Raw genomic sequence first — 119,468 nt, forward strand, 5'->3', positions numbered from 1 at the left:
TCTTTCTCTGCTCTTCTTGTCCGCTTTGTGCCATTATTTCGCGGATGCACGCGCCTTTTTTGCCATCATGCTGCGGAGGAGATACTTCAGACAATTGCCACCCAATGGACCGCAATATTGAATTACCTGCGGATTAAATGGCTAGAAGAATACCGACTGTAAAGCAGTTTAATTCAATTCCCAGAAGAATATTCACACTATTAAACTATTGATTTGCTCTATTAATAAAATAATAAGTGCCAGGGTATTGAGTCCCCCTCCTGCACATGATAATTTGTGTATTCAGGAAGGTTTCTGTACTTGAAGCTCACGTATCCGTTGTTTTTAATGCAAGAGAGCATGTCTTGAAAAGTGCAAGAGCATCAAGACGGAGGAGATGCTGCTCAAAATCACCCGCTGATTGTAAAGACTCCAGAGGGATGGAATTCCTTTGGCAATTGAATGTATAGTATGCAGACTTGAATTGAGAATTGGGATGCCAAGCACTGAGTTGTTACACAACCCACAATTTTGGCCTCCCAAAAACATTCCACCTTCAATCTGATTGCTATAGCAGATTATTCATCTTTGTTGATATTCGTCGCTCAATTCATTCGCAGTTATTAGAACATAATTGGCAACAAATATTGATTGAAAGGATATTTGAAGAAGCAGCAGACAAAGGTAGACATGTCATGTATCATATTGAAGTATCGCTAATTGGTTTGTTTTCTATAAACGTTCCAATTTAGAAAGCAGAGGCATTGAGGAGTAAAGATCAACACAAGTCGTTTGCCATTTGCAATTACAATTTAAATTGAAGAAATACTTGAAGAGAAATATTTAACGCTATAAATGATAACTAGGGAGCAAGACTCCTACACAGGACTTCAAATTGGGTTCAGTGTGAATCCTCTATATAGAATCTACAGATTCCCCCTCATCTCGATTTCTTTCTATTTATAAGAAGCTATTTTGAACAGCCTTATTCAGGATTTAACACTAGTTGATGCTCTATTATTACTGCTACCGGATTCTAAAGTCATCATTATTCGTAGAACTTTAATATATGAATTTGTAGAACATATTGCAATTTATAAACTCGGAAATGTCATTGTAAATATTTTTATAAAATAAGATTTTTTTATGTAAATTTATTAATTTTCAACTTACATTATGACCTTCTCACGTCAATATTCTGGTAGTCTTAAAAAATGTTGCATAAACTTGTTGATTTTATCACCCAAAGATGTTCATTAAAATCATAATTTACTATAGGGGAAGGCTTTCAGGATTCGCACACACTCTGGCTTCGAACACTTTATATTTTTGCCGTATTTCTTTAATCAATCCGATCGATTTTTTTAATGAAATGTGTGACTTATAGGGTTGAGCGATTTTTTTACATTTTACATCATTTTTTACATAGCAATAAAAGCTTTTAACATGTGCTAAATTTTTAACATGTAAAGTTAAAATGTAAAAAATGTAAAATTGATTGATACCCATCAAATATCTTAAATTTTTTATTTTTTACTCAATCGAAGATTTCGTTGTAATCAGTCAAATATTTTGCGGCTTTTTGCTGTAAAGTTTGTCATCTAAAATGCATGATGAAATTTACTGGCAATCCCAATTAAAATTTTCTACTATCCGGTTGAACTAATATAATAGTAACAATTTAAACGATTAATAATTTTTGAACTTCTATATCTACATGCTCAAGGAGTTTTTAAATTGTTCTGTGGTTTCTGCTAATCATCAATATTGCAAAAATCATTCAAATTAAGATTTATTTCCTACTCTCTTCATAGCAATAATTTTTTTGGAGGATTTTGCTATATACCTTATGTCCAAGACATCACGTTCCCGAAAACAATGCTCATGAAGAGAATCAGTGTCTCCTTGCTAACACTGATTCTGTGGTAATGAATGTTTCTGTGATAATATTCTAAAAACCATCGTGCTTTATTATTAATATGAGACTAACGTATTAAACAAAAATTCACAAAGAAATTGTGATATTATTTCGATTTTTATTAAAATCTGCACAGATTCCGAGTAAACACGATCTAAACTGCTAAACGCTTCGTTCCAAAGCTGTGAGGATTTTATATTCAATTTTAACCGTTTTGTGCTGCAGCTGTGCGCTCTTTATTTGCAATTTTAAACTTTTCGTGTTAAATCTATGAGTGTATTACATACAAGTGAAATCATTTTAAGCTTAAGTTGTGCGGGATTTGAACATAATATTAACCTTTGATGTTGAAGAAGTGCCGGTTCTATGACTTTATCCATATTTAACTAATGTAGTGCGAGATTTATGCACAATTATGATCGTTTTTTAATAAAGATTAATTTAAAAATATATATTGCGGCTTTATTTTTTGAGTTATGTTTCAAGCCCCTGTGTTAAGAACACAAAGTCCTTAATTTTGTCTGCCGTCCTGGAGTATTGATTAGGTTTTTCAATGCGCAAAAACAGCTGAATAATTATTGATCAACTCTTCTATTTGAAACACTTTCTTTTAATTTGAATTTCTGGATAAATGATAATCAATAATGTAGACAATATATCACTGTATTATATTTACATTGTAATTATTGCAAATGTTGCAAATACACTAATTCACAAGTTTTTACGTGTCATTACATCAACGTCTGTTAAAAATAATCTATGTATATTACTATAAGAAATTATTAAAAAGTACTTTTTTAGATTTCAAAAATTGAGTGATCAAGTCATACTATTTCCCTATTTGCGAATAGTTTACTAACAATATTAATTTTGTTTCTAATATATGTTAAAGGTAAAAAATCAACATGTTGAGGATTTAATACAGACAACATTCTGAAATATCTATCTGTGGAAGAAGAACGGCTAATTAGAAAATAGTAACGTTATTTTACCACAGTATGTTTTCTTGATATTCCTCGTAAGCAATATCAATAATGATATTGCTTACAGGGAATATGTATTCAAAGATTCAAAAATGCATAATTTTTCTTTTCACATTTTACATTTTTTTACATTTGTAAATTGTACAATGTAACATTTGCAACATTTTACATTTGTACAATGTAAAATGTGAAATTTTTTTTACATTTTTACATATTTTTTTTTTATATTTTTACATATTTTTTACATGTAAAATGTAAAAAGTATTTTCTACTACGTAAAGTAAAGGAACAACCCTGGTGACTTAAGACTAGCTATTAAAATACATTGCCATAAGTTCATATTCATTAAAAGAATATAGGAAAAAATATGAAGTATTCGAAGCTAAAGTGTGTGCGAAGCCTGAAAACTTTCCCCAAATTTTTAATATTCGCTGATGAAACTAATATGAATAAATAATAATAATAAATAATGCTTGCTCCTGTTGCCCTTTCCTTACGCAACGACAGCGCTCTTAACTAACTGATTGAAATTGTAAAGCTGCATAAATTCTGTCATATACGATCTATGATTCAGGGTTTCTGCCGTTTACCTGATGAGATCGGTCGTGGTAAGTCGGCAGCAGACGCAACCAAGCATTAATTGAGGAGAAATATATAAATTGAATTGAATTGAAATAGATAATGTTCTGTCATATTAAATAAAGGGACAGATAATCCTAACCGGCTTATGTAGGTGAGATTCTTAACGTGAGCTAACTCGGAGTGCATGCAAATTCGATTTAGAGCTGAAGTTGGGAGACGCCATTCAGTTATCTTGAATCAAATTCGTGAAATTATACAAATTTTGTATTTAAACCAAAATATCAAGGATTTGGATGAACTGACAGAAAAGTGTTATATGGGTGAAATGTAGACCAGAATGTTCTCTATAATTTTCCCATAGAACATGATCTCATCGATTACTCAGAAGCCAAGATAATCGAGGTTTTTTGTTTCTTAACTCGTTTTTTCATCCAGAGTGCCCCAAGTAGTCATTTGTTGAACTTCAACTATATCAAAGAATTGTATTCTGTGGGACTTTCCATTTAAAACCCTATTTTAAGTGTCTTGGTGGAGTAGAGGCAGTCAAATTGGCATCTGAGTGATTTCAAAGCGTTATTATGGGAAAAATCAATTTTTTCACACTTAAACGGCAAAATCGGAGTGATAGCGTAGTCTGAGTGGAAAATGATGTATGGACGAAATGTAGAGACAAATGTGCTCTACAATTATGTCGAAGTAATCATCAAAATCGGTTCAGCGAAAGTCGAGATAATTGAGGTTATGTGATATTGAAATTCGTTTTTTGACTGTGGCGCCCCTGGTGGTGGTCCCACGAAGTTAAAATGTTCCAGAAAGTTGTAGTATTTGGTGAGATCTTTCGTTTAAGCCCTCATTCATCAAAATCGGTCACATAGAACCGGAGATATGATTTTTTAAATTTTGTGAACTTTGACCCCTCATATCTCCGGTTCTATTGAAACCACAGCGCACATACGCACCATTTTGGAAACGTCCTAGACTGGACTACAACATACTAAAATTTCATTAACTTGCACAATGCCGTTTTTGAGAAAAGTGACTTTAAATTTCGATGAATTTTGACGCTATCACAGCGCCACCTGTAGTGACTTTTTGAACTTCCATCTGAAAGTGCTCATCGAGACGAAATCAAAAAGGTAAAATTTAGGTCGCTATGTTAATTAGAACCGGAGATAGAGGCCGGTCAATGTTCGAACTTTGACCCCTTATAGCTCGGGTCAGGGGTTTTAGATCGACTTAAGGTTTTTTTTTGTTTGATAGGTATAATCAACGGCTACAACATACTAAATTTTCAGCCCGTTGCACAATGGAATTTTTGAGTTATTTAACTTTTAAGATTTAAAAATTTTCTTTTTAAAAAAAGCGCCCCTAGCGGTGGTTTTATGAACTTGCGATGTTAGAAGGGGAAGTGGCATTTCACGAGAGCTTTCCAAAAAGCCCTCACTTTTTAAATTCTGACAATTAGAACCGGAGTTATGGCCATTTTAAGAAATTTTTTTGGACCCTTATAGCTTGGGTCAGGGGGGTCGGGGGACCTTAAGTTTGGTATTTATGGAAAGCTCTAAGGCCCAGCTATAACATACTAAAATTTGAGTCCGCTGAATGCCATAGGGGCGGAGCTATTGAGAAAACAAAAAAAGGGGGGTCTTCAAAATGGCGGAAGGAGGGGTGGGGGGTGGGGGTGGGGGGTCTATGCACCAAGTTGCAATTTTCACCCGATATATAACCTTTGCCGAAAACCACAAGTCGATATCTTTTTTAGTTTAGGAGCTATTAAGCTCCAAAGAGCGGCCGGACGGCCGGCCGGGAACGTAACTTAGCCCCCCATATATTCGTGATCAGGAAGTGGCGAAACACATTTTGGCCAAGTTTGAGCACGATCGGAGGACATGAAATTTTGTTAGGATTATAGTAGGTGAGATTGTTAAGAATCTCACCTAATAGAAACCCCTTGATGCACTGTCTTAAAAAATTTCAATTTTTCTTAAGAGAAGTGAATGGCATTTTCATGGAAAAATATTTCAATAGCGCAAGAAAGCTAAGAAATTTCCATAAGGATTTACTTTAACTGAGTATGTTTTTCCCCGCATGAGGGCACTATTTTCTTCCACAAGAGGCGCTGTTATCTGTTCTCAAATTCAAAATTATTAGCTTTTCATAAAAACAAATTTTTGCCAAATTAAATAAAAGTTCATTAAAATTTTCCTACATTGACAATTCTCGTGCAAACTTTCACTCAAATTTATTCATTTAGGGTAAGTGTGTCAAATTTCGGCATAGTTGCATGCAAGCGCCAAGGTCTAATGTTTTAAATGCAATATTATTAATACAAATTGAATATTTTTATTACTTCTTCTTAAGAAGTGTTGCTTGGAACCTTGTAGACAGTTTATCGTCTTTATTTACTCTAAAATCATTCTTAATACATTTTAAAATAAATAAAAATGTTGACGTAGCTTTGGCACCTTATTTCGGCCACCTTCATTCTCATAGTTCTTTGCCCATCTTAAAATAATAGAAATAGACATTCTTCAAATGTCTTCTGCACGTCACCTTGTTTGTCGGAGCTACATTTTTTGTTACTCTTTTGCATTGTATAATCTCTAGAGTATGTAAAAACCAAAAATTCGTGAAAATTCTAGGAACAAAAAATGTGGTCGGAATTGCAAGGTGACCGGAATTTGGCACACTTACCCTATATATAATTACAAATACCCGAAATTTTGATTTTACATTGCCTGAATAAATAAATTGATGTACAATCGACAATATGATGAATATTTATTGAAATTTGAAATAATATTTTCAACACGCTGAAAATAGTAATAAAATTAATAATAATAATAATTATTAATTATTTTATTATAATTATTTTGAATAAAAGATAATAAATTTTACACAGAAAACAGCAAAAAAATTGTGGTAATATTTTATCAATAAAAATGTATTGTGAAAAACCAAATTTGATTATACGATAAATATTTATGTTTTGGGCAAGGGAAAATAAATATTTTAAAATTACAATGAGTGAGCATAATTTAGGTTTGTTTGGCTATATAATTGTGTTTTTTTCTGAACAAATTTTATTTTTATTTATTTATTTATTTATTTATTTATTTATTTATTTATTTATTTTATCAAGAATATCTTTCCATTTGCGGATTAGATGGATAGATATTTTATTATCATCAAAGCTCTCTGGAATAATGCGTTACAAATTTATAAAACAAAAGAAAATTGCAAATATTTTTTCTGCGGCCACTGCTGTCTTAACGTTAGTTACCAACCTACTCCAGAGTTACTTAAATATTTAAGACCAATGTAGAATCTCAATCCATCGAAATATAATTTTTTTTTCTTTTCGTTGAGAGAAAAACAGAAATAAAAATTATTAATTTTTATTTCGATAACGATTTACTAGCACTCCTAGCACTTCTTATATAACGAACTTCAAATATAATTGCTTATCAAACCAGGATATACTTTAAAATTCTCTTACCATTTCTTATCCTTAACTGGAACCTGAAACAAACCAATCAATGCATTTTCTTCGAAAAAGTTTAATATTCGTTTATCTCCTTAACGTGTATTACTTAATATTTTACGGCAGTGATTTAACGATTCATAAAAAGATGCTGATTATTAAAAAAAAAATAGGTCAGCAACAGTAACCGAGATGAAATTACAGGCTTTCCTACATAATAATGAAGACTTTTAAAGAAAGTGCAAAAGAAATCATGTAATTTGATGGGAAATGCATCGATGATTTAATATGCAAAATATTATACAAGTACCCCAAAATATGAGATATTTAATGCAAGTATATAACTGAATTACTGGTGCCCTTTCCATGCCCCCAAAAATTTGTTGAACTAAAGTGCAGTGACACTGTCCAACCCACATGATGTCACTCACCGCAGAATAAACACCTTGTATAGCTGCTGTGGTCACATTTAGCCACACATTATTCATATAATCACTTTATTAATGACCAATTTGCAGGGTTATTAATGTGCGCAAATAACTTTAAACACCCAGAGAGCTTCTTCAGAATACAGAATTTATCATGATGGCTTAAAAAAAAGATCATCCACAGATTTCATTTATTTATTCTTTAACTTAATACAATTTGACGTATCGAGGTAGCAAATATTCCTTTGTTGTTGCTACTGAACTGCGATTCATCTTGACTACCATTTCTGTGCATTGCTCATCAATTGCTGGGTATCTGTTGGAGACGGTGCTCAGGATGATGAGAGATGCTTTAATAACATAAAAGTCTAATTACTGGTAGTTTTTCTCGAGGGGTGTTCATCTGAAAATTCATACCAAATTGCTTTCCGCCCCAATCGTTTCTCTGTACCTGTAATTGTTCTGTATGTTCAATTACAGATGAAGAGTGACTTTGCCACAATTTTTAATGATGAATTCCAGCCTGTTTCCAATTGATGTAGTAATCACTTGAAAATCTCTATTCGATGCATGTAAACAATCCACTCATGGGAATGTCATCATCTCACAAAGATTGTATAAAAGAGAATTTTCCACACTTGAACGATGAGCATCACTTCCGTTGCAAGAAGAAAACGAAGAGGAGACACCCAAAGAGTGTCCAGATTGTTAAATTGTGTAATTGGTTCTGCAATAATTTATAAATAACGTATTTTAAAGGTTTGAATCGAAAACAACAAATTCTTTCTATGTTTATTCGAATATGAGGAAGTGTAACGAATATTCAAGATCGATAACTCGTACTGTTTGCTCTTTAAGCTCTAAATAGGCTGTGGCTGTTTTTCGAGGACTTAGCTCACATAATTTTTGGCGGTAGGAGTTTTGCTTAAACTATCTTTCAGTCGAGAATTCAGGATTCAGAAATTCTTGTACGGAATTAATATTCTGCATCAAAAGCCTGAGGCTATTATATGCCGCAATTTTCGAATTTCGCCTCTCAATGAGCTACCATCCTAGTCTACGACAACGATCTATCGGAGACTGGGTCGGTCTGGGTAGGTGCATAAAATCTGCAGCTAAAAACCTTCCAAGTTCATTTATCCTCATCTTTGCGAACCAGATGACCATCAATAAAAGTCATACACCCAATGAATGTACAGGCTTTAGAATAGTTCCTCCGGAGCCAAAGATTTGTCTTAATATTCTCCCCCCAGATGCAGCCGAGAGTTCGCAATTATCTTTGCTGTGGATCCACGTTCCAAACGAATTTTTGAGAACTTGCAGGAGTTTTGTCTTAATTCCTAAGGTTCTGAACCTAAATACTCTTGATCGACAAATATAGGCATTTCTGACTTTCAGCAGCCGTGTCCGGAGTTCTGTACATATATTTCTGTCAGCTCTGATGTTTGACCCAAGTTAGACAAAGGAATTCACAACTTCGATGTAAAAACTCAATGTTCGATTACAGAACAGACCTGCGCTGCTGGTTAAGCCGAGAAATAGCTTAACGTAATTATAATCAAAATATTGATTAGACTACATTCCCATCATCATCAGTTTGCAAATAAATCAGCTTAATGCCGTCTAAGGCCTAAGGTATTAGACGGATACTCTACTCTCCGCTCAGTCTTCAAGCCTTCATCAAGGGTCGAAGCAGGAATTATCATCGATTAATTTCCATCGAACTTCGACCACTGATGATGGCTTGGAGAGCGAGCCGAGAACTTTGGAAAGAGTTATCGTTTTTCTAAGAGTGACTCTACTTTCCGGACGAATTCTATTTCTCTTCTACTAATTTTTCCAAATGTCATCGCTAGGTTCTTCCACAATGATATAAAATTAAGTATCTTACAAGGGTCCATTTCTGAGGCAGCCAAAATACCGAAAGGGCCAAAATCCCGAAAGTCAAAGTCTCGAATGCTCAAAATCCTCAAAGGCATGAAATTATATGGAGGGATAATGTGCAGAATAATTTCCCAAGACACAGAAAATTTCCCTTTTCCTCCAGCAAACGCGGGTACAATCGTGAGAGTGGTTATGACACTTTTAAGAATTAGGGATTTTGGCGTTTGGGATTTTAACTTTCGGGATTTTAGCCTTCGGAATTTTGACCCGGACCCCTCTGTTTATGTCTCTCCAGATCATTCATCCTGTTCGTTCTTCCAGCATACAGTGACGACAAAATAAATAGCACACCTTCAGTGATTTTCCTATTTTGATGTTTTATGATACAATATCAACCTTTATACCAGATAACGCTTTATTTTTTAGAAAATATAATGCCCATTATAAATAGAAATGATAATTATTTAATATTTGTATCTGTTAAAACTATGTGTTTTTGTCATTTAATGAGTTTAGGTATAATTCGTGCGGCCAATTTAAATAGCACACTTTCATTTCCTCTGAGAATATTACCTGAAATTTAGTTTTTTTTTAAATTCATTGTGTTCCTGTTTTTTTGATCATTTGTAGACATTAATGCCACAAATTTTCGTAAAATAAAGGTACGAGAACTGAAAAATCATATAAATAAAGCCTTTGGTGCAGATGTACACGCTTTACGTAAAAAAGTTTAGGATAACTAAGATTTTTTTTTTATAAATTGTGTTGTTGAAGGAAGAGAACGATTCATTCAATATTCTTTTATGATAAAACTTAAAAATCACGCAAAAAACTCGAAAATTTTGAGAAGAGTGCCATTTCTAGAAAAGACTCTGCCATTGTTCGTATAATAAAATTGAATTCTTTTGCAGCCGTACCGAAAATAAAGGAACAAATTGAACAAAATATGGAGAAGTAACTCAAGTGAGCATTACTAAAAGTCAATTATGTAAAAATATCCGGTTTATTTAGAAGCGTTGTCAAACGTATAGAGTTAGTATTCAAACGAAACCGCACCTGTTGTTTGGTTTTTGTTAAAGAGCATATGCAAAAGCACCTGTAATTCTAGAATAATATTCTTTGAACCGATGTATTCCTATTTAATATCATTGGATATGACATAATAAAGTATTAGGTGTCTCAAAAGTCAAAAATTTTGTCCCTGATACATAACTAAAAATATAAAACTTAGCGGTGGTAATTTTATAGTATGGGGTTACTTTTTGCGATGTGGCGTATGGCCTGTTATATGGAATATCTGGCAATATAAACCAATTTGTTTACAAGGATATCTTTGGACAAGAAATGCACTTCAACAGCGAAAAGAATATACTTTTGTTTTTTAAGTTTCAATCAAGCTAATGATCCCAAACACACTGCCAAAAATTTTAAAAAGTGGTTCAATCAGAATAAAACTGACCTTCTTGAATGGCCAGGACGGACAAAGGACCTCATCAGTCCTGTTGAATTGAAAGGAAAAGATTGACCAGAAGATAAATCTCTCGAATGTGACTAATTTTTAATAGTTTTAAGCAGATATCCGCACTACATGAAATACAATTACATTATAATAGTGCCAAATCCTGATTTCCTTAATGATCTTTCGTTATCAAGCGCTTACTTTTTCCAAAAGTTATTTAACTAAATACTAATTAATTCAAATTTATTTTGAAAATAGAATTCGTAAGGTATTAATTGCAGTAGAAGCCGAAAACTATCACTTTTTAGAGTGTGCTATTTATATTGTCCCCTTAATATGTGTCATTTCAAGAAATATTTTACCATACTAAATTTCCTGATAGAACTTATAGGTTTTTTCTTCATTTTAAAAAGTTCACAAGTTCATTTATTATTATTAGTTTAATCATTTAAAAGCATAATTTTCTGAAAAATAAGGCATACATTACAGTTTCCGAAACTGTGCTATTTATCTTGTTGCCAGTGTATAATCGCTCCTAAAAATTAAAAATTAAATATATCAAAAAGTGATTTTGAACAAAGGTTAAAAGTCAATGGGTAGAAATTCATTATATCAGATCCGTTTCCCAGCTTCCTTATTCCAAATTGGAATACTCCGAAATTTTGTTTCCCTTTTAAAGAACTTAGCCCCTAGGCTAGGGTTCAAATTTGAGTAAGTTGTAGCTTGGCCTTGAAGCTTTTCAAAAAACTCTGACTCATCAAATCCAAATCTGATACATCAACGGTGATAAGAAAAGTGTAAGCCCAGATGGGACTCACTTAAATAAAATTACAAACTTAGAAGGAAATTGGAGAACTGTAGGTGCCACCCATTTTTCACTTCATTAGAGTGAACCGTCCACGGCGACTGATGCTCACTCACGAGGACATTTCCCTAACAATAAAAGCCCCAAAGCAACCTTTCAGCACCCATAAGGATGGTAAGGGTTGGGCGTGTCAAAGGAATACAGGATTAGGATTGGTGGGTTGTGGCCGTCGACTGGGTTGACATGTGTCGAATAGGCCACGCGCTCTACAAAAAGTTTCATTGAAAACTACGACTCTTTCGAACAATACTAAATTTGAGAATTTCCAAATAATAATGACGTACTAGTCACAATTTTTGGTTTAATTTAAATTTCATCTCTTATGTCCAATTTGGGGTGTGATTTTCAACTAATTCAAAGCGCAGTATAGCGGAACTTAAGGGTCAACTATATACGTATAAAGTAAGTTATAGCCCCATGATCCGGTGGAATTTTACCGGCTGTTTATTGCTTCTCTTTACTTCTTATTTGATGCACAATGCACTGTCGAATGTGAATCTCATGTGAATTGCAGTGGTACTGGACTGAAGTAAGTAATTGGGAAGACCAAGCAAATAATCCTCAAGGCGGTACATAATATGATATCTGAGTTTGGGAAATGGTGAGAAATTGGACTCTGGAGAACATTCAGAGAATCTCTCATCACTTGAGTGTCTCTCGGCATGGGAGTGTTGCCGAAATCTCCGGAATACTAATCAAGACTCTCGTATCACCTCAAGTGCGGCCACGGCGGGCACGTTCACTTTGGATATATTGACACAGTTTTCATTCCTTTTCCTTACATATTTGCAACACTGTGGGAGACACTTTACAAAGAGAACCGAGATAATTTCTTCATATTGAGCGAGTTTTTTCGAGGTTTTTGGTGTGTGCCAAAATAAACTGGGTTATCGAGAGCCTGTTTGTTCCAGAATAAGATTGAGCCCTTTGGTTGCATTCTTTGGTTCTTTTTTTTTTGCAACACTGACTGTGCCTCAATTGACTGCCAAAGCCAATTATTGCGATATTTCACCAAACGGTCCCCATCTCCAGGGCTTAATGGACCCGCTTGTTTTTTTTCACTTAGTCCGGAGATTGTTCGCGATCTTGTTCAATTGAACAGTGAGTCAGGGGAACATGTAATGTAAAGTAATAATAACAATTAACCTGAAAACTCTTGAGAATACACAAATTCCCAATGAGTCCCAAAGTGGCATTCACAGCCAATTTACAGTGAAGTCTCAATTCTGTGGTCCAGACACCCATCTTTTCTGACGCAAAATGCAAAGATTGTGGCTTTGAGGAATGACTCCCAATTTCACGGAGATGACAAATATTTCCCACCTTCGAGTGAGCTAAAGAATCTCTTATGTACAAAGAAAAGGAAATTCTCCGTGAAATAATTCACGCCACACGAGGCTTATCTGTGTGGAAGACTTCAAGTGCACTTTTCTGCAGCGTGCAAAATGAATGGACGTGCGGGAAACGTCGATGACCGATTACTGATTACGAGGTACATTGCAAAAGGCCCAAGTACCACGATGTTATCAATTTTGGCTTCATGCAAAATGGGGAAATTCCCAGTGGATCCCAGAAGAATGTCTCGCAACATTGTCCATTTCTTCCGCGTTTACTTAAGACGCAGGTTCCATAGCCATATAAAACAACCTCAACTATTTCCATATACCAAATAAATTCACTATATTTGGGTGAATTCCAAGAGTTTCTTGTTAAATTCTCATTTTGGATTCTTTGACAGAACTTTCATCCAAAATGATCAGATAAAGAAGTTTGGCTGTGGAGATTAACAATTTTTCATATGTGGCTTTCATATGGCTTAAGATTTTGAACTACTCTTTTTTCGAATCCATAAAATGTGAATGTTTTGTATTGAACTATATTTTTAACACAATAACTACGTAAGGGGTTTTCTTGCAATAAATTGGTCCATAAAAAATTGTTAAATGAGCAATATTTTTACTACACTGAGAAAAAAAAAGAGAGTGCGATTAACCTTTTTTCCTCATAACTTTAACACTTTTTAGGTGTAAAAATATATCAAAATATTTTAATGCTAATTTTACAGCTTTTTAAGGGTAAAATTAATATGAAAAAGGGTAATTTTAACCCTTAATACACCTGAAAAAGGGTAATATTTACACCGATTTTGGATCAATACTGCAGGGTAAACTTTTTTTTTAACTTTTTCGGATTTCTCAGTGTATTTAAAGATAAAGAGGCATTTACCCACTAACCATAAGCTCCCTTTATGTTGAATAGCTTTAAAATTTATTTCCTTTACTTTTTATAATACATAAGAGTGAGTGAAATATTTAAGAAATAAAAGAAAAAAAAAACAAAACAAAAACAAACGCGATTCTTTACCCCCAAAATTCAATTCACAATAGAATTTTCACACATTCCTATTGCAAGAACCCCGAGTTGCACGCATTCCGAGGTCACCTGTAAAGAATCTCAGCTACCATAAGCTTATCTGGGCTTTTATAGTGGTTAAAGATTTCTAAAATCATTTCTTTTTTTTCTAAACTATTTTCAGATTTGATACTATGACAAGGGGTGAGCCATATTGAGAAACTCCTAGTCGAATATCAAAGGAACGCTTCACGAAACCCGAGAAACCTAAAAATTGCATCATGAAGCGCTTTCAACTCAAAAACTGCTTCGTGAAGCTCTAGAAACCCAAAAATTTCATCGTGAGACCAGAGGAATCAAAAAAAAAGCATCGCGAAACACGAGAAATCTAAAAATTGCTTCGTGAACAACAAGAAACCTAAACATTGCAAAACCCGAGGAATCCCAAATTTGTTTTGCGAAATTCGAGAAACCCAAAACTTACCTTGTGAAGTACGAGAAGCCTAAACTTAAACTTGGTAAATCCAAAATATGCATTGCGAAACTCGAAAAACTCAAAAAAAAAAATTCAAAAAGAAGGAGAAAATAGAAACCAGTCATTAAAAATGTGAAAGAACTACCCCTTTATTTTGTGGTTAAGAAAGAACTACTTGATGGTTCGAGTGGCTTTTTAAAGTTTAATAAATTCCCCTCTATAAAAACCATACGAATTTAAAAGAAAATAGAAAAATCAGTGCCGGCCAAAACCCCGAACGTTAAGATCCCGAAAGCCAAGCTTACGAACGTCAAAATTCCGAAAAGTCAAAATCCCGAATGAGCCAAAATCCTGAATGGGTCAAAATCCCGCAAAGCCAAAAATTCCGAAAAGCAAAAAATCCCAAAAGCCAAAATCCAGAAAGCCCAAATCCGGAAAACCAAAATCCTGAAAATTCTGAAAAAAAATCTTACCCTAAAACAAACCTACAACACAAAATCGACTTGAAATTCCAAGAAAATTGTCATGAAAATTTCATGAAATTTTTAAATAACATCTTCTCAGTATTTTCGGAAATTTGGTTTCCGGGAATTTGGTTTTTCTCGATTTTGACTTTCGGGATTTAGGCTTTTCTTGATTTTGGCCCATTCAGAATTTTGGTCCATTGGATTTTGACTTTCAAGATTTTGGCATTCGGGATTTTGGCTTTCGGGATTTTGACCGGGACCCAGAAATAATATCTTCATGAATTTTTCCCTAAAGCGAAAATCGTTTTTTTTTTCGTTTACAAATCCTAATTTTTTTCAAGTACATTTGGAAGAGTATTGATCGTTCTTTCAATATTTTTAATCAACTATTTTTTTCTAATCATGGGCACTAATAAATACTAGGCTAAAGTGATATAATTTGGAATTAGTGTTACAAGTTGGACAATTTGCCGGTACAAGTTGGATATGGCTTTTTTCTTGATAAATACAGTACAAAATTTGTTTTTAAACCAAATTATAAAACTAAAGCATTAAAAATATACAAATAAAAATGAAGTACTGAATGTATCAAGACCAAAAGCCCTGTCCAAATTGTACCACTTTATACTATAATTTACAATTGAACATCCCAAAAATATTTTTTTTGTTTTAAATGTATATCAGAAGATGTCGATCAAAATAGTGTAAAATGTTTCATAGATTTGAACAATAAACACATGAAATATATGTGTCGACTATTTTGTCCGGTCTTCGGTGTGTTCTAAAACCATCAAACAGTCATGGCAGGAACCAATACAAATAAAAGGTAATTGTATAGAAGCAATTGCAAACAGTCATGATGTTCTTAAAAGAAACGTGTTCATTTTTCATTTGAATAGCATCATAATTCAGTTTAAAAGTCCACTATATTCGATTTAATCAAGACTGGCTATTTTTTTTCAATACAAGAAAAAATTAAATAATACATCTAATAAGAATTGTTATTAGTCCAAATAAAATTGATGTATTATAAATTCAAATTTAGACTTTTATTTCTGATTTATATAATAAAATTCAAATTAATCAACGTAATTCTTATGCATAACAAATATTTTTTTTAAGATAAGCAATTTTCCAAAAGTGCTTGACTGAAGCCGGCTTCCTCGAACAGGGGTTCGAAATTTTTACTTGGTTTTACATTCCATATAAAAAAAAAACTTTCCAATAGCAGGTTTTTGTTTTCAAATATTTGAAGATCAGCAATTGTGTAATTACGAATAAGATGCAAATGAACTCGACGACATCGCAGTATAATCTTTATGTGTTTCTTGACACGATCCACTGATTACATAAAAGACATAAAACGATCGATTCGTCCAAAGTTTTACCAACATTCACAAAAAGAATCTCATCAACAATTTGATAGGTAAATAAGCTTTTATCACTTTTTTTTTAAAGCCAAAATAAGAAGCGCGGTGTTGTAACTCTTTACATTAACAAACTCATTCGCATTTTATTGTTACCATTCAGCACAATATGCAGCATATGCTTTACAGCAACCATGGGATTCCATTGCGATGTCTTCCGCCTGAGGAAAGCAGAGAGTAAAATGATGAATGAGTTTTGCTGGTGAGTTTGGGTGAAGCATCATCAGAGTAGATTATTGTGGGCGAACGGTTAGAGATTCTCGATTGCAATGATTATAACAATATGCAAACTTTTGTGCTAAACCCCTCGCATTTATAATGCTCTTCTTCCTCTTCACCAACTTCTAATACATGAATTTCAATGGACGGCTGAGTAATGATCTTCCCGGGATGAAGAACTAAACTCACCCGCTGGCCATTTCCCGGACAACCTGGAGAGCCAACATCCCATCTATTCGCACATTTAGCGGAATAAGGGAGTGTTTTTTGGGGGATACATCCTCGAGTAATTTATTAGTCAAAGACACCGCCTCATGGAAGACACCCTGTAACTCATTTGTATTATTCTTGTCAGTCATATATTTTCCTTTCATACTCGCGAAATGCGAGAAATTCTTCTGAAAAAAAAATTTCACCAAATATAACAGTTTTTTCTCTCAATACTTTGTCACATGCCTCGTCTCAATGGGTTTTTCTTGTGCGTGAAATACAAGCTCCGATGTAATAAATTGATTTTGCATGATGTAATTGTCACCGTGACCTGAAAAAGATAAAAATGAAGCTCTCCCAGGTAATGATCTTCCGCCCGAAATGACGCGCCGTGTCTTGGAGATTAAATAAGTTGAGTCTCTGCAAAATTACAATACGTGCAATCCGTGCAATTAAAGGAAATGCAAGAGAAATGGACACTGGTATTCGTTTTGGGAGGCTGCCAACTAGTAAGTTGCATGAAATTAAATGATTTACGACGAGTCCTTTAATTAGAGTTTTTTTTTTAGATTTTGATTTGAAATCCATGAGAATTTAAACAAATTGAAAAAAATATATATTTTTAATCAAAATTGTAAAAAAAAAGATATTTTTAATTGTACTGTGCATTTTTGTTACCCTCCCTAACTACTCCCTTTACCAGAGACTATAGTACTAAATATGTACCAAGTTTGTGACCCTTCACTTACTCTGCAAGCCCTGTGAGGATCCTAACCCAATCAATGGGCGAATCTTTCATTACATTTAAAAGACTTGATGATCACTGATGTCGATTTTGAGACCGGGCCGAAAGCTCTAAGAAAAGTTGATGAGATTCCTTGAATGATTTGCTCCCGATGATTTCCAGAATCCCTATCACTTAAATATACTACGTCAGTTTTCTACTATAAGATTTCTACTTAAATATCGCTTATTGAGAAATTTACTTATAATCCTTATACACAATTTGCAAATGTAAGCTGATTGGATGGCAGCCAAAATTCCAAAAGCCGAAATCCTAAATAGCCAAAATTCCGAATAGTAAAAAAATCTTGAAATGTGTGGAATAATTTCTCAAAACACAGAAAATTCCCCTTTGCTTCCAGCAAGCGCAGGTGTAAAAGTAGGAGTAGGGGAAAGTGACCATGCTTGATACGATCCCAGCTTGATAATAACTATTTTTTTCTTGTGTTATTCAATAGTTGATATTTCATAAGTTTTTTCTTAATTAATGTCGCTGTTCAGGAAAAATACTATCATAGGCACATAGAGGGTTCATCAGTATTAATATTTATGTAAAAATATTTTTACTTGGTGGACACTGTTTTTGTGGGTGGTAACAAATTCATAAATTCTACTTGTGTCCATCCTATATTTTAAGAAGGGTCCATGAATGATAATTTAAATGTGGCAACTCTATCATTTAATGTGATTCTTTCATAATTACACCTATTGTAATCCTCCAATTTTATCGACAATTGACAAAGCATTCAACCCTATTGCCTGAATTTTAAGGTTGCAAAGTGACATTTTCTTGGACGCAAAGTGAAAAAATGGTTTTCGCTAGTGCCCTAATCTCATAAAAACATGGCTTAGAAAAAATTACATAAAAGTGATTTTAAAACTAATAACCAATCGTACAAACGATTTAAGCAGATAGAATAGAGTTTCGTCTAAATATTGATGTGCAATTTTTTGTATCCGGTGAAATTTTTACAGTGAAAATGGGCCTCCGAATTGTCGAATCAAATATTATACAGGAAGGCCCCGGACCCAACTTGTATAAAAATCGCCACTGAATTTCCATTTTCTTCTTGAAGAAAATCTAAGGTTTTTCAGGAACTATTTGAGGTGGGATTATGAACCTAATAAGTGAGACATTTTTTTGTCATAGTGGAAGAATCGCTTCGGTTTGTGTGGTAATCAGAAAATAATCACAAACCTTGGAAATCATTTAACAGTATCAAGCATGGTCACTTTCCCCTACCTATGGACTTTTAAAAATTTAGTATTTCGGCTTTCAAGATTTTGGCTTACGGAATTGTGCCCCATTCAGGATCTTGGCCCATTTGATATTTTGGCTCTCAGGATTTCGGCTCATTCGGAATTTTGGCTTTTGGGATATTGGCGTTCGGGATAGTGGCCTGTTCGGGATTTTGGCTTTCAGAATTTCGGCTCATTCTGAATTTTAGCTCATTCGGGACTTTGGCTCTCAGGATTTCGGCTCATTCGGAATTTTGGTTTTTGGGATATTGGCGTTCGGGATGGTGGCCTATTCGGGATTTTGGCCCATTTGGGATTTTGGCTTTCAGAATTTCGGCTCATTCTGAATTTTAGCTCATTCGAGACTTTGGCTCTCAGGATTTCGGCTCATTCAGAATTTTGGCTTTTGGGATATTGGCGTTCGGGATTTTAGCCCATTTGAGATATGGTTTTCAGAATTTCGGCCCATTCAGAATTTTAGCTCATTCGGGATTTTGGCTTTCGGGATTGTGGCCAATTCGGGATTTTGATCCATTTGGGATTTTTGCTTTCCGGATTTCGGTCAATTCGGGATTTTGGCTTTTTGGGATTTTGGCGTTCGGGATAGTGGCTTATTCAAGATTTTGGCCCATTTGGGATTCTGGCTTTCAGAATTTCGGCTCATTCAGAATTTTAGCTCATTCGGAATTCTGGCATTTCGGTTTTTGGTTTTCGGGAATGTGGCCAATTCGAGATTTTGATCCATTTGGGATTTTCGCTTTCCGGATTTTGGCCTATTCGGGATTTTGACTTTATTCTTGAGACACCGGTGTACCAAAAACAATAACCACTTTTTTCTACAACTATTCAAAGAACAAAAAATCTGTCTATTGGGAAAAATCGTTTTTATTTTAGAGATACTATTGCCCTACTTGTATTTACCAGATAAACCTGAAAAACATATTTTCAAAAAAATTCAAAAAACAACGTGCTAAAATTTATAATATAACTAAATAAAATGAAGAAAGTTTAAACTGATATGATGATTTAATTAGGACTTAATTGTTTTCACCATATTTTTGCTGAAAACACTGCCTTGTTTAACTAACTATGCTCGCTGGGAAACCAAAAATTCAAAATATGATCGTTAGAATTAAGGGCAACGTATTATTTTTTATGTACGTTAAAAATTAGATACTTTAGCATGAGCATTCAGAAAAAAACTAAAGTTTGAATATCCTAAATTCATTTATTGTTTAGTGAAAGACTTTACAAATATTTATTATAAAATGTATAAATCAGTGTGTCTTTACGTTCTTTTCAAAGTGTCATAACCTTTCTCAAATATTTTATTCAATTTAAGAAGATTTTATGGTCAGAGGCGTGTAAGGTAAAGTACCCTTACTCGACCGTGTTCCTCTATTCGACCGGTGGGTCAATTTTTGAATATTTGATGGTGAATTTCATCAATTTCTATGAATTTGTCACTGATTCGTATTATTTAAAGAATAATTGACCTATTAATGTTAGATCATACACAAAATATAATAGCAAATATAATTAAATTGAATAAATAAATCTACCGGTCGAATAGAGGAACCGGTCGAATAAAGGGTACTTTACCTTAATTATTGGAAAATTGGGTAAATCTACACTAGAAGCTCAAAAGATTTAGTATATATATATATATATATATAAGATAATAGTAATTTGTACTACAAAACATTTACAATAAAAATCTTAGAGTATCCGGAACCGCACAGTCTTCCTCTCGAACCTTTCAATCATCGTTAAGTTGCCAAACCATTAATTGCATCTTCAAATATATTTAATGAAGAAGATAATTATTGGAATCAAGATTGGAGTGCTTTGGCTTCACGCACTACACTGCATAAAGCCAATTAATAACCCTTTAATCAGGAACTTCTTACTCAGTTTCCGAAAACTCTTGAACATCAATACTATCGAGGGGTCAGTAAATTCCCTGTGAAGCTAAGTCAATTATATTCTATAGAAGGCTTTCCCGGGCAAGATGAAGTAAATTCAATCAGAGAAACTTTGTCCATTCCGTACAATTTATTCGAGGGTGAAAAAGTCAAGAAAGATTTGTTGGAAAATTTACCCCTTGGGCAGTAAATGGGCCAGAAAGATATGGACAATGATGGTAAGGCGAAGAACCGCGAAATGACGACAACACTGAGACCCGTTATAATGGGCAAAGGAATTGGCAAAAGAATTGAATTTAAAACTGTTGATATGTCGTCGAATATTTCTCGATTTGGCATTCTCTTCGATAATCTCGTTAACAGCATCTGCCACAGCTGAGAAACATGAAGGCGGAAATTATGGAAATTTTGGAAATTCCCAAATGAATTGACACAAATTTAATCATACGAACATTTCATTTTTAGTGCTCATGTACATGGTGATAAGCAATATCGGCGCAATTTTCATTCAATTTTGTCCAAATGAAGAAGACACCGACTGAAGGAAAAAAAAACTGGTGCAGCAAAAGTGGAAGATGTTGAGGTTTGATTATGCAAGTTTTTTGTGGTCTCTTGTTGGCACCTCATTAAATACCAACATACTAACATCCATCAACATCTTTAGGAGCTCACCACTGGTGTCTTCAGCACGTCCATGGTCAACACGCGAAAGTTGCGCAGAGAGTGAATTTAGTGGGCTTTTTTTCTGCTGAGTCAAAATTTTTAATTCGGTAATTAAATTACATAAAAGATTTATTCAATGCATAAAAACTACGTGTTTTCCTTCAGCGAAATTGATGTCTGCGAGGAATGAGATAAAAAAGATTATGGTCAAAGTCATGGTTATATTCATGTACTTTTGCTAATAATACACGAATGCTTGTCTTAAAATACTTTTGCGAAAGTATATTTATACGGGCTTATTTACTTGTAGAGTAGAATAACCTAATTTAGAACCTACGCCAAATAGTATTTCATTTACTGAAACTTATGAATATAAATGGATTTTCAATTATCGATTTAAAGCACAAAAGAGTTAAATTATAAGATTTTTAGTTGCATAATTTAAGAATATATCTAGATCTAGAATTACCTGCAAGAATCCACACAATATTTATATAATGTCTTTCATTTGAGCAAACGGTAAATTCAATTAATCTCAACCTTAAGTGGTTACAAGAAAATAGGAAAACTGTTACAATTAATTCCTGACACAAATTGAAAATGAATAAGAAAGAGGAATAGAAACTTTTTCATACCATTTTATTTCTCTATATAAGGACTAGTGTAATAAAAGTAAAATCTTATATGGAACTAGAGTAATAAACTAGGGATTTTATGTTAGTACGGAAAATGGGATATACGACAAAAAAAAACAAATTTGGTCGGCAAAAAAATCAAATGAGCAGCAATCAATTTAGAAGTTAAAAAGAAGTGCAGTCGTTATGTAAGTTTTGTAAGTTATGAACGGGTTTTTTTTAATTACAAGTGATTGGTGAAGGAATTATATAAATTAGATCGATATTTTTGTGGAATTTTAGGTTTGTTATTGACTGAAATTTTACTTTGTACAGACCAATATTAGGTTTTTATTCTTCAAAAGTTCTTTAAATTATATTTTTAAAAATTTGTCCAATATTTATTAAATTTGTTTATTTATATTACAAAACCGCTTGAAACCGAACAAACGTCAAAGGAAAATTGTACGTCTACACTTGAGAGAAATCCGAAAAAGTTAAAATAACATTCCGGAAATGTTAATTTTACCCTGCAGTATTGATCCAAAATCGGTGTAAATATTACCCTTTTTAGGTGAATTAGGGGTTAAAAGTACCCTTTTCCATGTTAATTTTACCCTTAATAAGGTGTAAAATTAACATTAAAAATGTTGATATATTTTTACACCTAAAAAGTGTTAAAGTTCAGAGGAAAAAATGTTAATCGTACCCTCTTTTTTCTCAGTGGATGAATGTCATGCTACACTCTTAGAAAAGTTTAGACATCATTACTAATGAAAATTAGTTGATAGGGCGATTATTATCAAATCTATTTAAAATGGTTCTTATAATCTTAAAACATTTTTCTCATAATAATTTTATTAGTAGTAAGACCATAAGACAATATTTCCGTGGATAATTTGCAACAATTATTTCATAATGGTTTCATACAATTATATTTGCTTGTGTTAATTAAATGAAATCGATAGCCCAACTAATATTGATCACTATTTCTATTTAGTTCTCACAACTAATACAAATAAATGGGCCTATATTTTCATAAAGTTCTGACAACTTTTTCAATAGTAAAGAGTGGTTTTTTACTTATGTGTTGAAGCTTTTCCGAGTTTCAAGCAGCCACCGTGCTTCAGTCTTTCGGAAGGAGTGCATGTGAAAGGATGTCGTGTCTTTCAAGTCCCACTATCTTAAGGGGACTTTATGCTTTATATGACAAATTTTTCTAGGGTTGAATCTCAGTTGAATATTTTCTAAAAATCATAAATTAAATAAAAACTATAAATAAAAATATTATGAATTATATAGAGCATCCATCGTAGAGTGATATTCTGCATCATTTTACCAGCAAATTTCTGTAGGATGCTTATGGTCTTATGCATGAATTTGTATAATAAAATGGTAAAGGAATATGAATAGCATAAAATAATTTTAAAAATTCTAAGAAAAAAAAACAACTATATTACGAATTAATCTTCATAACTAATAAGATATAGGCATCACAATAAATGCTATATAGTAACCATAACTAATATGATATGGTTATTACATCCAATAACCCCGTTTATTTAGTTATTGGAACTAATATCTTATAGTACCCATTACTATTTTGATTTAGTTGTGATAACTAAATGAAAAGGATACTTCAACTAATTGAGGCCAACTATTTCATTTAGTTAGCCAACCTAAAGTATAGACCCAACTAACTTACTATATTTTATAGTTCTAATAACTGCATATGAGCTTGTACGAATTATTTTTTTCTAAGAATCGTTCTTAAGTCGGTATTTGAGGTGGAGAGGGGGGGGTCTCAGGTCTCAAGTTTCTGTCTCTAATCGTTTGGCCTCTGGGTCTTGTTGTCTGGTAAGAGATGGAATGATGAATGTATAAGCATTTTGTGACATTATTTTTCAAAGATTATCTGAAATTTAAAGAAATGGTTAAGAAAAGTGATCTCCGGGGTGGGTGTGTGGAACGTGGAAATTTTCGAGCAGGGGGGGGTGGGCTAAAAATCGAACGATTACATACACTAGTGTTTTGTTGGAGTTCGATTAGTAAGTAAGTTGAAAGCGTAGGAAAACTTTTATAATTTCTTACGCAAAAATTCATTAAGCCAACTTTTCAATATGAGTATCCCGTTGTTACTTATGTGTTTCCTGATTTTAATTCGCAATATTTATTTACACAATATTTAAATATTAGAAAAAAAAACTTTAGAGAACCGCTGGTAACTGTTCACAAAATGTAATTATAAAGCTTGAAATCATGGAAGCTCAACACAGTTCAACTAAATTGAAAAAAAAACAAATTTTCAGAAGCTTTATTTTTTCAATGTTTGCACGAGTTTCTCACAAAATTGTCTATATGAGTACTACATTACATGAGCCTTATAACTGACAGCATTGAGAACAGCTTTGAGAACAGTTACCATAGTCGTTATGCATGTGTTGAAAAAACCTTTCAGTGTCCGTATCTCATTTGTTGATTCTTGCAGTAAAAATATTTTTTCTTAACATTCTTTCGGCTTATCTTTCATTAATTAATATTTAAAAATAAAATGAAAAAATACTGAGCTTTCTTACAAGCTTTTAAAGATGAAAAATACAAATTTCCTTTTTATGATTTTAATATTTATAAAAAGTTGTTTTGTACTATTTACAGAAAAATCTAACAGTATAAACTTGCCATAAGGCAGAATCTGAATTTTAACCAATAAACAGTCATATTATCGATAAAAGATTTTGGAAAGATAAACAAGATAAATTACATTTTATACACTTATTACAGTAACTTAAAATCACTACATACACTAAGTTTCTTTAGTGTGCTGGTCATTTTGCTTTCGTTATGTCTAAGCTATTGAATTTTTATTATGTTCGCATAAAATCGACAAAAAACCATAAAAAAGATGAAATTTTACTTTGAGATTATAAGGAATTCAGAAATTTCTCTTGTTTTTGGCAAAAAAAACTGTCCAAGAAGAATAGGTCAACGATCTCCTCTCGTACCTGTGACGTATCGAACAATAATTTATCTTTTTTTTCACACACACGGGCAAATCTAAAGAAAAATAAAATTCTATCAATAGTTTTTTGGCAAAACTGGCTTGAGATTATCGATACTTCGGCGTCAGTGTTGTGTCCCAATACGTTCATAGTGAAAATGGAATGGGCCATGAGTAGAGGCCAAGAATCCCACAATGAAATCCGATTCACATCGAATCCAGTTTGAATAATAAACACATTAAAATGCTTTCTTGGGATGATTTTGACCTGCAAATTTGGTTGTTTGCCACCAAATAAATAATTTCCTAATATATAATACTATTTTTACGCAAACAAACTCTCAAATTTATTTGCTAAAAGCGACTCGTTGTATGTGAATTGGGATAAATACTGCCATATCCAAATAATCTTCCTACGATCTTTTACTCGTCCGCAGAGCTTCATTCGGTATTCATAATCTCTATCGTCACTGGGTGAATGGAATTTCAACAAATCAATTCAAATTTTGCAGAAGCTTATACGGCATACCCACCCTCAAATAAATCGTCTCCCCGGAAAGGTCATACGAATAAAAAAATACTGTGGTGGAAAATCTCCAAATTCACAAATGTCCAGTGTGATCCAAATTTACGGCCACTGTTGAGTCGAGTCGGACAAATGGCGACGAAGAGAAAGAATACGAGAGGTCAGGAAATGAATCCCTGACAAGGTGAATTCACTCCAGCCACCAACTCAGAAAGTCATGTGGATAAAGAATGAACAGAAAGCACAAATGTGGGCCACAAACCATGGCCCACGACCAAAGAACTCGAAGAGGATGTTAAGAAGACTTTTATCATCTCTAAAAAAAAAAAAAAAAAAAAAAAAAAAGAAAATAAAATATGTACTTCAGAAACACCAAAATGATTCACACTTTACGACAAGTGTCTTAAGGATGCCAATACCCTACTTTTCATCTTACCACAACATCCTCAACATTACAGACGTTCCAGTCTGCTGACTATCTCCTAATTAAGTGTTCAAATTTGATGTTGTTGTCAAAATACTTCAAAGTATAATCTAAATGCTAAGTAATTGGCATATCTGCATATATTTGTAATATTAATCTCTGGGGATGACGCAAATAGCTGCTTCTGTTATTTTGATCACCATAAAATTTGTTAACTGCACAATAACAAAATTCCATCCTCCTCCTGCTCTCTATTACTTTCCATATTCAGTAAATTTAAATTATGCTGAAAAAGAAGAGCGTGAGATATTACTAAATAAGCTTACAGGGATGTCTCATAAAACGGATAATTTATAGCGCAAAATTTATGCTAATGATAAGGATTATAGGTCAATTTGAATCAATTACAGATCGTAAAATTGAAGTCGTAGTCTATAAAATTGTTTTGAGATATCGTAGACAATTAAAATCAACCAGTTTTGAACGTATAACGTCTATAATGCGAGACTAAAGTATTTTTAGTTTTATTTTAGAGAAGGAGGGAGTGTGTGCTTTATAATAATTAAAAATAATTTAAAGTAAGGTTGAAAAAAAGTTTTAATGATGAAATGTTCCTATTTTTGAAAAAAATGTTTAAAGAGAATAGGGTGAAGTGAAAGGAATGTCTATTGACACTTTAAGAACTCGTGCCAGCAAGCACCTATAGACACCCTACTCTGTACTGTTTGGGATATGAAATTTGAACATATCTGTTTATAGTAAAAGGTATATTCCAGAAAAAAGTTATATTACTTATATTTTACTAGATCCATTTAATAATTTTCAACATTTTGACAAAAGTGTCAATAGGGGTTCCCTGTCGAACAGACGTTCCTTCGACCCTAATACAATTCCAAGAATCTCCGAAAAACTTGACCATTGAAAGTCAAACAGGCTTTCGACCTGTTTAATAGTCTTCAGAGTAGATTTTTAGCCTAGTTCCCTTACGTCTCAAAATTCAAAATCGCTACAAATTTTATAGCAAAAAAATTAAAACAGTTTGCTAAGCCATATATGCTTATGGTTTTTTAAGAAGCGAGATTTTTTGAAAATTTTTGACTATTTATATATTATGTTGGTTATTATTTATTGTTTGTCATATTTATTGGTTATTGTTTAGAATTTCGAAACCTTTAGGAACTAGGCTAAACTTCCCGTTTAAAAGACGTGTGGGATCAAATAGACTAAAGGTAATCCTCGAGAAAATTTATCCCGAACATAAAAAAAAATATTTTGTAAAAATGTTCGTAAATGTTTGTGAATTCCTATGGGGGAGTTACGAAATGCTCTTGAGTTGTATAACCCACAAACAAGTTCGTAAAAGTTTGTACTTTTTTCACAAACATTGTTCGTATGATCATTCGACGAACATTTTTTGTACTTTTACAAACATTTGTTCGTAAATGTTCGTAAAATGTTCGACAGGAAAACAAATGACAAAATTTAACGAACATTATTTTGTATGTTTACGAACATTTACGAACAAATGTTTGTAAAAGTACAAAAAATGTTCGTCAAATGATCATGTTACGAACAATGTTTGTGAAAAAAGTAAAATCTTTTACGAACATGTTTGTGGATTATACGATTCACGAGCATTTCGTAATTCCCCCATAGAAATTCACAAACATTTACGAACATTTTTACAATATATTTTCTCCTGTGCGGAAAATTTGGCAGTAAATTCTAAGGTGAAGGAAATGTATGCAAATGGCCATCAATCGATAATCCTAAGCTCTCAGTCAGTGTATGACAGTTTGAAATAAATATTTATTGCTTCATTTTACAGGCTCAGAATATTCTCGAGAGTCAGTCTGAGTCTATTTTGATCCTAAACCCAATACGGGTTTCAGACCTAAGACTTAGCCACTTGATTTACCTTCTCCAGTATCTTATCAGACAAGATTTTTGGGAAAATTTTGACTTATAATTAAATATTACGACTAAATGGTTCATTAGATTATGAAAAACCATTAAAATTGGTTTGTTCTTTGAATTTCAAGACCTTGGAGATCTGCATTAAACCTCCAGCTGAAACCTATATGACTTGGAATCTAAAGCCCTAGACAGACCTGAGGATCAGCCGAGAAACGGCTTAGCGTAATTACATTAGAAATAGTGGTTAAACTACATTTCCATCATTTTCCATTAAGTCGTTTCCCGGCTTAAGTCGTAAGTGTGTATAGGACATTAAGCTTAAGCTTTGTAAAGAAGATATGCAGTTTGGATTCAACAGCAATGTCTATTACATTTTTCAGACAAGAAGCTTGGTCCAGTTCGTGAAGGTATTGAATTTTTGACAACCAACAACTGCAGAAATATTCCGAATTTTGATGGATCATTTACTCTTAGCATATCGCTCCTTGGAAATTACAAGGGGCCAAATAATTTTCGGCCATTTTTCAGAAGACAGCATGAAACATTCAACTTTGTGTAAATAAGTATCTCAATTTAATTACTGAACAAAAACAATTTATTTCTTTTCTATATTTGTATGAGCACTAATATAAACATCTAAACTTTTATATTTTTACCTTTCATTTAATGAGTTAGCTCCTTGTTCTAAATGATGTGCAAATTTTGCTGAAATTAGAATAACAAGGGATCAACTTGCTTGAGTTAGTCCCCTGTTTCACAAAAATTTGAACGTTGAATATATTTTGTGCCCCTTTACTTCAAACAAAATTATGCAAGTAATCAAAAAGATTAAAATTTTGAAAAACTTTTCTAATAATGAAATTTAATGACTTATATCATCTGAAAATTTATTAGATTGTCTTTCAATTGCACTTAGCATTAGAATCTCAAAATCGCAAAAAAAGTGAAAGCTCCTTGTAATTTCCAAGGAGCGAATATAGTCCTCAGCGGACAATTTTCCACAAATTTCTCCTTTAAAGAAATTGAAGCTGTTAAACCACTTAGATAACTGCCTGGTTTGAAGACAGTAAAACGTAATTTAGAATCACTCCTCTTTTAAGAACAAAAATCATTACTATAGTACAATTTTGAAATATTTGTTAAAGCTTTGAAGACTCAAAAGCTATTAGAATGTTTTATGAGTGACATACATACCCTTAAAATAAAACAGAATGTATTTCAATTATCGTAATCCTTATTCATGTCAGCGTGTCATTTACATGAAAATTATCTGATAAATTCCAGTGCCATAATATTGGGGATGTCATTCCGATAATTTTCGCCCTAAGTTATTTCGAGTCTTATTATTAAATCATCCATGAATTAGTTCAAATTGGTTTAAGATTTATGCATTATTTGATGATTTACGGTTCGATTATTTTATGATATAATAGACAGGTTCAGAATTAGGAAAGTCTTTAATCTGCTTTACTTGATGAATTTTAGGATGGTGTATATGTGTATAATTTGGCTTTAAGTTCTGAAAGTGTGGGATAGTACGGAAAATTTCAAGAAAGCTCAACAAACAATGACCAAAAAAGTTCATAATGCTTATTTGGTAGATAATTCAAAAATGGTCTGAAAATTTTGAAATAGGGGAGACAGGGGAGATTTGGGATAGGGGTAGTGTGAGACAAGGCTTTTTTTCATTAATTTTTTAAATAAATGGGATTTATCCACTACTCAATCGTAGGCAACATTAAGAAGTATCCTGTTGATAAAATTGATAAAAATTGTATATTTTGACGTCTCAGTTTTCCTCTTTGTATTATATATCAGCGATATATAATCAAAACTTTTTCATCTCATTAGCTAGCAGTCTAACCTGGGAACATATTTTTATAAAAGTTTCAGAGATTATATGCTCTTGTTTTTTACTTAAAGGTTTTAAATACCAAAACTACACGCGGGGATGTTTGGGACACCTGGACGGGGATGAATGGGACGTTGATTTTCGACAAAATTGTAGGTGGCGTGCAATTTTTTATTGTCAAAATTGAGAGTAATGCCCAGTTTCTACTAGAAATCTCCCTCTTGTGCAAACTTTAGCAGTTGAACAGTTGTTTACAGGGACAATTAAACCATGAATGTCTTGGGAATCAATAATTTACTCTCCAGAGGATATTCGATCTCTTTGCTCAATCCCGTTAAAAACTATTTTCTCGAAAATTTCTCGAGCAATATCCTCTACAATTCTCACAAATTCTCCAGAAAGGGCAAGACGAGAGCTTTTTCAGAGAAATAAGGAAAACACATGTATGCAGTTGTCGTAAAATCAAATAGGAATCTGTCAATGACTTCAAAACTAAAAGTTGCAAGAAAATCTACTCGCCTAAGGAATTTGATGATAATGATTGCAATACTTAGAATAAAAAAAACCAAAGAAAGGTAGATAGAAAATAAGAAGAAAATACTTTAAATAATTGATTGACAATAAATGACTCTACCGTACTAATAAAATTGATATCAATTTCTAAGTATGAAATAAAAGATGAAAAATTTTTACTTTTATTAGAAATTTTTTTAATATAGTATTTAAAATTAATTAACGTGCTCCAATAATGCAAATTATGCGAGAAAAAATGCGTCCCAAACATACCCTTTTGCGTTCCATACTGCCTCACATCAGGGAGGTTTAGGACAAAGCGTCAAGTTAAATGTTTTATCTTCTCCAAGAAAACTGAGCGATTTTATAAGTTCTATTGAGTACTTTTTATAAAGTCAATATCCATAAGTATCGTATAGACCGTATAAATATTCTGCAGCCACAGAATGGTGGCTGGACTTTCCGGTTACTTGTGGCCCGGTTGCCTGTGAGCAAAAGCAAAGTGAGGGGGGACGGCTACAGGGTTCTTTGCAGTACCTTCAGTGAGGCAATGGAACTATTTGCCAGCCCCCCTTCACTATATTCACTCTCAACCCAGTCGGGCTGAGGGTCCACCTTGTCTTTGTCCTCCCGGGGATTGGAGCGGTCATGTTCCTCCCAGTGCTACGCGTTGAAGTCACTGGCTGTCGTTTCGATAAAAATTTAAAATAAATAAATAGATAAATAAATAAATAGATAAACAAATAAGGATTATATAAATGAGAAACAGATAGAGTGTAAAGAGCTCTATTTATGTGTCAAGTCATAAAACTACCCCTCAAAAGAGAGGGTAGACACAAAACACATAAGGAGACAGCACACTTCATATGTAACTTTAGAACGTTAACACACATATTAAAATTGGAGGTGACCTTAGAGGCATTTACCAGGACTAATTGTCCCGAACTCTTGACCGCCCGTTGTAGTCCATAAATTCGTAATATATTACGATGGAACTACGAAGGGCGATCATAGAAATCGCGTGCGCTACGCGTTCAGAGGCGACTCCAAGCTTTTGGAGTGCCTGCATTGTCGCCGGCGGGATAGCTCCGCGTGTACCCACGACTATGGGTAACACTTCACCCGGGGCTACTCCGAACCTTTGGGCCAGTGTAGACACCAAATGTCCATATTTATTGATCTTATCCTGCCGTCCGTCGTCGAGTCCCGTCCCGTCCTCGTGGCGGACTGTCACGTCGACCACTTGGAGCCCTTCCCGATTTTGTACAATCAGGTTGGGTCTGAGACGGGCCCCGAACGGCAGGGTGATCGGAGCCTCCTTGATGATTACGGCCGCGGGATCCACACGGGCGATCTCCAAGACAATAAAATCGCGGATTCGGTCATGACGATCCGACAATTAATATTTGGCTGCGGACGGAACCTGTTCAGGGCCACTCGGTTTCCCAGCGTGTTTGTTCGCATTCTCAGCGCTGTAAGGAAGCCGCTTGGTTTCAGCATCTCAGGCCGAAAAAGCCAGCTGTTACCAAGGCAACTGTCCTTAAAGGCTGCTGTCGCGGATCCCTGGGCTTTGCTTTCCGTCCACTGCATCAACATTTTTTTCTTGGAGTTTTGCTTGAAGGCCTCTACTTCTTTCACCGATGAAATTGGCCAATTTATGCGCTCCGAGTTCGCGATTTTTCGGAGTCTTGACTCCAGGCCTCCCTCAACAGCCAAACCACACATTGTAATACACTGTTGTGATTTTTTGGAATACTGTCTCAAAGTCAAAACATGAAAAAGTGTCCCAACCTCCCCGGTCTCCCCTATTTTACAAAATGAAATAATAATTATAAATAGAAAAATTCAGGACAAGGTGGTTGAATCAAATTCAGAATATTGCCTTGCAACACCTTGGGATCGAACACGAACATCTTCCTGAAGTGGCGGAGGATCGACAGGCGTAGGCTGTTAACCTTAATGTCACAGGGATTACCGGTTGAAAATAATGATGATGATGATATTAGAAGAATTTGGAAATAGTATACATGAGCAGAAACATAAAATCTACTCTGGAAAATATTCATGTTAAGCGGATAAATGGATCTTGTTCAAATTTTGCCAAAAGGATGTTGTTTACCAATTTAACAATACTTTCAGAGTGGTGAATTTAGTATACAATAAAGTCAATCCTTACCCGAACTATAACAGACTGAAAGAATGTCCATTCATATTCAAACTGACCTTTAGACGCAGAGCAAAAGGGCATGCTGATCTAACACCAACCGTGTCATAAGAAAACAACGAAAATAAAAGGTAACGATTACTAAATTCCCAATTTACAGAAGAACCTTCAATCATTCCAGTTAAATCAAAATTGCAATCAGTAAAACTTTGAAGGTCTATTCTCGAGATAGTAAACCACTTGAGACGATAGCCTATGCCTTTCGTCAGAATTAGGATGCTCATAAAAAGGATGTGAAAAGAAGGGTATGTCGTGAAGCTTAACGAGACGTTATAGTGTTCCCAAGTCTCAATTCCCTGTGAAATGAAAAGTTTACGATTTGTCTGCATTCCTTGGGCCATTTGATTTCCCCATGAGGCATGATGTTTCGTCTCAAACATTTTCATTAGGAGGAACTTCTTCTGTCTGCTAGGTCTGCTATCTTAATTGCGCGCACGCTATATCGCAATTCATGTCACGATCTATTTAATTTTTCATGCCATAATCCCCATCATATGTAAATGAGACAAAATATTCTACAAGCTCTAATGTGATTTCTATTGCTACTTATATTCACTAAAATACGCTGTATTGCATTTGATATAATGGGATGTGATGTTTTTGTGCTGGTAAGGGAGACACGTGAATAAATTGGTAGTAAAATAAATTGAAATTGTTGCTGGTTTGTGTGATGTCAGGATCACGAGGAGCAAGTTCATTAGACTATGGTGTTTGGAATGGAAGCATTAAAGAGCAATACTTTATGATTTGTGTGAGTTGTGACAGGTGTCAGTGATATGATTTTTTTTCCAGGTGCGGAGAGGTGCCATAATCTTGCTCAGGGATTTCTGCGCCCACAATAACCGGTAATCCATGAACTTGGTCACAAAATCAACAACACCAATGGTCAATGGCCTTTGGAGAATTGTCGAAAAAGTCGAGCATGAGTGTCTTGGGGCGCGGGAAGATCCACTTAATCATCAAAATACCTGGAAGAATTGTGAATTAATTCAGTAAATTGAGATGAAGGAGTCATGAGATTAGGTAAGCGACCATTTCCCGTATATTCCACTATGAATCTTGGGAGATAGTAAATGTTGAATCCATGCGAAAATCACCAACTTATGCTAATTGGATGTCGTTCAATTTATTATTTGGCATAAACTATCTACCTTTTCTTCTTATGTTCTCTCATGTATCTTTCCCTCCACCAACATATTTATGCTATATTAAATTTTTTTTCATCATCTCTCTCGCTTTTTTTTCCTGGCTGTGGCCAAACACACAAATAAGATAAAGAACGGTACTTGAAAGACCTGAGCATGGAGTCTTTTTCGCGAAAACAACCTTTATATTCGCTTCTCCTTCCTTTCAGGTGCGTTTTGCATGAACAAGAGAGTCACGGCACTGGTTCACAGTTAAATTCGAGGTCGAATGGAGGAAGAAAAGAAGGAATTTGTAACACTTTTGATTTAGGGCCTCATCTGGTTGCTTCCTCTTCTTAACACAAAAAAAAGCAGTGCACCAGAGTGCTCCAGACCGTGATTCTCTCTAGACATCCCACTTCTCATGTTTTATAGCCTTTCGATTTTTTCCGTCATTTTTGCATGCCAACAACCCATTAAAAAAAGAACTTTTAATATTGTCATAATATGATAAAATTACTCCACTGCATTTGTCTTAAATCATCCTCCAACATCACTCATGCAAATTGCCCCACCAAGAAAATAATGCCATAATAATAGTTTCATTTCACTCATCAATCATACGATGTGGTGGTCAATCATTGACTCTGCCAGCTTTTTTTTAACATCATCAATAATCACGACATTTAATTCACTTTACATGAAAACGTAATTCCCTGGTGACAACTTCTATTAATTGGATAAAATCAGCAAAGAAAAAAAGAACCTATGAGCAAAAACATTCTTTGCGTGTACTTCATGGCGACATGAAAGTTAACTATAAAGCTGAGATTAATCTCTCCCAATAATTTTACAGTTTACCTATGGGCACCTTAACTAAGGTGTTAATGCGTGAAAAATTGCTAAACAACCCAAACATTAACGGTAATCAAAGTATAGGTAAATGTCTAAGGCTCTACATTACAGACACTTTACTTGCAATATTTACGTAATAATACTAATAAATTTAAAGAAATAAAAAAAATATTTGGAATTTAAAAAAAAATAGAACAGGCCTGTACTAAACTCTATCGATAGAATTTAGTACATACCTGTTCAAAAATTAAAATTTTTTTCTGGTGGTAAAGATATTTGAAGTACATCCAGTGAGCTTTATTGCACTTGATTTCACGAGGCGGGATTGACAACTCCATCCCTGTGTGAAAAAAAATGTTAATACATGTCTAGAAATCCTGCTTGCGGGAAGGTCTTGCTCCTCTATGGTATGTTGTGTCTGGCCGCATTATTAATATTTTTATACTGCTGAATTGTACTTTCCTATTCCATATAGTAATTTATTCATGATTATCAGTGGAACTTTGTGGCTTTATAGATTACTACAGTCCACCTTCTAAGGTGCAAATGCTTTCAAGTAGGGCCTACATTACAGCAATTTAGTACGAATAGTAGTACTAAAATTGCTGTCGATAAAAGTTCTGAATTTGTTCTATAAATAAGTGGAAGAAAACAATATCAATTATACACATCTCATTAAAACTTAGTACAACATAAAGGAAGGCTCGAAAGACTTAATACTATAACTGGTTCATACTACTTGCAATCCTATACTTGTACTAAACTTAGTAGTGATAATAAAAATACTATATTTACAAAAAAAATAATAATAAACATTTTTTTGTGTTTAGTAAGGGAATAGGGAAAAGCGCGCTACCTTCGAACGACTCAAGCTTTGGAGATTTCAATTTTCTGAGAATTTGAGGCATTGGACTAGTTTTTAAAAATGGGCCAAATTCAACATTGAATAAAAGTGATTTTTGCGAAGCATAAATCGTCCAAATGTAGCGCGCTTTCCCCTATCCAAAAATTCCTGAAAATATATTCTTAAATATTGTGTACATTCATGTACTAAAACAATAAAAAATAAAATTAACAATTTTCAAAAGATTGAAGGAACATTTATAAATGTCTTCAAAGTACAATACAATATTTGGGTTGGGACATTCATCTATTAAACTTGTTATTTAGAATAGACTAGCCTAGCCCAAATTTTTAGTACTGTGTTTTTGAAGAAAAAAAAACTGTATTCCATTCAGAATAGGTTTCGAATTAAGCTAATCTACCCTAAGCTTTACCCCGAAATAGGCTGATATTTATTGTATATTTATTAAAAAAATTTCTAATCCGAAATTAAATATTTAGTACATTCACGTACTAAACCAAATACAGAGCAAAATTTGAAGTTTTTTGAATAAATCCAAATATAATATTATATATGTATTGAATGCAAAAGAGTAGTTTTAGAGTGAACTGAAGATTTAGTACTTGCGAGTACTGAACCCTGTACTAATGACTTTTTGTAAAATCGATCGCTCGGAACAAGAAACGAATAACTCGCAGTGGATAAATTTTACAGGAGAACGATTTGAAGCTGAGATTTTACATGCAGAGTATAGGATTTTTAAGATTTAAAATCTCTATAACTTTGAAAATCATTATCCTTCAAGTGTAATATTTACAGGGAAGGTAGATGGTGTAAAGAATTATAAAAAAAACGAAAAAAAACTATTTTTGTAAGAAATCGAGTTGTTCGACAAATTGTGTTATCACACTTGCACATTAAAATTTTAATATAATTCACATTAATTGTCGCTGGTGAGAGTCCAAATGTGTAATTTGTGTATTTGAATCATTTTATATTCAAAATTTGATCTATTTGTTGATAAAAAGGTAGACTTGGCCCGCAAAATTTGATATAAATTGATTTATAGCATTAATGCGAAAAATTAATGCGATTTTCTCATTATTTTTTTAATGTGAAAAATATTTATGCTTTAGGTAAATTTAAACTTATTTTTGCAGGCCAAGTCCACATCTTTATCAATAAATAGAAAAACTTCAAATATTAAGTGACTTAAAGACACAAATAACATATTTGGACGCTCACAAGCGACAATTAATGTGAATCACATTAAAATTTTAATGTGCAAGTGTAATAACGCCGTTATATTCTGAGTGGTCGAAGTTGTGTCTGTTGAGTAAATTCAACTTATATTATGGGAGTATTCAAAATTTTCTGATATGGCATGTATGTACTAAACAATCACTCCTTGGTTTAACAGTTAAGATCAAAGTACAAATAAGTAATAACACAAGTATCGACACACATTTTATTTTTCGTAGATAAAAGCAAAGAGTAAAGAAAATTCTATTATCAAAAATGTTCTTAGTACATGTATGTACTAAAATATCCGAGATAACTGGATTTTTAAATCATACTACAATATAATAACAATAAAATAAAAGACCACAAGCAATGCAAAAAAAATGTTTTCTGCTCTTTAGGTTTGGTATATCTCTGTTTAAGGGGAAATTTTTTACAGTACTAAATTAGAAGAGTGGCCTTATCTTTGTGGTAAAAGTCAAAATATAATCGAAATTTACAACCAGTTTAAGATCAGTGCAAGATTTGTAAACCAGTGAGAATAAAATAGAGGAAATTAAATTCTTGACATTAAATTATTTTTTAATGTTACTAATTTTTGTATGCGAGAAGTCCTTTAGGAGAAAACGGTCTTCGGAAATACTAACATAAGAACGCGGAAATTAAAAAAATCCGAATTTAACGTAGATGATACCTTTTAATTAAAAGAAATTATGAGTGTCACTTTCATTCTCCCCCGTTGATAATTGCAGTGAAAACTTTTGAAAGAAATCCCTATGTTGAGATGAACTCATTAATCTGTTTACAATCTCGTCTCGTTTGCTCCACATTGTTACTGTTGTGCCAAGGATGGGATGAGCCTTACACAAAAAAAAAGTTTATTCAGAAAAATCCCCCGATGTAAGAGATATCAGAAGCCATGGATGGAGACACTAATGGCTCCTGCTTTCATGTTGAGTTTTGTTGGATGGAAAGTCCATGTATACAACTTTAGTAGCACCTAAAGTATTAATTTCATGTCTTCACCAGTTTCTATGACTCAGTCATAAAATGCCGCAATTACACTCTTCATGGACCGACGTCACTTGAGGGCTCCTTCGCGTATTCAGACTAAACATGATGTAAGTTCTCTCCTGTTTTATGGACCTTTTTTCCAACTCAACCAAAGTATCAAATGACTCTTGGTAACAATATTATTATCCGTTTGTTTGCATCTGCTGCAGTGATCAATCTTGTCGAAGATGATTCAATGATGAAATAATAAATCGTCTTCGAGAAAATGCAATTAATACGTCTATAAATAAATCGACGATAGTGTTTCATCTAAAAAAATATCAAGATTGACGAGGAAAAACGAAAGCTTTTATGTACTGCTGATGATGCAGGAAAACTTCAATTAACTCTCAAGACGATAAAGAATAGAATTAATGTTATATATATATATAGCAATGGCATTTACTACCAGAAGACTTCAACAACTCTATTTTATTTCAATGCATATTTTACTTTGTCGAAAATGTAATACAAAATTTTACTAAAAGCCATACCGCAAGTCATTGAACTTTAAAAAATTTAATAATTATTATTATTTTGATAGATTAATTCCAAAATAAAAAAAGGCTTTTACTTTTTATTATTTGGTTTGACGCCCGATTAAACAAGTGCAAAAAATCAATAAAAAATTATTGGTTTCCACAATGTATATTAGTATTTTATGGCCAGTGCATAAAAATACATTTATTTTTGGAATAATAGCTCAAAGGACTTTTACCAATACAATTTGAGTCTTTATATTATATACATACATACATTTGTTGTTAAATGGCCGTGTTTACATTTTACTATAGTCAATTTCCCATAAATTAAAAGCAATGAACTGAAAAAAAAATTAATGTAAGTATCACAGAACCTTTTTGTGAGTTAGGGAGAAGTGGGGTACCTTTGAAAGTAGGGCACCTTTGAAATTGGAATCACCTATGTTTAAATGGAATTGAGCCATATAAAAATGTAATTTAGCTTCTCTATCTGTTTGTGCACCAAATTTATATTATGATAAGGCTCAATTTCATTTAAAAATAGGTGAAAAATCCAAATTTCAAAGATGCCCCACCCAAGAAGCAAAATAGCTGCCTTATAGAACCAAGTATTAGACAAGTCTTTTAGTGCACTTTTAAAAGACTTAAAGTGAAAATTTTCTGTTGAAATTCCTATAGCAGCTCTTAAGATCCTTAAGAGTGCGCCACTTTAATTATAAGTTAATCTTAGTGATGGAAGCAAGAGAGTTATAAGTAAATAAATAGATTTTTGGTTCTATAGTGCTTTACTTAGGGAATTCCACAAGACTATTTTAAGAAAAAAAAAATTCTGCTTGGGCACTTTCCCCTAATTCTGAACAAAAATATAATAATTATAAAAAGATGATTTTCTTTAAATGGTAAATATCTCAAGCAATTTCATTATTAACGCTCCTCAGAAAAAAATTAAACAATTTTGATTAAAAAATCGACATCCTTAACTTGAAAAAAAATCACGGTCGACACCTTCAAATTTTTAGTAGGGGAAAGCGTGCTACCTTCGGACGATTTAAGCTTCGCACAATTCATTTTTTTAACCACCTCTAAACAGCGTCTGATCATATGGTCGTAGAAGAAAAACTTTCTTGTCTCATCAAATACAGCACCGTGAGAATAGTGCCAAAAAAATTTTTTCCTAGTTGAAACGCCCTACTGTATACATACATAGGTCCTAATCGATTATAAAGGAGAATGGTCAAAAGTAGATGGGCGATGGTCCCGGAATCGCCACAAACGAGAGTAGGCGCATTTTGTAGGTACTGATATAAGATTAAAACATTGCCGGAACCCAGGACGATAAACGCTGGGAGTCCTTGTAAAATAGCGTTTATCCTTCCGAAATATCGCTGTTTTGAGAACGAATGACTCAAGAACGACTAAAGCGATGTTGATGAAATTCGGTATAGGGTCAGTGTATTACTTAAACTTTTTATTCATGCATACCAACCCCTCCCCTGACCCTCCATTCTTGTAGCCCCCATACAAAATGAGGCCATTTTATCTTACGACTTCTCTCTAAAAAGAGGTACAATGCTGAAATACGGCATGCGAACAAGGCTTAAAGATAACTTTTTAACCATACATACCGAACTATTCTTCCATCATCCCTTCTGGTAGCCCCCATACAAAATGAGAGCATTTTACCTTATAATTCCTTTCTGAGAGGAGGAAAAAAGCTAAAATTCGACATGGGAACAAAGCTTAGGGAAGACTCTTGAACTAGCATACCACCCCAACACCCACCTGTCTGATAGTGCCAATATAGAAAGAATTCCTTCGCACAAGGTGTTATTAATCCACTGAATTGCATATTAGTACAACTTCTGTAGACAATAAATCGGGAAGCAACTCCAAAACCTTGATTACAATATCAAAAAAATCACCACTAATGCCAATTAGATTATACAATGAGGATATGTTTCTATCTTTCAAGTACCAACAGATCTTAATGAGGCGAAAAATAAAATATGAAAAATCTGGAAAATGATTGTTAACATTATTACTTATTCATTTTTTTCATTCAATCAAGTTCGATCAAAAAGTTTTTCGTGAGGATTGTTGAAAATGTCTCTTTTCAGAAAGGAGTTATAAAGCAAAATGCTCCCAATTTGTATGGGGGCTATTAGAATGGAGGGTGGGGAGAGGGGGTGGTATGCATGGATAAAAAATTTAAGTAATACACTGACCCTATACCGAATTTCATCAAGATCGCTTTAGCAGTTCTTGCGTAATTTGTTGTCAAAATAGTGATTTATCGGAAGGATAGAGGCTTTTTTACAAGGACTCTCGGCGTTTATCGTCCTGGGTCTTAAATTTACTTACAATGGGTTAAAGTTTTACCACGGGGCAGTGGACGCTAAATCCACAAATATTTTACTTTTACAAAATTGAATCACATTTTCAAATTTTTATCGATTAAATTAATATATTTGTTCATCTATGTAAAATTGGTACGAAAGTAACTTAAAATTTGAATATTTATTAAAATATTTGAATGAGAAAAATGTTTAAAGACGCGGATGTAAATTCAAGAAGCATATCAAATAATAGGGCTCTAAAGAACCACTAGTTTTTCTATCAAAATTACTTATGAATAAATTAAATTAAAGTAATTGTAAGCTTTAATATATTTCTACGCAGATTTGGATATGATGCATCATCCAGGAAGAATAAGTCAAAATGATGAATTTCCCTCCTAAAAAAAAGAGACCTTAAAGTATTCAATTAATCTACATAGAAGCACTTACAGTATCGTCATCATCCAGCATTAACGAAGTCAAACAAGTGAAAACAGATTAATTGAATAAAAAGTTCCCATAGTGAGTTAAAGAGCTATAAAATTCCCAGAATCACTCTTGAATGGAGTATAACTGGTGTGACTCCCTTTTTGCGCCAAATTCTCTTCCTCTAAGTGTCTAGGTCATTGAAAGTGATCTCCGATTGTAAAGTTTGGCGTTCGAAACAATGAGGTAACATGGAGAATGACGGGCATTGAGGTGTTCCATTTGGTTGTAATTTGACAATTTGTGTTAGATATTAAATGGTAGATAAGACGGTATTAAATCATAGAAGCTTACATAATCATACATCTTAGGCTATGATTAGATTTAGAGGAGGTATAAAAATGCTCAGAGATTAATTGTTCTTTACACTGATGGTGTTTGTCTAAGGAATCACCTGTGAAGTCATGCTTTTTGCATTGTACCAAGTTTTTTTTTTCATACCGGCACAACTCATCTCTTGTTGAGTTCTTGATCATCAGTCTATAATGGGATTAGAAGATCAGAGTGCTGAAGCCACGGTGGATGATATTCAATGGCGCCTGGACCTTGATACATCGAATTTGACGGCCAGCAATTATCACACGAGTATGAATTACGAGTGGAATTTGCAGATGTTTGCCACTTTTCTAGACAAACTCCGGCTTATCTGCTAATCAATTGGCCTTTTTTCCCATCCCACACATCCCATTGTGAACTCAAGATGATAATTTAAAGGTATACTCACTTTCATATTGGATTATTTCTGGAAATCACTTAATCTTTTCACTCCTCATGATAGAGTGGCAGAAGAGAAATAAAGAACAATTTGAGGCAATTTTTCATGCGTCGAGATATGTTTTTTTCTTCCGCACGAGAAAACTGACCTATCCACAGAATTCTCCGTGATGAAGATGCCTCCTGCGGCATGTACCAGGGTCACTTGAGCAAGTGTCAGTATTTTTTTCTTGCTGTCCCATCCTCCTGCCCTGCAGAATGCCACAACTCACAATCTGGTGGTATGAGACAAAGGGGGCAAAGAACGCATCATTTTCATTAAATTCTCTTCCCTTCCACCACACACTAGAGGGTGGTCCGCAAAGTTAGTGGACTGTTATGGCATTCACATATTACAATGCCTATTATATATTATATAATATGTGTATACCCTTCTGTGGCAACCGATATTATCAGCCTAATAATGAAGTAATTTCCCCAAATCTTTAATGAGAACTTTAATGCTTCATGTTAAGTTATTTTGCCAAAATTCATAAGAACACACAACAAACCCTGGAGGAATATTAAAAAAAGGCCTGCAATATTCTGAACATGAACATGGAATTCTCCTCTTAACTGGAGAGTTTTTTACTTACTTTATTGCTTAGCTTAGCTTTAAAAATATTGTTCTTTTATATTAAACTTTGTTCCTAAATGAACGCATTTTACCTAAAACGTTCCTATTTGATTTGAAAAAAAAAATCCAGAGAATTTATGTTTTCTCAAATTAAAAGACTTGAATTTTCTTCAAAGTAATCGATCCTGGAAAATATTCTTATAAGAGAATTGGAGGAAATTCAAAGTTCTTAATATCAAAAGAAGATAACCCTTTGAAGAATACTGAGAAAAAATAACATTGCAAAAAATAGATTCAATGTAAGGGAAACTGATTCAGCTGTGAGCATGGGGTAGCTGTAAGCACTTGTAGAGTGTACGGCTTATTCGCCACATGTCAACCCTGTCGACGGCTGTATCCCACTAATCTAAATCCTTTATTCCTTTGACACGCCCAACCTCTACCATCCTTATGGGTGCTGAAAGGTTGCTTTGGGGCTCCTACTGTTAGGTAAGTGTCCTCAATCTTCAATGAGTGTGCATCAGTCTCCGTGAACCGTTTACTCTCACAAGGGAGGTCATCGCGTCATCAAATTCTGATTGGCTTCATATTAAGAACATAGATGGGGATGGGCATCATAAGGATTGTGTCATACTCAAAAAGTGCTAAAAAATTTTTCTTTTAAGAAAAGCGACCAGAATGATTGCATGCAAAACTGTATATGATAAAGAAAATCCTAGAACCAGCAGATTCAGCAGTGGCGCAGTGGGCAAGCGGACGGTGTTTATAACGCAAAGGTCTCGAGTTCGATTCTTGCTTAGCGCCGTTTTATTTTTTATTTATTTTTTTATTCCTATTATTTTTTTTAATCATATACATTTATTTATCGTTTTTTTTAATCACTGACCGTTTTGTTTTGTAATTAATATAGCAATATTTGCTTTGCACTGTAATATACTTCTAATATGAATGTTTAACTCAAGTAGCGTTTTAAAAGCTCTTTTACGCGTTTGCTAATTTTAATTTTTTTTAAGGAATAGAAATTAAGAATTCATCCTCATATGGTCTTATTTGTCCTAGATTTTGTCCTAGAGATTGTTTAGAACATCCAACAAACCTTCGAGAAGTGGCCTAAATCTCGTCTAAACACCGCATTATTCTGAGGAAACGATGTGACTGAAGTATTTTATTAAATTAAATACTAGAATGCACGTAATAATATTAAAACTTATATTAAAGTCTCTTGTGTATTTTATTATTTTACAGAATTTCATTTTGAAGCTGTATTTATTATTTAGTCTTAAGGTTTTGAGCCTTAGTGCTATGATTTATTTATTTTTAATTTGATTATTTTTAACAATTAGAAACCGCATGGAATCAGGTATGGAATGTAGGAGAAGTAGGGCATCTCTTAAATTGAGCTTTTTCTCAAATTTTTAAATAGCGGTGTGCTTTATCATCATTCAATTCACGTTCATAGTTGCTTTGTCAGTTTCATTTAAAAATAGGGTAGAGTAAGTACTTTTCGCCACCTTAAGGTTTGACACCCTTATAATTCTTACACTTTTTGTCGAAATAAAATGAAATTTTGTGTACAAGTGCTTTGAAGCATTGGCTATCTATTGAACCAGGGGACTTTCCGGGAACTTTTGAGTATCTGGTTGAAAAAGTACATTTCCTGCAACAATGCATGTTTCAGTACTTTTCGCCACCTTTTAAACACTTTTTCGCCATTGTGTAAGCACTTTTTCACCACTTGTTTTCAATTGATTTTTAAGAAGCAGCAGCTTCCGAAAACCCCCAAAACTACACGGCACAGTACTATTCATATTTACTACCGATACGAGACAATTATAAGAGTATTTCGAATGATTTTTTGCACATTTTTTGTTTGCGACAAAAATCAATTGACAATTACGTCTGTTTCAACTAAATTCCACGAGGTGCGCCACTTGTAAAATGCTTGGAAAAATGAGTGGCGAAAAGTACTTACACAGCCGAAAAAAGTAAGCCCTATTTCACCACATCCGTATTTCCTTATTTTTTTGCAAAACTTATTAAAAAATGATATTAGAGCGAAGCTTAGTTAATAACAAAGTGACTTTCAGTGAAAAAATATCAAGTACTGTACTGCAAAAACATAAAATATTGCAAGACAATTTGTCTGAGCGTTGACAAGTTTATTAAGAACTCCATATTTTTTTGGTGACTGTTCACGTTCACCTTGTCGACAATTTCTTCAATTAACTTGCAAATAATCTAGTCGGTGGAGCACCAGTTATGGTTTTCTGATCCGTTGGACTAGAGGTTACGAAGTAATAGTCATTTCGTAGTTCCATGAGCTCATAATTCCCTGAAAAAGTGATTTTATTTGTAGGTGGCGAAAAAGGGCTTACTGGCGAAAAAGTACTGACTCTACCCTAGGAGAAAAAGCCCAATCTCAAAACCGCCTCACCTCCTTTAAAAAAAAAACTTTTATATTGAATTGTAAGTATTTTTTACTATATTTTAGTAAGCAGTTTAGGTTTTTTTTACCTTTTTGTGCATTTTGATAATTCTTACAGATGATAATAATATTTTCGCCAACCATTTTTTTTTATTTAGCTGAGATTTTTTACAATCCCAGATTTTATCATTATAAATCCTAAATTTTTATGTTGAAATTCACACGTAGGTAATGACCTAATTTTATTTGATTTACAAAGTTGTGTGGATATTTAAAAAAAAATATTTAGAATAACATTCCAAGAAGAAAACAAGTTTTGAAAGGTTCACAAATAAATTGCGTTTATTGTAACAAAAGATATTATAAAAATGAATCATTTTTTATTCCATGAAATCATAAAAGCGAGAGATATATGCTTGGTTTATTGCATTTGAAATCTGGGAAATATTCTTTCTCACATTATAATCAGAAGTAAAATATAAGAAATTGGTGATCTTTTGTGCAATGGCTTTAGAATTCTTTTAAAATATCTTTTTTCATATTTCAATAAAACGTTTAGAAACATTTCTTTTATCCTTGATATTTAGTTAATAAATTATAGAAAATGATTATATTTTTCTTTATCAATTAGGAAAAAAATGAAAAATGAAATAAGTAATCTTATAAAACTTTGGGGGTGATACTAACCTTGAGAAATACAACAAGTTTTAGTTTTAATATTTTCTGGTTTTGGACCTTTTCTCCTAATATCTTTGAAAGTATTCCGTATTTTTATTTAAATTATTCTTACACTACTCATTGTTCACTTAGCCCTTAGTTTCTATTAACACATTTCACATATTCATCCTACAGAAACTTAAAACAATGAGTAAACTTGTAAGTTTAATAGTTCTATTGAATGGTTATGGAAAACATAGTAATGGTCATGCCCTGTAGAACTTGAGTAACTAAATTGACTAACTAGCTATTACTAGATTAAACAGCTTTCTAGTTCTAAGAATATAGGAAAACATCCAAGATTAGCTTTCGAACAATCTTGATATCTGACAATTTAGATATTATTCTTTTTCTATGTTTCCATAGAAATTTATAATCTATGTTATTTTGGATGTTGTTTTATTTCCAGTTTCCCACAATTTAGAACCAATTTTTCCAATCTATTCACTTATTCACTTAGCCCTTAGTTTCTATTAATACATTTCACATATTCACCCTGAAGAAACTTAAAACAATGACTAAACTCGTAAGTTTAATGATCCTATGGAAAGGTTATGGAAATCATAGTAATGGTAGAACTTAAGTAACTAAATTGACTAACTAGCTATTACTAGCTTAAACAGCTTTCTAGTTCTAAGAATATAGGAAAACATCCAAGATTAGCTTTCAAGCAATCTTTATTTCTGACAAATTACAGAATATTCTTTTTCTATGTTTCCATAGAAATTTATAATCTATGTTATTTTGGATGTTGTTTTATTTCGAGTTGCCCACAATTTAGAACCAATTTTTCCAATCTATATAGGCTAAAGTGGTACAAGTTGGACAGTGGTACAAGTTGGACAATGGTACAATTTGGACAGAGCTTTTTATCTTGATAAATATAGTAGGGGAGACCGGGGAGGTTTGGGACAGGGGTAGTGTGGGACAAGCTGATTTTTTCAATTAATTTTTGAAATAAATGGGATTTAACCATTACTGTATCGTAGGCAATATTAAGATGTATCTTGACTAAAAGAATGGATATCCTCAGTTTTATTGTTTTAATTCTATGAACATTTTTTTAAAAATTGATAAAAATTGTATATTTTGACGTCTCAGTTTTTCTCTTTGTATTTTATATCAGCGATATATAATCAAAACTTTTTTATCTCATTAGATAGCAGTGTAATCTGGGAACATATTTTAATAAAAGTTTCAGAGATTATACGCTCTTGTTTTTTACTTAAAGTTTTTAAATACCAAAACTACACGTGGGGATGTTTGGGACACCTGAAAGGGGATAAATGGGACGTTGATTTTCGACAAGATTGTAGGTGGTATGCAATTGTTTATTGTCAAAATGAAGAGTAATGCCCAGTTTCTACTGGAAATCTCCTTCTTGTACAAAGTTTATCAGTGCAGCAGATTTCTCTAACTACAGGGACAATTAAACCATCAATGTCTAGGGAATCAATAATTTCTTCTCCAGAGGATATTCGATCTTTGCCCAATCTAGTTAAAAACTATTTTTTTCGAAAATTTCTCGAACAAATTCTCCAGAAAAGGCAAGGCGAGAGCTAGCAGAGAATTAATGATAAAACAGGTACGATGCAGTTGTCGTAAAATCAAACAGGAATCCATCAATGAGTTCAAAACTAAGAGTTGCAAGAAAATCTACTCGCTTGAGGAATTTGATAATCATGATTGCAATATTTAGAATAAAAAAAAAGAAAAGAAAAGTAGATGGAAAATAAGAAGAAAATACTTTAAATAATTGATTGACATTGACAATAAATGACTACTGTACAAATAAAATTGATATTAATTTCTAAGTGTAAATAAAAGATGAACCATTTTTATTTCTACTAGACATATTTTTAATGTGGTATTTAAAATTAATCAACGTGTTCCAGTAATACAAATTATGCGAGAAAAAACGCGTCCCAAACATCCCCTTTTGCGTCCCATACTGCCCCATATCGGGGAGGTTTGGGACAAAACGTCAAGTAAAATGATTTATCTTCTCCAAGAAAACTCAGTTGTTTTCCAAGTTCTATCGAGTACTTTTTATAAAGTCAATACCCATAAGTATCCCATAGACCGCATAAAATTGTAATACACTATCGTGGTTTTTTGGAATACTGTCTCAAAGTCAAAACATGAAAAAGTGTCCCAAACCTCCCCGGTCTCCCCTACTGCATTTTTATTTGTATATTTTTAATGCTTTAGTTTTATAATTTGGTTTCTAGTGCTTAAAAACAAATTTTGTACTGTATTTATCAAGAAAAAAGCCATGTCCAACTTGTACCGGCGAATTGTCCAACTTGTAACACTAATTCCAAATTATACACTTTACCCTAATCAGATAATAAATTAAAATTGACTTAAATCTTGCTAAATTTTTAGTTATAAGCTCAATTTAAAACATAGAAAAAGATAGAAATTAAACAATAAGTCCTTAATGTATTTTGAAAGGTTTTCACTTTTTATAATTGGTCCCTCACATTCCAGAAGAGTTCTAAATAAAAATTTGTTTGAAAGCGACAGATTCCATGTGAAAATAAAACATAGAAAAAACATAGAAAAACATAGAAAATAACTAAATAATGTATTTGTCGTTCAAGAGTGACGCATTTAAACAGAGATGTTCCTTTGCTAGGCCACTGACTTGGAGACCAACCCACGGAATGTCTAGTGAAGATCTCACCACCACAATTCCAAGATAGTCGTGTCGCCAATAAAATTGATCAACTTATTGGATTTGGTCATAAATGGGAATAGAAAAACATTTTTGGACATTAAGAACTTATGCTCAAATGATGCTGAAGGCGATCATGGAGGGATGCAATGGCATGGGTATTTGAGGGAGTATGAATTAGCTTGTTGGGTGGTTAGAAGACAACAGACGATGGGTAAATTGTCGTGGCAAATATCGCAAAGTATAAAGTGAATAAGGTTAAAAATCTGAGAGAGACACTTAATCACCATTGCCCCGATGGACAAGAGAATCCAGTGTTTTGTGGTGGGGAGCTTTGAGACTTTGCGACTTCTTGGCAAAATTCTTCCACTTCCAACCGACCAAGAGCATCGTCGCTCCTGCCGATGATGATGATGGGCTCTGGCGCGAGAATACAAACACAAACTCCCGTGTTCTGATGCTCTCGCTCCCCCAAAGGAAAAGGTATATAAGAACCCACCGTGAGGCGCGATTGAGCAATACTCTTCGGCGGTCAGAGACGCGATGCGGTAGTTTCTCCCAGATCACGGATCAAAAGCCCAACATAGAAAAGTTCTGATCCAACCACCCCCTTAAACCGCGCTAAGTCCGGAAAAGTGTTTACTCTCTGGGGCCATCAGTGCCAAAGTGTTCGTGCATTTCACAAACAGTTTCGAAAAGCTCTGTGAAAAGATTTTTCCCAAAAAAAAAGAGAAAACTCACCCTCTTGTGCACCATGGAAATCAATTGATTTTTCCACCACGAAAAACTTTTCATCCGATTTTGGACTTACGAGTGAAAGAGTGCTTTTTTTGCGGGGGAGATTTGTGCCGAAGGAAAAATTGTATTTGTTAGCAAATATCTCATCTGGGAACTAAAAAAAACAGTGAATTACCAAGAGATATCATTGATAGGAGGTACGTGATTTTTATTCACAAACAAATATTGCAACAAATAAATTCCCCATGACAATAAAATTATTGCTCGGAAATTACTTTTTCTCCATTGACACAAAAATTATTGCAAGATGAACCTTGAAGTATACAACTCAATAAACTCACCGCATAGTTAACAAAAAAAGCAAAATCTCAATTGATAAATTGACTATCTTTATTCTTCTTTTAATAAGCAAGACATCTTCATTGTTAAACATACAGGAAGAATTATCTTAGTGAAAAATTATGTGTAATTTCTCACCCTCAATTAGTCTTAAAAGTGCCGAGATGAAAAAAAAATTCCAAAATCATCATATTAAAGCTCATTATAGAGTGTTGGGCAGTTTATGTTGGTGGAATATACTAAAATCCTGGTTGACAGAAAAAGTGCTAAAAAATTAGTTATAATTGCAGAACCATGAAGACCAATTTTCCATTTAGTGTAAACATAATTAGCAATTGAGCAATCAAAAGTGCTTCTTCAAGCTGAAAATTTTCGTTTTTTTTCTGCTAACATCTCAATGACCACCTAATACGATTAAAAAGTCATTAAAAGTGGTGTCTCACGTTTGATTTACTCAAGCACTCTACTCAATTTCTTGTACACATCGAAAATGATTAATTGCTCATCTTCGGTAGCCAAATCCAATTGTTGAAAGACAAACAATCCGGAAATTGTCCACGATAAATCACTTTTGAGAGGGAGTTTATTGAAGGGTTAGGGGAGTATGGGGCAATTTCTTACTTATCATTTTTTCACAACAATTTTTCAAGATGAATATGAACTGTATTCAAGCTAAAAGTATGTAGCACAATTCCTAAACGAGCAATATAAAAAGGTTTCCAGGCTTTGCACATACTCTGGCTTCGAACACTTAATATTTTTTTCATATTCCTTTATTGAATCTGACCTATTTTACCAGGAAATGTGTGACTTTAGACTATCTATTAAAATTATATAAGGGAATATAGGCATGGTTCGCACAGAGTGAACCTTCAAACGATGCGAATTTTCTCTTTGTTTGCAAAGAACTGACCTACCATTTCTCATCTCGTTTCACGAGCTCAATAATGATCTATCTTATGGCAAAGAAACGACGAACTAGCTCTTTGAAAACAAAGAGAAAATTTGCGTTATTTGAAGGTTCACTCTGTGCGAACCATACCTACATTCCCCTAAATCGGATTAATTAAAGGAATACGGGAAATATATGAAATGTTCGAAGCCACAGTGTGTACGAAGCCTGAAAGCTTTCCCCTATTTTCGAAAATCCCACGATAAGCAACCCATCTATCCTCTAAAGACAAAAAAGATACGTGATGCCATGAAGCAATGAGAAAATAATAAAATTATGCCATTGATCCATTGCATACCTCTTATTGCACAACATTTATGCTGGAAGCTTTCACCTTGACAGTGAATGTGCTAATCGTAGGCCAGACGAGAAAAACTTGCGCAACTTTCCCATTGAAACATTTATCGGTGTCTCGTGCCAACTTTTAACGATTTTACCTTCTTGCACCGAACACTGAGACAAATCCATTGGTGAACCATCCCATCGACATCTTCAATTTCTGCTATCGCGGATTTGGTTATGCGAAATTCTCTTAATCCACTAACGGGCTAATCCCACAGAAATTGACTCTTAATAAAAATTTAAATATTTCAATATAATCAAAGAATTACTCAACACACAATGTCAATGGCCGATAAAGCGAGTAAATATTAAAAGCTGAAACCAAAGAAATTTCCGCTTTATTGAAAAAGGTATACAAAAGTGATTTTTTGAAAGTCATCCGACTCACCTCTTTCTGGCAAAACTTGATCTTTTTTTTCGCAGAATGCAATAATTGAGATCGAGTAAAAACTGTGCCAAGTTTGCCCATCACTTATTCTTACATTAATTTTATCGGAGGGAACATCTTGAGAATAAAATTTTGGCAATTGCGCCAGCATTTTCTTGGACGATTTGTCCTCATTAATGTGGTCATTAAGATTTTTTTACACCTCATTCAAGGTAGAAGAATTTTTCGGGCAAAAAAAAAAGTATGAATCTGCACTTTTATCGATGAATATCCTTAGAATAGAGCCTCGGTATCACGGTATCAGTGTGGATAAATATAAATTGTTCATTTGGGAAACACATTCCTAAATTCTGAAATAAAGGAAGCTTAAGGTTTTAAGATAAATACTTAGTAGCAGTACCAATAATTTCTTGTTCTGAATTGAAAATTAAATATTTAATATACAACAAACTTAACCTAAAATATTTTTAGTAGTTTAGGATTTGAAAGGTCTTCTAGATAAGAGGTAAAATTAAAGACCACTTAAAGATGTTCGATATATTTTTCAGCTTAGTCGTTGTAAAGTTTGTTGAATTTTAGTTCAATACGTCTTTGATTTTAAAGGCGTATTTAAGTATGGCATTGTATAAATGAGCAGTAACAAGAAAATTGAAACAGTGATATTATCGTCCAAATTTTGGCAAAGGGAAAATAAAGGGCTTTTCATTCTATCTGCAACAAATTTAAATATTAAATATATAAATTAGACCCATTTTTGTAAAAAATGAAGTTTTTTACCGAATATAATTAGATATTTTACTGCTCATTTGTTTTTGCCTTTAAATATTTGTTCACATTAAAGGTCATCTCAGAATTAAAAGATTAATTAATTGAAATATAAATTTTGGATTTGTGAAAAAAAATTACGAATAATTCAGTTAACATTAAATTAAAAATTCCAACAATTTTATTTAAAAGAAATTTACTATAACAACATTTTAAATAAATTTAAGTCCCTTAAATTGATAAAATATACTCAAACCATTCTGAAAAAATATATATTCAGAAAAAATTTACCTTTTTTAGGAAATTCACGAAGAACAAGAATTCTTTAAAGATAAATGTTTAATATTTTGCAAATGCCTCATGTGTGGATTTATTTATTATCAATTCCAAAAGAGCTTTTATAATCATTTCTAAATCCTTACATTTTTGTCAAACTAATGGCTTAAATATTTTAAATCTTTTTCTTAATCTAAAACAATAAATCTGGGTAAATGAAATTGAGTTTAAAATGGTTTGAAAACGAGAATTACAAAGGAAACAGTGAATATCGTGTCATTTCCACCTATAACCCTTTAAACCTATTTAATATGAACATTCTTTCATAAATTCCTTATGTTTTTGTTGCATCTATCTATAAATAAACATCACAGTCACTTTTTTACAGATGCTTATAGTCAAAAATCATAGAAACACTTACGCATAATACTTCTTCGGTACAGTTCTAATTAAAAGATAATTAGAGCCAATTATTTGACTGATAATTTCCAATAAATTAGCACTCTACTCTTCTTTTATTACGCAAAATTTATTGATTAAATTCCAGGACTTTACGCCGGAACTTCAATTTATTTTTGATCCGATACTCGATTTTCTTTTATTTTTGCAAGATCATGCAAATTATTCTTTTGGTACATAAGGCAACATCATACAGATTAGTAACATACTCGTATTTTCATCGCAAAAACATCATGAAATCAAAGTGTTCACAGAACAATCAGTTTTTTTTTTTCATACAAATAAAAGAAGCTGTAGTGTGTAGGTATTTAATTTAAAAAGGTTTATGCAAAAACCATTAATCCATCTGATCAGGATTCTCAGGATATATCTCAGACCTACAGGTACCCTAGCACCCCTATAACCGTCAACATTTTTTTACAGTGATAAATGAATTATAAGAATTTAGAATTTTCTATTTTATTCGAAAGAGATTGTGCACTGGATCAAAAGTGGTGGATTGCTTACCCTATGATAAAAGCCTTCCTGATTTTAGTCAGGTTACTATAAATTTTTTCTAACATTAAAGGTATCTGATTTGCATTCAGTGATCTTCACTTTCTACCCTTTCTACACTGTATTTGATTCCACGCATTAGGACTGACTGTATGCTTGAATAAGAATAAAAATAATGCACGATAATCCGACAATAAAAAAATAATCCCATTTAGTGTTAATGTTAATTAATTTAATATTAATTTTCTGAGTATTTTTCCACAAAATGTCTCGAAACAGTATATACTAAATTTTTGCATAAAGAATTCTTTGAATACATTTAAGTTCAGTAATTATGCTAATTCTCAGGATAATATCATGCTCTAAAATGTAATATCTCTATATTCACATTTTTTAGGATATTTTGCTTTTCTTTTAACTATTAAAAACTTAATAAAAATAATATCCACTAAACAGAAAACAATATTTCGTAAAATTATTTATTCGTAAATGTTTGTGAATTCCGATTAGGTACTTACGAGAAGCTCATGTATTATTTAACCTACTAAACGCTTCATAAAAGTTGATACTATTTCCACAAGTTTTGTTCGTAACATGACCACTTAACGAACATTTTAATTCTTTTATAAATATTTACAAAAGTTACAATAAAAACAAGTTATAAAAACAAGTTATAACAAGTTATAAAAACAAGTTATATAAACAAGTTATAAAAATTTACAAAGTTTACAAAAGAAGTACAAATTTTTACGAACTCTTTAATACATTATACGATATACAATTATTTCGTTAGTACCCAGTGGAAATTCACAAGTATTTACGAACCATTTTACGAAAGATGCCAAAATTTCACATCAAATTTTTCCTTCCTAAAATTCGTGAAAATTAGTTGAAAAAATTAGGGAACAAGTTCTCCTAAAAGTAAAAAACCAAACCCACATTGACATCCTGATATAGTGATGAGTGATATGTACCACTTGAACGTCATGATTCCTAAGAGTAATTACGAGAACATTGTTTAGTCGAGTGAGTTTTGTTCGAAATTGTCCAAAAAATGACCTTTGCAATTTTAAAAATAATCTGTTGTAAAATAAAAATTCATGCCCTTTTTAGCCACTGAAGAAGGTCCACATCGGGACCGAAAGCTCTGGGCAAGATGAAAAAAGTGTTTTCATCTTAGGGTGACCTTTTTTCACTGGCGAACACAGGAAAGTCCCTCTCATTTTACGAAATATTCTTTTGTTCTGCTTATGTATAATCGAATATTTTCAGCAATTTAAAATATTTTAAATGACGTGTTATGCATCTCGTAAAATAGTTAAACTCCTTTTTTTTAAACATGTGAATAACATTTGAAATAAAAAGAGGAGTGGTATCTTTTGATATCAATGCACTATGTCACTTTGGATATTTTTTTATAAAAACTGCGAAATTCCAGAATTACAAAATTATTTTGTATTTTTTGAATTCTTAAATAAGGTAAAAAGTACCCTCACTCGACCGGGTTTCTCGATTCGACCGGTATGGTGGGTAAATTTTTAAATATTTGATGGTAAATTTCGTCAGTTTCTATGAATTTGTCACTGGTTCGTATTATTAATCTACCGGTCGAGACAAGGAACCGCTCGAGCGAGGGCACTTTACCTTACTGTGTAATATTTTAAGAAGTAACGAGTATGCCAATTTATTCACAAATCAGTAGTAAATTATACCATTCTTAAAAGAATGTAAGGGAAAGTGCCCAGCCCATGCTTTACACGGTCCCAAGCTTCATAACGACTAAATTTGTCATATGTTTTTCAATAAATGTGGCTCATCGTATCCATATTTATAAAACTAGGGAAAAGGGCCTAGTTTTTAAATTATATTGCAAAGTCACATTTATTTAGAAGCATAGGAAAAATTTAGTCATTATGAAGCTTGGGGCCGCGTAAAGGATTGGAACTTTCCCTTGTTATTTTAATTTTCAGAATCGACAGTCGATACTATTGTAGAAAAGTTATCATATCACCCCAAAAAAATTAAATTGGTGATGTACAAATTTTAAATTGGTCTGAACATAATTCAAAATAGTCAATAAATAATTCAATTTTAGTAAGTAAAAAAAAGCAAAAAACAAACGATCAGTAAAAAATTCTAAATGGGCAGTAAAATATTAAAAATGAGCAGTAAAATATCTAATTATGGTCAGTAAAAACTTAAATCTTTACAAAAAATGGGCCTTATTTACATATTTAACATTTAAAATTGTTCCATATAGAGTGAAAAGCCTTTTATTTTCCCTTTGCCAAAATGTCGACGATAATATCACTGTTTCAATTTTTTTTGATACTGATCAATTTTAGCTTTTTACTGCTCATTTATTCAATGCCGTAAAAAAATATGTTGGTCAGTAAGAAACAAGGTAAGAAACCAAAATGGCTCATAACTTTTTAACTTTCCTTCTCTAAATAATAGTAGGGGAAACTGGGGCACCACCAATCACGGGGTACCACCAAACACTAATTTTTATTTTTAAACTAGTTGGACTATCTCGACCATTCCTTCAGTGGACAAGCATCCCTATATTCCTATAGATCTTATCCTCTGAAGTCGAATATCCGATTAAGAAATCGCAGTGTTTGGTGGTGCCCCAGTTTTCCCTAATTCATTACTTAGGGAGATGTGGGGCTTTGAGCTATGAGACTACATTTATTTCATTATTTTTAACATAACTTCTAAAAGAAGCTAGCCCTTACAATTATTTTATATGATTTTTTCTTATAGAGTTAAATTTTATTAGGGGAATTGGGGGCACCTTTGAATTGAGGTACTTTTGAAAATAAACTCTTTCTTTAAAGTTCCGTTCAAAAATAAGAAAAAAGGGTCCATTTTTAAAGCTGCCAAATCAAAGATGTCTCATGAGAGAGATAAAACTCAAGAGAGTTCAGTTTCTTTTAGAAATAGGCGTAAAAATCGTATATTATAATGTAGCCCCATACCACAAAATAGCTCCATATTCCCCTACCAATTTTCATTTCACTTACTATTCTTACCAAAAAATACTGCTCAATTTACTGTAAATTTCAATTTTGTAAAATTTCATGTTTCTATTGATCAAAGTTTAATATTTTACTCAGGGGGATGAAGTTAGCTCTGTAAAATGCTACTGGTTTTAGTGTAATTTTTTCCCTGTTTTCGTACACATTTCACGAGATATCTCCAAAACTACGCAGGTTGCCAATTTAGGGTTTTCGGTTGCCTCTTCGTTATTAAATTGGCTTTTATTTTGTATTTGTATTTTTTGCTATTTCATTCTACAATGACAAAAAAAACAGTTAATAATTTCAAAAGTATTTTCGGCTCGCTAGAAACATATGGGAAACACAGAAAATGACATGCCCCTGATTTTACTACTCATTTGTTTTGTTTTTGTATTTATTGAGAGAAGCATTTAATGAGATACTTCAGATACTATATACTTTCCTTTAGTCTTACCACCCAGATTGCAAAGTACAATTCCTCTCAGTGTCTAGTTCGATTTGTTTGGAAGTCAATATTGAGATTATTGTAACAAATATTATTCAGTTCAGAGCAAAGAAAGTTACTTTACATGCGAAAAACATATTGTCTTTGTGCGACATTGTGAATTGAGAAATTTGTAGTAAAGTGAGAATGAGCAGTTGTAGAAATAGTTTGAATTTATATTTACTCCTATTCATGTTCAATGTATGTAAGAGATTATGGTTCGTGTGCCTTCCTCCAAACAATATTCCACTGTATCAATATTTGCATAAATGGATATTGTGGGCCGAAGGGGGATACATCTCTTACTCTGTTGCTTTTCTTGGCTCTTTTTCGAGTTCCTCTCGCAAAGCAGAAAATTGTATTTGCATGACTTGGAATATTGTTGATCCAGCAGCCAGAGAGCATAATAAAAAAGCTCGATGACAGTTGATAGACCACAAAAGGCAGGGTGAATATGTTTTCTAGAAAATATCCTCCACCTCCATTATCCCCACACCGGGAATATTGTTTATGGTCAAGTTATCGAAAACCTTTTGGCATATGGCTAAAAAAAAGGCATATCAGTGAGAGTGGATATGGAGTGAGGAGAAGAGATTGCAATACTGTGATAGAGTTTTAACAAATAGCTAAACTCATGAGATTGGTAAAATATATATAAAACGAAGCGTCCAACCCACCAATAGGTGCTTGAACCTCGAGGAACTTGCAGATTGTTCACACAACAATAATAATATTGGAATATTATTTAAAATGCAAATTTATTTATGACAAACTTCTTACACGGTGAAAACCGGTTGAATATTGCATAAAAGTATTTTTGCTAAATTGTTGGTGGAAAGTCACTTTGCCTCCCCACTCCCAGTCCTTATCTCGATAGAGTGGATAAACTTGACACAGCCGATAAATAAATAAGAGGAAAAAGACGAAAGGAAGGACAAAAAGAAAGAAACTCTTCATCTATAAGGAGACCAAGTGGAGGCGCCTGGTTGTTAGCCATGGGGACGCCTGGTTGATGCGTCAAAAAAGGTCAAAGAAATGCATAAATTTGCAATTCATCAGTTACATATGTATTTTGCAACGAAATTTCCGCTATTTCCCCCATTTAAAATGTTCGCAAACAATCATTGTTAATTCTGTTTGGACGAATATTTATTTGTGTTATTATGGCATTTTTTTTTAACAATCCAAACATGACTATTTGCCTGCATGCATTCACCATTGGAAATATTTGGGTATGTAAAATGTGCCTAAAAATCATTTTACCACCACAATTATGTTACAAAATTTGTCAAAATACCGTGTTAAAAAAATTCCACTGATATAAATTAATTTTGACCATTCTCCTCTCCATTTTTCACATTAACCCATTGAAATTCGCGGTTAAATTTGTGGCTCATTTTACTGAATTTTTCGATCTGGTATGTCGTTCAATTTGATTTTATCTCTTTATAATTACATTTTGGTTCTATCAAAACTTATTGATCAATATAAAAAGCTTGTCAGAAAGAACATTAAGTAGATACCAATTTATTCAAATTTTAAATTTTAAGTTTAATTAAATTTATATAAATATATTTCAAAATAAATTAAGTTAATTAGTATGTTTAAATTTACATGATCTATATCTTAAATTTTAGTAGTTACGTTTTATATATCAACTATATTTTCGAATTAGGCTTATTTTCTCACTTACATTTGGAGTTTGGTTCATCAATAGTGTCTTTGATAAAATGAAAATGGAAATTCTACTTGGACAAAAAGTCGTTGATCTTCGAAAAAATCAAACTAACTTTCGAATTTTCAAAATAATTTTTCGCATAAGTTGAGAAAAATTCATTAAATATCACATCAAGAAGTTTGTGATTTGATAAAAAATTAAGCCTTGTGATTTGATTTTTCCAATAACAAAACATAAACAAATGAATTATTTTGACACACAACACCATTCGAAATTCGAACTGGCAACACTTCTGCCACCATGCGGACGAAACAAAAAGTAAAATTGTCTTTTCTAGATTTCGAAATCGATCTTTGATTTCGTTAAGCACCTTCGGTGAATGAAGCAATTTCTTATTAAATTCAATCCAAAATCTTGCAATATGCATATGTCATTTTATTAAAAGAAAAATTATAAGAATATCAATTTCAGAGTTTGAAAGAAATACGTTTTGAATTCTCTTTTTTTGTTCGGAAAATAATTTTCGGCTTATCGTATTTTCGATTCAAAATACGAAGTGTTAGTGGTGGACACTCTACTCTATTAAAAGAAAATTCAAAATTACATACTACTTATCTTCAGTAATAACCTTCCTAATCCTGATTTGAGAGCCCCCTCGAATTCAGATTTATACTATGCCGATTCGAAGTTGTATAGGAGAAAACTAATCGAAAACCCATTAAAAGTTCGAAAATTTAAACTGACACGTTGAACAAAAGTAAAAAAGATATTCATTTTTATGAAATTGATGTAAGGGAATACTTTCAGGATTCGCATATACTTATGCTTAGAACACTTTATATATTTCCCATATTTCTTTAATGAGTCTGATGTATTTCTTTCAGGAAATGTGACTTAAGCCTAGCCATTAAAATATATTTTAATAGTTAAGTCAGATTCATTAAAGGAATATGGGAAAAATGTGAAATATTCGAATCCAGAATATGTACGAGGCTTGAAAGTTTTCCCCTAATAAGTTCCTTACTTCTTAAAATTTCACAAAAGTACATAAAAAATCACATTTTGCTGAAAACGTTTTCGTACTGTTGTTGACGATTGAAGTATGAATGATACCAAAAACTTGAAATTTCCCGTCAAATAATTTCGTCAGATATCTTTAAGATTTCTGAAGAAAATATCTACACCTCTGCAGAAAATCTGACGATAAATCTGTAAATATTCCTGCGAGTTTTATTTGGGCTTGGGACAAAATTCGTCAGATTTTTTTTGCAGATTTTCAGACGAATCCCTGGTGCATACTCTGACGAATTTCTGTAGATATTTTGCCGATTTTCTGTAGATTTTTCTGCATTCCAGACTTTCCAGAAAGCTGTGTCTAAAAAGATGGAATATTTTTCACTGAAGTTTGCAAAATTCAATAAAGGGATTCTTGGTGATATCACAGTGTTTATACAAAATGAAGAATTCTGTGATGTCATGTTATATGTAGAGAATAGTGAAGTGATAACTTTAAACACAGTGTCGGCCTAATATTTGTGTCTTTGCATCTTTCCATGAACGTTTTTTAAAAATGCAGTATTTTTGCTTGAATCTTTTTATTTATCTAAAATGTTTAATCGTTAATGCTTGTTAAGCAGAGCATACCATTTTTTTTGTAACTACTACAGTTTCTTGATAAATCAACAATATTTTTATTGAGACAATGGAGACTATGCAGATTTCCAATGCAGAAATTCTGCCGAGAATCTGCAGATTTTCTCTGAATGTACTAGAATATACCGTTAAAATTCAAAAAACCTCCGAGTAAAATCGGCAGGTAGAGCAATCATTTAAGGGGTTAAGAAGAGGCAGCGTTAAAGCGGCGAATACGTGAACTTGCACTTTAGACTTTCGGTTGATGTTCGAATGGATTTTGGCTTGGCTTTTGAGTGGCTTTGTATTTTCGAAAGGTAATTGCTGAACATTGACAATATTTTGAATTGAAAGTATTATACAATTTTTAAATAATCACTGAACAACGATTTTAGCACGTTCTTTCCGAGATTATTCTAAAAAATTTCAAAACCTTCTGCAGATTTTCAATTTGAAAACTCGAACATCAACGAATTTTTGTCCAAAAATTGATTATTTACCTTTTTAACCAAGACACTTCTAGAGAGAAAAGGAAAAGTCAAAGGATTCGATGTGAAAATATTATTTATGTTTAATTTTTTAACACTTTTTTGTAAAATTTCTATTCAATAAGAAGCCTCATTTCTTATCTTTTATTAAAGAATGAATAATTTTTTAATATCTAATAATTTTTTTTTCTTCGCTTTGTTATTTCCCATATAAAAATTTAGAACGTGTTTGAAAATTCAAATTCTATTACCAAATTTTAATGGGTTAAATGCAAATGGATTGTGCAAGAGGCGAGATTACAAACATCATACTTTTTCAGAATAGGGTTATAGGGGTTAATATGTAAAATGAGAGCACAACACAAGTTTATACCCATAATCATTTTGATGGTAATAAATGCGGAAATAAACTTTTGTGCATCTGCTTAACACAATTGTGCCTCTTGAATGACAATTATTGACATTTTGCAAACACTCCCTCGCATCCATATAGTAAAATAATTCTTGTAAACCTTTTTTTTCTCACACAATTTGGCACAGTTCTTTGCAGAAGACCCACTGTTGGTCAACACGATGGCACCCACGGCTGAATGGGTGAAATGGTATATAAAGATTGCGGAATTAAATAAGTAGATTTATATTACAAACAACAACTCTATCGACTCACTAAAATCTCACACCAGACAAAAGATATGCTCACATGTAATCCAATGTCAAACCGTGAACTTGTTGGTGTTGGACATGGAGGTGGAGATTTTATGGTTTTGTTGACACACCAGTTTTATTTGTTGAGCGACCATTGACTTATTGCCTCAAATTTTATTGCAAATTTCACGCTCAACACCTTCATAATGGACAGATGTTTACTCGAAGAATTAACGTAATAATAGTAGCATATTATGGATCGTGAAAAGATCATTAGAAGATCAATCAATTTTACGACTTTTCGATAGAAATACAAGCGTCATTGCTTTTTTTTCTTGATAGTGCAACAGTGAAAATCAATTATCCATTTAATACTGAAAGAAATTTGGGAATATTTAAGTTAAATAATATATTATTATTAATTAGGGAAATATTTATTTATTGTTAAATATGTTCAAGTAAACTGATACCTTTCAGTTTAAAGACAAATTGCACATATTGAGACGCATATTGAATTCCTGATCGAACTTGTCTCATCTTACTCGAATGAGTGATATATGATTTCAGCATTTTTTTTATTAGTCTAACATCCAAAGAGGAAGACTTTTGCTACATTTTTTATAAAATCAAAAATAAACTGCATAACTTTTAAACTCAAATTTACTACGCCGAATAACAAATCTGGTGATCCCATCCTCTCAAGCTTTACTACTGCAGAGTATATACCGTTCCACTTTATTTACAAAAAAAATCATTATACCAGATAAGTAGATCATACTCAATAATTAAATTGAAAACCATATTAACAATAAACTGATATAATACAGGTACAACAACGGTTGATGCAAATAACGACAATACCACTCAATTATGACATACTAAAAAAATAAAATGCATATATGTACATATTTATGAATCGATAATTTCTCAATTTTCAGCATATTTTTACGATTTTATTTCAATTTACAGCTGCATACGTCAGAATATATTATGAACTGCCGTTCTTATTGGAGAATTCTGCTAAGAATTGCATTAAAAAAGACATAAATTTGTGAAAATTATTTCGTATGGTAGATTTTTTATGATGATGATAAGCATTTAACGCGTAATTTATGTTGACTTTTACGTTTAACAAATGTGTAGTGGGTGCAAAATGAAAAATTGGAGCAATTCCCAATTCCTCTTATATTTATGTATAATGTGTAAAAGTATATTTAGAATCAAAATCAATATTAAAACCACAAAAATTTCAAAATTTTACTATATTTAATTTATAGTCATTATATATCCATGTAGTTAAATATTTAATTTTATTAAGTGTTTCATTTCATTACGTTTTTTTGATTGGCTAAGGCTGGAAAGAAATCAATGACCTAGGCAATCATAGGACTCTAATACGGTCTTTCATGTAGGTCTGAAACCCTTAAGAGGTAGGTCAGTTCTTTAGAGTCCATAAATCTTAAAAAAACAAACTATTTAATTCGCTTTTTATGATCTATTAGATCATTTTACCTTTAATATCCATTCTAAAGTTAACATTTTCTAATAAATATTACCTGATAAGAAATCAAAGAAGTTAAGCCAAATTGTCCAAATTCAGAGTCTAAATTCAGAAGCGTAACCAGTGATAACCACAACTGGTTACTGTCTATTTTTTTGTTAATCGTACAACACTCCATTTTGAATTAATTCGAGACACTTTCCCTTCTTTTAAGCAGTCAATGAGGCAAAATTCATTCATTTTCAACCGCTTATCCTTATATTGGGGTCGCAGGCCCATGACATCCAAATTAGCAGCCCACGCTTGTCGATCCTCCGTTACTTCAGGAAGATGTTCGGGTTCAATCCCAAGGCGTTCCAAGGCAAGATTCTGAATTTGATTCAACCACCTTGTCCTAGGTCTGCCTCGAGGTCAACGCCTTCTCTTAATGGCTTGCAAAGATTTTTTGGGGAATAATGAGGGAAAATTATGTTTATAAAATATATTAACCAGTAAACCAGTCGAAAAATTATCTGTTTGGTGACTGGTTAATATATTTTATGAAGATGATTTTACCTCACTGCTTAAAAGAAGTAAAAGTGCTTCGAGTTAGTACAAAATGGAATGTTGTACGAGATAAAGTTCTGACCATAGATAAATTTCCGATTAACCAGGCAATCGACAAACGCAATAAACAGAAATCAGTAACTGTGACTATATGGTTACGTTCGGGAATTTGACCTCAGGTATGAAGCCAGTATGCAGATTTAGTGTACTAATTTCAGAAGACCTAGAATTTCCGAGCAATAAATAGTTACACTGATTTATTAAAGTCTCGTTGATCAATTGCCCTTCATGTACGATCCTGATTAACTCGCGGTTATGATATGAAAATATGTATTCTCGTCTTAGAATATGTATCTTATGAAAAATATAGTATGTATGTATGTATTTATTGAGTCATTACCATTTACAAATACTCATACTAAACTCACTATACATTGCGGCCATCGCCGTCTTAGCGAAAGTGACCCACCTCCAGCGTGAAAACGATGGAAAACCCCTTCACAGGTTGTATATTGTCAGTTTCAATGCGCGTTTGGAAATTTTTATAAATTAAAACAGACAATGTTAGGATTAAAATAAATCTGCTTCTCCGGAAGAAACGTTTTTAAGAGATGTTACAGAATTTAGCAAGATCATTGCAAAAAAATATCTTATATTTAGATGCCCTTCTTCTGTACAATTCTCTACAAAATCATTTTTTTTATAATTGAAAAAAAAATTATTTTAACTCTTCAAAGGAGTTAATTTAACTCCTTTTTCATGTAAATTTTGGGACAAATGAGAGTAACAGTTACTTTGAAAAAAGATTAAACAACTTTCCTGAATATTACGCCCAAATAGAAGTACAATTAAATCTAAAATATAGATAATCGACAATCGTAACGTAAATGAATTAATTAACATCGATTCGAGTAAGTTTTACTCTGTTTTTATGTGTAGACATTTGAATGTGAACGCGTTCTCTGATGGCCTAGATCTTGAAAAAACTCAAAGTTCTAAATAATAATAAAACTTGGTCAAACTCCAATATTTTATGGGATCAGATACTTAATTATATATGGATAAGGCATCTATTTAAGGCATAAGGAAAAAAATCGCTTTATTTCATAATAAAAAACGGAAATTAAAAGATTAAAAATTTTCACTAGGGATGTCATTGAAATTGGACTTTTTCTCTAATTTTTAAATCGAATTAAGACATATTATAATGTAATTTAGCTTCCCAATTGCTTTGTGTAGCTAAATTATATCATGGTAAAGTCCAGTTCTATTTGTAATATAGAAGAAAAAACCTATTTTAAAAGTGCCCTAATTAAAAGGTGCCCCACTTTCCTCTACGGACCTTATGCTAAGTTTTTCCCAAAATCAAGTAACGAATAAATCTCTAATCGCTCCATTTTCCCCTATAAAAATTTAATAGGGACTTTTTTTAAAATAGTTTTTGGACTATCAGAAAATATTTGCGTTGGTGCGTTTATCTTGAGAGTCCTCATTCAACAACATTATTTGTCATTACTTAAAATTCAGCAATGTTAATAAAAATTCATGTCTGCAATATTTTATTCATAAAGCAAAGAAAGGCAAGCATTTGACCAGTCTTTCTGGTTTATTCAATTTCACATGCCAATTCTCAGATTACTCCGACACCTTAATTGAGTCATTTCGCTGGAATATTTTAGGATGGTCCAATTGATGGAGCAAAAATTGATTGTATATGCTAAAGAAATGATTCAATGGCGCTTCTTTGTCGACGAGATTGGATCAGAAATCTCCCACGAAATCATCCACGCAAAATACTATTAAGTTTAAAGTGGACAAGGAGAATGAGCAGAGGCGAAGACTTAGACTGAGGATTACATTATATCGTCTAATCCAATTACCATGTTTAAAGAATTTGCGATAGCTAAGTAAAAGGAGCGATTTAAGTGACTAATCACATTCAACAGAATATTTATGTAAATTTCAATAGAAACATTTTAATGTGAAAATAACCCCAAGAGAGATTATCCGCCTCGTATTTTGTCATTGCGTCCAAGATTATTTCTCATTCTGACCATTGACAGTGAGGCAAAAAATAAGCGACAGAAGCCCCCCTTTTTTTGCGTTAAAGCCTCTCTTGGGGTATTGGGAGCGCGAAAAAAAGATTATCGTGGAGTTTAAAAAAAAAAACAAGAGGCAACATCCATGGAGTGACCACAGAACCGTTACCAGCACCAAGAGAGTCGTTAAGTTGTCAAATTGAATACGAGAATGCTTTTAATAAATATCCATTTAATGTTGTAGGCAACAAACAAACGCCAATGTAGGCGCAACGTCAGATGTCCCTGAACTCTCCCTTTGAATGGTTATCTAAGAGGCATGAGTAAAAAATAGACATCGAAATAGATTTACTGTGCGTTTGAAAAATGGAGAGCTTAAAGCTCCAATATTTATCTACTCTCTGTGTCGATTGTGTTAAATAGGGACACCAAAAATACAATGAGACTACATCAATTCCAAACCAAACATCTTCACTTGCCGCAGAATCTTCCAAAGAACGCATCCCGCAGAAAATACAGAACCATTAAGTAACTGACCTGAGAAATAAAATCACTCTGGCTAAAGGTGAAAAGGTGACTGCAATCTCGTCAATGTAATAAGTTTCCTAAATACAGAAGCATGAAACAGTTGAGTACTGCTCCTCCCTCGAGGTGGGCACTTGCCAGTCTTTTTCACATGCAAATTCACATGCCATGAAAATTTATTACTTGCCAGAATATAAACACCAACTGCCTGACAAATGGGTCATCCTTAGCCGCAGCCTCTTCTGCTGCATTCTCTCAAATTCATAAGAATTTGCATTTTTCACATGTGACACCATATTCAATTTAACCGATCTTATCAACACTTTTGCCCATCAATCAATCACGCGCCTCAATGGGCTATTTTCTTGCCAAAAAATTTAAATTTAAATAACTTTTTGCCAAAGCCTAATGATTCCCCATCGGATCAAAGGCAATATTATAGTGATTTATCAAGATCAAAATGCAATTGTTGCATGTTCACAAGTGAGACCGAATTTTAGGAAGGATTACCAACGTTTATGTCTACTTAAGTCATTCATGGGAAGGTTCTTGAGAAGGTCAATAATCAATAATCCACCAAGTTCTTGTAAGATATAAAAATGTATCTTGTCAAAATTCATGCAAATTGAAAGCGGTTCAATTGTGATGCGGAATCTTTTAGTTAAACTTACCACGAGGCTTAAATATAGTGATTCATGCGTATAATCCCCCTGTTCTCTTTTTGTTCTTTTATGAAAAATCATCAATTAAGGGAAATACTTTGAACTTTGTACGTCAAAAGTATGAAGCTATTAGCTGAGACACATTACCAACTAGTCGCAAAAATTTTTATGAATAAAAATACTTTCATAGATTTTTTTGTGCTTCTCTAGGGTAAAGTGATACAAGTTGGACATAGTGTTACAAGTTAGACAATTCGCCGATACAAGTTGGACAGGGATTTTTTTTTGATAAATACAGTACTAATTTTTTTTAAGAACACGAAACCAAATTATAAAACTAAAGCATTGAAAATATACAAATAAAAATGAAATACTAAATTCATCAAGCAAAAAAAGGTCGGTCCAACTTGTACCACTTTACCCTATTCTCTCTTAAAAGTTTTTCCTTATATTTCTCCTATGGGAATTTAGTACCTATTGTAGTGCGTGTCTTGGCTAACGACATATAAAATCGTTCTGGAACGGACTTTACGACCTCTACGCATTAAGAGTAATTATCGTCAAAATTATCTGTTTTTAAAGAAATTGTCTCTGCTACACGAAGAAACGTCAAAATTCTGTCAAAATGACAACATTTGACAAGAATGGCTGCCAATCTCTAGGCCTTAACCCTTTAAGGACAAGTGGGACACCGATGTCCTAAAAACAAAAACAATTTTTGATTATAGAAAGTTATTTTGTCATCTAAATAGTCCTCCAAATTAGTCTTTATATTTGTGGCACCGGTACCCCATTCTTCCTTGAAGTGTTAAAATAATCAAGATTACTTTATTTCATTTTCATTGGGTTCAAATCTTATTTAGAGAGCAAGAAATTTTGCAGCATTTTATTTTGCGTCACCTTAAATACATCGCAATTATAAATCAATAAATATTTGCTGCAAATTTAACAAAAAATTGCAAAATTTTGTCATTTTTGCAATGAATACTTCTATAATTATAGAGGAGGATTGAAAAATTTAGGTATCAATTTCGACTTAATTTATAAGAGAGTTTTACCGAACGATGAAACACAAAAGTAAAATTCTGAAATTGTGGAAATAAACTGACATGAATTGCAATCAACCGTAGGGGGTTCTGAAAGTCGACGAGAAACTAACAATCACTCAGGGATTCACATCAACTATTTCCAGAGCTTTCGGCTCGGTCTCCAAGCCATCATCAGTGGTCAAGTCTTGTAAATTTTTCCTCTGAGACTCGTTCAGGGTTTTTGGTCAGTATTGCAACAGGGCATGAAAGGGAACGGGGACTCTATTTTACACTGTCCTTTAACAATTTTTCTGAGGTTGAGAAAAATGGTTAAAGGACAGTATAAAGTAGTACCCCAGTTTCCTTTTACGCCTTGTTGCAATACTGACCAAAAACCCTGAACGTGTCTCAGTGAAAAAAAATACAAGACTTGACCACACTGATGAAGGCTTGGAGACTGAGCCGAAAGCTCTGGAGATAGTTGATGTGTTTCCCTGAGTGATTGTTAGTTTCCCGACGACTTCCGGAACCCCCTATACTGTTGATTATAATTGAGAAGCGAATTGAAATAATTTTTGGACTTTTATAAATTTAAAGAATGAAGGATTATCTGAAATCCATAAACTCATCTAAATATGTAATTTTAAAGGTCATAAAGTTTGGTAAAATATTTTAATAATGATATTTTATAATGTTGAGTTCCTAATTTATTTATTTTGATTTTGTATTTTTTTAATTTCAATTTCTATTCATTAGCGCTTTTAAAACACTTTTTTTATTGTGTTTAATCTTCAAGCATTCCCAGAATTTTTATTTGACTATTTTAAATTTTTTTGCGAAAATACGTCAACATATTATGTTTCTGCATAAGGGGAAGTGGGGCACCTTTGAAAGTGGGGCACCTTTGAAATACGGATTTTTCTCCTATATTTAAGTGGAATTGAGCCATATAGTTATGTAATTTAGTTTCTCAACCTGTTTGTGCAGCTAAATTATATCACGATAAGGCTCAATTTTATTTAAAAATAGGCGAAAAATATCAATTTCAAAGGTGCCCCACTTCCCCCTAAATTCAAATTCTCTTTCGAAAACAATGTCAAAGTATCAGTTTCAAAGTAAGTTTGAAATTGATTTTAATACTCAATGACGTCACTATTGCAAGAACATTCAATGCACAAAAAAACAGTAAAAACTTTCTAAATTGCTTTTAGATTGATTTAGAAAATCAAAATTTGGCATCAGTGCTCGTGGCACTTTGTAAAACTTGGCAAATTTTCAAATTTCTCTCAAATTCATGCGATTGAGGGTTAAAAGCCTATAACAGGAGTGCAAATGATATTCTGATACATAAACAAATAATACTCCAATTAACTGTTTGGAACCAAAATAGTCATTAGAGCGTACTGGACAAGCTCACCTGATAGCCCTTTAGCAGTGAATCGGCGTCATATACCAAGTGGATTAATGTCCCAGGGAGATTATACCAAAAGATAAATATGACTTGGAAATTGTCTGCCATTTGTCAGACTGTAAGCTTTTCAACTGACCCTTCCCGTGTTTATTTGCTCCTTTGCATGGTGATTTTATTGGAATTCAGCATCACACTGCATATCTCTCTGTGGAATTATGCTTGTGCTATGGTTACTCCTGGGACATGCGATAAAAACTTTGAAAACTTTGTAAATAGCGCAATCTGGACGAAGGGGAAAGTGCCGAAAAATAAATAAAATTCCAGTGTAGAAAAGTAACTTGAGGAAGGAAGCACATAAATTAATCTTAAACGAAATATCTATGTGCTGGGAATAATTAATGGCATAATGGTTGATGAGTTGTGTCGTGACTGGAAATGAAAACGAAAACTATTTTCTCAATTTTAAGTTTCTCAAGTGTTCGTGCGAGGCCTTGACCCTTCATACCCAGCAAAAGTAGTCTCATTAATTGCCAAGTGTTGGAGATTCGCAATTAAAAAATTCCAGCACCATGTACATCTTCTTCCATGGTCTAGCAAGTATTTGCCGATGTCGAGGAATAACTATTGAAGAAATATGCTGTGACATAGTCTTGACATGTGTTTGTCCCAATATCAACACTTCAATCAAGTGGATAATCTCTACACCGAGAAAAATAGGTTAAACCACTTCTGCAAGAAGTTCCATAAAACATATAGGTTGAAATAAAGTTTTTTTTTTAAATAGACAGAATTAACCCTTTAACGACGAGACACTTTTTACGGACTGAAAATCAACAATAAAAATTAAACTGAGAAACATAATCAATGATAAGTCTTACATCTAACCTTGGAAAGTCTAACAGAGTCTGATTCGATTTATTCTGTGCTTCTATGAACGATAGGGACAAAAATAGCCCAAAAATTTAAGTAACTTTTCTGACAATACCAATGAATAATATTTTTCGCTTTAATGAAAAATATTACGTATGAGTATTGTAGTTTTTATTGCCAAAGGGGATTTGCTTAAAAAGAATTAGACGTATAAAAAATAAATAAAATCAATTATAAATTTTTGAATTTAAAAATTCGCCATTTTTAATCTTAAATATTTACTAATAGCAAATAGCTGGCGATTTGCAAAAAAATATCCTAGATTTCTTCAACCTTCTACTTTCATAAGAAAAAAAATAACTTTAGGTAGTCAGGTAAATAGGTTAAAAAATCTGTTAGAAAATTTTACTAATCAAGATAAATTTTGATATAGAATTTCTGCAAGTCCAGTCTATTATTAATTTGCCATTCGTAATTTTAATTGATTTCTGGATTAAAATTAATACTCTCTTTTTTGTTTTAAATTAAAGTCCAGTAAAAATAATTCACTTCAGAATTACTAAAAATAATTCACTTCAATTATTCACTAAAATAATTCACTTTAAACCTCGGTGTAAAACGTATAATGCATGGACAGTAATACAAATAAAACGATAAAATTTAAATATTTTTAACACAAAAATTTTGTTTATTATGTTTAAGTCAGTAAAAATCCGTAGAAAAATAATATAAAAAATTAATTTAGAACTTTGAGAAGAATAACATAGTCAAAATAAGTCTAGCAAAGCGAAAATAAAATTTGTAGGGTGGATTGTCGAAAGGGAGACACTGAGACACTTAAGAAAAAGTTCAATTTCAAATGCATTTTTAAGCCGAATATATATATATATATATATATATATTTTTTTTTATTTTCTTTACATCATGACATTGCTTGTGAAATATTCTACCAGAATCTTAATAGTTTTTAATAGATATTTCAAAAAAATAATTGGAATATTCCATCAAATTAAAAAACAACACATTTTGAATAGATGGACAAAATTTTGGAAAGCGGGACAAAAATTTTTGGAAAGTTGGACATAGTGATATTAATGACAAAATATTATACGAAATATGTAGAAAATCAAATGTTGAGGGTTTTCTGTGTATACTTGCACATTGGATGGTTGTGCTAATCCCACCTTTATGTCCGGGTAACAGTTGAGGAACGCTAATTACCAAGAACTTCCTGGACGTCCAACCAAAAAGAGGTTCTTTAAATTTCACAGACGCCTCGCGCTGTCCAGTAGTTATGGCCAGAAACATGATATTTCCTATGTTTCCCATATGTTTCTAGCGTGCCGATAAAACTATTGGGTTTATTAGCTGTTTTCTGTCAGTGTAGAATGAATTATCAAAAAATATAAATACGAAATAAAAGCCAACTTAATACTAAATGGGCAACCGAAAACTACAAATTGGCAACCTACGTAGTTTTGGAGATATCTTGTGAAATGTGTACGAAAACAGGGAAAATTTACACTAAAACCGGTCACATTTTTTTTAAAGGTAATGTCACCCCCTTGGTTATACCTTTAAAGCGGATGCAACTTCTTAGCAGATTTGGATTCCTCATCCGGCCAGGTCCTTTTCTACTTGCTTTTGGAATTCTGTAGAGGCTCCTCTTTGTCTTTCTCCAGGTGTTTTTGCGATATTTACTACCACCTCTGTCAGAAAAAGTGGTCTTCGGAATCTGGAAATCTTTGCAGCCTTTTCCAGGAGATTTTCTCCTTACCAGCTGCAAACTGCTGTTGCAACTATTTCTCCGGATACTTAAGGATCTTTGTCTTCCTTGTTAACATGATTTCACTGCACAAAACCACTAAATTCATTCCAAAATCAACTTGTCCAATTCATAAAACTTGTTTTGAAAGCAACGCGAAATTAAATCACTTTTCTATCCTTTTTAAATGTAATATTTCACAAATATTTTTTATTCACTTTTTAAATGGATGTATGTCCTTCGATTTTCACTGCGGACTTAACAATATTCCACAAATTATGACGAAAAATCAAACAAAACACTTTGATATTTTCCTAGCAACTTCCATTAGAAACAGAGAAAATGACAACTACTGTGTCAAGTTTATGAATATCACGCATGCAATAAATTTTTATATTCGTCTTCCAAGTCACTATTTGATTGTTTAACAACGACTTTTGCATTTTTAACTTCTTAAATAATCACAAAATTAGGTTTTATAATATTTTTATCGAAAATTGAAATATTTAATTGATTTATTATCAAGTTTTTAAGGAGGTGTCTCACTTCCACACTGCCTTGCCCAACTTTCCAAACTGCCTCGCTTTAGACAAATCACCCTATTCTACTCTAGATTTTGATTGCATTTTAGAATCATATTTTTCAATTATTTACTGACCAATTAAACGGAATATTGACCAGTTATTATTTATCTTTATAATAAAGTATTTAAGATTAGCAAAAGAACAAACATATTTCATATTTTGTTTTTCTATTTTGTTGTAGAGGTGGTCTTTGTTTTTTATCGTTCATTACATTAATATTAATGCGAAGACATTCATACCTGAAATATCCCCGCTTTCCCCTATATACAAATTGTAGATTAACTTTTTGTCTCAGTGTAAATATAACTTGGGATTTTTCTGCAAAAGCACGAGAAGAATGCCCCATATGTTTTTTAGTATATCTCTCCTGTAGTGTATCACGATTAATTTTTTTCCCTTGGACTCTGGGGACTCATAGAAACACGCAAAAAATTGCACTCCCCACGAAGATGAGATTGGCATTTGAGTGGAGTCACCATCATCCACCTTCTGGCGACTCTCTTGTAAAATGGATACAAAAACGACAGTTTACAGGCATATAATAGTACAATGGTGGGTACTTGTCGCTTTGGTGCAATAAGAACGCACCAATTGGACGGTAACATCGTTTTGTTGTCCAAAGAAATCCCTTCTCAATTCCACCTTGCAATAGTGCGTAAAAAGAGATTACAGGCCCTGATAGATGTTGGATGTCATCGTGAGTCATCGGTTTCTTGCCCTCTCCATCCAACCTGGTGATCCATGTAACTTTTATAGCGACCTTCTGAGATTCTCCAAGAAGGTTCCACATTGTTTACCTCATGTATCTCTTCATTAATACCTTGCATGCCATTCAATTGCCACAATCGGCAGGACTAAAGCTGGAGGAAATAACTATAGACGCACTGATTTATCACATGATTAATCACTGGTTTTATAAGTACATTAAAAATCCATTTCTTCAATCGATTTATTATTAATTCTTTTTTTCCCGTGAAGTGCAGTGAAGGTCACATTGACAGGTGCATCTTCAGAGATTGTTAAAGTTGATTACCTAACTTCAAAATAAAATAACACTTTTCAAAAAGCTCTTTATAATACGATTTTAGAAAAATCCGTAGATATGATTCCAAACAATCTATGAGGTATGGGTACTTGAAAATATCTTTTCATAAAAAAATACTAGGGGAAGTCAGGGCCACATTATAGATGAAAATAATATTGGTTCTATTCTATATCAATTGTGTGATAGACTTTTCGTTTGACCTTTTGAAAGTGATTCTCAAAACAATTTAAAACAAAATAATAAAGAATAAAATAAATAAGTAAATAAATAAAAATAAAAACTAAGAATGAAAGACAGAATGTTTTTATGTGTTTATGTGTTTCTGAATAAAGAGCTATTTCAATTGAAAAGCCATCTATCTTAACTGACTAGGGGAAAGTACCTATGCTTCGTACGTTCCCAAGCTTGGTAATGACTAAATGTGTCCTATATTTCTGAATAAATGTGACCCTGCAATATATTTTAGAAACTGGGCTTTTCCCCTAGTTTTTGAAATATAGATGTCACATTGAGAAACACAAGAAAAAATGAGTCATTACGAAGCTTGGGATCATACGAATCATGCACACTTTCCCCTACACAGAGTTCTTAAAGTTTGTTCTGACAAAAAGTCAGACCTTTTATTAAGTTTTTTTCTTGTAATAAAATACGTAAAAAATTCATACAAAAATGTAGTATAAAATCACTATATCTATTGTAAGAAACTGTTACTTCTTTCGACCCCCTTGTTTCTCACATTGAGGCACTCATGAGTCATGATTTCTTTCTCCTGACGGGGGATTTCAATATTAATTTGTTGTCTCATTCTCCAGTTGCTCGCTCCTTCAGGAGTTTCTTGTATTCATCTAATCTGTATTCTGTGCATTACAATGCTACACGACAGGGCTCCCTTCTTGATCTTCTCATCACTCCTGAGGATTGTGTTGGTCGTCTGAGGTCCTTCGGTCAGGAAACGCTGCCTTTGTTATCGGACCATGACCTTATATATGCTACGCTGTGTTTCTCACCGAAAAGGCGGGGGAATTCATATCGCGTTGTTAAAGCTCTGAAAAATGTTGACTCTCCGGCTCTTCTCGCGGCAGCTGAGGAGTACGACTGGAGTGTTCTGAATACTTTCCCAACGGTTAATGAGAGGGTTTTCTACTTGAATTCCATACTGGGATCGTTATTCGAGACTTGGGTTCCTCGCAGGAGGGTGTTGGTTCGCGATCCTGAGACTCCCTGGATGAGGCCTGATATTCTTGCGGCTATGCGTGCCCGCGACGGCGCGTATGGGAGGTGGAAGAGAACTGGTCTTGAGGCGGACCACGCTGAATTTAAAAATCTCAGAAACAGGGTAGTGTCTCTGATTCGGGAGGCTAAAACTGGGTACTTTCAGTCTCAGCTTTACCCTAATCTTGACTCGCGCACTCTATGGCGAAATATTAATCGTATGGGAATAGCGGAGCGGGACAATGTCGGTACTTGCGCATTCGATCCCAATGTTCTCAACTCTTTTTTCTGCACTACATCCTTTGTTTCTGTTCCGGAGCCTCAATCAGGTCCGCCTGGCCCACTGCAGTGTGGCTTCGGCTTTGCCTGTGTTACTCCCGGTGATGTCTTGCTGGCCGTTGATAGCGTGAAATCGAATGCTGCTGGAGTTGATGGATTCTCTATTGAGTTTATCCGCCTTCTGCTCCCTGTGTTGCTGCCTCATCTTACAGATTTATATAATTTCTCAATCACTAGCTCTTGCTTTCCGGATGATTGGAAGCTTGCCATGGTCACTCCGATCCCAAAGGTTGCCTCTCCCTCTGATCCCTCGGACTACAGACCTATTAGTATCCTACCCGCGTTGTCGAAGCCTTTGGAGATGCTTCTTCTCGACCAGATGCAGTCGTATCTAGAACAAAATCAGCTATTGTGTAGTTTCCAGTCTGGCTTCAGAAAGGGTCACAGCACCACGACAGCCCTTCTCAAGATCCAGCATGACATCGCGGTTGGTCTGGATAATGACATGTTTGCAATTTTAATTTTATTGGACTTCTCGAAGGCGTTCGACTCGATTCCTCATGGGCTACTGCTCGATAAGCTTCGATATTATTTCGGTTTTACTGACACGGCAGTGTCTATGATCGCCTCATACCTTGGAAACCGCTCTCAGGTTGTTAGGTCTGGGGAATCACTTTCCTTACCATTGACGCGTAGCGCGGGGGTGCCTCAGGGTTCAATTTTGGGTCCTATATTATTCTCTTTATTTATTAACGACCTTCCTTTAAAACTCCTATACTCCTCGTATCACCTCTACGCAGACGATCTTCAGATTTACTGCTTTGGCGACTATGGGTATCCGGAATTCTGTTCTGATGCTTTAAATGATGACCTTTGTAGAATCTCTGGATGGTCGTCTGATAATGGCCTTGTATTAAACCCTAAAAAGTCGCAGGCTATTGTCATTCATAGTCGTTTTCGGTGCCCCGCTGTACCTCCTATTGTTCTGCTAGATGAGGTGATTCCTTTCACTGATTCTGTGAAGAATCTTGGGGTATTATTTAATGATACTCTCACGTGGAGTAATCATTTTTCTGAGGTGTGTAGGAGGGTTTATTATGGTCTTCGGACTCTGCGTCGATTCCAGTCCTTTACCCCGGTCGAGACTCGCCTACTTTTGGCTAGAGCTTTGCTCGTTCCACACTTCATGTATGGGGCGGAACTTTTTTTTGGCACTGACAAGACTTCTTTAAAAATGCTGAAGAGAGCATTTAACTCCCTTGTAAGGTATGTATTTGACCTTGGTCGCTTTGATCATGTCACCTCTTGGGCCGCCAGGATTCTGGGACGGCCATTCCTGGACCACCTTCAGTTTCGGGCTGTTGAGTTTATCTGTCGCCTGTTGTGGACAGGTCGACCGGCATATCTTGCGGGGCTGATTGAGCGCGGGCCGTCCGAGAGGTCTTCGTGTCTGCTCATTCCGAGATCGGTGGGTCGCATCTTGCGCTGTTCTTTATTCGTTGGGGGAGTCATTTTTTGGAATGAACTCCCACGAACTCGTAAGCGGGAGCTTTTGAATCGCTTTGCGTCATTGATTGAGTGATTTTTGACCTCATTTTGTTTTGTTTTTCTTTTCAATTAATTTCTGTTATTCATTTGTATTTCGTTTCTTCTCTTTTGTTCTAATTTTTATTCTTTTATTCTGTACAATTTTCATGTAAGAGGGCATGCCCTATTGGTTATTGGTTATCAATAAATTCAAATTAAGAAAAATTAACTTTTTAGTACAGAAGCAAACTAAGTTGGTTACTGTAACGATGTCGGCTGATATAATATTTATATTTTGGTCTACTTACTTTAATGATTCTAGAATCTTCATTTCATATTAATTTCTAGTTTTACTAATTATAATTACTAATTAGTACATATTGTTTTATTATTTTGAGACTATAATTTTAGAACAGACTACTAGTTTTAGTTACTGCCGATTTTACACTTATACCACCAACTCAGCTAATAGAACTATCTTGTGACTTTCTTGTGTTCCAAGAAAATATTTTGCATTGTGTCTTGATTTTCAAGAAATAAATTTAAGCTTAAGAGAAATTTTAAAATTTCCGTAAAGGGACGGAATCGGATCTAAAACCGATTTTAAAACCGTCTCCAGAATAGGATAGTTAACTGGTTTTTCGAAACCGGTTAACCGTTGTTAGAATAATTAATTCTAGACACGATTTTTAGTTTTGATAGATGTACTAAAATTGATGACAAAGTTTCTACATAAAAAATAATGGATTTTTCTACAGCCTGGGTTATTGTTTATGCTTAAAGCAAAAAGTGATCATTCTAGAAATATTCAAAAATTATAAAACATTTTTTTTAATTGTTAAGTCATTTATTTTAATGATTCTGATGCCAAAAATTAATTTTATAATGTGTTGTCTATTCAATAAAACATTAAAAGAAAACGAAAGTGTATAAAAATAGTTGATATACAACTATAATTTCATTCAAGTAGAATGTGAGTGGGATTTTTAAAGTATTTTTAATACTTGCTAAAAATGACCCTGTTTCTTGTAGCCCTGCTCTCCACTATGTTTTCATTCTGACAAAAATATTCATCTTTTTTCTTCATTGCACCAGAATATTCTTATAAAACTATAGTTGTTTTTTACCTACAACACCACAGGAGTGCATAACAATGATTTATATAAAATGAAAAATTTATTTGTCTATTCAAACATCCCCTTTGGAAAAAAGACTCAACAATAGTGAATTCTTTTGCAATCTCGTCTTTCAAATTACATGCCAGGACTTTGATGTTGTGGGATTGGATTTAAATAGGGTGCGTTGCAATCCAATTTTTTATATTAATATTATTTTCATGAAATTTAAATAAATGGCAAATAGAGAGAATTGCATGTGACTACATTGTCAGTCATAGTAATTTAATTCTCGCTGTTTGGATACTTTGCGTACCAATGCAAATAACTTTTATGACAAGTCAATTATACCATGTGTAAAAAGGTACGAGATTGGCTTTGTTAAAAAAAAAACTAAATCGGTTTACCACCTTTAGCTCTAGCCATCAAATTCTTTTTTTTTTTTCAATGGAAAAAAATTCAATTCTGTTTCTTTTGTTGATGTTTGTCTGACTTTGGTTGTTATTGGATACTACTTAAATTTGATGATGATGTTCAATGTGAAAAATGTGACATTAATTTGGTGATCGAAGAGGATTGATTAAATCACAAAAAGTCTCATCGAAAGCAAACAAACAACAAACTATCTCACTCCCCCCAGTAATTATTTTCAGTTCCATAAATGACCCAAAAAAATTGAATCAATGAATCAACTTTGATGCTTTAGCAACATGCAATAAATTAAACATTTGCCATGGAATCTGGCTGTATCATGTCGTGGCTGCCACTTCATGGACCGCGACATTAATTCATCTAATCAAAATGATTTTTCATCAAAAATCACCAGAGCGAATCGACACCCATTCCTTCAATAAATTGCCTTTTGGGATATGCAATTGATGGGGATTCATCCCATGTTTTTGCCATCAAGTTTGGCATTTTGCTGGTTGAACGTGTGGGTTGATGATAATATGTCTTTTTCCCTACCAAAAAAAATTTATATGTTGCAAGAACAGGCACTTATGCAACATTTTGGAACTAGCTAATTTGCTCACAAATCACGATGTGATTGAAGCAGGAAGTTCTCAATATTAAAGACATTAAACATCAAATATCACTTGTGCATAAGATTTAAAGAGTCTATCTATTTCCCATAATTCTCTATTTATTGGAATTTTGAATGGAATTAGGTAGATTAACATTATAGCAATGGAATATTGTTTATTCTAAATTCGGGCTGTTCCCAATTGATTAATTTTAATAAATCAGCTCGATTTTAAATTACTAACACAATTCCTTGAACATTCGACTATTTTAAATCTTATTAAATTAATATTTAAAATCTGTTGGTAATTAATAATTATAACTTTAAGAACTATAAAATAAAAACATATATTCCCTATTTTCCTTTATATGTACAAACAAGAATAAATTCAAGCAGTTCTTCTGGTCTACCAACTTAGGGGAAAATGCGCTACCTTCGGACGATCTATGCTCCGAACAATTCAGTTTTTTTCAATTTGTTTTAAATGAATTTGTCCCATTATAGTATTATATTTAAATAGCTAGAGCAATGCCTCCGATTTTCAGAAAAGAGCAATGGGTGAAATCCATAAGGAACATAGAGAAAACAATGAATTGTCCGAAGCTTGATTCGTCCGAAGATAGCGGCGCTTTCCCCTAATATTTATATTTTTATATTGCCTTAAAATAAACTTAGCTAGGGTAAACTAAGTTAATTCAAAACCTGCTCCAAATGAAAATTTTTCGCTACTCCAAATGGAAACGTCACTGTTTTCATGATAAATACAGTACTAAATAATTTATATTATTGGGCCAATCCATCTCAAGACGACCATAGGGGTACCCTTCATGGTCTTAGATGTTTTTGAATTTTACATATGTTAAAGTACACGATAAAATAATATACCCCTATTTTTTTTTCGTCCGAAAAAAAATCCTGGCCGGAGATACATGGCGTCAAAGATGGCGCCTCGCGCTTCATTCCTCAATTGCGATTTTTAGCAAATATTTTAAAATGCTCTATTTCGGGAACGGGTTGAGATTTCTTCTTACTCTTTTTTTTATTTGAAAGATAATTTTATACTCTTTAAAACTATATACTTGATTTTGCATTAGCTGCTTAAGTTTTTTGTAACGGTCTTTTAAAAAGATTTTGAAAAAATTTAAAAATTAATTTTTCTCAAAAACCCCATTCTCAAAAATTTTGATTTTTTTACTGTTGATCAGTAACATTGAGTACTATATTCCCTGAAAAGGCGAGCTTCCACTTTTGCACTTACTTTTTTTTAAAAATATTTGAAAAATTACCATATTTTCAAAATTAAAAATAACCAGCTAAACTCAAAATTTTGAGTTCAACTTTTCAGGGAATATAGTACTCCACAATACTTATAAACAGCCAAAAAATCAAAATTTCTCGAAATCAAGTTTTTGAAAAAAAATTTTTTTTTGAGTTTTAAATAAAAATGTCTTTTATTGACAAAAATAAGCCTTTAAATCATATTAAACACATGTACTAATTATGTTTTTTTGTTTTCTTTTAGTTTTTCAAAAAAAATTTTTTTGGAAATTTTTTTTGATTATTTTTGAAAAAATAAAAGAAAAATTTTTTTTTGAAATTCCGTTTAAAAAAAATCTACATATTGACACATGTGTCAAATGTATCTTAAAGTTTGATTTTTGTCAATAAAAGACATTTTTATTTAAAACTCAAAAAAAATTTTTTTTTTTCAAAAACTTGATTTCGAAAAATTTTTATTTTTTGGTTGTTTATAAGCATTGTGGAGTACTATATTCCCTGAAAAGTTGAACTCAAAATTTTGAGTTTAGCTGGTTATTTTTAATTTTGAAAATATGGTAATTTTTCAAATATTTAAAAAAAAAAAAGTAAGTGCAAAAGTGGAAGCTCGCCTTTTCAGGGAATATAGTACTCAATGTTACTGATCAACAGTAAAAAAATCAAAATTTTTGAGAATGGGGTTTTTGAGAAAAATTATTTTTTAAATTTTTTCAAAAATTTTTTAAAAGACCGTTACAAAAAAATTAAAGCAGATAATGCAAAATCAAGTATATCGTTTTAAAGAGTATAAAATTATCTTTCAAATAAAAAAAAAAGAGTAAGAAGAAATCTCAACCCGTTCCCGAAATAGAGCATTTTAAAATATTTGCTAAAAATCGCAATTGAGGAATGAAGCGCGAGGCTCCATCTTTGACGCCATGTATCTCCGGCCAGGATTTTTTTTCGGACGAAAAAAAAATAGGGGTATATTATTTTATCGTGTACTTTAACATATGTAAAATTCAAAAACATCTAAGACCATGACCCCTCGATTTGCGATTTTTTCGGTCGTTTTGAGATGGATTGGCCCTATTATATATTATTTAGTACATTATTATTATTTAGTACATATAAATTATTATTATATTTATATATTTTCTATACCACAGTTACATTATTTAGTTAATTTTGCTCCAAATAAAGCGAAAATCCATTTATATTCACAAATTTTAATTTGTTAATTTCTCAGAAAAATTAAAAGTGTACCTTTTCACCATCGTATTTTTCATCGATTGACCATGTTTTCCAATGAAAAACATAATAAAGTGACTGTTGTTTATTCGTTTTGTTTAATATTTATGTCATATTTCTGGCTAATTTTAGTCAAATTAAGTGCTTATCTTTATTGTTAACGATACGTGAAGTTTTCAAATGAAATATTTACCTATTTCGTGAACAAAAAGGGTTTTTCTGAAGTGTGTGCAAATGCTTCAATAGGAAACCCCGGAAAATATGATTTTTTTTTGAAGAGATTTTCTTATTGTTTTAGATGGGAAAGGAGAAAAAACAGGAATAAGAACAAATCCTGCACTCAAGAGCAACTCAACAAAGTTTTGGAATTTGGAAGCCTTTCGTCGCGGTTTCACTTACACTGTTTGTCTCCAATTAGAAAATTTCCCTTGTCTCCATTTAGATTAATTTGTTTCCAATAGAAGTATTTTACGCTCGCGTATTTTCTTGTATTTAAGAGGTTTTTAAATTATACCTAAAGAATTTTCACTAAACAGTAACATTCTAGAAGAGACAAGGAGCAAATTTATGTAATTATCTTCAGAAAAAAATATGAACTTAATGTGTTGAATCTTCTGTCAAAGTTAAAGCGTCTGGAAATGGTTTTGAATTAGGAAATTTACCCTATTTGGCTGTTTTTCTTTATTTCTAATACTTTCTTTTGTTCGGAAGGCCTGATTATTGCACCGTTGTGAGAAGTTTTCACTCAAAATCCGTGCCAGGAATAAATCCACAATCTCTCCCTTGACTATCTTATCAAAAAACACGGGCTCCCTTCATGTTCTTTGATCTCTTGTGATATTTTTTCCGACAGCTCAGGATGCACTTGTCCGGGAAATTTCAAATTCGCGGGCAGTTTTTCTAACAAGCATTAAATTTTCAATTCTACGAAATAGACCTTTCAGTTGCAGTACAGAATAATTGTTTCTGATTCTGCCAATTTTTAATCTGAAATAGTGCAAGATATTAAAACTATAAAACTTGCGCAGTATGCGGATAAACTAACTGTTACCTGTAAATGACACAGAATGTATCAGATAAAGAATTTCAACCAATTTTCAATTGATAGAGTGTCTAAAGGCTTCCACAAATATGGGACTAACCTGTAATTGTATAAAGTGTCTAAAATAAAGAAAAATTCCAAGTAATGGAGTCATAAGTGCCTCATTATTGATGGGGACAAACCTGGAATTGGATAGAGAAGAAAAGGTATTAATAGAATCCTTCTAATGCAGCTTGGAGGTCAAATGTTGTGCTTCCAAGAACAAAGAAAGTGGGCTCAAATTGTAGCTGCTCCACGTCCAAATCCACTTTGAGCTTTTCAGATTGTTCTCAATGATTTCAATTGATGAAATTCACCATCCTCGCCAGGAGAAGTCTGAGATTTCGGTCACACTCTAGCTTCGAACATTTCATTTTTGCCATATTCTTTTAATGAATCCGACCTTTGGCAATAAATTTTAATAACTCGTATTAAGTCACGCATTTCCTAAAAAAAATAAGTGTAATTTATTAAAGGAATATGGGGAAAATATGAAATGTTCAAAGCCAGAATATGTACAAAGCCTGAAGACCTTCCTCTGCCGATCACAGTTTTGATAATCCTTCGAAATATCGCTAAACACAGATGATTTCCTTCCCCTAGGTATGTCACCAAAACATAAATCAGCCTCAATTTTTCAAGAAATTAATATGAATTCAAATGTTTTTAAAACTACAGCATTTCTTTTTTTATTTGAAAATTTCCTCTGTCATCCACAGTAATTTCAGAATCATTACAAAAAACATTTTCAATGCGTCAAAATTAAAAGTTATCATTTTTTTTCATAACAATCTTATAGTACATCCTGATAATAAAATACAACATTTTGAAAAATTGAATTAAACTTTATAAATTTTTCTTACTTTGTAATGAGACAATTTATCCAGTTAAAGCTCATTTACACGAGACTATTTTGCATCGAAATTGAATTGTATTGTAATTGTATTTATCTGCCAACGTGTGTCTTTACAATGACCTTCCAATGACCTTCTTTGTCTGGAAGATCTTAACTGCAGAAAAGCAGTAATATTTTATGATAAAAAAACTAAAATTAAAGGTTCTACAATTAATTTTATTTTCTTTATCTCTGGTAATATATTTTGGATTAATACTATCTTGGTAACATCCTCGCTACGTTCTTTTGCTTCTTACTGAGAATTTTATCTCACGTTCGGATAATTTTGGCACATTCTGTATATACATATTTTTTCTCTAAATGTGACACATTTCACCTTATAATTTAAATGAAAACTCACAATGACAAAACAGCATGAAAATAAGTCTGCAAACTCATTTAAATGGTCTGTATTTACAAAACATGCCTTTTTTTCTTGTAATTTATTTGTAGAACACTCGAAATTGGCGGTGGCCTGAAAACACACAAACAAGGATTTCCCTCTCACCCAGGGACACTTTTCACCTTCCCAGCACGTTCCCAGGGTAATTGCGACAGAACACCGAAGATATGGCGCCTCCACTGCTTAAATTCACCCTGTGTACCATCTTCACCTTGGTTCTCATGAGAATGGCCTCAGCACAAGGTGAGTCTCTCCTCTAGAGGTAGTTTGTCATGTTTTTCAATTTATTTCCTCCAAGAAATTCATGGAAAAGCACATGGAAAACTTTTCGTATGATCGAAGAACTTACTTTTTTTTGTTACCATGTGAGAAAAATATCTGATATTATGTACAACAATGCTATGTACAGCAATAATCCATTGATTTTTGGTCTCCCTTCCAGCTATTTGAATATTTCTCCCTTACATAATGTTACGATAAAGGTATAAATTTAAGTATTTTAAGTATCGATTACCCTTGCTTTTACAAGGTTCATTAAATTTCAATAACTACTTCAAAACTTAGTGCTTTTTCTATAACAAAAAAAACCTCTTAAAGCTCGACGAAAGCTTCTCAAGCAGCAACAGCAAAGTATATTCTTTTGATCAAAATTTTGCTGAAGAAATTCAATTAAGCCATAAAAAGAGCACAAAAGAGGCTTCGTTTATACAAAGTCATATCGATTTATTTTATGCAATAGCATAAAATTTTCATCACTCAATCAGAAATGAATTATTTCAAGGGAAAGTTTAATGCAAAATCTTTTGAAGAACCTATTAGGCAGTGCTTCACCAGGAAAGCAATTAAAGTGTAATGTTGAACATAAAGTTAATAACCCCAATAAAATTCTCACACTTTTCTTTCTATATACATTTTGCTAAATTTATGAGATAACTTTGTTCGGTGTATCGAGGAAAATGGCACTAAATCGATTAATAGTTGTGGAATATCTTTAAAATGTTTTGGAATTCTTCAGCCATGAACCTCAGTCTTGTATTTTATTGTTCTTCTTTTTTTACGATATCCCCTCTGAATCACAATATTGGTGCTTAATGACTGGAATATTTCTTTTAAATTTTATTAGTGTGTAGGTTCTTGCCAAATTAAGATCAGTGGACAATGAGGATTGAATGAAGTAGTTTAAAATAGTTTTAGACATTTATTATAGGAATGCAATAAATTCTTCACCTGGAGGAGGAATATCTAAAGCGGTTATTAACTTTTGAATTAATAAATTTTGTGGTATTCTTCAATGGTAGAAACCCCGAAAATTTGAGAGTAAAAGACTCCTTGCTAGCAGAAGCATAAATTAACTTTGATGTAGCGTAGCAGAATATCTGCTTTTAGTTCTATATAATTCTAGTTTAATTTTGAATCATCTTGGGTGGTCTGAAAACCCAATAAAAATTCTAAAATTAATCTAAAGAGGTCAATATCGAAGAACCAATGTCAGTGACACTCTGGCGACAAAACAAAATTAGAAAAAAATTATTAAATACTTTGAATTAAAACTTGTTGTCAACACTGATCAAAATATTATGCATAGAGCACAATAACTTTTATTTGTAAACATATTTTTGAAATTTCAGTGAGAGTGAATAAAACCAAGACCTAGTCATTCGCTCATTCTCATAAGAAATTTTAAAAACATATTTACAAACAAAAGTTATTGCGCGTGGTAAGAAGCCTAAATTATTAAAAAAAAGAAGAAAAAAAACAAAGTTTCAAAGATCATAGATATTAACGATATTAATCTAACATTTCGTAAACCATATTCAAAGCAAATCCTTACCATCACTTTCCTTTACATCACTTTAAAATCACTATTTCAAATGGAAATAATAAAAACTATCAAAATTATGAGGCTTTGTTTATAACTAATTTAGAATTTATTTAATTTGTATTTATTTAATAAGTGTAATTCGTAAAAGGAGTTTTTAATCCACTTCCTGAATATCTCAAAATCCTTGATAGTAAACAAATTCATTAATTTTGCTGATCGAACTCAAAGCATAATCATCTTTTTTTCAAATTGTGATCATCTTGGACCTTACCTCAAACGATGAAAGATATCAACTTCTTGTCTTCGAAAAAAAAAAACAATAAAGCGCGCTACCTTCGGATGACTCGAGCTTCGAGCAACTCGTTTTTTACAATACGTTTTTAATTAATTTGACCCATAATATTAATATTTTAATACCTAATCCAATGCCTAAAATATCCTGAAAGGCCATGGGTGAAATCCATTAAGCACACAGAAAAAAATTGAGTGGTCTGAAGCTCTTAGAAAGGTAGTGCGCTTACCCCTATACCGGCTTCAGACCTAAGGCTTAGCTATATGGCTTAATTGCTCTAATTTCTTATCAATCACATTTTTTGGAAAAATTTTAATTAGAATTGGATTATATTAAAGATGAATGACATATTTGGTACTCAAAAAGCAATAAAATTGCTCGCTATTTAGGACTTTGAAACCTTCGGGAACTGGGCTAAACCTCTAGTTTGAAGACCGCTCTATCCCAATCTGTCATTCAGTTAAGGATTACGATCTTAGATTAGTTGTCCCTTGTATACAATTTCTTCACCTAGTCCTTTTTTTGCAAAATTTTGCAAACTAAATATTTTCAAAGATCAGCCTGAACCTATTCAGGCCCTTAAGCCCTAAACACACTTACGACTTAAGCCGAGAGACGACTTAGTGGAAATTGATGGAAATGTAGATTAACCATTATTTCTAATATAATTTCGCTAAGCCGTCCCTCGGCTAATCCTCAGGTCTGTCGAGGCCCTTACGTCTGAAGGCCGTATAAGTGAAGCTTTGATAGTGATGGTCAGAATTCTATACTCAATGTGATTCAGCCTTTGACCTTGTCTCTTTAAGAGAATTCCACCTCAGTTAAGGGAAACGTATACTTCATGTAAAATCCATCTTCCTTGAGATATTGCTAAATTTGTTCTTCGTGCAATCCTTAGTACATCCATTGCGAGATTTCTCACAGACCATAACCTGTGGTTTTGTGTGAAAACTTCCACTAGCCATTCATCTTATTTTGAAAATTAAAACACTGAGATACAGCAGAAGAGCAAAACACGCTTTAATTCTATATATAGGAGAGCCGGTGTTAATTTATGTTGTCGATAGAGGCGAATTGGAAGATATTTTCTCTCTTTGGGATGGTGGTTGAATAAAAAAGTAGAGCTTGAGTGAGCAAAACACGAAAGGTGAGTTTCGCGTGAAGCATATGCATCAGTGAAAAATGTACTTGGAAATATGTGCGTCTGGTAAAAAGTGAATTGCACTCACACTAGACCGGATTCCTTGTGCTCATCTCTCCGTAAGAGAGGGCTACTGACCACTTTATGAGGTTGGTCAAGACGAGACAAGATATTCCTTCTTATATATGCTGCATAACATCTGAACATTATCAATGCGCCTGTTTCAGATGAGTGGAATACATTATAAATTATCCTGGAGCATCGAGATTATGACTTTGGTGTAACATTTTTTTTATGCTTTTCCAGTGTCAGGGAAAAAAACATTGTGATTAAATCAGACAATTTATAAGAGCCAAAGCATAATCACTTTTTGTAATCTTTCTCCCAGACAGAGAGTTGTGTGATCTTTTTTTTTTGATCCCCTTGCCAACCCAGAACCCCCTCCCCCCCCTTTATAACCAATTCCTGGTCTTTTTCCAGTTATCGCGCCAAACACCTCCATGGGATCTTCTTCTTTTCATTTCCTCCATGGCGACAGTGTGGTGTCTTTTTTTTTGGACTAGGAGTTGGCACATCAATTGAACCCATACGTTATCTCACCTTCCTTCCTTGTGCTATCTCCATGAGATTACAATAAATAATAATTTTTCCACCATCTCTCCATCGTTTTTCGCACACACAAACACATTGGGGGGCTACAATACAAAAGTTGAGGATGGAAGTGAAGAAAACAGATTGCCTCATTAAATGCAAAAATTCCTCGAAACCATTTATCAAAGCGCGAAATGGCCAGAGCACATTCCACCGGATCTCACTCTCACAAGAATCATCCCAAATGGGATACTGCTGGGGACCCAAGGGGAAGGTCATGGGCAGGAGGAGAAGACCTCCTTGACTGCCTCCTTGTCGTGCAATGTGTCGCGCTCAAAATGCATCTCACATGCAATGGCACTTTTACGTTAAATGCAGCATTTATAACTCTATGCGACAATCATCGATAAATATACAAGCACCTTGGCAAGATGGGGAGGCCTAGGAGATCGGGGGCTAGACACATAGTCACACATAAAACAATATAAGCGACTTCTACTGCCAGCATTCATCAAAGCAGAAGAAAAATCCATCCACCCCAGTTTATCTTACTTGATAGCTCAGTCGAGAGCGAAAACTCGATTGTCGATCGAGATGATCGTTTCTTGACTTGCAATTGCCTTGTGATTCCTTTTTCCATTGCACTGTAACTTCAAGGGGTGGCTAAGTTCTTTAATCAGTGCTTTATTTCCTAAACCAGAGTTTCTCGGAAAATCCAGATCAAAAAATCGTATTTATCATTTTTATTCGATTTTAAGAAGTCCAGATTAAAAAAATTAAAATTATCTTGTCGTTTATTAGCTTGAAATTCGAAAAAAGTTATGTGATAGACAATTGTAATTAAAATAATGATAAGACTTTATAGCCATCAGAAGAGCAATTGTGATCGCCATCACGCTTTTTATCATAGTATGATAAAAATGTCGCTCAGTTTCGCTCAAATGGTTTCCGAATATTAGCGAAACTTCACGAGCTTAAATAAATATTGTTTTATATAAGAAGAAAAAAACGTACTTATTTTTTAATCATGATTCACCTAAATTTATTCGAAATTATATATTTTGTCAGATAGCAAGGTATGCGCCTAGAGAGGATTCGGATGCCACTGAAGAATTCAAAAACTAACGAAAAAGAACTTTTAATAAAAAAAACAGTCTTGAAATTATATTTTGATTATTTCATATTCAATCTACAAACTTTTTATGCAGCCTGTAATTCAATTTTCGTTCATTCACATAGTCTAAAGCTTATCTTTTAGCTTTTTTATTTAAATTAGAATTATTATTCACTTGTTGCATGAGAAGATGAAAGTTCTTTGCGAGCTTAACGACTGCTGTAACGGTCCTTTCGTTTTGACTAATAGATCGAATAGATCTTTGAAAATTCTCATTAAATTCACCACTAAGTTAGAAATCCCTTTCCACACTAGAAAAACTTAAGTCCTGATTCCATCGATGTCTTTAGTTAGGTCATCCTACACCTTTATTTAGATTACTAAATGTCCTCCACCTTCTCTCGTAAAAGATCCTTGTTCTGAGCGGCGACGCAATGTGTGGATTTTCTTTGAAAGTCAAGGTTGCGATCATCAGCAAGGTCATTTTCTTGCAGAGAAAATGCTTGTGCTGATGGAGAAGCGTCCTGATTTAAAACGGCATCTTCGGCTGTGTTATAAACAGCAGCATCTTCTTCCTCTCGCTGTCCTGCTGAGAGAATCATCTCCATTAAAAACGGTATCTCCAACAGTGTGATAAACAGCAATTCTTATCCCTCTCCTCCTCCTTGTACTGATTAAGAATCCTGATTGGCAACTGAGAATTCAAAAATGTGGTGAAATTCTACGCCTCTCTCGTTCTCTTCTTCTTGTACTGATGGGCCAGCGTCCTGACTTGTAAGTGAAGCCTCAAATGGACAAAGATCACCTCTTCCATGACCGGGACTCCTGTCTATACGGCGACTGCACTACCGAGAATTAAAAGAATTGGGAGATCATCCTCGGTGTACTCCTCATCGCCTACACCTCCACCGATTCGAATCTTGTCACCGTTCAGACGCCTTTGCTTTCACTTTCTTGCCACTGCCTTGTCTCAGATGAGCCCCACTGTCTCTTGTTTTGACAAGTTTTCTGGGACTTGATCATCAGTCCCTACAAATAAATGCGAAAACAAATAATCTTTTAGAGAAAAAGCAAACAAAAACACTGCCACAAAATATGTATTATAAAATAAAACAAACATTATGAAAACGAATTAATTAATTAAATTAACGTTTTTTTGGACCTCAATTAAATAAAATAAGTTACTTACTCTCATTTGTTTAAAGAAAAATCTCTTTTCACTTGAAAAACACTTTTATCACCCGTGACGGGAGGATATGCTAGTATATCGTATTGATAAAATGACAGAGCGACTCATGGTTGCCAACTTCGATTTTTGTCGCTCAGCGCCAAAACCGAAGATGGACATTTCCACTATGGCGGGAAGTTTTCTATGATAAAAAGCACTGTTAAACCATATGATAAAGCCCGTGACGGCGATCACAATTGCTCTTCAGGTTTCCACTAAGCCGTTAATCCGTAAGTCTGTCTGGGGAATTACCGTAGGTGCGGGAGACTACCACCTCGCTATTCGCCAGCTTATCTTTAATTGTAGCACTTAAGGATGGTCATTACCGATCGGACGTAATAGATAGGATCGTACCGATCATACAATTAATCAGTTGTATACATTTTATTGCACTTTTTATGCAGAACAGCATAGATTTTAGATAAGGTAAAGTGCCCTCGAATCGACCGGTTCCTCGACTCGACCGGTGGTCAATATTTGAATGTTTTAATGGTGAATTTCTATAAAATTGTCACTAATTCGTATTTATTTATGGAATAATTGACCTATTAATGTTAGATCATACGCCAAATCTACCCCCTGGTAAGTGGGCTTCAAAGTTGAAGCCAATTTCCCACATTCACATACAGATTTGTATGGAATTTTTTCTGCACTCGTGACCGTTACACGATATATGTCACAATTAAGGTGTGCGTTGTACATAGGACTCTATGCCTTGTAAAGAGGGATAAATATTCTAGCTGAGTTGGGAAGAAATTTATGAGTTGGCTTCAAACAACTCCATATGAAAAAAACAACCTTTAGCCAGGGACTAGCGCCAAATATTAATGTAAATATAAATAAATTGAATAAATACCTCTACAGGTCGAATTGAGGAACCGGTCGACTTGAGGGCACTTTACCTTAAATTGTTTAAAAATTATGTAAAAGTAGCATTACACAAAAATTACATATTTGTGTATATTTACAACGAAAATCATAGTAAAAAAGCCGATAATTTTTGCTATATAGGATTTCACCGGCGATTCCTTATTTTGTAAGGACAACGAGTTTGCGAATTAAAGGTGAAATTACATAGAGATAGACCATTACATCCACACCACCAGCGTTATTTTTTCATAATTATATTATTTTCCTAAAATTTTCTTAGGATATTCTACGTGCAATATTAGCAAAGTGACTCTCATATAACCGTGTAAAACAATTATTTTAATATTATAAATGACATTTATATTTGAAAACCGCATAAGCTTTGAAAACATTTAAGTTTTACGAATGTAGATGGCGCTGAGGTCTCAAATTTTTGAACGCAGCGACCGTTTAATTTATTTTCTAACTCGACGATTTCTTTAAACAAATCTAATGTTTCAATATTTAATAATTTATAAATTTTAGATTACTTTATTTTCTCTAAAGCAGTTTGTTTAGCAGCAGAAGTTGGGTATCTTAGAATTGAGGTACCATTGAATAGAGCTTTTTACTTGTAATATTAAATGAAACTTAGCTTTATCATAATGAAATTGAGCTTCACAATTGCATTGTGGAGCTAAATCACATCATTTTAAGGTTCAGTTCCATTTAAAAATAGGAATGAAACCCTATTTCAAATGTGCTCCAATTCAAAGTTGCCCAACTTTCCCCTATATTAATAAAAAATTAAATTAATTTATGTAATGAATAGTTAAAAAATAAACTTTATAGTAAGATGGGGTAACTAGATCGTTTTCCGAAGAGTGCTATTTAAACGCTTGTTTTTGGACTGATGAAATTCTTTTTTACTTCTTCTAAATCCATAGAATTATTCACTGTTTCATTCAAAAACGTAATATAAAAAAAATTATCAAAAATATTAAAGAAAATTTATAAAATAATGATAATACTGAGATAGGTCAGCATGCACTAACTGGGTCGCCTTTTCGCTAATTCACTTTTAATTAAACCCAGCTGGGACAAGATTGAAATGAGTCGATTACAGTCAAGTGTGCTAATCCGGGCACTCACTTATTTAATGGATCAAAATATTATTTTTGCTTTTTCTCAAACTTGAATTTAATAGTTATATTATTTTACTGTAGTGACTACATTATGGAAATAAAAATAAAAATATTATTTTAAGTGGATTAGTCATAAACGATCCAATTACACTATGCAACACGGTTTTGTTAACGGAGATCTCACATGGTACGTTTGATAGAGTCAAGTCCCCTGATTAAGAATCTGGTCTTGGTTTTGCTCCTATACGTAACAATTTTTTTTATTAATACTTTTATATTTTTTCAGCTTTGCCTTACATTATCCATTATATCTCAGGTTCTAGTGAACGGAACTTGAAAAGTGTGGGTGCGTTGGAAAGCTTATTAGTCGAGTTTCAATTTTGATAATTACAAAAAACCTTGTAAAACCACTCCTTCGGGGTGTAAAATTGAAGTTTCTCTACAAATTACCAAAAAAATGGTCCTAAAGTGAGGTTTTAAAAATTTGTATAAAATAAACTAAACAAAATATTAAAAATCCAATGATACCAGGTGATAGGCCACACTTAGAACTACAATTTTGTTCATCTGAGACATCGCGCTCCGATCACTTTAAATGCCTCATTTGTTGGTTTTTGTCATTTTCCAAAAATATCAAGTACATATTTTAAAGCAAATTTCCTAAAGATTTCTGAGAAAACATATTTTAAAACTTGTGTGAAACATACATAACTGTTAAGATCTTTCTTTAATTCGATCGGGGGACCATTAACATGATTTTCTTTAACATCCCCAATCAACATTCAGCCACGTGAAGAAACCCCTAAACTCCTTTTGGAATGCTTTTTTATGATTGGTAGAAAACGCATCAGCAAATATTTCGTAAATGCATTTCAATGACTTTTGATCATACTTTCATTTAAAATTAGCCTCTACTAGAAATAGTATTAGATGGATGGATGGAAATAAATAAAAACAAAAATTGAATACTTAAAGGAAAATTGAGAGCTTTTTAATGAGGGTTGATTGGAAATGTAAATGAAAATCATGTTAATGGTCCCTCGATCGAATTAAAGAAGGATTTCAACAGTTATGTATGTTTCACACAAGTTTTAAAAGATGTTTTCTCAGAAATCTTTAGGAAATTTGCTTTAAAATATGTACTTGATATTTTTGGAAAATGACAAAAACCAACAAATGAGGCATTTAGAGTGATCGGAGCGCGATGTCTCAGATGAACAAAATTGTAGTTCTAAGTGTGGCCTATCACCTGGTATCATTGGATTTTTAATATTTTGTTTAGTTTATTTTATACAAATTTTTAAAACCTCACTTTAGGACCATTTTTTTGGTAATTTGTAGAGAAACTTCAATTTTACACCCCGAAGGAGTGGCTTTACAAGGTTTTTTGTAATTATCAAAATTGAAGCTCGACTAATGAGCTTTCCAACGCACCTACACTTTTCAAGTTCCGTTCACTAGAACCTGAGATATAACGGATAATATAAGGCAAAGTTGAAAAAATATAAAAGTATTAATAAAAAAAAAATTGTTACGTATAGGAGCAAAACCAAGACTAGATTCTTAATCAGGGGACTTGACTCTATCAAACGTACCATGTGAGATCTCCGTTAACAAAAAAAGTTGTGAATTTGTTGCATAGTGTTAGCGAAGCGTTCAGATTAGCACATTTGACTAACTATAACTCTTAATTATCCACTCATTTCCTTATGAATTTTCTTCCTCAATTTTGTCTAAATTTAACCACATTCTTGATTAAGAACACAATAAGCCAATAAAACTGTTTAAAGTTTAGAAGATTCCCACACCATCCGAAATACCTTACTATTAAAATAAATACAAACTTGGAAAATAATGAATAACAATAGATAGTAAATTAATAAAATCTCAATTTTCTTGGTGAGACTTCAGGGTTATTTATCTTTATGATCGTTATAGACAAAATTATGAAGTTATTAGTAGCAAATGTGAGAAAAAATAAATTTATTAATTTATATAATTTTGCTTAAAGTAAATTACACGCAGGAGAATATTGTTTTCTTCGTAGGGGAAAGTGAGGTACCGTTGAAGTGGGGCAGCTTTAAAATAAGCAAAGGCTCTTTCTCCTATTTTTAAATGAAACTGAACATTATCATGATAAAGTTCAAAACCGCCCCAATTCAAAGGTGCCTAACTTCCCTCTACGTTCTTATAGAAATTCTTACGTAAAACAATAAGAACCACGTATTCTTAAAGATTGTTTGAGACAATAATAAAGTAATGCATTGAAAAATGCTCGAGGACTTGTATTTAAATTCAAAATATTTCTTATAAGCCTTTTAAAGTTAGATTATAAGATCTGTAAAACCTGGATTTCTGTAGGACAGTCAATTTACAATTAAGATCATATAATGATTAATGATACAGTAATTTTAACTCGTATGGTTTCTTATACAAAAATCCTTAATATATTATGCTACCTACATTAATGACCTCATTTTCCTAAGTTATTAGCCCATGATAAATTACTTGCATCAACAATGTTGAACAGAAGTAAGTGAGAAAAAATGTGAATAAACAGTGGCAGCAAAAAGGAGAAAAATTTCAATTGATCTATTTAGAATTGTCTGCCAGATGTATCAAGTGAAAAGTTGTGGAAAAGGCTATAAATTGCTATGATTCCAGACAACCTATTGGATAATTGAGACAAATTGTATGTTATTCCAATAATTGATTTTTTCTCCCGGGGAATCAGTTTTTTTTGTCGATTGGCGATAAATGATTGTCAAGGTCATGTTATAGCCCTTTAATGGGAATCATTTAGCATGGGGGGTATCATTACCAACATTATGCTGGACAAAGTGGCAGGATGTTTTCTTTTGCCACATTCAAGCATACAATTATCCTGTCTGATTTCTCTCCTTCGGGAAAATTGTCGTGCAATGAGAAAAGGAGGAGACACAATTATCATATTCTCCTCATTCAAACAGACCATTTCCTTCCTTCGACGTATTTGTTATATTGGCAATGAGATAAATTACAGGTTCAGACTAAAAATAGATAAGCATTGTTCACTTTATAATTTTATACCAATTTGAAAGAAAAGTGACTTACACTTCGCGGAGTGCTCGAATTAGTGACTACAAAGCTTTGTTTACCTTATCATCGATTTTATTTACCGGGTCGCACCAATTAGAAACTATTCACAATGCTATTCTAAACCTTGCTATGCTATTCTTAAATAAAATTGAGCCTTATCGTGATATAATTTGAGTGCACAAACAGATCGAGAAGCTAAATTACATTATGATATGGCTCAGTTCCACTTAAACATAAGAGAAAAATACCAATTTCAAAGGTGCCCCACTTTCCCCTACCAAAATTTAGAGGATAAATATTCTCAAAGATAAGCACTGAGTCTATTTGGGCCCTAAGGAATACATGACAATGGTCATTGTAATATTTTTGGAGCTATAAGTGCCATGTCTTAGCAAAATTTAAATAAACCCGTATACTTCATGTCAGCAACACATATGCTTGATAAGTAAGTTCCAATGTGTGCTCCAATGAATCAAGTTCTTCAGTTTCTCCGTACAAACCTATTCGGGATTCTAAGACCTTTCAAATGCATTGAAATTCATACTAATCGATTTAAAATTGCCTTCTTTAGAGCCTTTTGAAGTTTTGATATCGAAAAATCTTCAACAGGAAAGGAACCTGGTCATTGGGACACAATACATGAAACGACCGCAATGATGATCTAAGAAAAATCTAAATCCTAACAAAATTCCCTCGATGTCTACCTTTCTAGATCCTAATGGATGTACAGAAACATAGGGGGAACTGGGGCAGTAGTAAACTGGGGTATTTGTAAACACTGTGATTTTTTTCATTTATTTTAAGACTCCAGAGGATAAAACCCATAAGCATTCATAGATACCATGGGGATGTATGTCCACAGATGAATTGGTCAATAAAATCCTAATACTTTAAAAATAAAAATCATTTTTCCCGAAAATGTTGATATTTCAATTATTTTGGTCATTTGGATTTCCACCTGGAAATTAAAAACTGTGTAAAATAATCGAAATGAAGCAATACTAGTTCTTTCCTACATCTTTTAGGATTATATTTATGCATTTACTAGACAAATTGAGATTCTCATTATTTCAAAAGAATTAATAATTGGTCAAAAAACAGCATTTGGGGTAGATGTAAACAGGCAATTTCAATTTCACAAAATGAGTAGGTAAAAGAGCAGGAAATTGACCTTCATGCGAAATATCTATATTTCATAGATTACGAAAAAAATTGGTGGCACTGTGTTCAATAAAAAGTCACATGATGTCAAAATATGGGGAAAATCCATTGAAAAATGTCTTTGATATGCATGGTTTTAGTTTTTTTGCTATTTTAATTATTCTTTGTAAAAAGTGTAGTGATTTTTTGAAAAATATACCGTTTTTATATATCTCTTAAGCAATTAAAATAATCGAAAGTGGTGCAAAGTTAATTTCAAGGGTGGAAAAAAGGGTGTTTACATCCTCCCCAGAAAGTGTTTACTTCTACCCTAGGTATTTTGTGAAAAGAGAAAAATGCACAGTGACTCAAATTTTATTTTTTTGGAAAACTCAATTGTTTTCCAGCATCCGCATTACCCTCGACGAATTGCCTATACCCAAGGGTAAAACATGAGCTAAGAAATATTTTCCAAAAAATCACGGTATCCTTGGCAAATCACCTCAAATTCGCATCTATCGAAAATGGTTACATGTGCCCCAGTCTCCCCTATGTACGTACGTGGGAGAAAAGTATTAGGTAAATATAGAAAAATAGACGAATATACATCTCTCTCAATAAAGTTTGAGCAGATGCTTTGCCAATTTAGGTGTGACACTGTGAATAAAACAACAATTTTGATATCTTTTTTTGCTGCCTCCCCTATCATTTCGAAATCAGCACAAAAGCTTCTTCCCAGAGACCAAGTCAATTGACTAGAATTTCCAATGGACTCTATTGTTCTGCTATTTCACCTTTTCTGGTGGATACTTGGCCGGCGAACGTACAGAAACGAGGAGAATTGGAAAGTGATTAAGAAATAACAATGTTGGAGAGAAACCCCACCTGACAGGGTGCAATATTTATAGTTTTGATTCTTCTTTTTCACCATCAGATAGCAGAAAAGAGCTTTTCCCATTCTCAAGCCAAACACTGGATGTTTTCTTTGCTGTCCAAACTCCCAAAGGGAGGGGGGTGGATGGGCCAGGGAAGGGGACTTTCAACGACGAAATGAACCATTTAGCAGTTGAGCATTTTTCTACCTTTCCGGTTGGTTTTTTTTCTAGCATTTGCTCCAAATAGATTTAATTGTGTTCAGTCATTCCCACAGTCGCATATGGTGAGTTTGAAAAGACGAGGTATATAGAGGTGATTTAATTAAAATTCCTATAATCTCTTCGTCTTCTTCCGCGCCCACAAACCAGAAGCCGGCAAACAGGAAAGAGAGATATAGACAAAATTTGCAAGGTGTTTGACCCGCACAATATCCCCATAAATAACAGAATTCTCATGGTATTAGAGATTAAGTTCCTCACACACTTTGTGTTCGCCCCCATCACTGAGAGAAATATAGTTCAAGGAAATTCATAGCAAAGCCGAAATAATAGTCCGTCTTTACCAGTTCATCTTGAAATTAATATGAAAGATTTTCAAATTATTAGATGGATACTCCATAATCTAAAATATAATTTTGAAACGTAAATTTTCGAATTTACGTTTCAATAAAAAAAAACATTTCAAAAGGTTTGACAAATTTGTATAATTTCTTTAAAAAAAAATATCATAAAGCATGTTTATTAAAATCAGTAAGTCAACTGAGATAAATTTAATTATGAAAAAAGATATTGGGATTTTATAAAAATCAAAGGTCATACAAAATATCCAACTGAATTAATCGATCCTAAATGTAATGGTATTTTCAGGGGCCCATCAAGCCTAATAAAAAGTGAATATATTTTTCACTTTTCCTTGTAAAAATTTTGCAGCTATTGTACCGCGACTTAAACAAATTTGCTCGTAGTTCTTGTATTATTTCGGCGAGCATTATGAAATATGTATTTTTAGATAGCTTTTAGTATACGATTTCGAAATATATCAGACTTATAAGTCAATTCTCTTTAAGAAAAAACTTGCCAATAGTCTTCAGTGCTTCTATGCAAAAACTTGCAAATTCCTTGCAAATTCTTGTACTTGTTCTTACAATTTATATTTATAAAAGTATTTAGGATCCTATAAATTCAAAGGTAGGGTAAAAGTCAGCAATATTTTAGAAAAACGTAAGGTATAATTTGTTAGTTTACTCTGCAAATTAGAAAAAAAACAGAAAGATCTAATTGCTCATAAAATTATGAAAGTTTCTGTTTTAATTTACATTAGTAGCACCAAACTCATAGAAAAATATGTCAAATTAAAATACAGTAGACTCTCGCTCAATCGACTCTTTGTCAATCGGGCGAAAAATTTTGTTGACAATTTTCACGTTTAATTATGAAACTAATTTGCTCAAATTCGCTGTAGTTCTTTTTAATTTTTCGTGATTCTATATAATTGATCACTTTTTGTGGAATTTGCAAAGGCTTTGACGTCCAAATCTATCAATAAACCGGATGACATTTTGCCTCAAATGCCCAATTGAGAGAGGGTCTACTGTACTGTGTCCTCTACAAGAAATCTGCCGATTTTTGATCAAAGGAACATAAATACTTTTAGAAGAAAATAAATTCAATTTTTTCAAATTTGAAGTTTGTTTCACGCCTAAAGGATACAGAGTTCTTAAACTTAAGGCTATACCGAAAATCGAAAATTATTATTTTCAAATATTGGTTCGAACATAAAGGGAAGTGCGACACCTTTCAATTTTTTGGCACTTTTGAAATTGGGCGTTCTTCACTAATTTTCAAATAGAATTGAGCCTTATCGGAATATAATTTATCTCCACAATTGGTTTGTTGAGCAATTATATGGTAATAAGGTCCAGTTTCGTTTAAAAATAGGAGAAAAATCCAAATGTTAGGCCCGATCTGACGAGGTCGGATTTCACCTAGGACCACAAAAGCTGAGATTGCAAAGAATCTCAGCTAAAACGCCCAATTTCAAAGCTGCCCCAATTGAAAGGTGCCCCATTTCCCCCTACATGAACACTCTGAAAATAGAATGAGACATTTGTGGATTAAAACTATTCATATATCCGATTTTCCACGTCAAACCATGTGCTATCGACAGAAATAAACGATTATTATCGGAAAAGGGGCTAAGTCTGGAAAATACAGCGGGGGTGGTAGCACATCACAGCGTTTTGATACTGACCTAGACCATAGAGGTACAATGCCACGGAACGAAGGCGTGTTACAATATCACTGGGTCAAGTCCCGATCAAAATCCCAAAAGCCAAAATCCCGAATGGGCCAAAATCCCGAATTCTTAAAAGTGTCATAGCTACTCCCACGATTTCAAAGGGAAATCTTCTGTGTTTTGGAAAATTATCCTAAACATTTTCCTCTATAATTTCATCCCTTTCAGTATTTTAAAAATTCGAGATTTTGGCTTTCGGGATTTTGGCTGCCACCGCACTGGACCATCCTATCGACTGGTCATCAACTACAAATAATTAATTTAACCGTTCTGCTTGAGATATCCTAAATTAAATTTCAAGGAAAAAATATTTTTGGTTAGCAAAATAAATCCAATTAGTTTTAAAAATATTCATAATAAAATATTCGGGACATCACACCCTGTGATACTCGCTTGATCCTCGCGCGAGCGCTTCTTCTTCCTTTCTTCAACTATGGAGCAGAGCTCTTCTTTGCGGCGGATAGTGACACAATCCGTCGTCTCTCAGTTTCGTTTAATGATTGTGTTAGGTATATCTGCGGCTTAATTCGTCGAGACCATATCTCCCCCTTCAGTCACATATTTGTTGGCTGCGATTTACCATCTCATCTGAGAATGAGAGCAGTGCTATTTTTGTTCCATTTGCTGATTTTTGGATGTCCTGGGTACCTGTCGTGTCTTCTGGTTAGGGGGAGTTCTGCCAGGGTTCGAGGACTTATAGTACCTAAAGTTCAAGATGACTGCCTCTATTGGTCGCTTTTTGTAAAAGGCGTCATTCTGTTTAATTCTCTTCCGAGTGATTGCCGTATTTCTGCGGCTGCTATTCGTAATTTCTATCTTCAGGCTGGATCCTAGAAGCAATTAATTTGTTTGTTTCTTGAACACTCTTAATTCTGAATTCTTGTCATTCTCTATTTTTTATGTTCCTCTTTTTTCTGTTTTTTTTTTTATTATCACAATTGTAAAAGGGATGACCCTATTCTTGTGATTAAATAAAGTAATAATAATAATAATAATAATGGTCTATAAAATGTTTCATTTTATCCAGCAAAAAACGCTATTTGTTCATAAATTTATTTTAAATAAATATGAGTACTAAAGTTGCCAAAATGATTCAATCATTGTCTTAATTTTCCTCTTGCCAAAAATATTTAACTATGCTTTTATGCATTAAAAAAATATGATTCCTGTTTCAATTATTTTATTTACTAAATTTGTTTATTGCTCTGTCATTTGCCCAAAAATATCTGCTGATGCCAAGTTCAAATCAGGGTGTTTTAAAGTGATTAAATTTAATTTGAAAAAATTCTTCTCAGATCATTAGGATTAGAATATTTCTCTCAGTGATCCAGTTGTGAGGCGCTCGGTTGTTTTCCTCACCAAGAAGATCCGGAGAGAAAGAGCAAATAAATTGGCGATTGAACTGCCCACTTTGGCGAAGCTGCGATCCAGCGTCATCATCACGCGAAAAAACGAATATGTATTGTTGATTCCCTCACCTCATCCACGCATTTAAAGATTTTTGTCCAACTGGCCACTCCACTCAAACCGGCCCCAACGCACTTGACATTGCGAATGGTCAGTACTGATGCTATTTCAGGGTCTTGATTTCACCTCACCAGCAGCCTCTAGCACTCAAATGTCTTTTCTCATCTTTTTCGTGGCAGGTTTAAATGGGAAAAGTGACATTGTCATCAGGATTATCGCATGGTCCGAGACAAATGGCATTTATGAATAATCTAGATTGAAACACCTTCGCAATGTCTTGTGTTTTGATAGACTCACCATGCTCTAGCAACTTTTTGCACAAACATTTTGATCCGACTGACTTAGAATTGAGAATCAGGGTAAATTCTCCCAGTCAATCAAAAATAATTAGTTTCACCCATATTCATGGCATTTATTCCTTTTATGACCAGAGGCATTAGTTCCATCAACTTGCAACTAGTTTTTCTAACAGGACTTTGCAATGATTTGTGAGGAAATTAGGTCGAAAAAAGGTTAGTTCTTATTCTCCCGTATTTCAGCATATTTTGCATAAATTATTCCAGCTTTTAATAAAGAATTTTATAGCTTTTTTAATTAATGTCTTTTATAGAAAAAATTTGAATTCTTATCTTATCTATTTAACATTCCATTTATTTAATTTTTATTAAATAAATAAATTAAATTTTTAATAATTTTATTATTCATTGAACCTTTCTCAGCTTTAAGGCTTAAACAAGTCACTAAACTAACTGATTTTAATATAAATAATTATTAGTTATTTATTAAAAGAAATCAATATCATAATTATATAATAAATTTTGTTTTCAAAGGAAAAGTTAAACCTGAAAAAGCTTTTCGGAAGTTAAACTAAGAATTTTTAAGTACAGCAAGAATTACACGAGCCCAATTTTACTTTAAATCTCAAATGATTTTGTATCAATCGGCCAAAGTTTTATTCATTTTTCCTTAAATTTTGATTAAATTTAAATTTCTTTTGACATTTTTGTATAAACTCTATTGAGCAGTCTGCAAAAAATTATTTTTAGATATTTCTACAACAAACTCTACTTTTAGGTTCAACAAGTATATTTGCGAATTTTTTATTTGCTATTTGTTTTAAAATACGAAAATTCTAAAACTAACTCCCTGGCTAACACATTAAGTGCTGATTAAGTATTTAATAAGTCCTTAATTCAATGAGTTACTTTTAAGGAGTTGTAGAATATTTAATTATTAAGAAATATATAGAGGGGAGACTGGGGCAAAAAGTCACAAATCGAAAAATTCAAAATTCAATACCTTCCAAGGTAAAAAAGATAGCGGCTCAAATTTTTTCCATAGATAGCCTCCACAGACCTTCTTCAATGTTGTAAGTTTCTTGGAATTCGAACAAGGAATTTAGAAAATAAAAAATATCGAAATTTTTAGCCCTATTCTTGAAATATTTTCCGTGCAGAAGATATCAAATATTGTCTACTTATTTTCCAAAATGTATGCACTAGTGAATATTTCCTAAATGATTTGGATTTTTTGAATAAGAATTTTTTTAGTTTCGAATTTTTGCCGTCAGATGCCACTGCTATCGTCCCAAAAATTTCTTAACTAAGGCATTAATGAGTACTTATTAAGGACTTACTTAATGCATTTCGTAAGTTCAATCAAATTTTTCTGCATATTTCGTTTAAACTCTTGGTAACAAAAAAAAGTGTCCAATAGATAAGCTAGAATGCCCATAAAAATGATAGGCAATGATGCATAAGTATATTTGCATGAACGCATTTATATATACATAATCCCGCTATGCATAATCGCGGGACCTAGTGTATCATAGCAATAAACTTAAAACAAATAAATGATAAGCAAATGAATTTTATTAAATAAAAAAAGAACACATTTTATCCAAATTGATTTATTTTTAACCCGAGAAAATTGTCAAATTATCTTCGTAATTTTGAATCCAATTTAAAATTCATTAAAGCTACAAAAATTACAATATTATCACATTAAAGACCAATGATATAAAATTGTAATTGTTCTTGAAAGTTGTTGTAAAGCATTCTACACAGTTCCATGCCAAAGAAATTTTCTGATGTTCTATGTTGTCTCGCCGGCAAATTCTTTGTCGTAAAAGCAATAAAATTTGAGATATGCAAATATGTCGAATTGTTTTATAAGTCATTTTACGACAAATACCACTATTTTTGCTATTTTTTATGTGTCCCAATTTCTTGTCCAAGTTTTCCCAATGGATCAGCTTGAGTCTAATTTACTCCCCCCTCCCTTCCCAAAAAAAATATCTCTGAAATGAATTTTATTATTTTATTTAAATTTGAATTACATTAAAAAGGCATTAAAATGTGAATCTCGGCATTGACTGCTCTTTTATAACTCAAAAATATTCCTGAGAGTTTAATTAGCTCATTCTAGGATATCAGAAGCGCAAAATCAATTAATAAAAGAAACAAAACGATGTAACACCTTTGTCAATGAGTCAATTAAAAGCATCTTATTTGCCTTGTTAATATTTCACACTCCAAGACTCTTGAATCTATGATCTCTTATCTAAGGTACAAACATTGTTAATCTGCTGAGCATGATCTTAAGTCTGGCGGGAAAATGAGAAAAAAATCTACTATATTACCTGCAGTTGATTGTGCGTGTAAAGGGACTTAAAGACCGAGAGTGAAAAGAGTATAGAAAACGAATTGGTTGAAAATGCAAGCGATATCTTCAATTAAATATTTCCTGTAAAATGCCAATTAAAGAAGATTTAGAGTTACATTGCAACATTGAGAGTGCAAATGCGAATGAGATTTGCATGAATTGCAATTGAATACCTTTGCTGGATTGTAGCAATGTACTGCCATTTAAAACATACCATCAATAAATAAATTGATGGAAGCAAGATACAATATATTTGTCACACAAGTGTATAAATTCATTAAACACCATAAACAATTTGCTATAATTAAACATTAATTCATAGATATTTGATTAGGTGTTAAACAAAGGATTTAATTTAATAATAACATATTAGAGAAGATCTACAATAATCGAAAATTATTAATCTTCAGGAAATTTAATAGTTACCCGAATGACTTTATAATGAAATGAAATAAATAAATAAATAAATAATCAGGACTTATAGGGGAAGTGAGGCAGCTTTGAAATTATGCTATTTTCTTCTATTTTTAAATAAAATTGAGTCTTATCATAATGTAATTTAGCTTCCCAATTGGTTTGAAGAGCTACATTATATCATGACAGGGTCAAGCTTCATCAAAAAATAGGAGAAAAAAACCTAATTTCAAAGCTGCCCAAAGTCAAAAATGTCCCACTATTCCCTACCCTATTTTTGTTTAGTTTAAAAATCTCAGAAAAATCATGTTAAAATGTTCTTATTAAATTATTTCAAATATTTATAGATATAAAAAGATTCAATTTTATTTTAAAAATCAAAAGCAGTTTTGAGTGCAATAATTTGAATAAAATATTTATTCGTTAGGAATTATAAAATACATACAAAAAATTGACTAGAACGTTTTCCTAAAATTGCCTCTTTTAGTAAATATGATAACTTATATTTAAATTTTTCATGCTTTAAAAACTGTTTTCCTTTTTATTATATTTTAAACACAACAAAAAAACTAAATTTCCATTGAAGATTTCCCAAGAATGAGGGTAAAAATTATTTTAATAGCTATCATATGATAAAATTTGAAATCAAATTTTCGTTTCGAAATTTAATTTAGCAAGTTTAAATGAAAAAAACTTCATTCTAGTATTATATAATACTTTCAACATGGTGTTATCACATTTGCTTAATAAAATTTTAATATGATTCACATTAATTGAATCTAATTTATCGTTCAAATAAGTAATTCTTGTCTTTAAAACCTCTTAATATTAAAATATTCATCACTTATAATCAACATTATCAATCATTTATAATTAATTACTTAATATTTAGAAGTTGACCTATTTATTGATAAAGTGGCTACCCCTTTTGGTCCGCAAAAATACGTCTCAATTAATTTATAGCATTTATGTGAAAATTAATGTAAATTAATTTTTTAATACGAAAATATATTTCGACGGTTCCATTCTATACTATTCTATCACAGAATGACAACTTTTCAGGAGAGCCATTTAAAGTTGGCGATTTTCTATGCTGTCCGTGTAAATTTTTTTTCGAAAAAATTGAATATCTCGTAACCCGGACGTGGGATGACTACCACATTTTCACCAGTTGTAAATCTCGGTCCCAGGAACAACATATCTCTCGGAATAATAATTCTAAGTCGAATTAGAATAGTATATGTAATGGAGCGGTCGATTTATGCTTTGATTTAAGTCAATTTATACCGACTTTTTCACATGCAGGTCAATTTTTAAATATCAAGTTATTCAAAGAAATAAATTACACCTTTGGACGCTTACCAGTGAAAATTAATCTGAATCACATCAAAATTTTAATGTTCAAGTAAGATAAAGTACCCTCAAGTCGGTCGGTTCCTCAACTATAGTCAATTCTTATAAAATTTTCACTCACTATGGAAAAGTACTCTCCCTTCGAGCGTTCATGCCTTCGAATAATACGAATTTCTTTTACTTTTCTTAAGAGATTTTCACATGACTATCACATAATTAACAATAAATTGATAATAAGCTAACTAACATACTAACATTTAATAGAAATGGCTCTTAAGACAACTTAAAGAAAATTCACATTATTCGAAGGCATGAACGTTCGAAGGGAGAGTACTTTCCCCTACAGGGCACTTTACTTTATGATTCTAAGGCAAGTTCATAATTATCTAATTCCTACTCTGTAACCAACTCACACTGTCGGCCAAAATTCTGAAAATCAAAATCCCGAATTAGTCGAAGTACCGAAAGCCAAAATCCCAAATGGTTCGAAATTCTGAATGGGTAGAATTCCGAAAAGCAAAAAACTCGACAATCCAAAATCCCGACCCATCCGTGATTTCGGCTTTCGGTATTTTGGCATTCGGAATTTGGCGATCGGGATTTTGACCTTCGGGATTTTGGCCGGGACTCCCGGCAAGGGAAGGCTTTGAACACTTAATCTTTTTCCCGTATTCTTCTAATGAATATGACTTATTTTTTTCAGGAAATGTGTGACTTAATACTGGCTATTAAAATATATTGCCATTATTGGTCAGATTCGTTAATGGAATATGGGAAAAATATGAAGTACACACGGCTCTTCGTTATCCGGCTGACGGGGGGACAAAATGACATTCAGGTTTTTTGAATGATCTACGGTTTTTCTATTTTGTGCTGTGTGAATTTATTGTCTCTCTGACAAAGAACAAGAGAATTTTCTTCATGTTGTGCTTATGTTTCATTTTTTATCTCAATTATGTATTAAAAACTTCGATACAATGATAATAATACTTTAATTCACTCTGGACAAACTGCATGCTTCGTAAAAAATTGTTTTGAATACATCAACCGCCAGTGTTTGGCAGCTGTCACCCGGATAACGAAGTGCCGGATAACGAAGATCCGTGTGTATTCGAAGTCAGAGTGTATGCGTAGTCTAAAAGCCTTCCCCTACTTAAAAATATTTTTATTGAAATATTATAAACTGTCACCTTTTTTCGGAAATTTAAATTCGCAACTTCAAAGTCGGCTTTAAAAGTCAATAATCAAAAATGATATTTTTCGAATTTCCAACTTTTATTTCTTTTCTCAAGCTTTTTTATTTCTTAACAGAAATAATTGCGGTGTAATATTATAAGTATGAGTAGTTTAAGATAAAATCAGCGAAATCCTGGTTAGCTTCTGGTCTAAAATGTGCAAATTTTCTCCGGAAAATCTTTTGGCAAATATTGAAAATTATTAAAAATTTTTTTCACTAAATATTTAAATCAACTGAGCTTTACTTCTAAACTTCTGTGAGCTTCATGTTCGAAATATTTTCGAAAATCTATGCTATTGAAAATCGGTTAAAATTAATTTTAAAAACATTCAATATTATGGGATTAAACTACAATTGAGTACATTTCGAACTATTTGTATATAAAACTAATATACAAATAAATATAGGTTAATAGAAGAAATTATTCTAAAATGGAAAAAGCTGAAAATATACTTTCATTTCACATAGTTCAATTTTTGTAGGTACTTTTAAAAAGAAATTTTGCTTTTTCTCATTTTCTGCAATGAGAAAGTATTCTACAAATCAGCGTGATCTATATTGACTTTAACTCTTTCGCGTCATTAGGGTCATATATGACCCGGGGAAAAAACAATTTTTTTTTGACTATTTACATTAATTGAAATCTATCGGTTTGTGCACGACATCATAATAGAAGGATGTAAGATTCTTGGCTAATTTTCTCAAGACTCCAGATATTCAGGAAAAGAAAATATTTGAGATCAAAAATCACTAATTTCGAACTTTGTGAAATGACTTTTCTTTTTCAAAATTTTTATATTCATTTATTTTTTTCAGCAAAAAGTTCTTTAGAAACACAAAATAGAATATTCAAAGATTGTCTATTGCATATTTTGATATAATAAACTACTCTCAATTTTCCAGAAAAGCGTGTAGAATTTTCCGGGTCATATATGACCCTATTGTCCCCAAGGGTAACAGTGTTTTCGTCCCAAACCTGCAGCGAAATGTAGTTGGGACATTGTTTTTCTTTGTGAAATGCAGGTGGGACATCTTGCTCCTGGACATTTCATCTTATATCTGATGAATTATAACATATTTTGCAATATTTTAAAGTATTCTGCAAGCGTCTCATATTGTGCAATTGTATTGTGAGTGAATAAATATGTGGATAAGTTTATTTTTGCCAAATACCACTCAAAATATTGTGACAGTGACTGTTCAAGGGATTACCAGGAAGATTCCTTGAACACCAGGAGTACAGTGTTCATCAAGACAATCCAGTTTGCCATGGTTTTGGCCAAATTAATAAGTTTAAGCAAAAAAAAACTCTTAAAAAGCCCGTGATATAGATTTTCAAAATGGTATGTACGTACATTTCCCTTGAGGACAACAGGGACATATATGACCCGGGGTTTTTCCGAGTTTTCACGCAATGGAATTTTTTTTTCCTCTCTGAACTATTATATTTGATCATAAAGCATTAGGAAAAACTCAATTTTACATGAATTCATCTGCTGAATAAAAGTGGGAAGCGAAAGAGTTAAAGCACAGAAAAGAAGCTTTTTTGTATATCTCAAGTCTGGATAGCTCACGGTCTCTAAAGACTTTTCGGTACTCAAAGTACAGTAAAATAAAGTAAAGTATAAGTAAAAGGAATTCGATAAATATTTAAAATGAATTATAATCATTGAAATAACAGAAAAGCTGCATTTAATAGATGAAATTCCAAGTTGAAGTTGTCTTTTCTAGTGTGAGTTTCATACCCTCCAAGGAGTTCTCTCCTGGTATGGTGCTCAAGACAGTGCGAAAATGGGTGTGCAATTTATCAAATTGCACACGACATTAGCAATCTCCTATATATTGTGCCTTTGATGTTTGCCTTAGTGCTCAATGGTGAACCCACCCGGAGTGGCAAAATGATTTGCATGGGGATTGCACTCTCACCAGAGAATCTTTCCCTGGAATTATGGTGAAGCGGGGAAGGAAGCAAGATGATTATGGCATGAATGTGAGGATAAGAAGTTGACTCAATTAAGATAACTCCTCAAGGCACCGTCTAGCGCTCCCACTTGGTCTATGTAGCCAATAAAACACCCATCACTCTACACTTATTGCCACGACAAGTGAAGATGACTTCCCAAGGTATTGCATATACAAAGATGGGGTGGAATATTCTCAAGATACCGCCACACTGACAATTGTTTACGGCTAATCATCTTGGGGCTCTACTGTTTCTTCCATTTTGCCATCTCCCAGGTATCGTCTCCGATCCCCATCGTCAGTGTCAATGGGAATTAAATAAAAAGCTCAGTTGAGGAGTGGTTAAGAGTGCAACTTTTACCAACTCTATCATGCTCCATAAATTCCATTCACAATTGCTTATTAATTCAAAATGTCTCTTCTCCACCTCATTGGTATGTCTCTTTCTGCCCATTCTCATTGCTTACCTCCAAGTGAGAATGTTTTGATGCCCAGTGAAAAATTTTCCACCCACCCAAACCCACCTCTTGCAAATGGTAAATACTTTCGCGGCGTCTCGACTGAAAGGGCTGACCAAGTTCACAATACTTTGCGAAATGCTCGAACCTATAACTTTGATTTTTACAAGTGTTACACTTTGCATTATTTGTTTAGGCGAGCATTGTGCTTAAGATATCAAACTTTTTTTTGAAATCTTATACCGCTTTATACCCTTTACATTTTCATATTATCTTTACCAGTTCATGACCAGTTCAGGTTCAGACCGATTGAAAAATCTCTTCAGTGACTACTCAAAATGATATGAAATTATTTTATTTAAATTTTAGATTTATCATTGGGCAGTGAACGGTCCATTACCGATTAATACTGGCTCATAACCGTTTTGAACCAAGTCACGCTGGTTGAAAATTCAAAAATCTTTGAATTACACTCAATCCCGACATTATGCACTGCAGGATTATGCACTTGACGGAATTATACACATACAATTATGCAAGTTTGCCTATCATTGGGAGTCAATTTATAAAATCATTTTTGAAATACGACTATACTACCCGCGTCGTATAGGGTAAAGTGGTACAAGTTGGACAGTGGTACAAGTTGGACAATGGTACAATTTGGACAGCGATTTTTGTCTTGATAAATTTAGTACTTCAATTTTATTTGTATATTTTTAATGCTTTAGTTTTATAATTTGGTTCCTTGTGCTTCAAAACAAATTTTGTACTATATTTATCAAGAAAAAAGCCATGTCCAACTTGCATCGGCGAATTGTCCAACTTATATCACTAATTCCAAATTATATCACTTTACCCTGATATGCAAATGAATTTTATTAAATAAAAAAAACACATTTTATTCAAATTGATTTATTTTTAACCCGAAAAAAATGTCAAATTATCTTCGTAATTTTAAATCCAATTTAAAATTCATGACAGCTACTAAAATTACAATATTATCACATTAAAGACCAATGATATGACCTATGTTACGACGCGTGAAATTTGAAAACGCTGTGCTTCTTTTTCAGAACAAAACTTTAATTTCTTTTATTAAGGTAAAATTTTTAAACATTCTAACCATTTATTGAATTTATTCGCTTCATTACAGGCTTCCGTAAATTTGAAAAAATACCTACAGGACATATTATCATAGAAAATTTATTCATCTACACCTTTGTAAAACACCGTTTTCTCTGCGAGAAAAGTGAGAAAACGAGAAAAGCGCTTTTCAAGCTATTTTAGAAAAAAACACACAAAAGACTGCAAATCGTTTGATCAATGCAAACAACAAGCGGCGAGACATAGCATTGACGTTCCTTTTCGCCGTGAGTCATCAGAAATTGCTTAGCTTTTTTGTTACATTTTGCTCTATACCTTTTGTTACTTTTTACCCCAAGTGGCCATTTTTAATAAAAGGATTTCTGGAGAAAAGAACTTTTGTGAAATTCTAAAATAGATAGCGGATTCGTATTCAAAGAATATCCAGATAATTTGGGAAATATTCACCAGTGCATCAAATTTAATATAAGTAGCTAATAATTGATATCTTCTGCAAGGAAAATATTTCAAAAATAGGGCTAAAAACTTCGATATTTATTATTTTCTAAATTCCTGGTTCGAATTCTAAGAAACTTACAACATTGAAGAAGGTCTATGGAGGCTATCTATAGAAAAAATTTGAGCCGCTATCTTTTTTTTACCTTGGAAGATATTGAATTTTGAATTTTTCAGTTTGTGAATTTTTGCCCCAGTCTCCCCTACTGTTTGTTAATGCATTTGTACTAAACAGTTGAATTTTTGTTTTTTCTACTCTTACTCCGCGCGAAATTCGTTCTACGACCGATTTCCTAAAAAATCAATTGCGGATATGCAAATTTTATCGATGCATAATGCCATTTCGCGCGTTTTTTTTTCGGTCCCGAAAATGTGCATAATCCCGAAACGGGTAAACTCTTTTTTGATAGAATTAGATATCAAAGAATTTGTGATTGTGCAGATTTCAAAGGCCTTCCAAATGAATTTAAACTTGTCCAAAGTCGAAATTCAAATCCAAAAATGAATTCAAAATCAAGCAAAAAACGCTTCCGAAAGCTATTAAATCATAATACAAGAAGAAAGCCAGATTTTAACCAGTTCCGGCCAAAATTCTGAACGCCAAGATCCCGAACGTCAAAACCCGAAAAGCCAAAATCTCAAAAACATTTTGACCAATTCGGGATTTTGGCCCATTCGAGACTTTGGCTATTCGAGACTTCAACTCATTTGGGATTTTGGCTTTCGAAATTTTAGCATGAGGTTCTGGTTTTCGGTATTTTGACCGAAATCCCAATAAAGCATACACAATAAAAAATTTTCAGCTTACATTTTCAATGTAAATTTTACATACATCTGTAATCGTGTGAACTGATACACATTTGTGTTATTTGTACACATTTTGCCTGAAAACTGTGTAATTTTAGACGAAATATGTAAGAAAATGTACACAACTGTGTAATCATTCGCAGTTAGTTACACAGTTTACCATAGCATAAAATTTAAATTACACATTTTAAGACTACGCGTTTTGCTGAATTACATATTTGAGTAGCTTTACAAGAACAATCGTGGTAAAAAAAGCAAACCAACGATTTATCCTTGTAATCTTTTTTTACTGTGTATAGACAAAGTCTTCCACACCATTGCATTCATCTTTGAATTATAGAATTTGTAGGTAGAGGGTCAATTTATTTATTTATTTATTTTTTTAATTATCAACAGCTTTTCCGTAATGAAGTCTCGGGGTTAGAATACCAAGTATAACCCTCCACGACTTCGTATTCATAAACTTAATGAAGCTAAACTAGATCGATCTCGAGATATTTCAAGACCAGATACTCAATTTGTTCCAGCCACCCTGCTCTGAGACTGTCCCGAGTTCGGGGCCTCCTTACAATCGCTTTTATAGTTCTTTTGGGGATCTTTCTTCATTGAAGTACTGAACATGACCACACCATCAAAATAATGGCCTATCAATAAAAAGAAGAAGAATCTTTTCAGCTCTTAGCTACCCACTAACGGCTACGTTCCTCACTCGATATCTAAGGGAAATACTCGTAAATATGGTAAAGATCAAGTGAGGAACGTAGCTGTTGGTGATGAGCTGAAGCAGGCTAGACTGAAGGCTTAACCCAGTTCTCGTATTGAATTAGGATTGGGTATTTACTCTTAATATCCAATCCTCAACAATAATTTCCTCAAAAATCATTCCTGAGATAAGGAATCAAAGGAGTTAAGCCAGATAGCTAAGCCCTAGGTCTCAAGGCCCATACAAGGGTCAAGGAGATACTTTGTTATGTCAAGAGATCATAACTTCGAAAATACGATCATGCTCAACGCAGGATTGAAGAAATATTTCCTAAAAAAACCAGTCTGTGAGTCATTTCTAAAGACCACAAGTCCCTATCTCACACCGTTTGCCCTCTAGGATCTAGACTCGATACTTTCTTTTAATTTTATTTTATCGAAACTTTCAAATCTCACAATTTTTCAAGCATATGGATCATTGGGATATAAAATGTTGAAATAAGAGTAAATGCTACAAAATCAATTGATTATATTTGCGCAGTGTTTTCACAATGAGTTCGAGCAATAAAATATGCTGTATGCTGCGCCAGGAGTGTGCTTGGCATCAACTTAGAAGCATTTTAGATTATTATGGCTGAAGTTGAGAAAATATCGTGATTACTGTCGTAAAATCTGACCATTTGCATATTTCCATTTGTTGAGTGTCCAACCACCTCCGTATTATATCCACTTCACCAATCCTTCGGGATGATTCCACAAAATATCGTCAAATGTCTCTTCATTCTATCTATGTTGAATGTAGAATTTAATCCCACTATTTTATTGACTTCACTCTTAACATTTGAGAGACAATAAACTCAATAGACTATTGCTATAGACATGAAACTTCAACACTTTTCCCTTCTTTTTCGCTTTCTTGCAGAGTCATTCAATTGCGAGAGTGAAGGATTCCACCCAGATCCAGATGACTGTGCTGTCTTCCATCGCTGTGTTGATGATGGCAATGGGGGTTATACGAAATATACATTTAAATGTGGACCTGGATCTGTTTTCTCTTCCACCCATAACGTTTGTGTTCATCCAAGTGAGTCTGATAATGAACGATGTGGCCTAGCTTCAAACTCTGTTGAGCCAGAATCGGAAAATCAACAACAGCAGCAACCAGCACCTTCATCAACTACAACACAAGCATCAACGGCTCCATCGACCACAAAATCAACCACAACTACAACTACTACCACTACTCCTAAGCCCAGTCCGACGTCAGATCCTGAGCCAGAACCAGAGCCAGAACCAGATGCCGAACCTGCACCCAGCACTGAGGATAAGGAAGGGCTCTGTCAGGGTGAAGGATTTGTAGCACATCCTACAGATTGCCGAAAGTTCTACCGGTGTGTATCAAATGAAAATGGTGGATACAATCGATACGAATTTGAGTGCGGTGAAGGAACAGCCTGGGATGATAGTATTCAAGGATGCAACCATGAGCACCTGGTTGAAAGATGTGGAGGTAAAGCCACCACAGCTGTAATGGGCGATGACCACGAGTCAGCTGAGAGTTCATCTCAATCTTCAAGCAGCCAATCATCATCTACTGAGATGTCTTCATCGTCATCTTCATCATCCTTTCAGAATAGCACTAGCAGTTCTAGTAGTAGCACTAGCAGTAGTTCATCTAGTAGTTCATCGAGTAGTTCAAGCAGTAGTTCATCTAGTAGCAGTAGCTCCTCCTCCTCATCATCCTCATCGTCATCATCATCAACCAGCGAACAGTCTAGTTCCAATTCAACTTCATCATCTTCATCAACCTCAGGATCTGAGAGCAGTAGTACAAGTTCTGGATCAGAACAGACAAGTAGTACATCAAGCTCAGGTTCCGAAAATAGCTCACAGACCGAGAACACAGAAAGCAGTAGTTCCTCTTCTACTGGTTCAGAATCTAGCTCATCGAGTTCAACCACTGATCAAAGCACTAGCGAATCATCTTCAAGTGCTGGGTCTCAAAATCAAACCAGTAGTGAAACATCAAATACAAGTTCATCATCCAGTGAAGAGAACAACAATCAAACATCTGGCAGTGAAAGTAGTTCTTCAACAGATAACACTCAGACTAGCAGTTCTTCAACATCTGGCTCTGAGAGTAGTTCTTCGTCTACTACTTCTGGTTCCGAAAGTAGTTCTTCTGGTTCCGAAAGCAGTTCTTCTTCCACTACATCTGGTTCCGAGAGTAGTTCTTCTTCTACTAGTTCTGGCTCTGAGAGTAGTGCTTCGTCATCTGGTGCAGAATCTTCAAGTACTTCTTCAACGGACAGTGGACAAGGCAGTGAGTCTGGTTCAGAATCAGGATCTGAAACTTCAAGTGCAGGATCTGGGGGACAATGTGAAAGAGATGGATTCATGGGTGATCCTGAGGATTGTCGTAAGTTCTATCGCTGCGTAGACGATGGTAACGGTGGTTTCGTCAGACATGAATTTACTTGCGCTGAGGGAACTGTCTGGGATAGTCAGCAGAACACTTGTAACCATGCTTGGGCTGTTAAAGATCCAAAATGTGGAACCGGAAGCAACACAGGTTCAGAATCAGGAGGAGAATCATCAACAGCAAGTCCATCATCATCTAGTTCTGCTCCATCATCAGAATCTCCATCATCTCAACCCACTCAGTCTACAACAACTGCTCCCGCTTCAACATCTTCACAGGCGCCTTCATCAACAACATCTGCTCCTTCATCGTCTTCACAAGCACCATCATCAACAACTCCACAATCTACCACAGGTACCTCAAGTTCCTCCCAAGCTCCTCAATCTACAACTCAGCAACCGTCAGGATCAAGTTCAACATCTCAACCACCATCAAGTGACGGACAATGCCGTGAAGAGGGATTCATTCCACACGAGAGTGATTGTAAGAAATTCTATCGGTGCGTCGATGATGGAAATGGAGGATTCACACGGTATGAATTCAATTGTGGAGAAGGAACAGTCTGGGATACTGCGACAACTAGTTGTAACTACCCATCAGAGAGTGCTGCACCATGCGGAACAGGATCATCCTCTAGCGGATCTTCCCCACCACCCAGTGGATCATCAACTGAATCTACAACAAAGGCCCCTCAAGCAACTCAACAACCTACTGAAACTCAATCGCCCAGTTCAACACAGTCTTCGACAACGACAACAACAACCACAACCACAACCACGACTACGACAACGACAACAGCTCCTCCCAGTAGCTCTTCATCAAGTTCATCTTCTGCAACAGAATCAACCACTACTACGGCTCCTCCTTGCAAAAACGAAACAAGCACAACCCCCAGTTCTCAACCAGCAGGTACTGAATGCCAAGGTGAAGGTTTCATGGCAGACCCAGAAGATTGCCACAAATTCTACAGATGTGTAAGCGATGGTCAGGGTGGTTACACAAGGCATGACTTCACATGTGGTCAAGGAACTGCCTGGGATGAAGCAGCACAAACTTGTAATTATGAAAGTTCGGTGGAAAGATGCAATGGTGGGTCATCAAGTGCTCCACCGTCTTCATCATCCGCTCCACCTTCAAGTTCAACAATGTCCAGTAGCTCCTCGGCGCCATCAGAAAGCACGACATCTGCTCCCCCGAGCTCAACAACTACGCAATCATCATCGACTACTTCTCCAGCATCATCAAGTGCTCCACCTCAGTCTTCTACAACTAGTTCTACAACAACGAGTTCTTCGACAACAAGCGCTCCCCCATCTTCGTCATCCCAAGCACCTAATCAAGGAAGTACAACATCATCTCCGTCTAGTGGAACGTGCGAAAGCGAAGGATTTTTCGGAGATCCCGAGGATTGTCATAAATTCTACAGATGTGTAGATGATGGAAATGGAGGATACACTAAGTATGATTTTACGTGCGGAGAGGGAACGGCTTGGGATGCTGATGCTCAAACTTGTAATCATGAACGTGATGTTGCAACATGCCAAAATCAAGGAGGATCATCATCTCCCCCTTCAAGTACAACATCCGCTCCATCGAGCTCTTCTTCAGCACCATCAGAAAGTACCACTAGCAGTAGTACAACTTCTGCTCCAAGTTCATCTAGTAGTACGACAACATCATCATCAACAACTACGACCGCTAGCACAACTACGACAGGTTCCTCGTCAAGCTCTGAAGCACCAACATCATCATCAACAGAATCTTCAACAACCGCTTCTTCATCAACCACTTCTTCCTCTGAACCACCATGCGGCAACACAACAAGTGAAATAAAGTGCGAAGAAGCAGGATTCTTCCCACATCCCGATGATTGTAGAAAGTTTTATCGATGCGTAGACTGGGAAAATAATGGAGAAAAATTCTCACTATATCATTTTGAATGTGGGGAGGGTACTATTTGGGATCCAGCCCTAGAAACATGTAATTATCCAGAAAGTGTTCAACCACCACGGAATTGCAAAACAACAAGTGACAGCCAGTCTGGAGGAGAATCTACAACATCTTCATCCACAACGACTTCATCTACAACAACTGCATCTACGACAACTTCCTCCTCAACAACTTCTACAACAACTTCATCTACCACAACATCATCTACAACAACTACAACGACACCCGCTGAGACTACGACAACTGGAACTGAATCTACAACAGAGCAAACAACTGAATCTACAACAGAGCAAACAACTGAATCTACAACAGAACAAACTACGGAGTCCACTACTCCTGCGACAACGGAAGAGTCCACTACAGAAGGAACAGAGAGCACAACTAGTTCAGAAACCAGCACGACACCACCAGAGTCTACGACAACTGAGCAAACAACGATGGAATCCACGGAATCAACAACCACAGGACAAGAATCAACTACAACTGGTCAGGAAACAACTACAACGGGCCAAGAGTCAACCACAACTGGTCAGGAGTCTACCACAACAGATCAGCCGACTACAACAACGGATGAATCAACAACTGAGAGTACAGAATCTACAACACCAGCAGAATCAACAACTGAAAGTACTGAACCCTCAACCACAGCTGAAACCACAACTGAAACGACAACTGCCACGGAATCTACAACGGAAACCACAGATTCAACGACTGAAGCAGCAACAGAATCAACGACGTCTCCACAGGAAACGTCGACAGATTCAAGTACAACAGATGAGAGTACTACTGAATCGACAATGGAACCAACAACTGAGTCAACAACTGAAGGAACAACAGAAACTACAACAGACGCTTCCACAACAGAAGAGACTACAACAGATGCATCTACTACAGAAGCAAGTACCACAGAAACAACAGAAGAACCAACATCAGAGCCAACAGAGTCTACAGAAGGAACAACTGAGGGTACTACGGAAGGAACTACGGAGCAGCCAGCGCAAAATTCATCGTGCCCACCGTTGGAGAGTGGGCAGGCTTACTTTGTATGCCCCACAGGATTCAGAAGACATCCTCAGAATTGTAGTCAATTCTACCAGTGTACTCAGCAACAAGACAGTGAAGACTATAATATTGTTGTATTGAGCTGTCCTGAAGGAACAGTGTACGATGAAGAGGAGACTCAGTGCTTGCCGCCTGATCAGACAGAACCATGCCAGTCCTCGGGAAGACGATCTCTACGCGGACTTGTTGAAAAACGATCAACGGTAATTTGGTTGTAGTGGCTTACAAATTCAATTGATTGATTTATATATGTTTTTCTTGCAGATCCAAGTTCGTAGACCTAAACGTCTCTGTCCCAGAGAAGGTTACTTCCCCTTCGAAGACGGCGCTTGTAGTACAATGTTTGTCAAGTGCGGACGATCACTCGAAGAGGATAAACTCGAAGGAACGCTGTATAGGTGTCCTAAGGGTTACGCCTACTGGCATGTTAGCAGACGATGCGAGAAACCCGTGAGGATTCCAATGTGCCGAATCAATACGTACGACGACCGCAACCGAATCCCCATCGAGTGGATCAATCTCGGCCGGGGACGAAGCCTGCGAATATAGATTTAGAAATATTTCCTAGCGAGATAGGCCTTTAGGTAGTTTCGTCAAATTTTCAGTCAGGATTTAGTGGCTAGAAAGAGCCATGCGAATTAATTGTTAAGTATCAACCACTTTGAACTGATTTATTTTAATATTATTTCTCAATTGATGTGCTTTGCATCGAGAAAACAAAGAAGAGGTCTGGTTCCGTTTTTGACATTTACAGGCGTGCTAGGCTGTCTTGAACTCAGAACTTTGACCTTTTCTGGGACAACTTCCGGTGGTGGGGTATTTATAATGTGTAATTATGTACTAATCGACTTTCATGAGTCTATTCCGTTCAACATCATCCGTCTATTTCACGCGCACATTTCTTTAAGTGAAAGTCGTGGTGCAATTTTAAGGTACTCACTAGGTTAGGTTATATCAACGAAAGTCGCCATATGAGAAATTAATTAATAAATTGACATTGTAAATAGTGTGAATGTGCATTTATAGAAAAAAAGAATGCAAATAAATGTCTATTTTAAAGAAGTTTTTCATTTTGTTTCCTTGTTCTTTGAAAGTCTCCAGTTTTTAACTTTAATGGGTATTAATTTAATATTAAATATTAAATTAATATTTAATGGTTATTTTTCTATGTTTTTAATTTCGTTTGTTTCGAAATGGATGAGTCGTAAGTATTTTTAAAAATTTCTTGTTTAAAATAAGTTTTAAACAAAATAATATGGAAAATTACAGCCTTTATCAAATGCTTATATATTTTCACGAATTTTTTGTGTGCTAACCAAGAAGCAAAATATTTGCCTTATAGAACCAAGTGTTAGACAAATCTTTTAGCGCACTTGTAAAAGAATTAAAGTGAGAATTTTCTGTTGAAATTCCTATAGAAGCTCTTAAGATCCTTAAGAGTGCGCCACATTACTTATAGTAATCTCAGTGATGTAACCAAGAGCGTTATAAGCAAATAAAAATATTTTTTGTTCTATAATGCCTTACTTAGAGAATTCTACTAGACTATATTAAGAAAAAATTGCTGCTTTGGTAGCGCTATTATAATTCAATTCAAAAATCAATTTAATCGGTAGTAAATCTGGTCTCTCTAGTCTCTGCCATCTCTTTCAAATTAATTTGTTTTGACTAACTATTTTTTTTAGAATTGTACGGCTCGGGCCATAGTAGCCACAAGGCCAAAATTAATTTTTGGATTACCAAGTTAGGTCTTGTAGGACCTGGGCACACCTTTTACATCAGGAAAATTTCATAAAATCTAAATTCACTTCTTGTTTCTCAAAAGCTTTGCATTATGTCTATCCTACTCTTTCGGTCTCAAAATTGGGCTGAACTAAATTCAATTTGGTGTGATGTTCGTTAGACGAAGAAGAGTGTAAAAGAGTAGGACAGACATAAGCAAAGCTTTTAAGAAAAAACAGGATGTGAATTTTGACTTTATGAAATTTTCGTGATCTAAAAGGTGCACCGAAAGCATTACTTAGTTAATTTAATATTAGCTAATTGAATGTAGTTTCGCAGGATAAATTTAATATTTCCGGATAATTTAATAATATTCCTTTCAAATTGTGGATTTACGCGTTTTGACAGTCATAAATCACGAATATCATATGCGCCAAAAATCGATTTTCGTGGACGTCCCGTCCGTCCATCCGTCCGTCCGTTCGTTCGTCCTTCCGTCCGTCCGTCCGTCCGTCGCCGTCCGTCGTATAACCACTTCTGGAGAGAGAACGGGAAGAGATATCGACAAGCGGTTTTCGGCAAAGGTTAAATGTCGATAGTTGGCTAGAAATGGGTGATATCAGATCCACCCCCCCTCCTTCCACTATTTTGGAATAACCCTAATTTTTGTTTTCTCAGCTCCTATGTCATGCATAGATCTTAAGGCATCCCATCCCGACCCCCCTGACCCGAGCTAGAAGGGGTTAAAAATTTATTTTTCGAATGGAAATATCTCCGGTTTTAATTATCGGGATTTCAAAAATTTTAGTGTTTTGGAAACCTCTCGTGGAGAACTATAACCCTCATGACAGCCCAATTTTGTTCGATTTAATAAAAGATCCGATTAATCGAAAAATCGATTTTCGAAAATTTAATTTCGAATATTTCGAAAACTGGACGATTCTTTTTTCTCAAATTTTAGTATGTTGTAGCTAAGGTCAAGACCTTTCCAACGATGCGTCGCACTCTTCCATCGATGTTCCCCGACCCGAGCTATAATCAAAAATGTCTTGATCTGACTGCATTTTTGGTGTTTATGATGCGATTTCGATGAAATTTTTGTATAACTTCTGTATAACTTTGTATAACTTTTGTATCTGAGATCGAGATCTTTCTAACGATGGGTCCCATCCGTTTCTACACCAACCCACTGTATCCGGACCCTTACTATATCTATATAGACAGGACTCTATCTCTAATGTTTATCAACCAATTTCAATGGACTTTTTTTTCTTCCATTGGCCTTCTGCACTCAGATTATTTAAAATAGAAAACGTACGCGATTCTTTACGACGCGATTCTTTACCCACAAAATTCAATTCACAATAGAA

At 33.5% G+C, this 119,468-nt stretch overlaps 1 protein-coding gene across 1 annotated transcript; it reads left to right on the forward strand.

Annotated features, from left to right (window-relative positions):
- Nucleotides 1–48,497: 48,497 nt before the first annotated feature.
- LOC129798175 (mucin-2) lies at nt 48,498–117,438 on the forward strand. The gene is made up of 4 exons (XM_055841184.1): nt 48,498–48,919; nt 82,759–82,951; nt 111,865–116,579; nt 116,641–117,438. Exons 2-4 carry the CDS (start codon nt 82,876–82,878, stop codon nt 116,923–116,925), a joined length of 5,076 nt encoding a protein of 1,691 aa, XP_055697159.1. The 5' UTR covers nt 48,498–48,919; nt 82,759–82,875; the 3' UTR covers nt 116,926–117,438.
- Nucleotides 117,439–119,468: the final 2,030 nt, after the last annotated feature.

Source organism: Phlebotomus papatasi, chromosome 1 (assembly GCF_024763615.1).
Source record: "Phlebotomus papatasi isolate M1 chromosome 1, Ppap_2.1, whole genome shotgun sequence".
Lineage (NCBI taxonomy): Eukaryota > Metazoa > Arthropoda > Insecta > Diptera > Psychodidae > Phlebotomus > Phlebotomus papatasi.

Excerpts from the sequence above, each read along its gene's own strand:
- LOC129798175 (XM_055841184.1), top strand. The coding sequence starts at position 82,876 with ATGGCGCCTCCACTGCTTAAATTCACCCTGTGTACCATCTTCACCTTG. Across the intron at positions 82,952-111,864 it reads GAGAATGGCCTCAGCACAAG|AGTCATTCAATTGCGAGAGT; the intron begins GTGAGTCTCTCC and ends GCTTTCTTGCAG. Across the intron at positions 116,580-116,640 it reads TTGTTGAAAAACGATCAACG|ATCCAAGTTCGTAGACCTAA; the intron begins GTAATTTGGTTG and ends TTTTTCTTGCAG.